At 41.4% G+C, this 144179-nt stretch overlaps 1 protein-coding gene across 1 annotated transcript; it reads left to right on the top strand.

Moving 5' to 3' along the window:
* The first annotated feature begins 3598 nt into the window (after positions 1-3598).
* Positions 3599-107212, top strand: LOC124613059 (serine/threonine-protein phosphatase 5). The gene is made up of 11 exons (XM_047141642.1): positions 3599-3877; positions 20222-20463; positions 20539-20686; positions 20809-20930; positions 27751-27915; positions 40030-40135; positions 53237-53379; positions 55186-55273; positions 77936-78155; positions 78366-78447; positions 106589-107212. The coding sequence occupies exons 1-11, from the start codon at positions 3781-3783 to the stop codon at positions 106646-106648; spliced, it is 1473 nt and encodes a 490-aa protein (XP_046997598.1). The 5' UTR covers positions 3599-3780; the 3' UTR covers positions 106649-107212.
* Positions 107213-144179: the final 36967 nt, after the last annotated feature.

The raw sequence follows: 144179 nt of genomic DNA on the forward strand, positions 1-144179 counted from the left end.
ACTGGTTTACCATCTGAGCTCTTGGGATTTATACAGCTGCTTCTCTTTTCCCCAAAACCATGTTTGATTTTCCTGTAGGTGATATCTGTCTTTCCCCTAGAGAAATATTCTTCTAAATCCTTACACTTGTCCTCTAGCCATTCCTGCTTAGCAATTTTGCACTTCCTGTCAACCTCATTTTTAAAAGTTTACATTCCCTTTCATATGCACGATTAGCTGCATTTTTAAATTTCCGCCTTTCATCAATGAAATTTAATATCTTTATAGTTACCCAAGGATTTCTACTAGGCCTTGCCTTTTTACCTATTTTATCCTCTGCTGCCTTCAGTACTTCATCTCTTGAAGCCAACCATTCATCTTCTACTGTATTCCTTTCTCCTGTTCTAGTCAACTGGTGCCCAATGCTCCCTCTGAAAGTCTCAACGTCCTCTGGTTCTTTCAACTTAGCCATGACCCACTACTTAGTTTCCTACTTTTTTTCCATTTCCTTCAATTTTAATCTACAGTTCATAACCAACAAATTGTGTTCAGAGTCCACATTTGCCCATGGAAATGTCTTACAATTTAAAATCTGGTTCCTAAATCTCTGTCTAACCATCAAATAAGCAATCTGAAACTTTCTAGTGCCTCCATGTCTCTTCCACATGTACAATATTCTTTTACAGTTCTTAAACTAAGTGTCAGGGATGATTAAATTGTGCTCTAGCAAAATTCTACCAGGCACCTTCCTCTTTCATTCCTTTCCCCCAGATCATATTCACCTACTGTTTTTCCTTCTCTTCCTTTTCCTATTATCGAATTCCAATTAAATTTTCGTCTTCTTTAACTAGCTGAATAATTTATTTTATCTCATTGTACGTTTCTTCAGTCTCTTCTCATCATGTGCAGAGCTACTGGCAGGTAAACTTTTACTACTGTGGTATGTGTGGGCTTTATGTCGGTCTTGACTACTACATCTAACCACATCCTATCTGTTTCCCTTTTTAAATTAGCTATCCTGCCTTCTCGATAAAGGAATTTAACATTCCATCTTTGTTTCTCCTGATGATGACATTCTCCTGAGTAATCCCCACTTGGAGATCCGAATGGGGGACTATTTTATCTCCCGTGTCCGGCCATCCTGATTTAGGTTTTCCGTGATTTCCCTAAATCGCTCCAGGCAAATTCCAGGATGGTTCCTTTGAAAGGGCACGGCCGACTTCCTTCCCCGTCCTTCACTAATCCGATGAGACCGATGACCTCGCTGTTTGGTCTCCTCCCCCAAAACAACGCAACCCAACTACACTCCTGGAAATTGAAATAAGAACACCGTGAATTCAATGTCCCAGGAAGGGGAAACTTTATTGACACATTCCTGGGGTCAGATACATCACAAGATCACACTGACAGAACCACAGGCACATAGACACAGGCAACAGAGCATGCACAATGTCGGCACTAGTACAGTGTATATCCACCTTTCGCAGCAATGCAGGCTGCTATTCTCCCATGGAGACGATCGTAGAGATGCTGGATGTAGTCCTGTGGAATGGCTTGCCATGCCATTTCCACCTGGCGCCTCAGTTGGACCAGCGTTCGTGCTGGACGTGCAGACCGCGTGAGACGACGCTTCATCCAGTCCCAAACATGCTCAATGGGGGACAGATCCGGAGATCTTGCTGGCCAGAGTAGTTGACTTACACCTTCTAGAGCACGTTGGGTGGCACGGGATACATGCGGACGTGCATTGTCCTGTTGGAACAGCAAGTTCCCCTGCCGGTCTGGGAATGGTAGAACGATGGGTTCGATGACGGTTTGGATGTACCGTGCACTATTCAGTGTCCCCTCGACGATCACCAGTGGTGTACGGCCAGTGTAGGAGATCGCTCCCCACACCATGATGCCGGGTGTTGGCCCTGCGTGCCTCGGTCGTATGCAGTCCTGATTGTGGCGCTCACCTGCACGGCGCCAAACACGCATACGACCATCATTGGCACCAAGGCAGAAGCGACTCTCATCGCTGAAGACGACACGTCTCCATTCGTCCCTCCATTCACGCCTGTCGCGACACCACTGGAGGCGGGCTGCAGGATGTTGGGGCGTGAGCGGAAGACGGCCTAACGGTGTGCGGGACCGTAGCCCAGCTTCATGGAGACGGTTGCGAATGGTCCTCGCCGATACCCCAGGAGCAACAGTGTCCCTAATTTGCTGGGAAGTGGCGGTGCGGTCCCCTACGGCACTGCGTAGGATCCTACGGTCTTGGCGTGCATCCGTGCGTCGCTGCGGTCCGGTTCCAGGTCGACGGGCACGTGCACCTTCCGCCGACCACTGGCGACAACATCGATGTACTGTGGAGACCTCACGCCCCACGTGTTGAGCAATTCGGCGGTACTTCCACCCGGCCTCCCGCATGCCCACTATACGCCCTCGCTCAAAGTCCGTCAACTGCACATACGGTTCACGTCCACGCTGTCGCGGCATGCTACCAGTGTTAAAGACTGCGATGGAGCTCCGTATGCCACGGCAAACTGGCTTACACTGACGGCGGCGGTGCACAAACGCTGCGCAGCTAGCGCCATTCGACGGCCAACACAGCGGTTCCTGGTGTGTCCGCTGTGCCGTGCGTGTGATCATTGCTTGTACAGCCCTCTCGCAGTGTCCGGAGCAAGTATGGTGGGTCTGACACACCGGTGTCAATGTGTTCTTTTTTCCATTTCCAGGAGTGTATTTTATCACTGAAATGTTTCACCCAAGAGGGCGCATCATCATTTAACCATACATTAGAGCTGCATGCCCCCAGGAAATATTATGGTTATAGTTTCCCCTTGCTCTCAGCTGTTCGCAATATCAGGACATGAAGGACGTTTTGTTTGATGTTAATAATGCCTTATCAGTCAATCATCCGGACTGTTGCCCCTGCAAGTACTGAAACGGCTGCTGCCCCACTTCAGAAACCACATGTTCGTTGGTCTCTCAACAAATACCCCTCCATTGTGGTGGTACTTGCACTTACCCCTCTTCAATTGTCTACACTTGTCTCAAGGGGCTATTTCGGATATGAAACCAAATTGTGGGAAATGTATTTTGTTTACATGAAACGTTACCCAAGAAAAAGTTATGGCACTGATTACAAATTCGTAAACCACAACTTTAAATATTTCTCAGTGCTAACCTTTTAAAATAATCTTGAACTTTCAGAAAAATCGAAGGTGAAAGGACAAAAATCGTATTTTAACTTCTCTTGCTTGCAACAATAACTGGATGGTTGCCAAATTTTGGGTTATTGTTTATTACATGCTAAGGAACTACCAACATGAAGGTACAAGTGTCTCAAATGTTATTTTATTAAAATTATTTTGTGCCCACTCTTACCCCATGTCCTACTAGACTCACTCTCCTCTACTACGCTTATTTTGTTTAATAGTGACTTTCCGGTAGTAGATAATATAGTTCATACTTCCACTAGTTTCTGCTTCACCTCCATCTTTTACTATTGCCCACACTCGCTAGGAGGAAAATCCTCGCTTAATTCAGTTTCCAGCAATCAGAACCAATTCTGCGACTCGTGATTTGCAAAGATCTTTCTACTCGCGTAAAGATAAGTAATTAGCTGTCGTAGAGGTGTCTTTGGTCTCATGTGTTACGAAGCCGGTGATGGCAGTGATTGAGCAGGGAAATTTGTGTATGGGTGCTGTTATAGGTTATGTCGGAATTAGGAAGAAGTGTATGCTTTAAATATCCCTTCCGGAAGCATTTTGGTAGTTTACAAGCTTCTTTTAAAACGTGAAAAACGTTTTAAAGATGAGTGGAAACGAGACATCAACAAGCGCCACCGTCTCTTCTGCTGATGCAGAGAGGGCTGAGAAATTGAAAGAGGAAGCCAATTTGTGCTTTAGAAGTACGAGTCTTCCAGTTTCATAAGTATAACACTTGTTATTTACTTCTGTATAATTATGATATTGACAGTTCTGAATTGATTTTCGTTGCTAGTTGCTGGGGCCGGCTTTGCACTTGTAAGAGTTTAATCATTTTAAATTTTCGACGGTCACTAGTTCACTTAAGAAGTCTACATTACATTGCCGTGCGCGTATTAATAACCTCCTTAAATATATTTCCTGGTCCAAACGATGTATTCCTGTACTCTGTAAATTACATTATCGCAGTCGTAGCCGAGAGGCTGCGAAGTACATTAGGCCCTAATCCTCGTGTCATAGTATTTGTTAATTCTGTGCCAGCTGTGAATATTTGTTTTCAGTTAAATACAGAAAATAAAAAATTAATCCCGTCCCATGAAAAATAGTTGGCCCCTTAAAAGTCGTAGAGTTTCGTTTATTAGGCCTATATATTTGACTATGTTTCAAACTTTACAATGAGGCAGAAGCATTAGGATAGTCGGCTGTACGAACGTATGTAAGTTATCGTTGTAACAGTGGAGTATTGAAGCACTAAGATTTATGTCAGCAGTTATTTTTAATACCCAGACAGAACCGCTAGAATTAGACTAGAAAACTTACAACTTTATTATCTAGCCACACATTAAAATACTGTACACTTGATGTACTTTCATGTATTGATATTACCTATTAGCACAGAACCTGTATTATCAGTAATGCAAAATAATCAGTTATTGTTTATTGCGGCTAACAGTCCTTTTAGAGTTACCAGTGGAGCCAAGGCATTATTTCATGAAAACATGGTAAATTAACTTTTGAACTACAAATTTTATTGCAGTATGAAATGTATGTGGTTCCTATGTCACATATTGGTGGACAGGAAACCAATATTTTTAAATCCTGTAGCAAGTTACCAGTAAGGTCATGATATGGATAGGTCAGTGTATTGTTACTGTTTCCAGTTTGTGGCGAGAAAATGTGACTACAATGAAACTTACTTCACTCCAGAGGAACAGGTTCGATCTGAGTATTTTTAGACTTTTTTTGTCTACCCTGAATTTTTACCAGCATTAAAAGCAAACTGGCTTTGGCTATTTCTCAAGTTTGATAACATAAAGTAGCTTCTACCTTATGTTTACAGTGTTGTCAGTAGATTCATCATTGACTTTATCAAAGCCTATCCATTGTTTTCCAATTGTGTCCATATAAGATCCTGTAAGGTGGTTTCTTACAGAATTGATGCCCTCATATGTTGTGTCCAAACAATTGGGACAGTGTGGATCATTTCTTGTTAACATTCCTTACAATTTGTACAATAACCTACTTGTATGACTAGACTACCTTTTTTCTGTTGGAAAATGTCCTGTAATTAGCCAATCAGGAATTGCAATGGAGTGTTAAGTCTTGAATGTGATGTAACACCATCCGCTAGTTTCTGTTCCTCTTAAACAAAAATTACTATAGCTTTATATTTTTGAAGTGCTATGAACTTTTTACCCTCTCCACAATCATTGACATATTTATCTAACTAGAACTCAAATGTTGTAATGTATAGAAAATCTTTGCTTATCTCATTGCCAGCAGACTTGGAAAGCTTTACATGTACGCAACAGTAGTTTTCAAGGCTTGACATTCTTCCACACTTTTTTACTCTGCCTCCAGCACCATTGGCGTGTTAATCTGGCGAAGAGCTTGGCATCTGTGCATGCTGTGGAAAGTTGTTTTCAGATGTGTGTTATAATGTAAATTTCATGATTGTATTCTGATTGTTTATATTTGTCAGTGTAGTAATAAGAAAATGCTGTAAATTCAGGAGTTTGGTGGAATAATGTCTTAACAGCAACTGTGACAAAGTTGGCCCATGCACATTATACTTTCCTTGGTCCAGTTCATCAGTCATTGGATTTTGTGTCTATATCGTGCCCAAGCACCTACTGTGAGTAGTATTACACAGTTACATGATCAGTGGACAGTTTTAACTTTATCTTGACATCTACAATGTCACTTGTGCATTTAATCACATAAATGTGATTTGCAATGTCCTGTCACTGCTACAAAGACGTTTGTCAAATTGCGTCATTCCCAAACTGTTACTCATGACACTTTGACTAATATTTTTTTCCATTTTGAGTGTTAGGTCAGTGTGAAGGAAGAAATAAGTACATTTGCCGTTGTAGGAGATCTGATCATATTTGCGAAAGAGGGTTAACCGAGAAGTCAATGTTCTGATTGTTTTATTTATCTTATTCAGCCTAGCATCATCTCACAATGATACAGGATTTGTCAATGTAATACAGTACAAATCAATAGATCAAAATATGTAATACACAGCACATGCTTTGAGGATAGGACAAATGATTGGCCATGACCTTGATTAAGAATTATCCCAGCATTTGCCTTGGTGATCTAGGGAAACCCAAATCAGGATGGTCAGATGAAGCAACTCGTCATCCTGAATTTGAGCTCAGTGTCTTAACAGCTGCACTGGCTCATTTGGTAATCCGTATTTTGTAATGTTCTTGATTAACTCACAATTAGTTTCATGAGGCTTGGAATACAAAACAGTTTGGTTCTTAACTGCCACAAGCACTCAAGACACTCACGAAAGACTCCTGGAATGTGAAGCTGCTACTGTGCCTCATGCCACATTCATCAGCCATTCCTCTCAGTCCACCTGAAAACTGAGTGGTCGTACATTACTATTGTGCCTTTCACCTCTTGACAAATTTTCTTATATAAGCAGTAACTCATGAACATGTATTCAAATGTGACGAGGTGCTGTAGCTATCCCCTTCCATTACTACCCACTACCCTAAGTAATCTATAATTGTGTAGCATTCATTACTTATGAATATTCCTGATGCCTTTTTTCACAGATGTATTCTCATAATCTTCCTCATTTCCTTTAGCAATTTATTATACAGTTTTCTCTCCTGATACACTTTCCTTTCTTCCTCTTTTTTTTCCCCTCACATGTTATGTGGTGCTCCTGACACCTGGAAATATGTCTTCCATTAAAATTGCCAGTGTAATCCTTTATTGCTCAGTGGACTTATTCCCAATGGCTGAAGATTTAATTTTTCCTTAAATATTTTCTTCTACACATTTGCTTTGGTGTGCTATTTGTCAGCCCTCGTCACTACAAATTATATAGTTGCAAATCTATTATCAATAGTATACACATGCTAGATTTTTCAGCAGAAAATAATTTTTTTACTACTGCTTACCTTTTGTTAGGATTTCTGTACAAAATATTATTTTATTTATTTTTATTTATTTATGTAATTTCTGGTCAGCACATTGCCTCAGTACATCACTATTGTAACCTTTAGTTGGTGATCCCTATATCTGTTTACTTTGTTCCACCATTCTTTTTTCAGTTCCTTTCTTTTGTTGACAAACTTTGAAATTGGCACAAAGTTTGCTCTGCTTCACTTGCCACTTTTTGTTTTCACCCTTTTTTTAATGCTAAATTTTGCCAAAATCTGTGAAAAATAAAACAGGAACATAAGAACACTCAGAGATGGCCAGGAGTTTAGGCACTAGACATCCCATTCAGAAGATGTGTTAAGTCTCATCCAGCCTTCCAGATATGATTTTCTGCAGTTTTTTGGAATTGAGGTGAATGCCAGGAGTGTTCTTTGGAAAAGCACAGCTGATTTAGCCATCCATCCCACCACCATCAATTCTTTCCCAAGCTAGCATTCAGTCTTCTAAGTCTACATTGTTGGTTTTACCTTGTGTTCTTTCTACCACGACAAAAGTGCACGTTTGCTGTAGGTAGAGTAAGTTACAAATTAAGATTTACATGGGTTTTCAAGCAACTTAAAAAAAAGTTTTGGGTTGTATTGTTCACATGTCCCACCTTTAATTCTATTTGAAGATGAAGATGACTTTAAATAGCATTAATAATATTCTGAATCAAGTTTTCCTCTCCATCACTGTATATATTCTTTGTTATGAATAACACTGTGAAAAATAGTTTAATAACCAATAAATATTTAAACTTGCCTGAGAAATAATTAGTGCTTCAAATATTGTTGCAGTAGCTAACAATTAATAACTGTTGGATTGGCTATCAATCTCCCCCTCTACCCCTTGTCACTGAGGAATTGCAATTATGTTTACTAAGCTCTGAAGTAAAAGTTATTTCTGGGAATAGTAGTTAATAGAACAATAAAATATTAACTTTTAGCATGAATTTGAGGTGAGAGAGGTCCACTTTTGTTTAAAAGAAACACAGTTAAATTAGAAGTACTTCGTAACCCAATAAAATATGTATATATTTTTACTGTATGTAACACACAAGACATTAGTAGTAATGAAATCCAGTTTTGCTGACTACACTACAGTAATAGGATCACTGTTTCTATAGATCTGCCTTAGAAATGCTGAAGTTTAACCTCATTCAGAAATTTTTCCGTGAACTTTGATGATAGTTTATTATAGTGCACGTCATGCTGTTAAGAGTCCCAACTTTGAAACTTTCTGCATGACCGCTTCTACTAACTTCCATCACACAGAGTTTGTCTTCTTCCTGACATCTTGCCAAGAACAGTGCCAGATAGCAATAAATGCTCTCACCCACACTGTGACATGACCATACTTAATTGGTGATGCAGTTTTATCCATTGTTGCCTGAAGCAACAGCTTGTTGTGCTTAGCAACATGGAAGTTGCCTACCGCATCTGTTGTCTTGTGTGAGCAAACCTCATCTGCCCCACACTTCCCCACCACTCTCATCCTCTCTGCAATGTGGTACCTTCCAATTTGATGTGTATTATAGTGCTGTTGTGATTCAGAGTATTACTTACAGCCCAAGACTATGTTTGTAAGGAAAAGATATCATTGGTGGTTGTTAGTAAATTATTCATTCGATAATCATTTTACAATTTTAAAGGATCTGTCAGTTTAATGACAGTGGTGTATACTGATGTGAATATGCATACATTTTTAATGAAGAGAGGACAGATGATCAGCTATGGCCTTGTTGATGGAACCGTCCCATCATCTCCCTGAAGTGACCAAGGAAAACCTTAATCAGGATGACTGAACAAATCACCTACCTCAATCCTATCAAATCTTGGTTCAGTGTATTAACCAATACAATACCTCATTTCGCTCTACCAAAAATTCAGTTCTCTTATGTTTGTGCATACTTGAACCAAGTCAGTATAATATGAAAAATTATTGTGCCCTGTTGATTGTCTTTTCACACTTTCAACTGTACACACACCACTTGCACTTGGTACACACCACTTGCACTTGCAGCCCACTTGAAGACCACGACAATACTTGTATGTCTCGTAAATCTCCATGTCTTCCTTTCTGCCTGTCTGAAAAACTGGGTCTTGAACCCCTCATGAGGAATGAGCTGTTGAATTAAAAATACAAAAATAAAACAAAGAATTGGTTAGGTATTATTGGTATTCATTTGCAGTCTCCCTTTTTATTATTATTGACTCCTACTCTGAATTTCTAAGTAATCTCTGTGTAATATGTATAGGGAAAAGATTAATCAGTAAATTGACATATTTTGTAGAATTTCATTCAGTAATGTCATATGGAATAATGTTCTGTGGTAACTCATCTTTAAGGAAGGAGGTCTTAATTGCTTAAAACCTTGCTGTAAGAATAGTGTGTGGTGCTCACCTGTGATGATCATGTAGAATTCTGTATGAGTTCGGCATTATAACTACTGCTTCACAGTACACCTCATGAAGTTTGTTGTAAACAGTGCAGTACTGTTCAAAAGGAACAATAATGTACATAATTATTGTACCGGAACGAAAAATGGCTTTCATTATTCCACATTAAGGTTGTCTTTAGCACAAAAGAGGTGCACAGTGCTGGAACTAAAAATTCGTATCACTTATTCAGTGATATAAAATTTCTGATGGCGAAGCAAAATTTGAAAACAAACTGAAAAACATTCTTCTTGACAGCTCCTCCTATTCTGTAGAATTATTTCTATTCTCAGATCTGCTTTATTTTTATTTTTTTTTTAATTTTTTTTTTAAAGAAAGGAATAACTGATAAATGTTGAACATGTAGTCATATTTACAAATTAATTTGTGACATGAATGTAAAATGACTGTTTCCACTTCATTATGATTTATCAAGTAAATTATCCATGGAACAAGAAAGTGCCTAACATAGAGGTTTGTAGTATCTTCCTAGAATTACCATTTAAAGTTGCTTCTTGAAACTTTTTAATAAGGCTCTCAAGATAGTTTTGTCTTAGACTGCCAGTTCAGTTTCTTCAGCATCCCTGGGACACACTCCCATGGGTCAAACAAACCTGTGATCATTGGTACAACCTTTCTCTGTATATGTTCAATATCACTCTTTAGTTCTGTTTGGTATGGGAACCACACACCAAAGCAGTGTTCTAGAATAGATCATACAAGTGACTTATAACCAACCTCCTTTTTAGACTGATCGCATTTCCCCAGTATTACCAATAAACCGAAGTCTACCACCGGCTTTATCTATGACTGAGACTGTCTGATCATCCCACATCATATCACTGTCAAGTGCTACACTCAGGTATTTCTGTAAGTCTGCCGATTCTAACTGCGAGTCATTGACATTATAGTCATGGGGTACTATGGTTTTTTTTTCATTTTGTGAGGTGTACAATTTTTCGTATCTGAACATTTAAAGCAAGTTGTCAATCTTTGCACCACTTTGACATCTTATCAAGATCTGACGGAATATTTATGCGAGTTTTTTCAGACAGTACTTCATTATAGATAACTACATCATCTGCGAAAAGTCTGAAATTAATATTAATATTGTCCACAATATCATTAATATAAAACATGAACAGAAGGGCCCCCAACACTCTTCCATGGGGCACACCTGAAGGTACTTCTACAACTGTTAATTACTCGCCATCCAAAATAGAGTACTGCGCCCTCCCCACCAGAAAATCCTCAATCTTGTCACAAAAGTTGCTTGATATCCCATAAAATCATACTTTTGATAATAAGCATAGGTGTGGTACTGAATCAAATAAACTGGTTGGCATGGAAAAGGTGGTTCTGTTGGAGATATTTCATTATGTTTGAGATCACAATATGTTCAAACATTCTACAGCAAATTGATGTCAAGGATATTTGACAGTAGTTTTGTGGATCACATCTATTACCCTTTTTGTAAACTGGTGAGACCTGTCCTTTCTTCAACTACTGGCCATAGTTTTTTTGTTTGAGGGATCTACAATAGATTATACTTAGAAGCTAGGACTAACACAGCTGCGAATGCAGTGTAAAATCTGCTGTGGGTGGGGCATACTAAATATGACAATTTTAATAGTGATGACATATCAAAACTAATAAGGAAATGTTAAACTCAAGGAAACAAAATCCTCAGCAATCAAGACCAAAAAATAATAAATGCACAAAAAATGTGTGTTGGAAATTTCACTTGACCTGTATAACAGTCCACAACACCAGGAAACCAAACCCCGATCACATAACTAATACCGAAAACATAACCCCGCCAACAGTGATAAACCCATATCTATGAAACCCACCAATCACAACCCACCATAATTACTGAACACTAACAACAAAACTAGAAATTCATAAAAACTTGCATCACCACTAATATTGATATACATGAAACACACGGTAATAAATATAACCACACACACCATACATGTAATAATAATAATAATAATAATAATAATAGCTTACCAACTGAAGCTGACAGCACACAAATCTAGGCTGCCAACCACACACACTCTTGAACACACAACATAAAAAAAAACAAAGCAATATCTATAAAGGCCACATATGCCTCCCAAACCCAACCAACCCTTTAAACCACTCCCCCCCCCCCCCCCTCCTCCCAAAAAAATGCACATACTAAACTCACTTCCTAAACAAAGTGTAAATAACAAAAATGGCATTTATACCCCTTACATAACAAAAAAACCTGAAACTATGCAAAAAGAAAGCCTAAAATACTCCTAAATTACATCCACCCACCCCCAACCTGCGCCACCCTTCCAAAACAATACCATGCTGAATTTTAATGGTGTACATAGTGTTCACCTGGGTTGTTTCCATTTTATGCACAATATTTTGACAACCTGCCCAATTGCCTTAAGTTATGTTGTTACATGTAGTCATTGTCTGGACTCCAACCAATCTTATGGGAATCCAGATAGCAAGTACACATCACAGCACAACTAGTAGTATCAGAGTAAGTCAACTGGACTGTTTGTCAAAATATTGTGCAAGACACTATTAGGGAAGGCATCCTCTTATCATTTAGCCTAAAAGAAGCCTCAATACGCTACTCATAACATCATGGATTTGACCATGCGTGCTCCATTGCCACCGTCTATACTTTAACTAATTATCTGCACCAGGCTTACTTTCCCTGCTCAATTAAGGTGCAGGCCCTGACTCCCTCTGTCCCATTCAAAGCTGTTTGGTGCCACACCTACTATTACAACCATATCATCTGTAGTTAAATCTTCATGTAATGGCTGTAAGTCCCCTTTTACCTGATTCAGCTCTGCACTTCACTTGAAAAAGAAGCTGCTGACTTGATCCTGTGATCCTAACTTCTCTTGTAAATGTGTACCAATACAGCTTTCTCCTTCCTGCTTCTTCCTGACATTAGCACTGTCCCTACTATTCTCATTCATGGGTAAACTCTACTGCACGTGTCCTCCTCCTAATTCTGCATGAGACTTCTCTGCTCAACTGTTGCAGCTGGAAATAGTTCCTGCTCCTTACAACAAAACTGTCAAACCACATCATGCTGCTCCTGCCCTTCCTATCAGCTCCTAGTTCTCAAACATGCCTCTCCTCACTACCTGCAGTCATCCTGAGTAGCTCCTTCTGTGCTTCTAGATCTTTCTTTCCAGCTCTTTTATCAAGATATTTCTACTGTATATATTGCAGCATCAAGAGTGGAGCCCCAAGGGGGTTCAACCCTTTTGTGAGTATTTGTGTTGTAAGCATGGGGCCCCCAAGCCTTTAAAAGTTAAAATAAGGTAGAGGTAGGTCTGTCATTGGAATCACTAAATGCTGCAATAAAATGGTTCTCCTCTAACTAACTGCTGTGTAACCCTGATGAGACCCAGAATCTTCTGTTAGGACTCTTTAATGGTATAGAAACTAGGACAGTTAAACTTCTAGGATTCCACGTTGGCTCCAAGTTGAGCTGTGGATAACACGTCACAGTTGCATAAGAATATCAAGGGTAACATACCTAATGTGGAAACTGAGAGATTTAGTTACTCCTAACTATTCAAGCTTGACATATTTTGGACTGTTCCAATCTCATATTTCTTACAGCCTGCCAGTATGGGGCCACTACACACATATAGCTGATATATTGAAGATACAAAAAGTCGTAAGAGAAATGTATAGGATTGGACCAACAGATCACAGCTGATCTGTTAGAAAACTCAATATACTTAAATTTGTAAATCTGTATATATGTGTCTCACCACTATGCATCAAAACAAGTATCAAAGAATTTCATGTGGGAAGAGATATACACAAACACAACAGAGGAAAAATTTAAAAGGATTTTCTGAGACACAAACTAGTAAAAACAGTCCACTCACCCAAAGTTGGCTCCCTAATAACCTTTAACAAATTACCACCCTCAGCATGGTCCATGCCTTCTAAACTATTTCAAAGAAAATTGTACAGCTGGCTGGGTGAAATCCATTTTATAATGTAACAGAATTTTTGATGAAGAAATATGAATATGTCTTAAAATTTAAAATATATGGCAGAATGGTTTTAGTCGTGTAGGTAATTCATTGTAAATGCTTGTAATTGTGTATACAATCAATTATAAATATCTGTGATTGAGCATGTAATGAAATATATGAAACACGTGTTAAAACATATGTAATTATGTATAGAACTGAACATATCAGTGTTGTGTATAAGTCATAAAGCCTATTCTGTTACGTTAATGGTCAATGGCAAATAAATATAAATAAAGATGTTTAACAAAATGTAGGGCTGTGGTAATGGTATGCAGCTCTGCTGTAAAAATACTACACATGCGTGGCAACAAATGTTGTTCCCAACCAACCAATGGAGATGTCCTGCCCATGATTTTAGAGCTGTCAATGTAAGTGATTTTAGCATCCTAACACCCTCGAATATCAGAGAAGGAATAGATGCCGAAACATCGTGTGGGTGATGAACTTTAGTACCTTGATATAGAATGGGCCTAATTTCTAGTCGGAGTACTAACCAAGGGAGTGAGAGGGTGGGAGAGAGGATACCTTTAAAACGGAGGTTATTTGGATTACCTGATAGAAGGCTGCATGGCACATTCCAGCTGGTAATCCAAATCGAGGGCAGGTATCAGGAAGTCAATGTTCTTTTAATGCAAAATGATGAAGGGGAGTTGGATGATATTTTCAGATGGTGGAGGTACAAGTGAGTACGAATTGTATTGTCGGAACTGAAGAGGGAAGAGCCCCGTCTCTGCAAGGAGATGGTCTACAGGACTATTCCAGAAGGTACCAATAGCCAGTCTTACTCCACACTGATGGACTGGGTTCAATGATTTGAAAACTGAAGATGCCACCAAGCCATGAACCTGACAACCACAGGAAAATAAGAACAAGACCAGAGCCCAGTAAATATTGAAGAGTGAAGTGCTATCTGCACTCAGATAGATGTGGGCAGGGAAGCAGAAAGCATTAAGCTTTTGTATGCAGCTAGACGTCAGTTGACGAATATGGGGCAGCCACACAAGTCCAAAAATCGTAACTGTGGAACGATGTCCAAGCACAGGGCACCCGAGTAGGGTTCAGGGTCAGAATAGACCGTGATGTGGTGACAGAATTGCGTGACTTGGTTTTTCATGGGAGAACTAGAAGCCATGGGAAAATGTCCAAGCAGATGCAGTAAAGATGGCACCTCTGAGCATATATTCATCCAAGGCTACAGACCAGGAGCTAAATCAAATGCAGAAGTCATTGACATACAACATGGGTATAACCACTGGTCCAACAGATTCACTAATACTGATTGTCGTAAGGAGTAGCGTAACACTCAGCACAGAGCCCTATTACATGCCGTTCTCTTGTATCCGTGGAGAGCTGAGTGACTTACCAACTTAACCTGAAACAACTGGTCAGAGAAAAACTGATGAATAAAAAACCGTGAGGAGCCTCCATTCATGGAGTTTAAATAAAATGTGATGGTGTCAAGTGGTGTGGTATGCCTTATGCAGGTCAATAATACTACAGTGAGGTGTTGGCACTTCAAGAAACCCCATGGGATTGAGGTATCCAACCAAATGAGATGGACAATCATGGAATGTGTCTCCCATGGAGACCACAGCAATAGGAATTAACATGGCCCCATGGCTCAAAAATCCAGCAGAATCATTGGGCTAATATCATTCCAAGCAGTTTGCAGAACACAGAGGTGAAGTTAATCACAGACAATAGCTGTTTGATGGATGTTGGGTTTTACCTGGCTTAAGGTAGTCTAATAAGGTAGAACACCTTGTATAGATTGAGCATTTGGGTAACATTTGGTCTCTTATTAATTGAATCAGGGTCTGGGGGCATACAGTGTGAAGAGCTGAGAGCCAGAAACAGTTCCTAGCCTGTGAAAAGTAACAGTTGTAACACCAGTTACCATGTAAACTTACAATCAGTAATTATTAAATAATGGTTTGATTTTGTTTGCAACAGTTGTTACAGCAGAGAACTGTTTCATCCATTCTGCATAATTTCTGCTTATGTTTTGCAAGGCAAGCTACTCAATCGAAATACATGTGTTCCACATTGTCGAGGGCCAACATGTACGCTATGAAGGCAGAGTACTGACTGGCCTGTTCGGGGCATAGATATTGCACGATAACATTGTGCTGTCATTGACATCGCACTTTCTTGCAACATATTGACACAATAGTATTGCACAATAAGCACTGAGTGTGTGAGGGCCCCTTTACTTGCCTCACAATGTTGTGGTTTCGTTAAAACAATCTTTGTGACAGCAACCACCTTCTAGTGATGCCAGCACTTCTTTGTCACTATCTGATGGACTAATTACCACGATGGACTCTTTGACAGTTGTGTATCTGTGCTGAAACTTCCCCCCCCCCCCCCCATCTGTCAGATTGCATTGACGACGTTGTGGGAGACATCTCCATTGTGACCACCTGCACTGCTGGAGTGTTTATTCCCCTTCCTACAGGCCCCCTCTGCTGCCAGCTAGTGCCATATGGACCAAAAACAATGCAGCAGCTATTTAGGATTGTTGAAGGTCCTGGCTCTGTCTCCATCAACATATTTCAGACCATCCTCCTCACTATTCTGTAGCTTCGTGCTAGAGGCTCATAACCCAATTAAACATAGGAAGCAAGAATGATGGAAGTGTATGCCTCTTCATTCCAGGTGTGCACCAAACTCTGTTGTAGTCTTCTGGGCCTCCTGGCATTTGTACCGATGCTTCAGTTCTTGCTGAAAATCTTGTGGCCCACTTTGCACAGTATCAGTGTCCTCATTTTACCTGGCTACCTTTTAAACCCATAAACAACAAGCTGAAAACATCTCCCTATCATTGAACTGCACACTGCTGCTATCTCCCCCCCCCCCCCCCCCCCCGGTCAAAAAAAATTCAGTTCTGACAGTAACAATTCATGCTCTGAAAATATCCTTATCATCCAACTTTCCTTACATCATTTTGCATGCAAAGAACATAGATGCCCTGATATCTGCCCTCCATGTGGATTACCAGTTGGAATGTGTCTCATGGCCTTCTAACAGGTCCTCCGACTCACCTCCTTATCAGGTGCTAGCCATATTTTCCATCTCTGCTCTCTCACTCCCTCACACCCTTGGTTAGTACTCATACTACAAATTAAGCACAATCTATACTAAAGTTTGTATCTCTCACATTTCGGCAGCTGCTCCCCTTGTATTCTTCAGGTGTGTAAGGATGCTACCATCAGTTATACTGACAGCTCCAAACCATGGATAGCACACCTCCCACTGTTTGGGTACAATATTTGTTCCCAGGCATGTGTAGTATTTTTTCGGAAGAGCGGCTAGCCCTTACAAGAGCCCTACATTTTATTAAGCAGACCTACCTTGACCTTGTTTTTATTTGTAGTGGCTCAGGAACTCCTCTCTTGACATAAGTCATACTGTCTGCTCAGTTATCTGTCCCAGCTTGTGGATTTCCCTAACTGGCCGACTGATTAAAGAATCCATTACACACCCAACATCATCTTTGATGATTCCAGCTGCAGCAGGTGCAAATAAGATCTCTCCTCACTCTGAGATGGGACAATGTATGGTGGGTTACAGCTCCATTTAATAACACTGCACTATCAAGGAGACTCCTGCACGGCACTCCTCCTCCTGTTTCTCCCTGAAGGAATCCACTGTTGTTTGTCACCTATGCATCAATTGCACCGAATTAATTCATGGTTTAATTTGTGTAATGAGCCCACTCCCTGTTGTGGTTGCAGACAGTAGCTCACATTCTGGCAGAATGCTCCCCTTACCCCCCCCCCCCCCCCCCTTTCTGACTGTTGATTCTAAGTGTAGTCTTCTGAAGTCTTTCCCTCCAATAATGGCAGATAGCTCATTGACAGTTGAATAGATTTATAGTTTTCTCCACAAAACTTGTTTTTATTGTCACATATGACATTTTAAGCTAGTTTTGAGTTGGCAGTGGGGCTCTGGCTGACCTTTGACCCCACCTTCTTTGCTATTTGTCTCAGTCATTCCTCTTCTACTCTGATATTATTGCTTTTACACGTGGTTAGCCCCTTTCTCTGCTGCTCCATTTTAGGGGTACCACTCTGAAAAATAATGATTCTGTTTCCTTTTTTAATGCTTTGGTTATATTGGATCAGAAGTGGTATGGCTGTGTGAGGGGCAGCTCCTGTTGATTGCAGAGCCCCAGGGGACACTCACCTGGTCTGATTACTTCTCTGAGCTAGATTTATAAGTTTCAGTCCATTACACTTTTGACCTCACTTTCACTGTTCTGAATCTCCTGGCTAGAAGGCATTCTGTACACTGTAATTGTTTTGAGACAGTTTGACCCTCCATTGGGTATGTGGGGTCAGTTGTGGGTGGGGTTTTTCTCACCACAGGTAAGCCCTGGGAGACAACACATCCACATAGACCTCCGTACCAGCCTGCCCTGTATTCCCTGTAAATTATTTCTCATCCCTGTCACCAATACTGCTTTAAATGCTTCATTTTTTATCCCTCTCATATGCTTCCATGACCTAAAATTTCTTGCAGGTGTATTTAACTCCAGATGAATTACCTATTTACTGAGGGAACGAATGACCTCTTGACTGAGGGACTGAAAACTTTTCTGTTTAGTCCCTTAACTCTCAAACAACAAATCAAGGGGAACTAGGCAACTATCCCAGTGTTGTCATTACATTCACACCAGTGAAGCTATTTACTAAAATCCTCACAATGAATCCCACTACTCACTTTTGTACAACAGCTCCCACATTTTCCACTGGTGATCAAAATAATTAACAATCACAAAAAGTAGGCGTGCTAAAGTAGATAAATTTTCTGTGATGTTACCCCTGCACTGTACCACATTTTGGCTTCACTAGCGGCTGTCACCTGCCTGCAGCCTGCTGTGCAGTGGCCATGTGCCTCATGATGTAAGTTCCTTCATTGTTCATTGATATTCTCATAGTTTTTTTCCTCCTTTCTTCCTTTGATTGCTCATCCCTTATTATAGTTTCTCAATTTCCCTATTGCAGTCATGTTCACCTGAAGGTGGGCTTATAATCACGTGAAACTGGTTGTTATTGAACCAGTAAAACTGTTTGAAGCATTCTGTTATGTGTTTCCATGATAGTCAGTTGCGGATGTCCTTTCAACCAAATTTTATGTTATAAACTAGATGAGTATGTCAACTCAAGAACATGCTGTGTTTATTTTGAGTGCAAATTGAGTAACTTCAGCAGTAGATATGAAAACAAAATGCTAGGCACAAGGTGTCCCTTGAGCAGATTTCCAATCAGATATTTGGCTAAAACACATTGCACAGTGTCAAATCTTCACTGGCATGCCAAGAAAAGGATACTAATTACAAAAGTGCAATGTTCTGTTCATTATTAGCTTTTAAACTACCCATCATGCACACACCCATCCTACAGACTATACAGGATGTTTCAAAATCAATACACGTGTTTTAAGGCTTTGTAGCACATATTACATTCACCTTACAATTATAAATAATAAACCAAATGAAAGACACACACACACACACACACACACACACACACACACACACACACACACACAGTTTTTCTTAAAATTATTCAGAGTGAACACCTATCACACACAGTCGATAGGCGAGTTGTTCTGAAACCTTGATCAATGTTTCAGTAGTAACTGTTGCAATAACACTGTTTCTAAAGCCAGATAGATCAGCTGACATTGGAGGCACATACACATGATTGCGTCAGATCGTGTCGTGCATAAAATGCTGTGTCAACCGGCCCCTTGTGCCAAATCCACCAGTCGGATACATCGGCGTTTAACCAGTTGCGTACTGTGGTATGCCAGTGTGGTGGCGCATCACCTTGTTCCCAAATAGATGTGTTGTTCAGCTTTTTCCCATTGATTCACAGGCCATAGCTGTAGCATATCAAGATAAGAAACATCATTTACAGTTGATTCACCAAAAAAGAAAGACCCATAAACTTTCTGCAGGGATATTTCTTGGGGCTAAGCGTGAAAGACTCGCACTCTTTCAACACATTTTTCAGTCACTTTTTGTCATTCCATACTCTTCCCATAGCACACAGCTATACAAACAAAACTGTTTGAGTTGCTCTTTCATTTGGTACATTATTTACAATTGTAAGTTGAACGTAGTAAATGTTACAGCACCTTAAAACCTGTATGTTCATTTTGAAACACCCTGTATATCTACTGACTGCTTTAAACTCCATGATGGGGCTGTGTAAAATTTCTTTATTTTAGTTATCAGTTTCATAGGCTGCCACATTGTCGTTGGTGTTGTCTGTATGTGTTGCATAACTACTTCTTGCAAAGAAATGAAAGGATTTGTCTCAAGCAGTACAGACATTTTTAAAGAAAAATAAATTAGGCATAGTATTTGGTACATAAATCTCTATTATGCTGAAAAACTTGAAAATATAGAAAGACATAAGATTGTTGTAACATTAATGAAGTTGCTGAACGAAAGATGAATTAAAACATTTGGTAATTTTATACGCAAGATTTGGAAACTATATATTATCTGTGTCATTGTAGATTTACATTTAATTTAACAAGAAGGATCATGTAAAGTATTTACTACTATCTCCATTTTTAATTTCAGATCAAGATTATAATAAAGCAATTGACTTTTATACACAAGCAATTGAAGCAAATCCAAATGTTGCTGTTTATTATGCCAACAGGAGTTTTGCATACTTAAGAACAGAATGCTTTGGTTATGCATTGACAGATGCTTCTAAGGCGATAAGCTTAGACAAGACGTACATTAAAGGATATTATCGGAGAGCAGCAGCATATATGTCACTTGGGAAATTCAAATTGGCTTTGAAAGATTTTGAAGCTGTAAGTAAGTATGTAATATCATTGTGTAAAAGTGTATGTCATGAAAGATATTTCACAGATGTTTTGTTTTTCCAGGTTACAAAAGCTAAACCAAATGATGAAGATGCAAAAGCCAAATATGCCCAGTGTAACAAAATGGTGAAGAAAATTGCATTTGAGAAGGCCATTGCAGTCGATCATGGGAAGAAAAGTATAGCTGACACAATTGAACTGGAAAATATGAGTATGTTGCCACAATCTTTTTTAACGTTTGTTGTGAAGGATATTTAATGAGTTTTGTATATAAACTGTATTCATGTTGCTGCATTTGTAAAGCTTAGTTTGTGATATCTGATATCTCTACAGCCATAGAAGATGATTATGATGGACCCAAATTAGAAGATGGGAAGGTTACGTTGCAGTTCATGGTAGACCTTATGCAACAGTATAAAGAACAACGGAAGCTTCATAGGAAGTATGCATACAAGGTAATTTAGTATAAATACTACTATTTACCAAAGATATCTTTTAATTTCTGTTCTCTATAAGTTATGAGAACATTTATATTAAATGTTTGTTATGTAGCTTATCCAACAACTGGAAACTTAAGTTTTGTTAAATTGTGGTCATAAGAACATAAATAATACAACCTATTGTGAAAAATCGAACAGGAAACTAAAAGATCTATGTGGATGCTTTGTCAATAAATTGTCTGGAAGGAAAACACCACTCCTATAGGTATATACACACCATGAAGGCTAATAAGATCATTCTGTGCAGAGCTCTCTTTGCCTGACCTTGTGTGGCACTTCGTGTGATGTGGAAAGCAAAAAGAAGAAAAGGGCTAAAGGATGCTACTTTTGCAGTGTGTGGAAAGTGAGAATTTGGATTGTATTGGGGAGCCATGCGTGGATAGTTCATGCAGTTATCTAACCACTGTGCCAAGGTGGCATAGAAAACTTAGGAGACCCGGGTTCGAATCCTTGTCTTGCTAGAAGTTTTCCTTTGTTGCCAATGAATTCTTTCATTGCCCAAAAGCAACAGAGATATGAACTTCTACTTTCTGAAAAAAAATTTGTCAACAGGAATAATTATTGTCACCACTTAAGGTCCTTTAACATCACAGCACTTTACCTTATTTTGTTCATTGACAACCAGATTGACAAGTCTACAATTACTGTAATTAATTGTTTAGTCAGTGCCATTGGGGCGTAACAGATTAGAAGAGAGAGCAATGGCAGAAAGTGCCTTGACTGTGATACTGCCTTAAGTGCTGTCCCTTGCAGTTTCTTAAAATTTTGTATATTTATGTCTGAAGTGAACAGAAGCTTACTGTGCAATGGTTAATTTTATAATCAAGTAAATACTGTTGACAAAGAACTTTACATTGATAATAAGGGCTCTAGTAAAATTCAGTGGTTAAATTAAAATAGTGCTTTGCTTCCAGTTGGAAGTATTGAAACCAAATGTAAATTATTACCTAGGCTTCGTGTGGTATTATTTACAGATTGCTAGTAGTCACTTTGCTTTAAAATTTTTGCAAATTTATGTCAGACATAAGAGTATTTTGATTACAGAATAGTCTTTAGAGTAAATTTGTGAAATGATCTTTTTCTGATGTTTAATCGAACAATGGAAACTTCAGGTTGGAATATCAACCATGATGTTTTACTACTTACTCCAAAAGTTTACAAGCTTTATTTATTGGTTGAGCTTCAAAGTGTTATGTTCAGTGCCATGTGCTGTAACTTTAAATAAGTCCTCTCAGTACAAAGCATCACTAAATTAAAAAGGTATGCTAAGCCTCAGAAAAACATTAATTTCAGTCTGATGCAGTGTCATTGGTCATTTATTCATGCCATACATGCTAAGCAAAACTGATTTTCAATTGCTAATGTACTAAAACTGGCATAGATTTAATTTAAAGTATGATAAAAGGAAAACTACCAAAATACCTACAATTGTTGGCTGTAGACAGTTGTGGTGGATGGCTGCACTCAGTGCTATGACATAAACACCAGCAGTTGCAGAATTTTTTGTGTTTTGGATACATAACAGTGCTGTTCACAATTCCTGGATAGTGTCTGCTTAAAATTGGTAGAAAAATCATGCTCTGTACTTTTTGTTCATTTCAAGTCTTCTGCTACCTAAAACTTAACATTCAGCAAAGATCTGAGTGGTGTTTTTCATTCTTGTTCTTCTATGTTCGGCTGACAGCTAGATGTTAGCTGTACACTAACCCAAAGATAAGTTTTTCTACATATTATTACTTTAAGTGTATTCAGTGTCATCTGTGGCACGTGTGAAAGTTGCCTTATGTTAGGATAGGAGAAACATGTTGGATTGGTGCAGTGGGTTGGTGTTTCCCTGGGGTGATTGTAGTGAGGAAGTTAGTAAAGTGTCAGATGAAGCTCTCTGGTGGAGTTGTAGATTATGTTGTCAATAATTGAACAGGAAAGATAGATTTGTGTCCTTCAGGCAGAATTAAAAACTGAGTATTTTGAATTAGATGGCTTGAAGGGACAAAAACCAATCAGAGAACAACCTCATTTAGTTTTTGAGCTAGTAGAGTGTTCACTCAAAGGAATAAATTTAAGGCTAGGTCAGTAGAAAAGTCAAATAGAAGAGAGTTTTGATGCTAGGTAGCAGTCACAGGAGGGGTATAGACCAAATGCTAAAGGAAAAGCTAGGTGTTGAATGCCAGGTGACAAGCATTATGAAATCTAGTGCCAAGCTTAGCCAGGTGACAGAGAATATAGGGCCCTTGTGCAGAGATTTTGATGGAGAGGATCACGTACTTGCAAGAGTAGTGAGCAGCAAATAGCCTGACAAGCAATTTGGAGTATAGTATAAGTTATAACACACCCACACTCTCAGGTACATTAATGTCGGGTGTATTCTAGTGTTCTGTACTTCACAGAAAATGCGTTGGTGTTGAAGAATAACTGTGACCAAAAAATGGTGGCAAGATTGTCATTGATCATTATCAAGCAGTTGAGTATAATGTACAACTAGAGGGTTGGAAGGTTAGAAATAGGGCAATAGTTTCGCATGTCTTCCCTCAACCCTTTTTTAAACAGTGGTCTGACTTCAGCATACTTAATCCCATCAGGAAAGCATCAATGTTTTTAAAAGGTTGGTTGATTCTTTTTAGATTGTGGAGGTGCTAATATTTGATATTTTTTTAATCACATTAGTGGGTATCCTATGCCATCCAGCAGAGTTTTAATTTTTTAATGATAATATAATATTTGACAATGTTGATTGGAATATTCTCTTTCAAATTCTGAAGGTGGCAGGGGTAAAATACAGGGAGCGAAAGACTATTTACAATTTGTACAGAAACCAGATGGCAGTTATACGAGTCGAGGGACATGAAAGGGAAGCAGTGGTTGGGAAGGGAGTGAGACAGGGTTGAAGCCTATCCCCGATGTTAATCAATCTGTATATTGAGCAAGCAATAAAGGAAACAAAAGAAAAGTTCGGAGTAGGTATTAAAATCCATGAAGAAGAAATAAAAACCTTGAGGTTCGCCGATGACATTGTAATTCTGTCAGAGACAGCAAAGGACTTGGAAGAGCAGTTGAACAGAATGGACAGTGTCTTGAAAGGAGGATATAAGATGAACATCAACAAAAGCAAAACAAGGGTAATGGAATGTAGTCTAATTAAGTCGGGTGATGCTGAGGGAATTAGATTAGGAAATGAGACACATAAAGTAGTAAAGGAGTTTTGCTATTTGGGGAGCAAAATAACTGACGATGGTCGAAGTAGAGAGGATATAAAATGTAAACTGGCAATGGCAAGGAAAGCGTTTCTGAAGAAGAAAAATTTGTTAACATCGAGTATAGATTTAAATGTCAGGAAGTCGTTTCTGAAAGTATTTGTATGGAGTGTAGCCATGTATGGAAGTGAAACGTGGACGATAAATAGTTTAGACAAGAAGAGAATAGAAGCTTTCGAAATGTGGTGCTACAGAAGAATGCTGAAGATTAGATGGGTAGATCACATAACTAATGAGGAGGTATTGAATAGAATTGGCGAGAAGAGGAGCTTGTGGCACAAGTTGACTAGAAGAAGGGATCAGTTGGTAGGGCATGTTCTGAGACATTGAGGGATCACCAATTTAGTATTGGAGGGCAGTGTGGAGGGTAAAAATCGTAGAGGGAGACCAAGAGATGAATATACTAAGCAGATTCAGAAGGATGTAGGCTGCAGTAGGTACTGGGAGATGAAGCAGCTTGCACAGGATAGAATAGCATGGAGAGCTGCATCAAACCAGTCTCAGGACTGAAGACCACAACAACAACAATGTAATATTTTCCACATTATTTATTGAGACAGTTTTAAAAATCTGTGAGATATTCAGCTTCTTGGAGTACAAAGAGATTGGCTCTGCTACGTCAACATCTGACTTTGCCACATTTAGAATAATTCATTCAAGAACTCTGGTATTTGAGCTGGGTGTACAGTAAGGCTATCATCTACTTTAATACTAGATTTTTAATTACTACTATCTCTAATCCCTAACTGTGATTAGGCAATGGACCACACTGCTTTTGTCATACTTTTATGTTGTAACATTACATTTTTGTTGCCACTTGTTTGGCTGCCTTCACAACTTTTTAAAATACAGGTTTATAAACCTAACATACTCAGTAAAGTCCCTAGTTTTATTATATCTCACTTCATCATGAAGTTTCTGCTTCCTGGCACTAGAAATTTTTGCACCCTGAGTTATCTATTTAAATTTTTTTAGTTATTTTAGATCATGTGACTGTAAATATAAAAGTATCTTTAAACATTTCAAGGGAGCTACATAAAAATTGTAAAGTTTACTAATACAGGAAATACAGCTGTCGTAAAGCCATTCAACCTCTCCTAACTTGTTAGTAAACTAGCTGTTAAATGCAGTTGCATTCACATATCAGTAGACTTGTTACAATCAGTGATGCTGAGTAAGCAAGCTGCTGTACATACAATAACATCAGCTGCCCTCAGGTATCTGCCTGTTTGGATAAGCATACCCCATGATCTGCTCTTCACTCTCCTCCCTTCCCAAGCTGTCCCAGCAATGTCCAGTGTCGGCATGCAGAGCATTGCTACCAAGCAGTGCGTACAAAGAAGGGGCATGGGGAGGGACACACATCTGTGCATTGTGCTATTGAAGGAGTGTACAAGTATGGATTAAAAACACTGAATGTTGTCCTTCCTTATTGAACGATAATTTATTGTTGCCAATTCATACTTATTATGAATTGTGTCCTGTTGAAAATATTACTAACAGTTACTAACTTGTGTTTAGGTGATGATATTAAATGCGCTGTGAAGTTAATACCTATGATTAATCAATATTTCATACTAGTTTTTGTAACAGTTAAGCTCGGTAAGATTTTACAAATAACAGCAATCGCTATAAGCATACTGAAATTGTGAGAGCCAAAGTTACATAATACTCTTACAGAACAAGAAAAATATAAACACTTTTGTTTAAATGTAAGAGATTCACTACACTTTGCCTGTATTTTGCAGTTATTTTTAATATACATGAAATTTCTTTCTCAAATGGTTATAGACTGCAGTTAATACACAAAATTATATGTGAACTTCAGTTAATTGTCACTGCTTCCAGTTTCATGAATTAGCCTAATTTTAAGTATTAATGTCAAGTCCATTTAACTTCTTTTAAACCTTTCCAGAATGAGATTTTCACTCTGCAGCGGAGTGTGCGCAGATATGAAACTTCCTGGCAGATTAAAACTGTGTGCCCGACCGAGACTCGAACTCGGGACCTTTGCCTTTCGCGGGCAAGTGCTCTACCATCTGAGCTACCGAAGCACGACTCACGTCCGGTACTCACAGCTTTACTTCTGCCAGTATCTCGTCTCCTACCTTCCAAACTTTACAGAAGCTCTCCTGCGAACCAGGAGAACTTCTGTAAAGTTATAATAAAATAATATTTGGAAAATATTATCAAGATTGTAAAATAAATGTAGTGATAATTATAAGGCACTGTATTGTAGTGTTGTAAGGTAAACTAGAGCAAATAGGAGCAACAACAGCATACACTCATATTGAGATTGTGCTGGTTTTACAGCACAATGGCCAGCCCTGCGTTAACATGGTTGTTAGCTGTATAAACAAGGAATTGAGTAGATTACTTTTGACTGAAGCAGTCGAGTTATCTTTGCTATGCCTGTTGCTGCAGTTGGGAGCTGGGGATACACAAGTAGTGGTCTGCACATGAAGAGGAGTGGAAGGAAATATTAGCTAAGCAAAGTGTACAAAATGGAATTGGGCCACTGTGCACAAGACAACAGCCCTGTGGTTACTGGAGTCGGGTGGGCACATTTTTCTTAGATCAGTCAGGTTATAGTCACATTATTGAAAGAAATTAGAGCAGAATAGGAATATATGTAATGGTTTCCAGAAAAGTAAAATTAATTTGTTCCATCAGAGCATTTAGGGAGTTAGAAAACAGGCCAGACGAGCTTCTTGTATGCCTAAAAGATGTGGAAAATTCTGATGATGTGTTAGACATTCTGTATGTCTCTGAACACCAAATAGCATCAGGATAGAGAAGTTGAATATCAGGGATCAGTGAAGAGCATCATTTTCATGTAAACCAGGACTAGAACCATGTGCTTGTGAGTTGTTACTGGAGAATACTTCTCTGGTAATTTTAATGATCTACAGGTCGCCTCTAGGAAACAGCCAACGATTTATAAGAAATCTAGTTGCATTATAGAGCTGCCTGTCAGACAAGATAGAACAGTTCATAGTTTTTGGAGATTTCGTTGTAGATTTCTTAAGATACTGACAGGAGAAGTGAACTGGAATCATTGAGTGTTTCAATCTAATTTCAGTACCAAATTTCCCAACTTTTGTGCAGCAAAATGGTAGGGCACTAATGACATTTTAATAGACAGTGCTCAGGCTGTAACAATTAAGGTATTCTCAATTGTTAATGGACTATCTGATCATGATGCACAATTAATCAAAATAAACAATATAGTCCCTTACAACCCTGAAGTAGGTTGATACAGCGCAGTGAGGCATCATAAATTATCTTCACCATTAAAAAAAAGAGGAGCTGTCATTTGGTTCTGCTACTAGTTTTGATTGTGTTGACAGTTTTCGTTTGTTACGAAAATTTTAACTAAAATGGTAAAATGGAGTGTGTAATTTATACTTAATTTTGTATTTGAAACTCGTATCTAGTTACAGAAAATACTGAAAGAGATAGATGTAATCATACTTGTTTATGATGTAAGTCATAATGGCTAATAATTGGATCTTTTGTTGCAGATATTACTAGATGTGAAACAACTTTTTATGAAACAACCATCCCTCGTAGACATTAACATTCCAGATGGTAAGAAATTCACAGTGTGTGGAGATATACATGGCCAGTACTATGATCTCATGAATATATTTGAACTTAACGGAATTCCTTCAGAAGAAAATCCTTATGTATCCTTTACGTTCGTGGCGTTAACCCATATAATGATAGTTGGACATAAATGCTTAAATCATAAAGTCAACTAAGCTGTACTCACCAACGATAACCCCACATTACTTGGGTTAAAGCTTTAATGTTTTAGAATAACATTTCCGAATCAACATGATACTTGTGCTGAGCAAAGAAGACAGAAATCACAGAGTCAATTAACAGAAGAATCTGTTCACTCTTGAGTTATTGCTAGAATCTTTTTCTATTACATTATGCAACCCTCAGTTCTGACATTCTTTGTGTGTTTGTAAAAGCCCACAATGTTTCAAAGTGTTTTATATATAACATTAAGTTGGAAGCATCCATATAATGGATTGGGTAAGTTAGTTTACAGTTTAGATGAAAGTGAGGGCATATTACATCCAGTAGAACCATTCCTAGTAAAGCACAGTAGAGCTCAAAACAAGTTTTAGTCGGCTGTTTTACTTGGTTTCTTAATGCAAACAATGGAAGAATTAAGCTAACCACTTTACATTATAGTTGGTTTTTTGAGTGTTCAGCAGGCACATTAACAAGATTGAAAACATCATTGAGTTTTCAGTGTCCTTTCCAATGCTAACTAACAAAAATGTTCAGCTACATCCTCTTGGCACTACAGCCCACTGCGTGAGATGCAGTGTAAAGTGGAGTTGGAGAGAGGAGCAAGAAAGTTGAGAACAAAGCGTAGGCTGCCAGCTGGCGGGAGGGGGGGAGACAGGCAGCAGTGGAATGGGCAGGACCAATGAGCTCACATTGGTGCAGACATAGAAGCTGTGTGTGGCACACAGTAAAGCAGAGAGAGAAAGGGAGGGCTGTGATAGAGGAAGACTGAACAGAGAAAAAGTAAGTGTGGAAGTGAGTGTGGGACAGAAACTGGTCAGATTTGGGGCTGGCAGGGCTGAGTTCCCAAAGGATGTGTTTTTAGGTCTATTCTCATCTACTTGACTAAGAGAAGCTGGTATTAGGGTGTAGCATCCAGGTGGCACTTCATGTGAATGAGCTATAGTTTTACAGTGTGTTATGCTTGGCAGCGCTGGATAATAAACCTTGTGTTTGGCTGTAGTTTGGCAGTGGCCATTCATTCAGGTAGAGGTCTGGCTAGTCGTCATGCTCACATGAAAGACTGTGTAGCAGATTTGGTATGTGATGTGATTTCTTTAACATGTGGTCGTGCCTCTGATGTGATACGATAGGGTATGCTTCTGGGAGGTCTAGCAGATCCTTCGCATTTCCCTTTCAGATTTTCTATGTTTCCTACTTCATTCAAACTTCAGAAATCTTGTTGTGTTCTGCCCACTCGTCTAATATAGGGGCGGACCGTCGTCGTATAGGGAGCACAACATCGGAAGCTGTGGCTGCGGGGCACGTCAGGCCAGTCACACCCCGCCATCCGGCCTTTGCTCTGGCAGAAACGTTCCCCGGATAACAATCAGAAGGGTATGTGGGCCACCTCCTGAGGCCCATAACCAGATGTAGGAGGTCTCAGCTGCTGCAATGTGGGCAGGTTGAGTTCTATTGGTAGGACGAGAGGAGGCAGGCGCGGCAAAGGATCTGTCTCCATGAGGCCATCCCGCGGTGTAGTGATGACACCCTCTGGCAGTCACACTGGTCAATGCATTCTGTTCCTGTTGATCCCAGCTGATTGCTTGATGTGACATTCTGGCAGGTTATGTAGAAATAAGGTCCATTGAATGCATGTTCACAAATCCTATCCAAACTCAACTATATCAATGAAGGACGGTTCGTATTCACCTCAAGTTCTTATTAACAATTTATAAACATAGGAGGAAAGTGAGATAAAAATTGGAGGGAAGTCTGATAAAGTAAAATTTATAAATACAAAGAAATAGATTTTTGCTCACTAGAATGGGTTGAGATAAAGGATGAAACATTGGAACATAGATAAGACAAAAACTAACATCAACAGAGAAAGGGAAGAGAAAAAAGAAGTTAGTGCAGAATTAGTCATGAAAATACGGTGAGATGAATTCCAAAACTTAAAGAGGGAAGAAGGAAAAATAAGTAGTCAATAAAGGGAAAACTTCATGGGATGGATGAGTAGTTCAAAGATGGTGAAAGGAAACATTAGACTAGTTTAGGTTTTATATTATGACCAACTGGGTGGTGGAGACAATCAAATGCTGTAATGATGTAGAGGAAATGCCTGCCTGTGAAGTTGTAAGTTAAAACGTTTTGCGAATCAGAAGTTGGTTTGAACCTATAGTGCTTTACTAGGCATAATAGACATAGTACCCACCCATCATCTGCATCGATAACTGCTCAACGGCTGGAACATACAAAAAATTGAATTGTTGACATGCCGGTCTCTCAGTGCCATCTTCACAACCCATGCCATACAATTCGTGTTCTTCATTATGAAAGTGGTTTGAAAAGTCCTTGAAACGGAATAGAAAAAAAATTCTTACATCACTGAAACTCTTTTTTATTGTTCAATGTAGTCTCCTTGTAGATTAATGCACTTGGTCCAACGATGTTCCAGTGCCTTGATCCCATCTCGAAAAAGAGTTTCCTCCAGGCCTGCAAAAAATTTTCAGTTTTGGGAAGAGGTAGAAGTCTGACGGAGCGATATCAGGTGAATAAGGTGGGTGTGGCAACGATTCATACCTTAGTTCATGTCATTTTGCCGTGGCGACGGCGTGTGTCGGGGCGCGTGTCAAGAGTCGCAGCACCCACCTTGCAGGTAACTTTTTCATTTCTAATTCGCCTGTTAAAATGTGATATACCCTTTCAGAAGACATCTGGCAAGCGTGAACAATTTCGTGCTCTTTCAATTGGCGATCTTCCATGACCATTTTGTGCACTTTTGCAATGATTTCTGGAGTAGTTGCACATCTTGGCTGACCGCAGTGTGGATCATCATCAAAGCTCTCCCGGCCAGATTTAAATTCATTTGTCTGCTTGGCAACAGTTGATTATGGAGGAGCAGAGTCCCCCAGTGTATTCTGGAAATTGGTATGAATGCCCTTTGCTTTCATACCTTTCTTTACAAAGTACTTAATCACTGCTCAAATCTAATCTCTTCACGGGAACAACAGAAGAGCCACGTCATTGCCACAGCTCTCTTCCAAGAGCACTGACGTGGCACATGTTTACAGGCAACAGTCCAATGAATATCACGTGAACAACTTGTTGCACTAGTGCTGACCTCTTGTGGTGATTCTAAGAACTTTACAAACCACCATTTTACTATCTCCCTTGTATTGTGTTCATTAGAATCATCCTTGCAGCAACCCTGGCCTCAATCTCTGCTTGCCCCTATCCCACTTAGACCTCTACCCCTACCTTGTCTACGCCTCCCAACAGCTTCCCAGTGTGTCAGTGTAGTTCATTTCATGTAATGCCGTACTGTTCTCTCCAGTCTCTCTCTTCCTCTTTTCAACCCCTGCTCTTTTGCCCCCGCCCCACAAGTTCCATCATGTACCACAAAGGAGTTCTCCTGCCTGCACCCAAATGAGTATGTTGAAGCCACATTTTTCCCTTTCTGCTTCCACTCCACTAACTGTCCTCTACCACCTCCTTTCCAATTACTTCCTGTTCCTCTCCACGTGAGACACAACATGTGCTCTCACCACTCAATCAATGTCAGGACAATACATAATCTTTTCAGTATTTTCTAGCTCCACACCCAAATTCAGTTGTACTGGATTGATCTAAGCTCCTTCACCCAATCTTAAATGAATTTTTGTTTCCCTGTCAACCCCATTTGACCAAAACCAGTCAGAAGCTAACATTGAACCTTGCCTCTCCCAATCCACATACCCTTGCAGTCATGACATGTGAGATATCACTGTCTTATAAGACATTGGAATTACATTGAGGACAACAGCAGCTGAAGTCCCCATCCAGAAGTTTGGTTTTCTGTGTCACTTAAGACAAATGGCAGGTTGACCAGTTTACTTCTGCTGTAACTCCTATGACCTCATTGTTGACAGGATGTTAAACCTATCTTTCCTTTTCCAACTATAACCTCTAGAGCACTTCTTCACCTCCAGTCTGGTCTTGCCGTCCTTTCCTAGGTCCATTCTCAACAAGACAAACTACTTTATGAAGAAAGAGGAGCTGTCTTCAATCATGAAACAGATCTGATGTGATCATTCTCTCTGAAAATGGTTTCCATCGTGCTTGTGACATATCACAGTGAATTCCTGGAAGGATCTCACTCCAGAAGTTCACCATAAGCTGCAAATTCTACTGCGACCCTTAGGACCATCCCAGAGTTACTACTTAGAATCCATATTCTTTATCGAGCCAACAGCCCATTCTGTATGCTTTGTAAAACCATAAACCTAACTATCCTAGGCACCACTTTGTTGCTAATTGTTTTGTACCCCAGAATGAATTTCTGCCTTATTTGATAATGCCTCCAACTCCTGGATCCCACCCTCTTACATTGAAACCGTCCACTTCTTGCTCACATGTGATCACTATCCCATTAGCATTTGAATCCTTGGCTACTTGTCATTATTACTGCCACCTCTACCCAAACAAGCCACCTGATCACCTTTGCTTTGCTGTGATTGAGTACTAACAATGTCTTGCCAGCCGCAAACTTGCCACCTCATTCTTTCGATGCCTGACCAACTATATCCTCATTTCTCTGCGTCATGCGGAAGATACAAAAATACATCCGCTGCAGAGCTGTGGCCACAAATAAAAACCGTGTGCATAGAAAAGCTGCCAACCACAAACAGGATGTCCACTTGACAGCTGCTATCCATTCCACACCAAAGTCTCCCATGTACAGGCTAACCATTCATAGATAGCACAGTCACATTGATGAGCAATTCTTACACAATAGGCTGAAAGTCTTTGTCTTCCACAGTCCCCATCCTCCCAAACCAAGCCAACAAATTCTCTGATGAGCCAAAACATTTTGACCACCTACTTAAGTGTATTGTCACACTTCTGGAACACAGTTCAGCAGCAATTCTACATACCATGGATTCGTCAAGTACTTGATAGAAATCTATCAAGGTTTGTGGCACCAGATACCTACGTACAGGTCACAAACTTCCTATAATTTACGAGCGGTTGGTTTGTGGGTGCAAAGTTAGCGCCCAATAGCGTCCCATTGGGTTGTATTAGGTTCAGGTAAGCTGAATTTGGTGGTCAAGACATCAGCACGAGTTCAGTATCATGTTCCTCAAACCATTGCAGCACGATTCTGTCCTTGTGACAATGACAGTTATCCTGCTGGAATGTGCCATCACTTTGAGGAATACATCAAGCTCAAGTGGTTACAGATGGCCACTACAAAGTTCATGTAGTCCACAGGTGTCATGGTCCCATCTAAGCCCACGTGAATGTTCCCCGAAACATAATACTGCTCCTACCGGCTTGCGTCTTTGTTTCAAGCAGCCATTCGCTTTTATGATGGCCAATCTAGACACTACCATCAACTTGGTTTAGCAATAAATGGGATCAATCTGACCAGGCAACATGATTCCATTGATCCACAGTCCAATCTCAAGTGATCTGTGCCCACTGTAATCATAATTGATGATATTGTTGGATCAACATTGGAATACGTAGTGGTCCTTGCTGAAGAACACCATGTTCAACACGGCGCTGACTGGAATGCTCCAAAACACTTGTGCCTGTGCCAGCACTATACTCTGCTACGGATTGCCACCTATCCTGCTGTAGAGTGTGGGCAAGCCTCCAATCCATATTTTCTGTAATGAGGTTTGGATGTCAAACTTCTTGTCAACTACTCGTGGCTTCAGCATTCTTCAACCACTTTCCCTAGATACTAATCACAGCAGCACCAAACAGCTGACCAGCTTTGCTGTTTCCAAGATGCTCGCTTGCAGGCACTGGACCACAATAATCTGGCTTTTGTTGAAGTCTTCTAAGTTGGCGTATTTTGGCATTTACACCTCTTATTGTCGCTAGAACAATTCCCCAATCTTCTCTGCTCCATACATATACTTCCCTTACCATGTCATGTGCCTTTCATCACCAGCCAGCAGCACACCTTGGCATTTACACCTCTTATTGTCGCTAGAACAATTCCCCAATCGTCTCTGCTCCGTACATATACTTCCCTTACCATGTCCTGTGCCAGCAGCACACCACCTCACAGTGGGCAATGGTCATTATGTTTGGGCTCATCTGTGTAGATCCCCCATATCATATCCACATACACTTTTAATTTTCGAACCACCCAGCTTAATCCCTTAATCAGGAGTGGGCAAGAATTTGGCTTGCAAGCTGTGCCCTGTAACAAGTGCCTCAGTGCTCAGCCTGGCTGACCCATCCCCCCCACCCCCTACCATAGCCACACCATGCTTTCTGATTGTGAGGAGGAAGAAGAGGGGAAACTGGGAATGTGCCATATTTTAATGGCAATGCAGTTCCACTGCATACAACAAGGCTCTATATTTCACATTTTTGTACAATGTAGATCAAAAACAAAACAAATTTAGAATATTACTTAATTGCATGGAGCATTGAAGACTCAGTACATTTTTTTATCCGGTACAGATTATTGGCATACAGGCTGATGCAGACAGTTTCAAAGATTTTTGCACCCAGATTACCACATAATCATGACCTGTTTAGTTTTGTAATAGAAAAAAAAAAAAATCATGCACATGTTGGTCAAAATATTGTAGCATGTCTGCAACCTGATCATGGAGAAGTGGAAAGTCTGCTTGAGGAAAGCAATGTAGACATTCTGGACAATTTAACATGAAAGGTTTTGTCTTTAAAAAGGGAATTACATAGCAGGTCAATCAGTTACATCTGCACATGCACTGGGGCACTTTCAACTGGAACGTCAAACTGTCTCAAAAACAAGTCCAAAACAGATGTAATATTGGCATTGTTCTTAAAATGTTTAGAAAACTATCCTTGTAATTGTGTCAAGGAATTCTTTAGACCACAGGTTTTTTGTAATGCTAGTGAGCTTAGGGAACTGGACTGTATTTATCAGAATATGTCCATTCTACAATGCAATTTTCTTTTGAAATGCATCTCTATCAAATCCGGAAGATGATGTTTCTCACTTTGCAGTGTCTTATTGTGACCAGTCAAGTTCACTTAAAGTGCGATCTACTCCGGATGTTCTAATTTTCATTCCTGCACTCATTTTCCTTCATAAATTCAACAATAGTGGGTTTCAGATTGTAAAATAATTCCAGGTATGCCCCTTTACTTAACGCTCATACTTTGCAGTTATATATAAACTCTCCAAACTGTTTGTTCAATTCTATTGTTTCAACTGACTGGAATAATGCATGTGACATCAGAAATTTTACTTTTTGTACCACCAATTTCTTCGTGTGTTCCATACATGCAACTTTATCACCAAGTACTTCTTGATGTACTGAGTAATGAATCTTGTCTGTCGACTGTTGTAATTTTGCCCTTTCATTGTCAACTAAATCCATAAATTCTTTCTGCGTGGTATTTTAATGTCATTTTTTAGCAGATTTGCAGTACTCATTGCTTACACAAGTGCACAATATATATTGAGAATTCTCATACCTCCATTCTCCCATTCATTTTTAAAGGTTTGGACAATAGACCACCATACTGCCTCTTTCTGTGCAATCTGCCATCTGAACTGGAGAGCTATGCTGACTGAAAAATGCCACACTGCAATACTCATTGAAATGTCGCACTGTTCCGTGTACTTCAGAGTAGGACCAAGCAAAGTTGAGGTAGGGCAGGCCTTGTCCTGCACACCTGAAGTGTGGTATGCTGTGGCTAGCCCTGCCCTTAATTGTCATTGAGCATATCCCTTTTTACCCAGTACAAGATAAGTCATAGAGTCTTAATTTAAGTAAGGTAAAGCTGTCATCAAACCACATACTGGTTTGAACACCACAATGCTTTTCCAGCCTTGGTCCTGTCGGAGGCGTTACGCCATTGAATTCCTCTGATCTATTGAACTGACTTGTCCACCCATTTCTATGGTGACATACAGTTTAACATGGACATAAAATCATGGTGCCACACCTCATTTTTACATCAATAAACATTGCCAGAAGTGAAAGGTGACAGGTATAAATCCTAGTGTGGATTGGGATTATAACACAAGACCTTCAGATTAATAGTTCGGCCCCTTATCACTGAGCTGCCAAGTTGCATATCATATAAAAAACATAAAGGTACATAATAATTTTTCTGTTTGCTTGGATGTACAATGCCTGTAGTCAGTACCGTAGTGCAACATTAGAGGAGCCAAAATAATGTGGCACAACCAGTTGATGAAGTGGAGAGCACTGTGCTAAGTACTGCGGTGGGGCGGAGTCAGTTGTCTGAATTCTTTCACTTATCGAAAGTCCACCTACCTCGATATCCTTCTTTCCCATGTCCCTTCACTCTGTAGTAGCAGATACGTGCTAGGCAGTGTAAAGCAGCATTGATGAAACCACTACCTAATACCTACCACACAGAGGCTGCGTAACTAGAGTTGAGTCATTCCTGAAAGTTCATTTTTTTTTTTTTAAATCGATCGTTCGGAGGATACAGTCCACTTGCAGAAAGCATTTAAAATTAGTTTGAATCTGCTTTATTCATGTGGAAACACATGAAATGGCTATCAGGTCTGCATTTAATATGGTAATGCTCTATCGTTCAAAGTTCACTGTCTGTACAACATAGTTTCACTCGAAAAGCAGCAGGAATTTTTGCAAGTCTGACCTGACTAATTTTCACATTCTACCAGATACCGACCCACAACTATTCGCGAGTTAAACATTTGGTCATTTCGGTGGTCTTCTTCGAAAGAAGTGCTCACCAAACTATTTCCTACAGATCACGAAACATGCCACGCTGAACGGTTACTACGACCAGGAAGTTCACACGCTCATAACTGTCAAACTATTTAATTTATAAACACCAAACTTTCATTACAATGTTCGTAACTCCAGTCACTTCAGTCCCGAGGTATTCGAACTGCAATTAACTCACTATTCCTTCATTTTGCAGAGCTATCTAACATGGTGTTATCTGTAGGCCGATTAGCAAGCGACTCTCTCAAACTATTCTACTCACTGCCCACTCCGCTATATTCACACGGGATCAGCTTAATTCTGATTGCCTGTTGATCTAAACGACCATTCAGAATGTTCCTTCCAGATCATTCTCACGGCAATACTTGCCTTATCCAGTCAGTAATCTGATAGTAATTAATGTCACTAAGACTTCAATTTCTAGGATATTGTTTAATCAAAGTTTGAATTATTCAAGGAGTAAATATAAAAATGCAGTAAATGAATCAGGCAAAAAAGAATACAAACATCTCAAAAATGAGATCGACAGGAAGTGCAAAATAGCTAAGCAGGGATGGCTAGAGGACGAATGTAAGGATGTAGAGGATTATCTCACTTGGGATTAGATAGATACTGCCTACAGGAAAATTAGAGAGACCTTTGGAGAAAAGAGAACCACTTGCCTGAACATCAAGGGCTCAGATAGAAACCCAGTTCTAAGCAAAGAAGGCAAAGCAGAAAGGTGGAAGGAGTATATAGAGGGTCTATACAAGGGTGATGTACTTGAGGACAATAGTATGGAAATGGAAGAGGATGAAGATGAAATGGGAGGTATAATACTGCGTGTGAAAGACCTGAGTCGAAACAAGGCCCCGGGAGTAGACAACATTTCATTAGAACTACTGACAGCTTTGGGAAAGCCAGTCCTGACAAATCTCTACCATCTGGTGAGCAAGATGTATGAGACAGGCGAAATACCCTCAGACTTCAAGAAGAATGTAATAATTCCAATCCAAAAGAAAGCAGGTGTTGACAGATGTGAAAATTACCTAACTATTAGTTTAATAAGCCACTGCTGCAAAATAGTAACATGAATTCCTTACAGACAAATGGAAAAACTGGTAGAAGCCAGCCTCGGGGAAGATCAGTTTGGATTCCGTAGAAATGTTGGAACACGTGAGACAATACTGACCCTATGACTTATCTTAGAAAATAGATTAAGGAAAGGCAAATCTACGTTTCTAGCATTTGTAGACTTAAAGAAAGCTTTTGACAATGTTGACTGGAATACTCTTTCAAATTCTGAATGTGGCAGGGGTAAAATACAGGGAGCCAAAGGCTATTTACAATTTGTACAGAAACCAGATAGCAGCCTCTCCCCGATGTTATTCAATCTGTATATTGAGCAAGCAGTAAAGGAAACAAAAGAAAAATTCGGAGTAGGTATTAAAATCCATGGAGAAGAAATAAAAACTTTGAAGTTCGCCAATGACATTGTAATTCTGTCAGACAGCAAAGGGCCTGGAAGAGCAGCTGAATGGAATGGACATGGTCTTGAAAGGAGGATATAAGATGAACATCAACAAAAGCAAAATGAGGATAATGGAATGTAGTCGAATTAAGTCGGGTGATGCTGAGGGAATTAGATAAGGAAATGAGACACTTAAAGTAGTAAATGAGTTTTGCTATTTGGGGAGCAAAATAACTGATGATGGTCGAAGTAGAGGATATAAAATGTAGACTGGCAATAGCAAGGAAAGCTTTTCTGAAGAAGAGAAATTTGTTAACATCGAGTATAGATTTAAGTGTCAGGAAGCCGTTTCTGATAGTATTTGTATGGAGTCTAGCCATGTATGGAAGTGAAACATGGACGATAAATAGTTTAGACAAGAGGAGACTAGAAGCTTTTGAAATGTGGTGCTACAGAAGAATGCTGAAGATTAGATGGGTAGATCACATAACTAATGAGGAGGTATTGAGTAGAATTGGAGAGAAGAGAAATTTGTGGCACAAGTTGACTAGAAGAAGGGATCGGTTGGTAGGGCATGTTCTCAGGCATCAAGGGCTCACCAATTTAGTATTGGAGGGCAGCGCGGAGGGTAAAAATCGTAGAGGGAGACCAAGAGATGAATACACTAAACAGATTCAGAAGGATGTAGGTTGCAGTAGGTACTGGGAGATGAAGGAGTTTGCACAGGATAGATTAGCATGGAGAGCTGCATCAAACCAGTCTCTGGACTGAAGACCACAAGAACAACAACAACGAATTATTCTCCAAATTGATAAATAAACTTATTCCACCTCTAACTTTCATTCTAGCTGCTTTTATACAAAAGCAAGCTCACACCAGCATACGTCATGTGAATCACAGTTGCACCATAACTTTCCCATGGTCTATTTGTACAAGGTTTTATGAAAAATAAGTATCAATGTATGTCCCAGATACACACTCTCAATCATTCTCACGCACTCACACAACAAAATATAATCAAATAATAATTTTGACCTATTTTTGTGTTATGTAATGCACAGTGATTACAGGTTTGAAAAGAAAATTTTAATTGATTTTATGCAATGATAAATTTGTAATGGCTTCAAATGATGATGCAAGTCAGTCTGTATTTGTTCCTAACTTGGTTTTAAAAAACAAGCATTTGTTTTACGACTTTTAGGTAATTTTGTTTATCTCCAGCACTATAATAAATAAAAATCTGAAATTTTGACAGTGTCATTCCATTAATAACAAAAGACTGTGTGCCAAAGTTGAACAAAATTGGGTAGTAACTAATATAAATTGTTTGGATTCGTAGAGGGTGTGAATCTTCATATTGACTGACTGTTATGGTATGTTCTCAAACAAAAAAAAAAAAAACCCTAGGCCCTCTCCAGCCACCGTACCAAACGGCTGCATGCCTTACTGCAACGAAGCAACGAATATCTTCTCATAATAACTTGCTGCGTTGCAGTACCTATTCCTCAGAATTACATAGAAGGGAACAGTCTACAACACTTTCCTTCATCAAACAAAACTACAGGCCTCAGTAGCTACTAGCTACTAGCTACTCGTATGCTGCTTCAGTTCGTTCCCCTCAACCTGCCCCACTCGCGGGGAGGGGGGGGGGGGGGGGGGAGAGAGAGAGAGAGAGAGAGAGAGAGAGAGAGAGAGAGAGAGAGGAAGGGGGGGCTAAAAGCTTAGTTCAGAGTTTATCTGTATCTGCCAATCTTCCGCTCAATACATTAATTAACTATAAGACGATGATTTATTCTTATTCCTGCCATATTTTCTATTTTGTATTCCACCTAGGTGTTTCCAATCATATGTTATGACCTTTTTCCTTAATGAAAAACCAGCTGTTTAATGGGGACTTTGTTGACAGAGGTTCATTCTCAGTTGAATGTATATTTACATTATTTGGTTTCAAGTTACTATATCCTAATCATTTCTTCATGGCACGAGGTAAGTTACTGTCATATAAGTATTGTAAATTTTTTTATTATTAGGTTAGAGAATTAATTTTCCCTCTTCAGCTGGTAGTGATCTTCAGAATTTGTTGGTAAAAATGTGGCACTGTTAAGTATTATGGTTCAGAGAGCTACACGGGTGAATGTTTATGCTGCCTGCGGAAGTGGTTCTTGTTACCCATGTCAGTAAAATGTTATCTTGTTCTTTTTATGAACCCTCAGTAAGTTTAAACTCAGTGTTTATCTTAATGTCAATACAGTGAAATGAAAATACTTGTGGTATAAGTTAATTGTATGAAACTGAAATAGGTAATGCAAATTTTTTTTAATTGAAAATTTGCACATAAGTGCCTTAATGCAGGTTTTTCTGCTTTACTGAACAAGCATATCATGCTTTTAAAAACACAAAGTATACATTAACAATACCAGAGAAGAAAAGTTGCTACTCACCATATAGCAGAGATGCTGAGTTGTGATAGGCACAACAAAAGAGTGTGGTTTCAGTTACCTGAGACTGCAGATGTGTATGCAAGTTGGGTTTCTGTGTGTGTGTGTGTGTGTGTGTGTGTGTGTGTGTGTGTGTGTGTGTGTGTGTGTGTGTGTGTACTGCTGACAAAGGCCTTAATGGCCGAAAGCTAAGTTGTGCGTATAATTTTTTTTTGTTCCTGTCGCGACTCAGCATCTCTGCTATTATGGTGAGTAGCAACTTTCCTTCTCTGGTATTGTTACATTCCACCCTGGATTTTCCAAAGTATACATTAATATTATAATAGTAAATGTAAAAGCACAATATTGATCATGTTCTGTTATAATAATTTATTTTTGTGTACCAGTTTTTAGATTACAAGGCCATGTTTAGACTTAAACTGACTATCATTGTGAAAGGAGGTGCAATGCTCAGGAACATCTTTGAAAAGTTGTTACACACAGAGTGATGTATGAACACACAAAATGTCATCTCTGACAGTCAAGTGATGATGCAGTTAAAATGTTAAAAAGTAAATAAATATAAAAGGAACAAACCAGAACAACATTTACATTGAACTCAGATAAACTGCCTATACAACTATTTAAATTTCATTTACAATCCCAATAAATAACATTAGTACATAACAAGAGTACCGAAAAATAGCTTGAAGAGGTATTGTGTGTGGAAGATGATACGGAAACAGAGTAAAAGATGGAAATGACAATTATAACAACAAAATATACAGTGTACATAGACAATCACAATAAAATAAAATAAATAGAGGAAACTTGGAGGAATAGAATAGAACAGTGAGGGAAGTATTGGAAAACTAATATAATATTAAAATTGGAACTGTGGATCACATTTTTGTTGATTTCCAGGGGCCTCCAACAGATTAAGGTTTTGGTCTTTATTTGCTAAGTGGAAGACATGGACTGTGGCTTGTAACTGTGGCCCTCATCTAGTACATGCTCAGCAAATGTAGAGTCATAATCCTGCAAGCTCCAGTTGGGTTCGTGTTCAGCCGACCTAGTTGTTATGTCTCTGCCTGATTGAACAATATAAAACTTACTGCAATCAGGAAAAATAAGTTTGTATATCCCACTGTTGGCTAGTAGTTGTTCTATCTTTACTGTTGAAAATACTGTGGGCTGTCGTGTTCCTTGAATAGTGTGAAATGTTATAGTGGCAGGATTTCAGTGTTCTGGTTACAATCTTTGGTATCTGTCATAGGTATCAGATTGTACACCATGTACTGCTGATGTGTGAAGGAAGAACAGAGAACATAATTAAGAGGTATAATTTTCAATTTTTGATTTCTATGCAATATGTGGTAAGTGAGGACACTATTATAACGATTCGTCGAGACAATAAATATTGTTGTGGCCATCTCTGCTTCTGCATCTACATCAGTACTCTGCAAGCTACTGTCAGTGCACGGTGGAGGGTACCCTGTAGCACTATTTGTCATTCCCTTTCCTGTCCCACTCACAAATAGTGAGGGGAAAATTACTATCTGTATGTCTCCATATGAGGCACAATTTCTCGTACCTTATCTTTGTAGTTCTCATGCACAATGTATGTTGGTAGCAGTAAAATCATTTAGCAGTCAGCTTCACATACTGGTTTTCTAAATTTTGTCAGTAGTGTTTCTCAAAAAGAATGTGGCTTTCCCTCCAGGGATTCCCATTTGAGTTCCCAAACCATCTCCTAAACACTTAAACACTGTTCGAACGTACTGGTAACAATTCTAGCAGCCTACCTCTGAATTGCTTCGATGTCTTCTTTCAGTCCGACCTTGTACGGATCCCAAACATTCGAGCAGTGCTCCAGAATAGGTCACCAGCATCCTATATGCAATCTCCTTTGCAGGTGAACCACTCTATCCTAAAATTCTCACAATAAAACAAAGTCAACCATTAGCTTTCCCTACCACAGTTCTCACATACTTGTTCCACCTCATATTGCTTTGCAACATTACACCCAGATATTTAAATGACGTGACTGTGTCAAGCAGGACACTAGTAATACTGTGTTCGAACATTACAGTCTTGATCTTACTCATCCATATTAACTTACATTTTTCCACATTTAGGGATAGCTGCCATTCATTACACCAACTGGAAATTTTGTCTAAGTCATCATGTATGTTCATCCAGTCACTCAGTTTTGACACCTTACCATACTCCATGGCATCATCAGCAAACAATTACAGATAGCTGCACACCCTTCGAAATATTCTTTGGACATGGGAGCAGATAATAAAATGTGCACCCTTGAGTGTAAAGCTGCTTGTTTGTGTGTTACTAAGTGTTGTCAGACCCTATAGTTATGCCATCTAACTGTTTACACAGAGGCCCTTGGAACTGGAAATAGTCTGAGTGGACACTGTCAAGTCATCCACATAGACAGGGCTGACATAAGATCTGCACATCAATCCTGTCAGAATATCAGCACATTCCCCTACTAATTTAACACTGTGTTAGATGAGTAGACCTTGTATTTTATTTATGAGGTCCACCAAGTTAGAAATACAGTGTTTTCAATTTGAATTTTTTCTTTAACTGCTGTCCAATTTATTTGCGAGCTGTGAATGAGGATATAACTGGATGGATGGGTACATAGTGCTTATGTAGGTTTGGAAGTCCATACACTTTAGGAGACACTTGGTTCAAGGTTACACATCTTTCACTAACTAAGTAGCATCTTGAAGAAGGACTTGGAAACATGTGGGAGTCAGATAATAATTGACTTTTTTCAAATATTCCCACTTATTTAGAAGCTCGGTAGTGCTTAATTTATCTGATTTTGTGGCAATGTAATTTTTTGTGAAAAGCTTAAAATCAGTTAACAAAAATGTATTAATGCTGTAGAACTTGCACAGTATGTGCTTTTTATTTTTAATTATGAAGTTGTTCTACAAAAAATTGTGAAAGAACCAGTTAACATCTTTATTATTCGAGGTACCAGAATGAAACGAAGAGGATTATGTGCCTTTGTAAAAATGATTGTCATTAAAAACTGCCCCAAAAAAGTTTTGCAGCTCCTCCATATTTTTGAATGCATATGGGCTTTGTCAGAGGAAACAGGGTATGAAAGAATAAGCCACACAAAATCTATCTAAAATAGACAGTTTAAAAACAAAGATGATGTGACTTACCAAACGAAAGTGCTGGCAGGTCGATAGACACACAAACAAACACAAACATACACACAAAATTCAAGCTTTCGCAACCAACGGTTGCTTCATCAGGAAAGAGGGAAGGAGAGGGAAAGACGAAAGGATGTGGGTTTTAAGGGAGAGGGTAAGGAGTCATTCCAATCCCGAGAGCGGAAAGATTTACCTTAGGGGGAAAAAAGATATTTTTCCCACGTGGAAGTTTCCCTCTATTATATCAAAATAGTTTGTTTGAAATGGCTCATATTTGGACGTCGGACTGAAATTGGTGCTGTGTAGTATTCAATACAGAGTCATTTCACCTCGCTTGGATACGATTCGGCATGCGGTGTACAAAGGGCGGAAGATGAGATTACCTAAGTCTGTCCCATTGTTAGACAGTGGCCTTCCTGAGGACATCCAGTGTCCAAGTACAGTTCCTCCAGTGACACTAAAGGTTTCAACTGATCCCAAGTGTGTTCAATTGAGTTCATGTCAATAGATAATGTGCAATATTGCTTCAGTTCATTCCTGCCTTCTTAGGATGGTTTTCATAAGATGGATGCAGTGTGCTAAAGTGTTATCGTCCCAAAGTATGAACGCATCACTGCAATGTTTACTGTTGGTTGGAGGAATCTGCCTCAATACTGCTCAGCCTGCAACTCACTCTCAATAATACTGAGAGGCCTCTGTCATTCCAGAACATAGCTGACCCACCTCTGTTCTGAACCTGTGGAGCTGCATGCCAAAGACGCGTTGGTGCCTGGCTGCCCCCACTCTCTTCTGAAAAGATCAGCACTTGATAAATCCTTCAATAGTCAGTGATCAGGGTTCCCTTGTACATGTTTCCTTGTGTGCTTTCTTTCTAAACAGTACTGTCTTGGTCGACACAGTTCTGTTGTCTCCAAGAAACAGCATACACTATTTTGCCTTTGGCTTGTGGTACATACAAGCCATAATTTATAGGTAGTGGTTTACTGCAGACGACCACTAGAGTGCAGATCTTTAATATTTTGTATGTCATAAAAGTGGTTGAATGTTCACATGACATCAGTGTGGTATACACCATTTCCATGGGCAATTTCCAATGGTGACAACCTGTTTTGCCCCAAGATGATAATGCTTGCATGGTCTGAGCTTTAAACGAGGCTTAGAGGTGAGTTGATGGACTAAACAGTGAACATGAGCCGAGTTGTCCCATTCACAATTGAACACACAGAACACTACACTAAACTGCAATTTTACTTTCATATCTGTAACTCGTGTATGCAAAACATAATTGCAAAAGTGTCGTCAGTGCAGGATTTTGTGCATGAACTGACCTTTCAATTATGCCTCATAAATGTTTGATGGATAGCCAAATCATTCGCTCGAACTGTCCAGAATGTTCTTAGAACCAATTGCAAACAATTGTGGGCCAAATACATGGCGCATTGTCTGCCACAAAGATTCCATCATCATTTTCTGAAAATTATTTTGACCAGTTAGTTCATGAGCCCACTCAAATATTAAATTCATGGCGATGAAAACACACTTGACGTCTTATCAACAAATAATCCTGAGCTAATCACGAGCATCAAAATGGATAGAGAGATTGGTGAACACAGGGTTGTCTTAGTGAGACTGTATGCTGTAACTTTTAAATTCTCAAAAAATAACGAAAAATATACATATTCAAAAAAAGCAGATCAAAATTCACTTGACACCTTCCTGAGAGACATCCTCCACTCCTTCCAAATTGACAGTGTATAAGTGTTGACCAGTTCTGGCTTGAATTCAAAGAAATGATATCAACAGCAATTAAGAGATTTATATCAAATAAATTAACAAATGACACAACTGATTCGCATTGGTTCGGACTGAACAACGGCAATGAATCGTACTGTACCAACATCACTATGCCGTTAATGTATGGTTTCCTCCCGTGCAAAATACTTGGGTGAACCAGTTGACCACTACAGCTTTAATTAGGTACAGTTTTTAATTTTACACTTGATGTTGTGACTGCAGATTGCTATCTGATTTTTAGAATATTCCAGCCATAGTAGAGTGCCTGACGACTACCTGAAGTCGAGCTTGTACCGTAATCGCACTCTCAAGGAACAAATTGAAGACAGATCACCCGTAGTATAATTACTACTGTGGCAACCTCAACCAATGACTATGCAGCCGGCTCGAATATCGAATAATGAAAGACTGCACCCTTACTTTACACAACATCGAGATCGAACAATGACACGATTACACTACGAATAGACACATCCAAACATTATAATGACAATTATCACCAATGTAAAGCAGTAGTTACGAGATAGGTCGATCTAGATAACAACTCCCATTATCTAAGCTACTGGTCAAATCCAAGCATCAAATCCCTTTAAATACAGTACCTGTATATATTATGTCGAGATAAATGCCCCAACTAGCTTGCAATTGTTCTCCCACACAACGAAATTCTCACAACACAGTAGATTATCTCTGGAAAAGACTCGTAACTTTTTAATTACTTACAAAATTCCTATTCCATATACCGTCGTGTTATGACCAGTGAGTATTAAGACGCTTCCACCAATATTGATAAGAATTGAAATAGTTTATGCTACCACTAAATCTCTTTCCAATTAGCCCAGCATTGCTATGTAAATAATACGTCACGTACTTCACAGATTTACTAATCTTTGTCCTTAGTGTAATCGTTGACCTTTCCGTAATAAATTACGACAACTTCATGTCTTCTTGCATTTACTTACACACTCTTTTCATCAATTAAATTGTTTTAACTTTTTAGAATATCTACCCTCTGTAGGTTAATCATGGTTCCAGTCAATTAATGGACTTTTGATTAGGCAAACTTACAAATACCAGCGTATACTCTTATCCTGCAACGCGGTATTAAGATCTCTGGAATTCACCCTTTTCTTTCCTCGTAAAATACACACACACACACACACACACACACACACACACACACACACACCAGATACTAATTAAATACACGTAAGGTTTAAGTTAACCCAAGAAAACTTTAATTTATTTTCTCTAGGTATTTAGATACAATTTCCTTCATGTAAGTGAGCAAGTGCCATCAAAGACTACACCCCACAACACGGAAATTCAGTAATAAAAAAAATTAAACAAAAACCCTAAGTGCCACTGCCACTTGAAGTCTAACCTTAAGTGACAATTTAAAAAAATTCTGAACCTCTTCAGGCGTTGACAATACACGACCCGCTAAGTGCCCTATTTGAATTCGGACACTCGTCACTTTGGCTAATCAAGTTTTTGTTTAGCTGTGTGCTGCTTGTAAAATGGTTCCTTCATTTTCTTGTCCCTTATCCACTCAACTGCTGGTGTACTCTATCACAGTATAGTGAAACAGTTCATATTTATTCCAGCCAAGTCTCGGTCCGCTGTAAGATAGTGGTATTTAACCAACGACTACGAACATGTGTTTGAGGCTTTCCCTTCTTGGGACACACACACACACACACACACACACACACACACACACACACACACACACACACACACACCCCAACCACTACCAAACCATTTCAACAAAATGGCTAACAACCCAGTTACCTGTGGGCAAGCTGAGACCACTAATCGTACATCACGGACAGGATATTGGTTCCACCAGTGCCCAAAAACTCAGCACCTACTATGTACTTCTCTCTCTAACCAGGATCATGCTGGATTTACCACAGCAAACTTTGACCAAAACTGCCCACAAGACGACGACAATTGATAGCTTGTGCACTTAAATTCGCCAAAACCGGTGTATCACCAGCGACTATTCAGAAAATCCAACAGAATCTCTGTATATTCTGTTACTCAGCATTGGGAGGAAACGACCGTCACAGCCACGTATATGAGCAGGGGCCTAAAAGACTAAATAGCCACTCTGCCTCTGTGGACTGTACCCAAATTAAAATACTGGTACTACCAATCAAAACTCCTTTCCTTCACCCAAGCCTTAACTGCCAGCTGCGGTGCCTCACTACACCACGCAGTGGGTCACTCTATCAGACCCAGATGCACACCGATATATCCACTTAGTCGGTGAGAGGTTTACATGGGAACTAACTCAATCTTTATGTCATACCATAGGACCATTTAAAATGAACAAACATGCAGTGCCACGCCAACTTTTGACAGTTAATTAATTATTCGTTGCTATTGTCGGTTCTCCAAGACAGCGGCTAGCTACTGCGCGTCGCTCAGGCGGGATCTCTGGGCCGAGTGAAGGCAAGTTGTTGCATCGCTGAAGTCGCCCGCACTCGCCACCTTTTTTTTTTTTTCTGTCGACATTCGCGGCTCATCTACTATATATATATTTCTTAATATATTGTACACATATATTTACAGTAAGCACCAGGTGGTGTTATTAAGTTATCGTGTAGGATGCTCAGCACTAGTAAGGGCAAACATAACCTGTGAGTTTTGACACAGCACACGCGGTGGTTAGCGCATGGGACTCTTAACTCGGGAGGATGATGGTTCGTACTCATGTCTGGCCATTCTGATTTAGTTTTTCCATGATTTCCCTAAATTGCTTCAGACATATGACAGGATGGTTCCTTTGAAAGGACATAATGGGACCAATGACATAACTGGTTCCCTCCCCCAAATCAACCAACCAACCCCTTAATACTGAAAATGAGTTAGAATACTGTTGCAGAAACAACAAAAAAGCATGTCAAATTTAAACCAACACAAACCCCCATGATTTGCGATCTTTTCAGTAGCTCAAAATTTAGTGCGGACTTCAATGCAAGATGCTTATAATAGTTTTCACAATGAATCCAAAGTGATACTGGTCATATGTAAAGCATGCTAGCAGAAATACATAGTCACTGTCTTCTCTGCCTGATAGCTATTGAAACACTGTCGATGGCAGTGCTGTTAAAGCAGTTACTAAACACAGTTCAAAGAAGAGAAACATGTCTTGTATTATTGAGAAATAGGGGAGAGAGTGTCATGGACACGATACAGGAATCGGGACTGACATAATTAAAACAGAGGCATTTCTTGTTGCGACGAGATGTTCTCACAAAATTTTAATCGCCAACTCACTCCTCCGAATGCAGAAATATTTTGTTGACACCAACCTACATAGGGAGAAATGATCATCATAATAAAATAAGGGAAATCAGAGCTCACATGGAAAGTTATAGGTGTTAGTTTTTTCCATGCACTGTTAGAGTGTGGAATAACAGAGAATTATTGTGAAGTTGGTTCGATGAACCTTCTGCCAGGCACTTAAATGTTATTTGCAGAGTTTCCATGTAGATTTAGGTGTAAATGGAGGCTGTCAGCCACTGCATTGTCGTGGTGGGAGGTATTGCCTGAAATTTTGTAGTCTCGGCACACTTTTGACACTGTGGATAATGGAATATTGAATTCCCTAACAGCCGGCTGGTGTGGCCGAGTAGTTTTAGGCACTTCAGTCTGGAACCGCGCGACTGCTATGGTCGCAGGTTCGAATCCTGCCTCGGGCGTGGATGTGTGTGATGTCCTTAGGTTAGTTAGGTCTAAGTAGTTCTAAGTTCTAGGGGACTGAGGACCTCAGATGTTACATCCCATAGTGTTCAGAGCCATTTGAACTAATTCCCTAACATATGTCCAAAATGGAATGTCCCATGTGTCTAGCTCCAGCTATCATTCAGTGTTCAAATTCTGTTAATTCCCATGTGTGCCCCTAATCATGTCTGAAACCTTTTCACATGAATCACACTTCAATGCAAATGTGAGTTGTTGCAATGCACTTGCCCTATTACATCTTGTGTACACAAATATACTGCCATAAGTATATGCGCCTATAGCTATCCCATGAATTTTGTTACCTCAGTGTATAACACCATCTATTGTTGGAGGCAGAGCAGTATCAGTTTTGTTACAATTGATTCATGCACCCCAGTTTTTTGTCCTTAAATTTGGGAAAAAAATATATGCACATTACTTTGTGTGTGTGTGTGTGTGTGTGTGTGTGTGTGTGTGTGTGTGTGTTATTGCATCATTAGCAATGAGGCAAGCTTTTGAACATACAGAACCCATACTAAACACTAAAATTGAAATAATTATTTCCAAAGCTTCATATGATGATTATGTAAATGGAATTACTGTACATAATTATTTTTCATTCTTCCTTGTTTATCAATAATACATGTATTTAAAAATGATAATTCCCATATGTAGATAGATGATGATGATGATGATGATGATGATGATGATATAGGTTTTATTTTAATGTCCTACCTGCTGAATGTCTTTTTACAAATAGAAAATGTATCCAGTATTTAATGCAGAAGTGGAAGTGAAATGACAAGCAACATTGTGGAGCAGATCTGTGAAGTACTCTAGTCAACAGTAAAACGTTAGAAACTAGTTCTTCACGTGAAAGAAATTCAGATTCTAAACAGAACAACATCAGTTGGTGAATGAGAAATCACAGAACATACACGGATCATAGCCACTGCATGAGAATGTTACAAACTTAATTTGGAACAGACACTAATTCACTATCCTTTATTGGGCAACGAACACTTCGCAAATATGTGCAGTGAAAAATTGGCAACAGCCCACAAAACTTCGTATTCCTAATGTCATGGAAAAAACTTGAACTTAATATATTATACATTCGGTGTGTATTGCCTGATAATGTTAGGCTTGAAACATGTATTAATATTTTTCACTTGTCCAGAGTATTAAATGAGACATAGTAAAAACTTATTATTATTATGTTGGTGGAAGTGGAAAGTGTTAAATTGTAAAACACCAGTTTGATATTTATCAAATGTTGTGGAGATGTTCTTCAGATAACAGGTATCAAATGATTAGACTTTCTGCTTCTTCTTTGCTTCAAGGCTTAGGCACCTGTGCGTATTCCATCTTCACTTTTCACTGCCACCTCATTCTGTCTCTACCCGTGACCCTTCTTCTAGGCTAGTACAGCAGGATCAGGTGTAGAATTCTCTCTGCACTCGTGTTTTGTAGGTAACTTTTCACTAGTTTATTGTCTTCGATCGTTTTGTTAATATTATACAAGACTGGTTCTTTCCTATCTTCATTTCTTATATGGTCATCTCCACTAAAACCTCAATTTCCTAAGAAATCTCATTTCTTGTACTCATAGTTTTTGTTGCCACTCTTTTTTTTTGGGAGGGGGTGGTCTGTGACTCACTTCCATATAGCAGCACAGGTGTAGTGGTGGTTTTAAAAATTTTTATTTTGTTCTGGAATGCTTTATATATTATTCCACACATTGATTGTCATTTGTCAGTCTTATTTTCTAGGTCCTTGTCCATGTCAAAACTTATGTTTCATCCTATAAAACTGAAGTTGGAGTATCTATTAAAGTGGTAAATTATCTTTTTATTTTTGAGCATATGGGATATTTCTCATGATGAGCCATGATTTTAGTTTTTTTGTTGATATTCAAAGATTATATTATCCTTTCCCTAATTGATGTAATTTAAAAAATGTTTTTGTAGCTTATGTTGATTGAAAACTTCCATTCAGAACTGATGTCAGTTATGTGTTATCACATGAGGTGTTATCACATGCAAGCTAGTAGCCTCTGAATATAACCATGAGGAATTTGTTGCCATGCCTTAGACTCAAGGTGTGTCAGTTCGTGAAGATTATTGGCTGGAGGCTGGTATGAATGTATGTCTGTCCATCGTGTCCCAGACATGGATGGCAAATCAGGGGACCGGCTAGCCCAGTCAAGGATCCATGCATTCCTCAAAATGATTGGCAGATGTTGGGTCATGCATTATCCTGCTGGAATGAGCCATTTGGTACCCTAGTCATGAAGCATATGACAATAAGGTCTACTGTTATTGCCACATACTGGTGGACATTCATCCTCCCTACAACAGTTGATAATCACTCCTGTTATACCCAATAGCTCATTGCACCATGATTTTAGTTCAGGTTTCATGGGTCTCAAGAATTGTGCTCTCTGTGACCTTTCACCTTGTCTCTCTGGGCATGTTAACCACAATCTGACCCCCACCAACAGAAACAAGAGGTAGCTGAATACCATAGAATGTCACTCAGTGACCCATTTGACTCTGGCTATGTACTGTGCAAGTCTCTGTGGCATGAAGCCAACAGTAAACGACCCACACTAACTCAAGAACACAAACTGGCTCCCAGTAATCTGTTCCAAGTGACTTGTGTGACACGCTGCAAGTAATCGGTGTCCAGATTCGAGCTGTTGTCTTCTGACACCATTAGAGCTGGTCGAACAATTTTATCATCTTGTGGTGTAGTCTTTCTGGAAGATCCTGTGCCTACTCTTCTTGCTACACTGTTGTCCTGAAGCTGTCTCATCACCCCTCATTGTGCAGTCACTTCATTACATCCGGTGACATGTATGTGACCTGTCAGTATGTAGCTCCCATATCCCTCATGCTAATGACTCTACCTTTCTCAGTCAGAAAGAAGGCAAAAAGCTGCATTCACGTGTCCTCTGATTACACAATGTTGTAATCTCCATGTGAACTCAGTAGCTACTCTATTCCTCATGTGCAGGAATGGTTTTTTTTCTGTACTGGAAATAAGCTCACACAAGAATTAAATTTTAATCACTGTATGTCACAGATATGGAAGTACAGTATCCATTTGGTAACATTTTAACTAGTTGTTCATCATGCAATACTTAACATTTACATCAATATTTACTTTGTTTTTTGATTGGTATTGGCATCATTGTTGGATGCAGTAAACAGCTGCAACAAGAATTTTGTATGGCATCATGGCATAGAAAACTTAAGATGAATAATAACTTCTTTGTTCTGTCATTCTTAATTTAAAAAAATTTCTGACTCCCGCACATTTAAACAAAATCAGGCACCTGCCAACTTAGTACTACCATATCCCGTTGTTCCGGCTTTATATTGAGTTTACCAATCTGTCATAGAAAATAATAATTTTGGAATAAGCTGTTTTTCCTCTGGGTGTACCAGCCTTGTAAGAAAAGCAAACTGTTTTGTATGTAGTGCTGGGGACTGTGCAACTAGGATGTACAATTCAGCAATAAAAGATTGTTTGTAATGGCCAGTTCTGAGGATGTCAGTCTCTGATTTTTTTGTAGAGATTATCATCAACATTACTTTGTGCAATGGAGGGTGTTACATTATTTTTTGAAAAAATATTAGACAGTTATGTTTAACGTATACTACTGTAATCAAATACTCAAACATTCCTTAAATTTACTTTAAGCACTTGCTGTTAGCAGAATGTTTGGATTGCAGGTTGTAAAGGTTGACTATATATATCTCTTTTGCGCAGCAAAAAACTGTAAGATTATTTTATTTTCAAATGCGCACAGTGGTATGCGACATTTTACCAGCATATCATGCACTTATTAATCTGTTTGTAGGAAATTTTGGTACTTACTACAAAGGTAGCAGGCCACTCTAGCTTTAGATATTAAAACTTATGAAATTGTTGTTGTTTAGGTAACCACGAAAGTAGAGTGATGAATGAGATGTATGGCTTTGAAGGAGAGGTGAAGGCAAAGTACACTGCACAGATGGCTGAACTTTTTACAGAGGTTTACAACTGGCTGCCGCTGTGCCATTGTTTAAATAATAGAGTACTAGTAAGTATAAAAGCATTAGTTTTCATTATTAGAATGCTATATATGAAAGTAAATGTTCAATAATGTAATTCCTTGTAAATCCTTTCATTATGATGATGGAATAAGCAGCAATAAGTCATAATTGTGATATTGATCAGGGTCCTTGTCCTTATTTTATCATTTCTGATGCTCACTAGTCTTCACTTTGTGTTCACAGTACAAGGAAACTTTATGGACATGCAGGTTTTCATAGCTCCCCCCCCCCCCCCCCCCCCCCCCCCTCCCCCCTTCCCCCGGCATCTGCACTTGAGCTCACAGGACAAAATATCGGTCGTTCACTTAGGAAAGCACATTGGTCACTTAGGAGTGGTGTAGAATTGATACCTGATGGTCATCAGAGTGTACCACTAGTGGATGTTTAACGTTGCATGAGAAGAGTGGTTGTAAAAAGATCCTAACCTACAAGGATCATAAATGAGGGCTATGCCTTGCCAATGACTATAAATTTCAAACCAAATAGGAATTGCTGCTGCCAATGAATGCAGGTCCACCTGAACAGTAACTGAGTGAACACTGTGGAAGAAACTGCTTGCAGTTTCTGTTTGGAGCCTGGTATCTCACACATGGCCATTGCCCACAGGCATCACATAAAATTGCACATCTTCAATGGCCCAAACAACAAGAAACTGGACAGTAGCTGATTGTAGGCTTGTAGTGTGTGTGTGTCATAGACTCATGATTTTGCCTCTTTTCAAATTATGCAAGGCAGTGAATGCAGCAACAGCCCACTGGCACATTTAACCTGCAGTTCGTGTTGGAGGTGGTTCGGTGTTTCGTTTTTTAGGCATTGACTGAGGACCACACCTTCAGGTTGCTGTAAATGTAAATGTGAACCAGAACGTTAATTTCAGCATTCTTTGTGACATTGTTGCACTTTCTTTTAAATTTCTGTGATTATTCTGTGGACACTCATCTTCCAAGATAAGTCGTGTTCACAAGGCTGTATATGTACAGTCCTGGTATGATGAACACTCGGGCACCCTATTGCCCATCGACTGACCCACTAAATCACCTGTTCTTAACCCAATAGTAAATGTTGGGACTATGTGAAACAGCGAGTGAAACGTAGCAGTCAACCAAGGATCTATTTGGCAGCTGTACAGTAATCGTCAGTGAGAGGCTTCAGCTGGATGCTGCATACCTGGGGGAAACTTGGGAACTGTGTTCTTCTCTGAATTGAAGCCATTATCATAAGTTGCTGAATGTATTCAGAACTACAAAATTATTAGACAGGAAGAAAAACTGAAGAGGAATTCCACCATGTGCAGGACACCATTTGATTAATTTTGTTGTATCCAAACATGCTCCTGCACTTTCTTTGCTGTTTCAATAGGTTTTCATTTTTGTATGTAAAGTATCTGAAAATTATATTTTAACAACTTTTGGAGGTGATGTGAGTCACTTCAGTTTCTGGCTTAGTTATCAACATAAACAAAGGAGAGGTAATCAAATTTTTTATGGTGGTTTACACAGGCTAGGATATGTGTCAGATTTCAAGCTTTATATGTTTTACATTTATTCTATGCTGATAAATTTTGGCCTAGGATACTAATTCAGAAGTAAGTGCACATTTCTCTCTCTCTCTCTCTCTCTCTCTCTCTCTCTCTCTCTCTCTCTCTCTCTCTCTCACACACACACACACACACACACACACACACACACACACACACACACACACACACACACACCACACAGAGAGAGAGAGAGAGAGAGAGAAGGTGGGAGGATGCATAGTGAATACATATATAATGGCATTTATGTTTTCAGGTTATGCATGGTGGCCTGTTTTCAGACGACAGTGTCACATTGGAAGATTTGAGAAAGATTGATAGGAACAGGCAACCGCCAGAAGAAGGTAAAAATTTTCACATCTTGCTTTTCTTTAAACAATGGAAAATTCAGGACAGAATGTGATGTTCGCCTGCTTTACTCCTTTGTTGGTAGTCCTCGGTGTCAACATACTGCATTGTTATACTGGCTGAAAAATGGGGGTTGGAAGTTCAACACTGACTTCTGTAAATGATGTAGCTGACAGTTGCACAGTTGCTTTTCACAGTTCTTTATTTTCGCTGTTCACAACCCCCCAATATTACACAGTTATATGGTCAGTTCACTATTGGTAAATAAGCCTCATTAATAGCTTGCAGGTAAACATCAGCATACTGCTATAATAGTTTGCTGTTGAACATCTATGAGCAGTAAATACCTAACCACACAGCTCAGCTTTTGCAGAATAATGAGGTACATGTGACAACGATTTCTCAAATTGAACAGACACTGTCATTGTTTTAACACATGGCCTATTGGCCTTACATTAATTCCACTGTTAATGCATTATTGTTACTGTAATTGATACAGACTTCCCATCTGAAAATCGGCTGTGAACTGACTGTTTCAGGACCAAAAATCAGGCCTTTCTATGTCCTCGCAAAAAACAGGCACTGAAACTATACATTGTTCAATGTTTAACTTACAGAAATTACATTTAAAACATAACTCATTCAATTAACTGAATACATCAAAAAATTCCTTCTTTTTAACAGATATAGTTTGCAAATATGCTTTTGACAAACATGGTAATTATTTTGGAATTAAGGGCTAGCTTTGCTAATATGTTTTCGATTGGAGCCAAATAAATACTTAAAGAATCCTAGTAGTTCATTCTCCAAATGCTTATAATTAGTACAGAATTTATATTTGTTTATAAGTCAACAACAGCATTTAAGTCACGAAACAATTACTAATTTCACCCAGTAACAAAAGTTTTAACTAGGAACAGTGAAAATAAATTAGGAAATTAATTACATACACAAAACTAAGCACAAAGTTAGATCTGGTGGTATATTTCTTAAGACTGAGGGCCAACCTTTCTCTTTAATGGAAATGCAGATTATATTCATGTAAGTTAATGGTAATTAGGCAAAAATGGAAAAAAGCGAGTTTAAGGAGGCAGATGGCGAAATGAGAGGAAGTAAAGAAATCCCAGCTTGCTTCGTCACAAGAATGTAACAATATTATGAAAAGGATAGTCGCTACTCATCGTATAACAGAAATGCTGAGCCGCAGATAGGCACAACAGAAAGATTGTTACAAAATGAGCTTTGACCACACACACACACACACACACACACACACACACACACACACGTGCGCGCGCGCGAAACTCCCAATCTGGCTTCACCTGCCAGAGACTGGTCATGTGTGTATGAGTTTCATTTGTTTCATTTGCATGTGTGTTGTCTTTTTTTTTTCGACGAAGGCCTTGTTGGCCGAAAGCTTGTTTTGTGACTTTATTTTCTTTACTCTTTCATAAAAAAAATGTTTTTACAGTCAGTTGCATTGTACTTTTTCCAAACCCTATACTCGATTTTTTATTTGTACATAAATTTCAGTATTATTAAAAGCCACACAAAATAACTGGTTTGTGCTTATTAAAGGTAACTTTCCCTAGGCCAGTAGCGTCTCATCCCTCATAGGAATTTGGCTAAAACCTGCATATGTAATGATAAAATTCAGCTCTTAGTTTCTTTATGAGTACAGTACATTAATTTTCTATTATGAAGTCTATTGGTTTTATTACTTAAAATGATAAATGCATTTTCTGTCTTGTCATTAATGATTTGTAGAATCCCATATCATTTTTTTTGTAACATACCTCTTCTGAATTGCTTGCTTAAACTACCTACACGCTGTTTTTAGTTTACTAGGATTTAATTGTTCTTTCATAATACTTAGCTAATCCTTGTTTTGGGGTGTAAGATTAATGGTGAAAACTGGGCCCACAGCCATCTGTACACATTTTAACAATAGGTATGAGACACCACTTGTTGAAAATATTTCTCACATGGGTAGGTTCTGATGGGTGAGTCACTAATTTTGATAAAGTTTTGCAAGGATGTTCTATGTTGAAAATAAAGAGCTACATGTTTCAGCCTTTTGATAGACACGCCTTAAGTTTCGAAAAAATCAGGATCAAAGTTGATAACAGAAAATCATATTTTCAATGCTATACATCTAAAGATCATATGAAAACAAACATTTTTATCAGTTTAATATTGTCGTAGAAGAAGCTGAGTAGCACAGTGATGTAGTAGTTGTGATACTACACTGTTGCACGAAGGGTCGTGAGTTCAAAACTCACCTGGACCATACAGTTTCAATTTCTATATTCAGTTAGAGTATATTCTAGAAGTATCCACAAATGTCAAGAATCATTGTACTGGAATGTTCTGTAGCTGTATACTGTGTGTGTTCTGGCTGGAGGCAGGTTGCTCCGCGCTCTTGTAAGTGCAAGTGCTGAATAAACCTTCGTTAAGTGAAGTTAGTGTTTGTCATTCATCTAATTACACCTTCTTCTATGTGACATTATCCTGGTGGAGACACTGGGTATTGGAACTTGTGATAGCACACATTATTGACAACACAGTGGCTCCCATCAGGCCACGACAGAGCTGCCGTTTATGTGATGAGAAATCTGAGTTCGAGCCATATTCAACAGATCGCAATCTATCAGACAGAAGAAGTAGAGCATGTTACGATGACAGCAACTGTGTGCCAACACATGAGACGTCCTTCCGGGTTCTCGGATGACAATGGCCAAGATCCAAACAAGTGGCAGAAGGTATATGAGCATATAGCCAAATGTAACAAATAGGATGACACAGTGTGTTTAGCCAACTTGGAGGGCACTGCCAAGCAATGGTATGAGAACAATGAGGAGAAGTTCACAAGTTGGGAAGTATTCCAGGGGGAACTCTGCAAGTATTTCGGTGACACACGACGACAGAAGTGTAAAACTGAAGTAAACTAAAGTGCAGGACACAGCATCCAGGAGAAACTACAGCATCCTACATTCAAGATGTCTTGGAGCTGTGTAAAATAGTGGATCCTAGAATGAAGGAGGAAGATAAGATTGCACATCTCATGAAGGGTGTTGCTGAGGACATGTATCAATCCCGACTCCTGAAAGAGGTTTCGACAGCAGATGACTTCATAAAATGGTGCCATTATATCGAGACAATGCATCAAAAAAGAATTACATGCAAGAAGTTTGAACGGCTTCCAAACATCATATCAGTGTCTGATGGAGGAGGCAACTGATTTCACAAGTGTTCTTTGGCAGATAGTGAGAGAGAAAGTTCAGAAGGCACTTGGATTGCATGGTGAGCAAAAACAGATGCTTCAAGAGGTCATAAGAGAGGAAGTGGAACAGACCTTGAACCCAATCTCTCGTCCTTCATTTCCCTTTAAAATAGTGAAAAAGTCGAGCCCCAGGCAGAGTTGCGTTCCTACAATGCCGCATGAGGAACCTGTTTGGGCACCAAGGAAGACTGACTCTGGAGGACCCAGGATAACCAACCTTTATGTTTCCACTGTGGATGAGCAGGATGTGCAATGTACTATTGTTGAGAAAGATGAAAGATATTTGATGACACCTGCACCAGAAGACAGCAGAGCGATCTTAACTAACGCCAACTCCGGGACAACGAAGATGAACAAGATGATGTGGGTGCAGAATGACGTAGGTCACCATCGCCGCAGGCTAGCCGCTGGAGAGGAAGCTCCCCAACATGCCGACCAAGGTCTCCGTCGACGTTTAGGAGCTCCAGTTGATCACCTAGCCACCGTAACCTGGAAAACTAAATGTTGTGACCTTCCTTGGAAGTGAAGCCGCCGAAGAGAAAAATCCTCTGCCGTCGATCACTACAAAAATGATTGGAAACTATGTCGATATCCTCATGGATGGCCGACCAGCCTAAGCTCTTGTGGACTCTGGAGCATCATATTCAGCCATTTCAGAGAAGTGCCATTGCCAGTTGCAGAAAACATCTCTGCTGAAGGTGGCTAATGGGAAATATGTAAAACCTACAGGAAGATGTACCATTCGTGTGGGTATAAGTGGCTATACACAGCCCTTAGAATTCATAGTCTTACAAGAGAGTGGTCACGCGAAGATTATGCTAGACGAGATGAGATACTATGTACAGGAAGATGCGCATCCGAGTGTGTGGAGACTGTGTGTGCTGGATGAAGTGATAATTCCTGCTGTCAGCACTAGAAAGGTAACTGTCACATGTCATGCCATGCATCAACCCATGAATCTTGTAGTGGAATATAATAGAAGCATACCACTGAAGAATAACTTGGTCATCCCAGCCTCTGTCGTCTCGTTTAAGAATGGATTCAGTGAATTGTAGATAGTTAACTGTCGCCGAGAACCCCAGATCCTTCCAAGATGCATGTGTATAGCAAACACTGAGCCGTTAATTGAAAAACAGCTGAGCATCCTAGAAACCTCCGATGCCGAGTCTGTGGGTGAAATTAGCACTGCCACTACGAGACAAGATATTCTAGCTCAACTATCACCAGATCTCACTAAGGGATAACACAAGAAGCTACTTGCCATTCTTCAATCCAACAGGACGACTCGCCAGGTGGGCACTACGTCGTCAAGAGTATGACATTACCATACTGTACAAAATTGGAAGAAAACACCAAGATGCCAACTGTCTCAAGAAACCCTGTGCAAGACCATAAAGACTGATGGACATGGTGATTATCTCGCTGCATTCCAGGATCTCTCTGCTAAGCAGGAGTAGTACGCCGAGATAACTCAAATTATGCTTGCCTTAAATCGGTCAGAGGATGTGAAAGGACAATTTAAGGTAGTTAATGTATTACTTTGCAAGAAAAACTGTGATCTGTTTGGAAAGAGGTGGCTACCAGTGATTCCTAAACACATGCGCTTAGATGTTCTACAGAAATTCCAGGATACGATAGAATCCGCAAGAGATTTTTCTGGCCAGGTTTATTTAGGCATGTCTGTCACTATACGTTGCACTATCGAGAGTGCCAGAGGAGAACGGCAGTTCCTCAGAAACCATCTGGTCGACTCATACCAATTCCACCAGCCGAAATGCCTTTCCAGCGTGTTGTGATTGACCTCCTCAGACGATTTCCAGTGTCTGCTAGTGGCAATAGATGGATTATTGTTTGCACTGATTATCTGACGCACTATGCCATTACAAATGCCATGAAAACAACCAAAGCATCCGAGGTAGCCAAAGTCATCACAGAAGACATTGTATTAAAACACGGTGCCCCAGGGTCATTAAGTATGGATCGAGAGAAAGTTTTTCAATCGCATCTTGTGACAGAGGTAAACTGTCAGTGCAACATTACTCATCACATGATGACTGCCTACCATCCGCAAAGTAACAGGCATACTGAATGCCTTAATTAAACCTTGGCCAACATGGTATCATTGTTCATCAGTGTTGAGCAGAGCAACTGGGATGAAGTGCTACTTCTTGTGATGTTTGCCTACAACACCACCAAACAAGACACCACAGTATTTATGCCATTTTTCCTGGTGCATGGGTGTGAGGCAACGAGGATGATGGACACTGTTTTTCCATTACATCCTGATGATGTGGATGACGATTACATCGGCCTGGTGTTAAACAGAGCTGAGGAAGCTTGGCAGTTAGCTCGACTCCGCACGCTGCAGGCTCAAGAAAAGATCGCCGAAGGTATGACGTGAGCCACTGCCCTTGTTTACCAGCCTGGTGACATCGTCTGGATCTTCACTCCTTTTCGGAAGGTTGGTCTCTCTGAGAAGCTCCTCAGGCGCTACTTTGGACCTTATAAGGTTGTAAGACAGTTGTCTGATGTTACTTATGAAGTTGAAGATTTTGACCCCAACACAAGACGAGGAAAGATCATCTTTCGAATGAAGCCCTATAAGAATGCTGCAACCCAGAGTAAATTCAAAGCTCCAGCGACAGGCAACAAGTGGAAAGGTGATGAAGAGCATAGCGGTGAAAGAAGTTCTAAGAATATCACCGTCAGGGTGAAAATCGGTATGCAGGACCGATGACTCTTTCCCGTACTAGGAGAATGTAACACAGAGACGCTGTTCTCTTACGGAGGGAGCAATGTCACAGAAGAAGCAGAGTAGCAGCATGGTGTAGTGGTTATGATACTAAACTGTTACATGAAGGGTTGTGAGTTCAAAACTCACCTGGACTGTGCAGTTTTAATTTCTATATTCGGTTAGAGTACATTCTAGAAGTATCCACAGATGTCAAGAATCATTGTAGAGTGTGTGTGTGTGTGTGTGTGTGTGTGTGTGTGTGTGTGTGTGTGTGTGTTCTGGCCGGAGGCAGTTCACTCCATGCTCTTGTATGTGTAAGTGCTGAATAAACCGTCGTGCAGTGAAGTTAGTGTTCATCATTCATTTAATTACACCTTCTTCTATGTGACAATATAGGGTCCAAAGTTCATAGTGATAGAATTATTAATGTTTTTTGTTTTTCTTGCTGTAGCTTGAGTACCCATCATTTGACACATGTAGAAGAGAAAAGTCATCAGTCGAGTGGTCAAGGTATTAGACTACCAAACTGCTGGTCTGTGTTACATCTTTGGTTGTGGATTTTTCCACTTGATATTTTTTTCAATATATCTGATAATATACTGATCATAGGAATACCTTTCTTTCCTCCTGGTTTTAAAGTAAAACATCGGGAGATGTGATTAGTAATCAAATAAGTATGTATAAGGTATTGGCACTTACTTTCAGCATGATACAGGACGTGCTACGATAAGGCTTTCATAGATGGTGATGTTCAGCTGACCTGCACTGTGCAGGTGATACCACCGAAACATACCTCTCTCTATCAACTGTGTTATTTTTTCCTTCCTCCAGTAGCTAAAGCATTTCATCACATGACTTCAAAATAATGCAATATCGCAGCAGAGCAGAGAATTAAAATATAGGGTGGATGCCATCAAAATTCAAGTGCTGGTTGTAATCTTACCCTCCCACACAGCACCATGAAATTTCTCGTAGTATCTTCATTATTTTCAAATGTGTCAAGAGGTGTAATATATACAAAAGAAAAACTTTTTACTTATCTTCATTTTCATGCCTTGTTGGCTGCAGTTATTGTGTCTATGGGCACATTCTTATGGCTGAACTTTTGATTTATAACACTGTGGGTTCCTGATGACTAAATAACTGATGAAAATTTGCCTGTATTATTCTCGAGTTTTATTCTTCGTCACGTTTCTCCGTATCACACCGTATTTACATTTTCCACTTCTGTCACACCACAAATTAAATTATTAGTGACACAATCAAAAACAAGTCTGATCCCATCAGAGGCATGGCCACTACTTCTTAAATTCTGTGGTACTCAAAATATTGCGAAGAGTTTACAAAGCAAGAGAGTCTACATACTTACTTGAAAAAAGAAGAATCGTCACCAAGTTATAACACTATTTAATAAATGAATCCAGAAATAAGTTTAATAATTAGCAGTTGATTGTGCAATTATTAAAACGAATTTTAAGTATGCCAAATATTTCACAATTCCAAATTTTATGCAAGAAGAATAATTTTAGCTGTATCGATTGTAACAACTTAATTTCTTTTTATATATTTAAGCCTGAAATATAATACATCATATATGAAATCAAATGAAATTCTTCCAGGGAAACAGTCAAGAATGTTCACCAATACCAGATTCGGGATTAATCCTGGTATTGGCTACTTCTATAAGGAAAAAGGTTATGTTAGAAAGGGTGTCCCATTACATGATCCACAACCAGTTCTCCATATCTGTCTTTCAAGATACGCTTTTATACTCTTGGTACATATCCAAATTGATATATGATAACCTGTTTCTAGCAGCATGACTCAGATATATTTTCCATGAATGGTGTACTGGAAAACATGTCACTGCAATGAGATATCATTCGTGTGTTGCACATATTTATTTTTTGCCCATGTCTGTGATAAGTTTCACCCGACTGATTGCAAGAATGCAGATGCATAGACAGTCAGGTAAGATTATATAATAATATATTGTGGGTGTATTTTTGTACTTTTTTCATATCACAATGAAAATAGTTCATATTCTAATTAACCACGCATCTCAATGTTTTACTTCGAAAAAGGAAAGAATGGTATTCTGATTATCACAGTATTATCAGATTCACTGAAAAAATATTGAATGGAAAAGTCATGGCCAAGAATTGAACACAGACCAGCAGTTTGGTAACCTAATGCCGTTACCACTCACCCACCGACCTCACTCTGCTAGGCATGTTGAATGAATTGTACCCAAGCTATGCTGTGAAAACACAAAAATTGTAATTGCTTGAACATTATTAACTTTGAACCCCATATTATATTAATATTAAATGTTTGTTTTTATATGGTCTTTTGATATATAGCATTGACAATAACTTTTGACATCAGCATTCACTTAGTTTTTTCAAAAACTAGGGAGTGTCGTATAAAAAGCCAAAACATGTGTCTCTTGATTTCCAGTAGGTGATATCCTTGCAAATATCTGAAGACTGTAATATATTGCTGAAATTGGTTTCTCAATAAAATAACAATTGGAAATTCAGATGGCTGAAAGGTGTTTAGATTAAACATCCATGATCAAAATTGGTGACCCGCATGTCAGGCCCTCCCCTTGTTAGCCACTATATGATCACTCATCTCTTGGGACTGGAGAGTGATCTATCTGAAGGCTCCACTCCAGTGCAAAGGGTATGTGTGTAAGTTGTCCAGAGCTCAAGCATTTGGCAGGTAATTCATTCCCTCAGACAAGTAGCTGTCAGTTCAGGAAGAAGCTTCCATTTGTATGTGGCTTCACAGTGGCTGTGGAGTTTACAGACAGTAGCCAAGAGCAAATGTTGGCTCACGTAGCCACATATTAATCTTGCTATGACTGACATACTGGGCTGCAAAAGGTGGTTGTGGTGATTATGTTCAACATGTCTTTCATGCTCTGTGCATGTTGTCTGATCGATGTAGGCTTTGCCACATTGGCAAGATATTCCATAGATTCCAGTCCTGCACAATCCCAGATCATGCTTCTCCTAACCAAGAGCACCACATGCCTTTGCTGATGGGCAGAATATTACTTTACATATTGTTTCCTTATGATAATGCCTAATTTTAACAAACTATTGCCATTGTGCAAGAGGAATGCCTTGGATTTGAACCCCTCTTGATGTCATACCCCCGCCCCCCCATCCTCCCCTCCTGGGGTTTCGCCACCCTTTGGCGGGTTTGTGCGTAGCTACCATTGGGCTCCAGCCTTTGCAGTGTATTTTCCCTTTCATGCTGCATGTCAATTCTCTTGCTGTTCTTTTCCCCTCCCTTGGGGAATGTGTCTGAGGTGTTACTGGGAACCTTCCCCACTGTCCGTTGCTGACATAAGAACGGTTCCCTTCTCCTTTCTTTGTTTCCCTTCTCCTATCCTCCTGAGCTGCAATCTTCCCAAATTGCCGATTGGCCCCTCTGCCAGGTGTTTGGGAGATGTGACCTGAGATGTGAACAATCAATCACCTAAGGTGGGTGCGCCCCGTCGTGAAGGGGACCCCCAGTTGGAAGGAGCGTGCTATCAGAGACTCTGGCAATCGTGGGAGATTTTCTCGCAATGAGCCTTTCATCTTCACAATTAAAGTCTACAAAATATAAATGGAATGAGGCTAACAGTTCAAAGACCCTTCCAGCTGTACCACGGTTCCTCATGGTTTCACATACTGAAGACAGTCAGCCCTTCTCAATGGTAAATCCGTTTATTATTCAGAAAGGTGTTGATGCAACTGCCGGCCCTGTGAAATGCTGCTCTCATTTACAAAAGGGCACTTTGCTTTTGGAGACTATTACTGATTCTTGATAACAACAACTGCTTTCCACATCGGTTTTCCACGGCTATCCTGTTTGTGTTGAGACCCATAGGACTTCGAATTCTTCCTGTGCTGTTATTTACACTAGGCTGCTCAACAGTCTGACCGAGGCCGAAATCTAATCATACCTCTCTGATCGGGGTGTCATTGCCCTCCATGGGGGGATGAAAAAGTTAGATTCCTTCTTAGTGCCCACAAGCACTCCTTTTCTCACCTTTGATGGACTGGTGCTTCCGTCCAAGATCAAAGCAGGCTATGAACTTATCACAGTCCGACTGTACATTCCGAACCTGAAGCACTGCTACCAGTGTCATTGTTTCAACCACACTAGAATGTCTTGTTGACACTCAGACAAATGTGTAATATGTGGTAGGCAGACGTGCAACCTCAAATTCAGCTCTGAGCTTGTGAAGTTGCCCAGTGTCGAGATAGTGCCGCTGTCCCCTCACCCATCTGTGGAACAAGCCGTCAAACTCTTGCCTCAAGGGGCAGTGCCACCAGCTACACAACCAGCAGGCTGGAAAGGACAGAAAGAGTACTCCTGTGAAGAATTCCTACTTCCCTCCAGCGAACCAACACCTGAACCTTCCTCTAACTGGAAAGGCTCAAAGTGCAACACCTGTGTGCACATCCAAGTGGCATCTTACTAAGGCTGACTGGAGGCTTTACTCCTCCCTGGCGTCCTTCAAAGAACAAGATTTCCCTATTTGTGATGACCAGGTGGAATACCTTAAAAACATTATCCTTAATGCTGCAGAACATTCCATTCTTCTCACTTCCTCTTCCTATGCCGCGTCCCAGTCCCTTGGTGGACTGAGGCATGGCGTGATGCAATTCGAGCACGGAGACATGCTCTCCATGTTTTTGATCATCATCATCCTATGATGGCAAACTGCATTCATTATAAATAGTGTTGTCGCGTTCTTTGGGATAGCAAAAAAGCTAGCTGGATTTCATTCACTAGTTCTTTTAACAGTTCCACTCCCTTCTCTGTTGTGTGGACAAATCTCTGACGGCTCTCTGGGACCAAGATCCGTTCTCCACTTTCTGGCCTGACAGTGGCATTGGAAACAGGCGAAGGTGGCTCAGGCAATACCCTTCCCTTCTCAGAATCGTGAGTGCTACAATGACACTTTTACTGTGAGGCAGCTAGATCATGCTCTCAGTTCATCCTGATCCTCCGCCCCAGGGCCAGACACTGTCCACATTCAGATGTAGCAGCACTTTTCTCTTGCAGGCAAGCACTTTCTGCCTAATATGTACAACCGCATCTGGGCAGAGGGCACGTTTTCCAAACACTGGTGTGAAGCTGCTGTCATACTAATACCTCAGCCCAGTAAGAACAAATACCTTCCTTCTAACTACCACCCCATCTCTCTCACCAGCTGTGTTTAGAGGTGATGGAATGTATGATTCATGCCCGGCTGGCATGGTGGCTAGAGTCTCGCAATTTACGAACCACTGCACAGTGTAGATTTCGAGCACACTGTTCTGCAGTGGACCATCTCGTCACTTTGTCCATGCATGTCATGAATGGTTTTCTGTGGAAATCCCAGACTGCGGCAATGTTTTGACCACCGTCCTCCATTTGTACCGGTCCCTTGTCCATTCAAAACTAGACTGTGTGCTTTGTTTATGCATCTGCACGGCTATCCCTCTTATGCCGTCTCAACACTACCCACCTTTTATGCTAGCTCAGTTGAGTCTGTATGCCAAAGCTGCTGAACTACCACTGTCCTACTGCCATGACTTTCTCCTCAGCAGTCATGCATACCATTCATCTGCCATGCACGGCCACCCATCCTATGCCACCTCCGTCAATGACTCCTTTGATAGCGTATATGGGGCACGTCCCTCTTCTCTGTTACCACCTGGAGTCTGCTTTTGGCACTTGCTCTGGCGGCTTAACTTCACACTACCTGCAACTTTCCCAGTGGGTGTGAATCTTTCACCACCTTGGCTTTGTGCGGTGGCCCGTGTTCACTTTCGTTTCTATTCGCTTCCTAAGGACACTACTCCAGCCTTGCCCTATCACCTTCAGTTTCATGACCTTCACATGGAGGTTCGCAGTAGTACCTTCGTGTGCATTGATAGCTCTCAGACTGACCATGGTGTCGGGTGTGCCTTTGTCATTGGCGCAGACGTTTTTCGGTATCGGCTTCCAGCTCATTGCTCAGTATTTACGGTCCAACACTTCACCCTGTATCAGGCCACAGAGTACATCTGGTGACACATGCTTTTCAACTGTGTCCTCTGCTCCGACACTCTCAGTGCCCTTCAAAGTCTCTGTGCGCTGTGTACCGCCCATCCCTTAGTCCAACGGGTCCAGGAAAACTGTCACTTGCTAACTCCCAATGGAGCCACTGTGATGTTTATATCGGTTCCTGGTCATGTCAGTCTACCAGGAAAGGAGGCTGCTGACACTGTTGCCAAGGCTACAGTCCTCGTACCTCATCCCACTAGTTCCTATATTCCCTCCAATGGCCTCTGTGTTGCCGTGTGTCAGGACATGGTGTCACTTTGGCATCACCATTGGTTCTCCCTGCAAGGGAGTAAGCTGCAGATTATTAAGCCTCTCCCAGCAACTTGAACGACATCTCCACACACACACACACACACACACACACACACACACACACCCCTCACCCCCCCCTCCTCTCCCCCTCCCCACCGGGAGGAGGTCATTTTAACTAGGTTGCGTATTGGGCACTGCCTTTTTAACCATCGCCATTTCGTAAGTGGCACTCCCCCCCACCACTTTGTGCACATTGAGCCCAAGTTTTAAATGGTCACTATTTACAGACGGGATGCCCATTTTTTAACTGTTTACATTCCCGCTTAGGTTTGCCGTCTGAGTTTTCGGCCGGTTTAGCGAACGGCACGCGGACTTTTGGCTGCATTTTACTTTATCTGTTGTAGCAGTATGGGCTTCCATTTCTCTATGGTGTATTTTGTAGCCCTTTCTCCACATCCCTGTTTTTAGCTGTCTTCTCTTAAGGCGATTGGGAATGACGTGTAGTCATTTTTAACTGCTCTCTGTCTTCATGTTCTATAGATTTGGCTTGGGTACATATGACCCCAGTTGTTTTTGCACCCTAAAACAAAACAAACAAATTCCCTTCTTGATCTTGTGGGTGGTAAAATTTCTTCTTCCTTAAAAGCTGTGCTGATCTGATTGGTAGAATATCCATTATCTTTCAACATAGTTTGTAGGTGCTCCAGCTCCTTTGCAAGTCAGCCATAGCTGAGCATTGTATCTCCACAGGATAGTCCATGGATTATTCTGCCACAGAAACCTTGGCCTAGGCGAGATCCTTCCGTAATTCAATTGTTAAGGAATTGGTATCAATCCGTTTGACAGAAGATCTTATTATTTGTGATGACAACATTCAACTGGATAAGGTGTGAGACCTAATGATCTTTAATTTCTTCCAAAAGAAAACATTTTATGACTCGTGACACATCTAGCAACGATTGTTTTTATTAATTTGGACATTAATTTTGACTCTGGGAGTGCGCATTTCCACAGATCTCACGCATGAGGTATTGCCATTACACATGCATCTGGGCGACACAGATGGAGCAATTTTCAAAGAGGGTGCACAGTTCGACAGAGGTCATTCATGTAGCAACTTCCTTAGCACATGCCTCTCTACACCAATTTTTTATGTAAATTTAGCAAAGTGAACTAGCAATCTCCAGTGCAAAACACTCACCTAAAGACGGCTAAATGTTGTCAGCCGAAATATCGTAGCAAGAAGTTGATGTAATCCTACTGCAAACCTGAAACTTCTTGGAATACTCTTTTCACCGGGAAAATTTCAAGAATTCACAAGAAGGAAGTTAATGATTTGTAGCAATGTGTATGTTTAATTGGTCTCTGATTTGGAGCTTCAATTTGGAGACTCATGTCAATTCTGTGATATGATGGGGTGATATTTTGCCCCGTGCTGTATGTGAATTTTAGCAACATCTATGTAAGTCTGGCATGCACCACACATTCAAAGTAGCTCCTCAGATAGTAGAATACGTGTTCCACACGCATAAGATTTTTTAGATTAAAGCAACACTGCCATAGACCTAACAACCTATTATGTGCAGTGTTTGGAGAAGTCAATACATCACCACATTACTAACAAAGAGGAATATTTGACCTTGTAAGACAGGATTAAAGTAATCTCGTTTCAATTTTTGGAGCATTTCTTTATCAAAATCATGTGAGGTGGTGCAGTGCTAAGACATTGGACTCTTATTTGGGAGGGTGGCAGTTCAAATGCTCCTCTAGTCTGGTTTTGGCTTTTATGTGATATCACAAAATCACGAGTCTTCAGCAATGTCTTGATCATCTTCACTCCTGGAGCATCGGCAATGGCTTTAGTTTTTCCACTGACAAAACCATCTGTATGAATTTTTGGCGGCACAGTTGGTTTATCCCCCACCATCTTTACATCTTGGGTCTGTTGCTCTACAAAATTCTTGGGGCTCATACTCGATAGGAAACACTCTTGGTCCTCCCATTTGTCTTACCTGGCAGCCCGCTGCACGTGGTCCCTCACTGTCCTGTGTGTCCTCAATGGTACTTCCAGGGGTGCAGATTGAACCACTCTCCTCTGTTTGTACCTGTCCCTTGTCCGTTCGAAACTAGACTATGGGTGCTTTGTATACACGTCTGCACGTCCATCCCCCTTACACCAGCTCAACACTATCCACCATCGTGGCATCTGTTTGGCCACTGGCACCTTTTGCACTAGCCAGGTTGAGAGTCTGTATGCCGAAGCTGCTGAACGACCACTGTCCTGATTGAAGAGTCCACAGGTGTACTGCTTGTTCACAGTGTCAAACTGGCACAATATTTCAGCAATCGGACATGTTGCCTCAGGTGAACTGACAAACTGAGCTCCTGAGGGCAGGTGGCCACCTTATATCCCCTCCCCCCACGGGCCGTTCCCTCATGGGCACACATCGACAGTCGTGGAGATGCAGGGGTCGGTGTCTGTGGAGCATCAATGTAGTTGGTACGTCTGGCCAGCACGCCAGATTGTTTTCATTGCTGAGTGTCTTCTTAATTATGCTCAGTGCTGGTTCCCAAGCCTTGCTAAGATTATAATTGCAGTCGTGGTTGACAAGTTCATCCTTGATGCGAATTTCAACGGCTTCTCAAACCACACTGTCCAAGTATGTAGAAGTCTTGGCCAAGCCATCTCATGTATTTTGGACAAACAGTGCTTTGCGACTGCCGACTTGTTTGACTTTGTGACTGCCGACTTGTTTGAATACTCCAGTCGTGTGTGCCTTTGATGTTCTCAGCACTGATCTTCACTGGTGTGCACTGTCTGACCAATAAGTCTTGCCACACTAACAGGGAATCTGGTATATGCTGGCCTTCCGCAAGCCGAGATCATCTTACTGAAGAATCATACCACTGTCCTACTGCCATGACTTTGTCCTCGGCAGGTATGCATGCCATTCGTCTGCCATGCATGGTCACCCATACTATGCCTCCTTCTTCAATGACTCCTATGATCACCAGTATGGGGTGCATTCCTCTTCTCTGTTACCTCCTGGAGTCCACTTTCGGCACTTGCTGTGGCGACTTGAAGTAACTTCACACCACTTGCAACTTTTCCGGTGGGCATGAACCTTACACCACCTTGGCTTCATGCGGTGGCCTGTGTTCACCTTTGCCTTCATTCGCTTCCTAAGGACTCTCCTCCAGCCTCACTCTATTGCCTTCAGTTTCATGATCTTTGCATGGAACTTTGCGATAGTACATTTGTGTACACAATGGAAAATCCAGCATAGAATGTGACAATATTATGAAATGATAATTACTACCCACCATGTAGCGGAGGTGCTGAGTTGCATATAGGCACAAAAAAAGACTGTCAGAAAGTAAGCTTTCAGCCAACAAGGCCTTCGTCAGAAATAAACACGCGCGCGCGCACACACAAAAAAGACCACAATCTCTGGCTGATGAAGCCAGACTACGAACAGTAGTGCATGATGGGAGAAGCAGCAGGGTTAGGGGGGTAAGGAGGAGGCCGGAGCATGGAGAGGAAGGGATAGCAGCGTAGGGGTGGGGGATGGTAAAGCACTGCTTGTTGAAGCATACAGGGCCAAGGTGGAGATATGGTAAGGAAGCTAGGTGCATGCAGGAGGTTAGATGGAGGGCAGGTTGACGGGGTTGTAGCAGAAAAGGGGAGAAGTAGAAAGACTGTGGGTGTGTTGGTGGAATACAGGGCTGTGTAGTACTGGAATGGAAACAGGGAAGGTGATAGGCAGATAAGGACAATGACTAATGAAGGTTGAGGCCAGGAGAGTTAAGAGAGTTCCCACCTACACAATTCAGAGAAGCTGGTGCAGTTGGGATGGATCCAGATGGCACTGGCTGTGAAGCAGTCATTGAAATGAAGAACGTCATGTTGGGTGATGCACGCACCAGCTGGGTGGTCCAGCTGTTTCTTGGGGACAGACAGCATGTTGGCCGTCATGACCACGTAGATTGCAGAACAGCGGGTGCAGCCCAGCTTTAAGATCACAATATGAGTGGTTTCACAGGTACCTCTGCCATTGATGGGATAGGTGATGCATGTGACTGGACTGGAATAGGTGGTGGTGAGAGGATGTATGGGACAGGTCTTGCATCTAGTTCTATTGCAGGAATATGAACCATGAGTCTAGAGGTTGTGTGTGTAGGGATGGAAGGGAATAATTATTTTGTAGGTTCGGTGGGTGGCAGAATACCATTGTGGTAAGGGTGGGAGGTATGTGGATAGGACATTCCTCGCTTCAGGGTATAACAAGAGGTGGTTGTCAAAACCCTGGTGAAGAATGTGTTTCAGTTGCTCTTGTCCTGGGTAGTACTAAGTCACAAAGGGAATGTTCCTCTGTGGCCAGACAATGGGATTTTGGAGGTGGTGGGTGACTGGAGAGATAAGGCATTGGAGATCAGTTTTTGTATAAGGTTGGAAGGGAAATTACTGCCTGTGAAGAGGGACTGCTCGTCACTGCAGTTGCGATGGCCGTAGGTGGCTAGGCTGTGTGGAAGGGACTTCCTGGAGTGGAATGGGTGGCAGCCATCGATGCAGAGGTATTTCTGGTGATGCCCTGAAATGAGGAATGTCCTACCCACTGTCTTTCCCTCCCCTCCTACCAGAGCTACACAGTATCCTCGTCTATCCCTACACAACTCCTTAGCTCTTGGCACATATGCCTGTAATACACCTACATGCAAGACCTGTCCCATACATCCTCCCACCACCACCTACTTCAGTGCGGTCACAAGCATCACCTGTCCCATCAAAGGCAGGGCTACTTGTGAAATCAGTCATGTGTTGTACAAGCTAAGCTGCAACCACTGTGCTGCATTGTGTGTGGTCATGACAGCCAACAAGCTCTCTGCCCCCACGAATGGCTACCAACAAACTGTGGCCAAGAAACAGGTGGAAAACCCGGTTGCTGAGCATACTGTCCAACACGGCGCTCTTCATTTCAGTTACTGCTTTCACAGCCTGTGCCATCTGGATCCTTCTCACCAACACAAGCTTATCTGAATTGCGCCGGTGGGAACTCTCCTAAGTTCGTGTAACTCTCCTGGCCTCATCCTTCATCATTCATTGTCCTTAACCATCTAGCTCCTTCCCTGTCCCCCGTTCCAGCACTACACAGCTGTCTATTATTCCACCAATGCACCCACAGCCTTTTTACTTCTTTTCCACTAATCACTAATCCCCCCCACTCTCCATTTATCCTCTGATCTGCACCTAGCTGCCCTACCCTCTCTCCGCCTTGTCCCTGTATGCTCCCACAAGCAGTATCCCCTACCTCTACCATGTTATCCCTACCCTGCCCCACCTCTCCTCACCTCCACCACCTAGCTGCTTCTCCCATCATGTGCTGCTGCTCCCACCCTGGCCTCAGCAGCCAGAGACTGTGGTCATGTATGTAAGTTGCATTTGTGTGTGTGTGTGTGTGTGTGTGTGTGTGTGTGTGTGTGTGTGTGTGTCTACTACCAGTGAAGGGCTTGTTGGCCAAATGCTTATTTTCTGGCAATCTTTTCATTGTGCTGTCTGCATTACAGCAAATGCTTAGTTATTTCCTTTGAAAATGACGTGGCTTAATTCCCTTTCCATTCCTTCTCCAGTGGGTTGCACACTCTCTCTCTCTCTCTCTCTCTCTCTCTCTCTATCTATCTATCTCTCTAATGACCAATTTGTCAACAATATGTTAAATACTAATTTTCCTTCTTTTCCTTTTAGCCTGATTGAGAGGTATTGGTAGAGATTAAGCTATGAGGACAGCTTGTGAGCATGATTGGACAGCTTAGCCCAGGGGCGGGCAGGAATTCTGCACGTGTGCGATGCACATGCACGTGTGCAGTTAACAGGTGTTCTGCGCGCACACAGGGGCAAGCTGGCCACCCGCTTCTCTCCCCTCCCCGCCACCCCGTCTCACCGCTTCTTACTTTGTAATGCGTCTTGTTTCCTGGCCTGCTTTATTGAATGAAGGAATAAGGTTAGTAGGAGAGCCAAACATTGACATTATCTTCATCGCTTCACGATGGAGACGAGGAAACTCTTGCTGTGGAAAGTCATGATAAAAATCTATTACATGTCTTGCCAAAAGGAACTTGTCTCCCAGACGAGAATTACGCTGTAGATCTATTAATTCTATTTGCAAACTGGGATGAATATCATCTACAGAAACAGCAGATTGTCTCGAGAACTACTCAAAACCTTGGGATAAGTAAGATATATCCCCAAATCGCTTGAGAAATTCCTCTTTTTATTGCACCAAGAACGGCAACATACTGAAATTTATTATAATGGCGTTCAATATTAAACTTCCGCTGACCAGCGAGAATACTGTCACATATTATACATTTCCAGTTTTCACGTTTTTGCACAGAGAAAAAAAAAGATTCTCCTATTCCTTTTTAAAAGGTAGCAAATCTCCAATTCTCCGTTTCCTTGATTCGCTCAGCATTTTCCGGTTATTGAAATACAACGTTCACTACGTAGTGGTCGCTTCGCTTCAATGTCCGTAACTTAGCCTGGTACTACACTGCCGCAACCTGCTGGCTATTGCCACTGCCCCTGTCGACGATAGCACACGAGCAGCACACGTGCAGCGCTGTGTGCTCATGAGCCGCGTGCAACGTTTGCCTGCCCCTGGCTTAGCCAGTGAGGGGATTAGCTATGGAAGGGAAATTTCTGGGTTCAGTTTGCGGACCAGCACATGTTTATAGCCTGCCAGAAAGTTTCATTCTGGAGTACTTTGATGACGTGTTGTCATTGTCGTCATCTTAAGTTTAGTGGCTTTTTTTTTTTTTTTTTTTTTTTTTTTTTTTTTTTTTTTTTTTTTTTTTTTTTTCCAGCTCCCTACACGAGTCTATCCTGTGAAAAATCCCTTCACCTTTGTGTAACTAAGATGACACACACATCCTTGAACCTCTTTCCTGTAGTTTTTCTGTAGTCACCTTAGTTTTTATCCCATTATAATTCCTAAAAAGAATACTACATTTTTTATTGCTTGATGGTTCAGGTGACCCCTACTTTATTGAAGCTATACTGCAAATATTGTTTCTTCCTAGTTCACTGCTTCTTCTTTGGCCATACAATCTGGCCCTCTCAACTTCAGCATTTGTTTGTAGCACAGAATTTCAAAATCTTAGTCTCTCCTTCTCTGTGTTTCTTTCACTTCCATATAACACTATAGTCCAAACAAATGCCTTCAGAAAAGAAACCCTAATTCTTAATGTTAGATTTATGTATATTCCTCTTTTTCTGCTATTGCAAATCTGTATTTTGCATCCATTTTGCTTCTGCTGCTGTCATTTTGCTGCATGTGTAGCAAAACTCATCTAATACTTGTAGTGTCTCATTTCCTAATCAGATTCCCTCAGCATTGCATGATTTAATTAGACTACATTTCATTACTGTTGTTTTAGTTTTATTGGTGCTCATCTAATTATTTCTTATCAAGACACTATCCATTCCATTCAACTGTCTTTTCTTTTCATGTCCTTTGCTTTTGGGCAGAACTGTTATATCGTCAGCAAACTTCAGTTATTTTCATCTCCCTGAATGTTAATACCATTTCCAAATTTCTCCTTCATTAACTTGACTGCATGTTCAATGTACAGATGGAATAACGTGGAAGATAGGCTAAAACCCTATGTCACTCATTCTCAATTACTGCCTGCCATTGATGTCCCTCAACTCTTATAACTTCAGTCAGGTCTCTGTATAAGTTGTAGAAAGCCTTTCACTTCCTTGTATTTTATCCCTATATTAATTGCCGAATATCATAGTGTTCAGGGACAAACAGGTCTTATTTCACTGATTAGTTCGTCAAAACATTTACATGACTGCTGTATGGTTTTGTATTATGTGTGATGCCTGCCTGTTGACACTTCTACCATATCCAAATTTATTTTTTTGATCAGGCTCATTGATGTAATCCTTGTAATATGTACATGTGAGAAAAACACATTGTTTTTTTCATTAAAGCACTTTCTGTAGACTTCTTTTGCCCTGTTTCGTTTTCTGCAACCTATATTTCTTAATGTTGGCCATCAGCACACCAAACAAAAACCTCCCGTTAGAACTGCCTTTCTTCCTTATGCTTTTCTCAAATGTATTTTTATGCATTATGCTTGAAATTTTTATGTTGCCAGCATTATCAGGAAAACCTAAATATTTCTGAAATATCGTTTGTGTTGATTCTCTGTTGAGCGTGTGTTACTTTAGGCGTTAACTGAGAAATTTTCAAGGTGTCTGAGACAGTGAGGTTTTAGCAGAACTACTGATGGGACTGCCATTTGATAATATTATGATTACTGCTTCTGTATCCCTCATCAGTCTAAGCAGATCCTGTAACATTTCCTATTCAGAATAAAGTTTTGTGTGGTGAAATATATGCTCAAATACACAGTGACACATCTTCAAGGGAAGATCCACTTGTATTAATAAAATTTTCATAATCTTTCAGCTATGTCAAGTTAAAATTTCATGAACTTTATGATGAATTCCCCTTCACCCACCTGCCCACCCCCTAGATGCCAAAATGTCACTGCACACAAATACAGATTTGGAACATTTATATTGAACCATGGACCTTGCCATTGGTGGGGAGGCTTGAGTGCCTCATCGATACAGATGGCCATATCGTAGGTGCAACCATGACGGAGGGGTATCTGTTGAGAGGCCAGACAAACGTGTGGTTCCTGAATAGGGGCAGCAGCCTTTTCAGTAGTTGCAGGGGCAACAGTCTGGATGATTGATTGATCTGGCTTTGTAACACTAACCAAAACGGCCTTGCTGTGCTGGTACTGCGAACGGCTGAAAGCAAGGGGAAACGACAGCCGTAATTTTTCCCGAGGGCATGCAGCTTTACTGTATGGTTAAATGATGATGATTTCCTCTTGGGTAAAATATTCCGGAGGTAAAATAGTCCCCCATTCGGATCTCCGGGCGGGGACTACTCAAGAGGACGTCATTATCAGGACAGAAAAAACTAGCATTCTACGGATCGGACGTTTCTAGCATTTGTAGACTTAGAGAAAGCTTTTGACAATGTTGACTGAAATACTCTCTTTCAAATTCTAAAGGTGGCAGGGGTAAAATGCAGGGAGCGAAAGCCTATTTACAATTTGTACAGAAACCAGATGGCAGTTATAAGAGTCGAGGGGCATGAAAGAGAAGCAGTGGTTGGGAAGGGAGTAAGACAGGGTTGTAGCCCCTCCCCGATGTTATTCAATCTGTATATTGAGCAAGCAGTAAAGGAAACAAAAGAAACATTCAGAGTAGGTATTAAAATCCATGGAGAAGAAATAAAAACTTTGAGGTTCGCCGATGACATTGTAATTCTGTCAGAGACAGCAAAGGACTTGGAAGAGCAGTTGAACAGAATGGACAGTGTCTTGAAAGGAGGATATAAGATGAACATCAACAAAAGCAAAACAAGGATAATGGAATGTAGTTGAATTAAGTCGGGTGATGCTGAGAGAATTAGATTAGGAAATGAGACACTTAAAGTAGTAAAGGAGTTTTGCTATTTGGGGAGCAAAATAACTGATGATGGTTGAAGTAGAGAGGATATAAAATGTAGACTGGCAATGGCAAGGAAAGTGTCTCTGAAGAAGAAAAGTTTGTTAACATCGAGTATAGATTTAAGTGTCAGGAAGTCGCTTCTGAAAGTATTTGTGTGGAGTGTAGCCACGTATGGAAGTGAAACATGGACGATAAATAGTTTGGACAAGAAGAGAGTAGAAGCTTTCGAAATGTGGTGCTACAGAAGAATGCTCTAGATTAGATGGGTAGATCACATAACTAATGAGGAGGTATTGAATAGAATTGGGGAGAAGAGGAGTTTGTGGCACAACTTGACAAGAAGAAGGGACCGGTTGGTAGGACATGTTCTGAGGCATCGAGGATCACAAATTTAGCATTTGAGGGCAGCGTGGAGGGTAAAAATCGTAGAGGGAGACCAAGAGATGAATACACTAAGCAGATTCAGAAAAATGTAGGTTGCAGTAAGTACTGGGAGATGAAGAAGCTTGCACAGGATAGGGTAGCATCGAGAGCTGCATCAAACCAGTCTCAGGACTGAAGACCACAACAACAACAACATATATTTGACTCCTAATACAGTTCCTGTTGGGATAAAAATTTACCAGTACGTCAGTGTCAGGTGAAAGACTGTTATTGTAATTTTTCATTGTGGTTTACAATTCACAAGATAAATGCATAAATTTAATATAGTGTTGTTTGAGCATAAATAATATATACATTTTTCTTCACAGGTTTAATGTGTGAGTTATTGTGGTCTGATCCACAACCTCAGCCTGGCAGAGAACCAAGCAAGCGAGGTGTTGGCATACAGTTTGGTCCAGATGTTACAAAGAAATTTCTTGACCTTAATGGTCTAGATTACATTATAAGGAGCCATGAAGTGAAAAATGAAGGCTTTGAAATAGCTCACGATGGACGCTGCATAACAGTATTCTCTGCTCCAAATTACTGGTGCGCCTCTCTCTCTCTCTCTCTCTCTCTCTCTCTCTCTCTCTCTCTCTCTCTCGTGTGTGTGTGTGTGTGTGTGTGTGTGTGTGTGTGTGTGTGTGTGTGTGTCTCCTCATAAAAAGTCTTTCCACTATTGTGTGTGTGGGTGTGTGGTACCTACATATACGTTACCAGTTAAACATTGAGTTGTTTATCAATGATGTTGTGTTTCAGTGATTCGATGGGGAACAAAGGTGCATTTATTACACTTAATGGCAGAGATATGAAACCTAAATTCACATCATATGAAGCAGTGGTAAGCATTTATTTACATTATTTTATCTGTAATGGTGTGAGAATACTGTGGTTGTTCCAGTAAATCTCACTGATGAGAAAAATGGTGACCAGCCACACTTTTGTGACGACTGCTGTATTTTGTCATCATCAGATGGCGGCAAGGATATCTTTTACAAATTTCACATTATTTTTGCCTTGATTTCTTTGCACCCACAACCACAGATGCGTACAACTATGCTGTAATAACAATCTTTCCTAAAGAGCAAAATAATCTGATATTTGTACAAAGAATCAACGCTGCCATCTGGTGATGGGCTCAGGCCCAAAACTAGTTGTGGTGGAATAATGTATGCATTTAATAGTGTGGCTGGCTGCAGTTTTCCTGCCCGTGAGATTTTTATTTAGTTGACATTTTTTCACACAAATGGTGTAGTAAGTATGAATGAAAATATTTTGCATTTAAATGTTGTGTTGAAATTTTATTGCAACATTGGAATCATGGAGATAGCCTGCCATGAGACTTGTTTTCTTCTTCGCAGAAATTCTTGTATGTTGGTCAAAACCCAATACTTTTATTACGGTAAGAAGGGGATAGGCTTGCACTCAGAAACTGAAAGCAATACTGAAAAGTAAAAACTTCACCAAGCATAATAATCTGCTAAATGTGTACTTGCGTAAATGCAAATCAAGCAAAAATAAATTGGGAGAACATTTAGTCACAGAGAAACAAATAAATGAGAGGAGGAATGTAGTGAATAAGGAACGGAGAAATCAGTAAAAGATGAAGACTTTTAGGGTGCGCAGAAGATCAGATAGGAATCTCAAGGAAAAATGAGAGCTGTAGATAAGTAATGTAATGCAAATATTATAAACATAAAATAAATTTGATGTGATTTGTAAGTTATGTTGTTTACCTGTAGAATTTGAAAGCATTGTTCCTGTGGCATTGCATAAAAGTGATTATGATTGAGCATATACTCTGTGTAAGGCTACTGAGTAAAAGCCATGTGATTATAATTGTACCAAGAACTGCAAATACCGAAGTCACCTGAATCAACTGATGAAAAAGTAACATCGATCATTCCCAATACAGCATTCTAGTGGTGGGATTGCTGTAGGTGGGAGTTAGGTATGCATTACGTAAAATGTAGGATATGGGGGAGTTTGTAGCGCAGTATCATGAGCCCCCAATTGATGCATTCTTAGGTGTCTTGTTTCATAGATACCTGTAAAAAGAATATTAGGTAATTCAGCTAGCTGTATACCAGAATTTAAGGAAATCATACCACTACTATTAAAACTGGTTAGCTGGGTTTAATCTGAAATTATACTGAAATTGGTGAATGATGCGATGACGAAAAATACTTTTTAAATATTTTATTTTAGTGTCATAAACGGTTTTGGGCTACCATGGTCATCTTTAGGAATGTCTAATATTTTCAGTTACATAAAGGTTTTGATCAACAGCGTGTTGTCTGCTCCTACACTACACTGCACAAGAATATTTGAATATTTAGTGCCATTTTATAAGTTGTTTCATCAATAAATCACAATAAAGTGCTTGCATTTATGTAGATATAATGTGAAATAATTGTTTTCACTTATGTAAGGTGTTTTGAAACAAATCACCATTTACTGGAACTTATGGAAGTGAATACAACTATTTCACATTTTTTTATAAATAAATGCAAGCACTTAAGTGTGTTTTTATTGATGAAACAAAGTATAAAGTGGCACTAAATACCAAATATTCTTGTACAGTGTATTACTAAATCTTGTTCTAATATCCTGGGTGCTGACATCAATCTTGCTGAAGGCCAGCTTCATACCCAAGTACTTGTCAAGTCAGTCAGTAAACAGCAGTATTGATATTTTGACATTTGCTGTTCTTTCCATATGAAATGTGCTCTCCCTACAGCTCAACATTCATGACAAATGTGTCTGCAAACTCTTACATAAGTACACTGCCGATCTGATTTCTGCGTATACTGCTTATAATTATCCCAATGCCTAGTTACACAGATTGATTTCCTGGGCCACCAAGCTAGCTCTGGAATCACTGTTTTACTGTTTTCTATGAAAAGGACTACACCCCTCTCTCTCTCTCTCTCTCTCTCTCTCTCTCTCTCTCTCTCTCTCTCTCTCTCTCCCCCCCCCCCTCCCTCCCTCCCTCCCTCCTTATACTGTTCCCATCTGGAACGCATTAATCAACTCTTCCTGCAAATATGTGACTTTCTTAAATCGTATCTGAAATGAACTCAGACATACCAAATATTCTTCATTCTTCTCACCACGTGAAATAAATTTCATCTTCCACAATCCCCCGGAGGCTCACGGTTCTTTCGTGAGTTCATGTGTGGCGCACATGGGGCCCCGAGCTATTGCAGCTCATTCTTCATTCCATAGCTGCATTTCCTTCTCCCTGCCTATCCCCCCCCCCCCCTTTCCCTATTCCCACCTCTTTCCCCTCTCGGTGTTCTGATTTATGTCAATCTGGCTATTCCCCTGGTTTCCTGTATTGGTTGCAATTTAGTTCCTTTTGCCTGTTTTTTCACCGTTTTGGCATTTGTCCCCACTTGAGGTTTCACCTCCACTTCAAAATTTCCTGTTTTTAGTGTGAGCCATATGGGGAAGAACTCCCTCCCTAGCATCTACCATGTGGATTCCTCTACCCCGCCCTTCCCTTCTCTGTTCCTTAGTGTAGCCCCCTTCACCCTGCTAGGTCACCAGCATGTGTAGCAAGTCCGTGTGGTAGGACTGTTATGTATCCATATGGCTGAGCCCCCTGACAACACAGGGATCACACTACTGATACCTGAGCTGTTCCCTACCCATGTATGCCAAGGAGTGGTTGCTTGTCTTCTTGGAGCATCGGAACTCCTGGCAATGTCTGCCATGCCAGACGGCTCTTGCTGTGGCTGGGTGGCGCCCATGGGGAGAGCCCCTGGTTGGAGTGGGTGGTATCAGGGCGGATGCTTGGCACATGCAGCATATCAAGCTGCAAAAGTCTGGCCATTCTCACACGGGTGTCTCTTTGAATGGTGGAGGATCCTTAAATGCTGCCTTGTATGGCCTGGCAGCCTTCCATTCCCTGGCTACAACGTGGGAGGAGGACCAGGCTCACCATCTTGGGCTGAAACCCTTGCCCGTTACCTCGTCCATATTAGGATGAATGGGGACACTTTCACCACCACAAAGCCATTGTTTTTCGTGGAAAATATCGAGGGCAAGTTTGGTGAAGTGGAGATGCCATCAGGTTCCCTGTTGATCAAAGCTTCTTCAACCACCCAATCCACAGCTCTTCATGCCTGTGCTCATCTTGGCAATGTCCCAGTGTCTATCACTTCTCACCAATCTCTGAATATGGTCCAGGGTGTCATTTTTCATAGGGACCTCATCCTGCAATCTGATGGGAAACTCTGGGCTAATCTGGAGCGGCATGGTGTCCATTTTGTTCGACGGGTGCAGAAGGGTCGCAAAGACAACCGCACCGATAATGGCAACTTCATTCTGGCTTTCGAGGGGATACTCTCCCAGAGAAGGTCAAGGTTATGTGCTACAGATGTGACATGAAGCCGTACATCCCTCCACCTATGCGGTGCTTTCGGTGCTTGCGTTTTGGGCATATGTCTTCCCACTGTACGGTGGACCTTTTGTGTGGTGACTGGCCTTGTGTTCCGCTGCCTGTGGGTGTCAACTGTGCTGAACACCACTCCCTTCGCTTGCCGGATTGCTCGGCTTACAAGAGAGAAAAGATGATACAAGAATACAAGTCCCTGAATCGCCTGTCTTATGCTGAGACACGCCAAAAGTATGAGACATTCCATCTGGTGTCACTGTCTTCAGCTTTTGCCTCTGTTACTTCCTTTCCTCCTCCTCCCCCCCTCCTCCTCCCCCCCTCCTCCTCCCCCCCTCCTCCTCCTCCCCTCCTCCTCCCCCTCCCCCTCCCCCTCCTCCCCTCCTCCTCCCCCCTCCTCCTCCCCCCCCTCTTCCTCCTCCTCCTCCTCTCCCCCTCCCCCCTCCTCCTCCCCTCCCCCTTCCCTCCCTCTCCCCCTACCCTCCTCCTGCCCCTCCTCCCCCTTCTCCCCCTCCCCCTCCTCCGCCTCCCCCTCCTCCGCCTCCCCCTCCCCTTCCTCCCCCTCCCCTTCCTCCCCCTCCCCTTCCTCCCCCTCCCCTTCCTCCCCCTCCCCTTCCTCCCCCTCCCCTTCCTCCCCCTCCCCTTCCTCCCCCTCCCCTTCCTCCCCCTCCCCTTCCTCCCCCTCCCCTTCCTCCCCCTCCTCCCCCTCCCCCTCCTCCCCCTCCCCCTCCTCCCCCTCCCCCCCTCCTCCTCCCCCCTCCTCCTCCCCCCTCCTCCTCCCCCCTCCTCCTCCCCCTCCCCCCCATCCTCCCCCTCCTCCCCCCTCCCCCCATCCTCCCCCCCATCCTCCCCCTCGTTCTCCCCCTCCTCCTCCTCCTACCTCGTCCTTACCCCAGCTCTGTCCCGCCCCAATCTCCCCTCCACCACCCCTGCAGTTCCCATAACCTCGACTCAGGGAGTCGCTCCCCCTCCCCGGCTGAAGAAGTGCCTGCCTTCTTCGGCATCTGCCAGTGATCGGGCTCCCTCCCAGGGACCCTCTCCCCGGCATCTCTCGGGCCAGAAGACTCTCACCGTGGTGGTGAGAGGAGGAGGAGCACCATCTGCGCATCCCAAGGTCGCCCACACTCTTTCGGTACCTGATCTTGCAGATTCCTGTACTCCCCCTGTGTCCTGCCTTCCTCCACCTCAGAAAGAGGAGAAGGAGGAGAAGAAGAAGAAGAAGAAGAAGAAGAAGAAGAAACATAAATCCCATGACAAGCGCCCCCCCCCCCCCCCCCCCCCGGTGCCCCCAGATGTGCCAACTCCCCTCTCACAACCTGAGCCTGACATCTTAATCTTATTTATGTTTGTCACCCCATCCTTGTCGGTGACAACTACTGACAAAGTGACCTGACTTTCTGCTCAGCTCCTTCATGTCTACTTTGGACCACGCCACATGGTCATCCAGTGGAACTGCAAGGTGTACTGTCATCACCTACTGGAAATGCAACGTCTTGTCTCCTCTTATTCTGCGTTCTGTCTTGTTCACCAAGAAATGCATTTCTGTGATGACCACTCCCCAACTTACCGTGGTTATCGGGCATTCTGTCGGAACCCTGCTGGCCTTGGGATAGCATCTGGTGGGGTCTGCACTTTGATTTGCTCCGATATCCTTAGTGACTGGATCCCCCTGTGTACCACCTTGGAAGTGATGTCAGAGTGGCAATGTCTACCTGCCTCCAGATTGGCCACTTGCTTATGTTGCACTATCTACCTTAATCCAGCAACTCCTTCCCCCGTTTCTCCTCCTTGACGATTTCAGTGCTCACCATCCACTGTGGGGGTGTGTCACTTCAATGGGTCGGGGTATCCTAATTGACCAACTTATCACAGACTTCAATTTATGTCTCCTCAACAATGGTTCTCCTACCCACTTCAGTGCTGCTCATGGCACCTTCTCTGCTACTGATCTCATGATCTCCTCCCCTGCCCTCGCGGCTTCCCTCCATTGGTCATCCCATGATGACCTTTGTGACAGTGATCACTTTTCAGTGACCCTGTTATTCCCCTGCTGCTGCCAGGCAAACAGGCCCCCACATTGGACATTCTGCAGGGCTAATTGACCTTTATACATGTCTGCTGTCCACTTTGACACCTCCCTCTCGAATTCCATTGATGTAGTCATACAAGGTATCTCTGCTGCTCTTCTTCATGCTGCTGGCACTGCTGTCCCCCTATCCACAGGCCCCCCTTGTCACCGACCGGTACAGTTGTGGACCAAGGACATCGCAGTTGCTGTGCAGCACTGCCGCTGGGCACTGCAGCAATTTCAGCAATACCTCTCCCAGACCAACCTCCTCACTTTTAAGTGTCTCCAAGCGAAGGCTTGTTGCCTTACTATGTTGTTGTGGTCTTCAGTCCTGAGACTGGTTTGATGCAGCTCTCCATGCTACTCTATCCTGTGCAAGCTTTTTCATCTCCCAGTACCTACTGCAACCTACATCCTTCTGAATCTGCTTAGTGTATTCATCTCTTGGTCTCCCCCTATGATTTTTACCCTCCACGCTGCCCTCCAATACTAAATTGGTGATCCCTTGATGCCTCAGAACATGTCCTACCAACCGATCCCTTCTTCTGGTCAAGTTTTGCCACAAACTTCTCTTCTCCCCAGTCCTATTCAATACCTCCTCATTAGTTATGTGATCTACCCATCTAATCTTCAGCATTCTTCTGTAGCACCACATTTCGAAAGCTTCTATTCTCTTCTTGTCCAAACTATTTATCGTCCCTGTTTCACTTCCATACGTGGCTACACTCCATACAAATACTTTCAGAAACGACTTCCTGACACTTAAATCTATACTCGATGTTAACAAATTTCTCTTCTTCAGAAACGCTTTCCTTGCCATTGCCAGTCTACATTTTATATCCTCTCTACTTCGTCCATCATCAGTTATTTTGCTCCCCAAATAGCAAAACTCCTTTACTACTTTAAGTGTCTCATTTCCTAATCTAATACCCTCAGCATCACCCGACTTAACTTGACTACATTCCATTATCCTCGTTTTGCTTTTGTTGATGTTCATCTTATATCCTCCCTTCAAGACACCATCCATTCCGTTCAACTGCTCTTCCAAGTCCTTTGCTGTCTCTGACAGAATTACAATGTCATCGGCGAACCTCAAAGTTTTTATTTCTTCTCCATGGATTTTAATACCTACTCCAAATTTTTCTTTCGTTTCCTTTACTGCTTGCTCAATATAGAGATTGAATAACATCGGGGAGAGGCTACAACCCTGTCTTACTCCCTTCCCAACCACTGCTTCCCTTTCATGTCCCTCAACTCTTATAACTGCCATCTGGTTTCTGTACAAGTTGTAAATAGCCTTTCGCTCCCTGTATTTTACCCCTGCCACCTTTAGAATTTGAAAGAGAGTATTCCAGTCAACATTGTCAAAAGCTTTCTCTAAGTCTACAAATGCTAAAAACGTAGGTTTGCCTTTCCTTAATCATTCTTCTAAGATAAGTCGTAAGGTCAGTATTGCCTCACGTGTTCCAGTATTTCTACAGAATCCAAACTGATATTCCCCGAGGTCGGCTTCTACAAGTTTTTCCATTCGTCTGTAAAGAATTCGTGTTAGTACTTTGCAGCTGTGGCTTATTAAACTGATTGGTAATTTTCACATCTGTCAACACCTGCTTTCTTTGGGATTGGAATTATTATATTCTTCTTGAAGTCTGAGGGTATTTCACCTGTTTCATACATCTTGCTCACCAGATGGTAGAGTTTTGTCAGGACTGGCTCTCCCAAGGCCGTCAGTAGTTCCAATGGAGTGTTGTCTACTCCGGGGGCCTTGTTTCGACTTAGGTCCTTCAGTGCTCTGTCAAACTCTTCACGCAGTATCGTATCTCCCATTTCATCTTCATCTACATCCTCTTCCATTTCCATAATATTGTCCTCAAGTGCATCGCCCTTGTATAGACCCTCTATATACTCCTTCCACCTTTCTGCTTTCCCTTCTTTGCTTAGAACTGGGTTTCCATCTGAGCTCTTGATGTTCATACATGTGGTTCTCTTATCTCCAAAGGTCTCTTTAATTTTCCTGTAGGCAGTATCTATCTTACCCCTAGTGAGATAAGCCTCTACATCCTTACATTTGTCCTCTAGCCATCCCTGCTTAGCCATTTTGCACTTCCTGTCCATCTCATTTTTGAGACGTTTGTATTCCTTTTTGCCTGCTTCATTTACTGCATTTTTATATTTTCTCCTTTCATCAATTAAATTCAATATTTCTTATGTTACCCAAGGATTTCTACTAACCCTCTTCTTTTTACCTACTTGATCGTCTGCTGCCTTCACTACTTCATCCCTCAGAGCTACCCATTCTTCTTCTACTGTATTTCTTTCCCCCATTCCTTTCAATTGTTCCCTTATGCTCTCCCTGAAACTCTGTACAACCTCTGGTTCTTTCAGTTTATCCAGGTCCCATCTCCTTAAATTCCCACCTTTTTGCAGTTTCTTCAGTTTCAATCTACAGGTCATAACCAATAGATTGTGGTCAGAGTCCACATCTGCCCCTGGAAATGTCTTACAATTTAAAACCTGGTTCCTAAATCTCTGTCTTACCATTATATAATCTATCTGAAACCTGTCAGTATCTCCAGGGTTCTTCCATGTATACAACCTTTTATCATGATTCTTAAACCAAGTGTTAGCTATGATTAAGTTATTCTCTGTGCAAAATTCTATCAGGCGGCTTCCTCTTTCATTTCTTAGCCCCAATCCATATTCACCTACTACGTTTCCTTCTCTCCCTTTTCCTACACTCGAATTCCAGTCACCCATGACTATTAAATTTTCGTCTCCCTTCACTATCTGAATAATTTCTTTTATCTCATCATACATTTCTTCAATTTCTTCGTCATCTGCAGAGCTAGTTGGCATATAAACTTGTACTACTGTAGTAGGTGTGGGCTTCGTATCTATCTTGGCCACAATAATGCGTTCACTATGCTGTTTGTAGTAGCTTACCCGCATTCCTATTTTCCTATTCATTATTAAACCTACTCCTGCATTACCCCTATTTGACTTTGTGTTTATAACCCTGTAGTCACCTGACCAGAAGTCTTGTTCCTCCTGCCACCGAACTTCACTAATTCCGACTATATCTAACTTTAACCTATCCATTTCCCTTTTTAAATTTTCTAACCTACCTGCCCGATTAAGGGATCTGACATTCCACGCTCCGATCCGTAGAACGCCAGTTTTCTTTCTCCTGATGACGACATCCTTTTGAGTAGTCCCTGCCCGGAGATCCGAATGGGGGACTATTTTACCTCCCGAATATTTTACCCAAGAGGACGCCCATCATCATTTAATCATACAGTAAAGCTGCATGCCCTCGGGAAAAATTACGGCCGTAGTTTCCCCTTGCTTTCAGCCGTTCACAGTACCAGCACAGCAAGGCCGTTTTGGTTATTGTTACAAGGCCAGATCAGTCAATCATCCAGACTGTTGCCCTTGCAGCTACTGAAAAGGCTGCTGCCCCTCTTCAGGAACAACACGTTTGTCTGGCCTCTCAACAGATAACCCTCCGTTGTGGTTGTACCTACGGTACGGCTATCTGTATCGCTGAGGCACGCAAGCCTCCCCACCAACGGCAAGGTCCTTGGTTCATGGGGGGGGAGGTTTTGCCTTACTAAGCAGAGTAAAAAGGAATGCTGGGAGCGCTATGTCTCCTCCCTGGGACATATGCCTCTTTATCACAGGTTTGGTCAAAGCTCCGTAGCGTTCTGGGCTGCCAGCAACAGTCAGCTGTCCAGAGCTTGAACCTCCTAGGAGTTTTGTGCGCTGGTCCCTGTGCACTGATCCATTGGTCCTCGCAGAACACCTTGCGACACACTTTGTGATGGCATCATCGTCTGCTTCCTACCCTCCTACCTTTCTCCAGCTGAAAAGCAGAGTTGATCAGACCCCCCTCCGTTTCATCCCGCACCACATTGAGTCTTATAATGCACCTTTCGCTGAATGGGAATTGGTGCAGGCTCTTAGTTCTTCATGAGACACAGCCACAGGGCCAGATTCCATTCACAATCAGATGATTCAACACTTGGACGTTCCCCAGAGGCAACAGCTCCTCAGGGTCTTCAATCACATCTGGCTCATGGCTGCTTTTCCATCACAGTGGCAAGACAGTATAATTATCCCTGTCCTTAAACTTGGGAAAAACCCAATGTCTCTAGACAGCTACCGCCCCATTAGCGTTACGAATGTTCTTTGTAAACTCCTCGAAAGGATGGTCAAATCCAAACTGTTGGGTAATCGAATCATGGAGCCTTTTGTCACCGTATCAGTGTGGCTTCTGGGCAGGGCGATCTCCAGCTGACCATTAACTCCAATTGGAATCAGCCATCCAACAGGCTTTTACTCACTGCCAGCACCTTGTCGCAGTTTTCTTTGACCTACATAAGGCGTACAACATGGTTAGGCGCCATCACATTTTGGTTACCCTCCATGACGGGGGCTTCCGTGGTCCCCTTCTAATTTTTATCCACGAGTTTTCATCTTACCGCTCTTGTGGGTTCAAGTTGGCACTTCACTCAGTACCCCTCAGATTCAGGAGAACGGTATCCCACAAGGTTCTGTTTTAAGTGTCACACACTTCCTCATAGCCATAAATGGGCTTGTGACCTCTGTTGGGCCTCTGGTTACCCCGGCATTGTACGTTGACAATCTTTGCATCTGGTGCAGCTCCCACTCGGTGGCGTCTACTGAGCGCCAGCTCCAAGGCACCATCTGACTGGCCTCTGCATGGGCCACCGCCCATGGCTTCCAGTTTTCCTCCTCCAAAATGTGGGTTATGCATTTTTGTCATCGACCCACAGTTCTCTCTTATCCAGAACTTTGTTTAGGCAACCAGCTCTTCAATGTTGTAGCACGGTCCCGTTTCTTGGGCCTTATTTTTTATAACAAGCTGACATGGCTGGTCCACATTCGCCACCTAAAGACTACATGCATGCGGAAGCTTAATGCTCTCTGCCTCGTGGCCCACACATTTTGTGGTGCAGACCGTTCCACTCTTCTCCATCTTTACTGTGCTCTGGTCTTGTCCAGACTCGATTATGGTAGTCAGTTTTATGGCTCAGCAGCTCTTTCCACTTAGAAACTCCATGATCCTGTCCATCAATGTGCGGTGTGTATGGCTATTGGTGCCTTTCACAGTAGACCTGTTGATATTCTCCTCACAGAAGAGGGAGTCCCCTTCTACACATCCAACAGAGCCAACTCCTTGTTTCTTATGCAGTCACCATTCGCCAATTCCCTGACCGTCCTGTGTACCCTATGCTCTTCACCAATGAGGGATGTCTCCCTCCAAACAACTGCCCACAGGTGGTATTGCTGGTTGGCATGCATCTCACTACCCTCTGAAGGGACTCCATCTGCACTCACTGGACTGCACCCCTTGTCTTTCCTCCCATACACAACCCCCCCCCCCTCCCCTTGGACAGTGCCTAGACCACGGATTAGGACCAATCTCTTCCAGGGTCCTAAGGTCTCTGTTGCTCCTATGGTTTACCGGCGTCTTGTATGTGCCATCCTTGTAGAGTTCCAGGGTGCCACCATCTTTTACACTGATGGTTCTAAGACTACTGATAAGGTGGGATATGCTTTCACGTCTCCTACTGGCTTCGAGCACCATTTGTTGCCAGGATCATGTAGCGTATTTAGAGCAGAGCTTCTAGCCATTCACAGGGCCCTCTTTTTGTTTCTCTGGCCTCCCTCCATAGAGTTTTAATTTGTTCAGACTCCATGAGCAGCCTACTGGCTATCGATCAATGCTACTCTCGTCACTCCTTGGTCTCTGCCATCCATGACCTTCTCTCTGCCCTTGAGCATACCGCCTGTTCACTCATCTTTCTCTGGATCCCAAGTCTTGTGGGAATCCCAAGGAATGAATTGGCTGACAGTTTGGCTAGAGAAGCAGATACTTACCCCCTTTTCCCTTCGTGATTCCAGCTGTGGGTATGCAGATCTACATCAAATCTCTCTCTGCCCAACAGTCTAGAACGCCCATCTGGAGCGCTACTGCTCATAGTAATAAACTCTGCACAATCAAGGAGTCTACTGCAGTTTGGTGCATTTATTTCCGCCCCTCTTGGAAGGAGTCCACTGTTTTATGCCATTTACGCATTGGCTATACCCGGCTCACCCATTGTTTCCTCCTACGTAATGACCCACCCCCGCAATGTGGTTGTGGTGCCAGACTGACAATATCTCATATTGGTGGCAGGTCCCCTTCTTTCCACCCTTCGTGCTAAGTATAGTCTTCCTGCTTCCTTAAATTTAATATTAGCAGACGATCCACGAATGGTTGACCTGGTCCTTAGTTTCCTCCGGGAAAGTGGTTTTTATTTTCAGATATAAGGTTCTCCTTCAGTCTTGGAGCAGGAGCGGGTTGGTTGTGTTTAGGACTCCTTCTGCAGTCTTCACGGTCTATGACCCCATGACTGCCTCCCCTTTTTTTCCTGTTTCTAGATTTGGTCTCATCTTTTATGCTTTTACTGTGTGTGTTTAATGTTCATTCTTTTATAATTTGACTCCTCTGACTGAATCCATCCACTTTTAGCAGACCCTCTTTCTTATGTAACCCACTTGGGAATCGCGGGACCGATGACCTCGCTGTTTGGTCCCATACTCTCTCAATTAATCAGTCAATCAATTGAAGATCTTACACATCTGAACCCATTGCTTTGCTCATTGGCTCTTATCCATGTAGTCATGCCAACAGTGAGATTTACCCCACAACCGGCACCACCATCACCACCTCTGACCTCATTATTGCCAAGTCCTATGCCATCAGAGGCTGTGCCACATGAGAAGCAACTGTTTTCAAGTAATAAGCTATGTGCAACCACTATCTGATTTTTATATCGGTGTGATAACTACCTAGTTGGCAGTAGAATAAATGGCGACAAGCAGAGAGTGTACATGTGCAACCCACAGTGCGTTGTTGCTGAGCATCATCCATTAGTCATGATTTTGGTGCCTGTTTTGCAAAAGTGCCACTTGAATTTTTACTCCAGAATATTATTTCTGGTTTGCCAAATGGGACATGCTTGATTCTTACCACCAAACTGGTCTTTCCAGAAACCTTCAAGTCCCAGTCTGACTTACAGTTTTAATCTGCTTGAAAGTTTCAAATCAATGCACACTTGCTACTCTGTTGCAAAGTGAAAATTCATTCTGAAGTATTTTTTTCTATTGTTCTTCATTTTATTATTTCCTTTAGTTTCTTGTCCTCCCATAAAATTTCCTCTCATCAATTTGTATTTGCATTCAGTCTCCCTATGTCTTGGCTGGTTTTCCAGTCATCTGACTTGACTGTTCCCTCTCTCTACCTTCTGAGTTTTCAAATAACTTATGTTACCAACAACCCAGCTTTTGCCTTTCATCCTGTCTAGTAAATATTGGATAATTTTTCCAATGAGTGTAAGGTTCGGTCACTTTCCCTTCAGCCCTTTAGTTTCTTCTGCTAGAAGATTGTCCTGGTTGTGCAAGCTAGCAATTTTACAGCTTTGTTCACATTTACATCCTCTTGGTGAATAGATTTTTGCAATCCATTTTATAAATATTCTCACTTCAAGAGTACTTATATTGTAAGTATTCTCTAAAGTATATGTAATATGCCGTATGCTGCTCCATTACATCCTATGCAAATAAATTGTTTCTAACATGTTGTGAACGTAATTCTCATCCAGAGTTCATATTATGCTGTTTTATTATCAATTAACTACATTTCACACCTTCAAAGATTGAGGTTACTGTTGCTTGAGAACCAGAATAAACAAAAGTGAGCCCCAGTTTTTTTTAAAGGCTGTCTTCCCTGTTTTTGTCAGTCCCTGCCACATTTTCCCCCTCCACACTCATTTTCAGTAAACTATGTTTTACAGACATTCTAATGCAGAATTAGCATTGTGTTCCTTGTCCACAACTACAGCAGTTCCTTAAAATAGGAAAACTCATTTAATATTTTGTAAGACCACCTTTTCCTTCTTTTAGAGGATTAATTTGTATTAATCCTAAACAAAGGTGTGAAGGATTTTCTTTCACTCCCCCATTAAACCATCCTTTTTTTTTTTTTTTTTTTTGGGTGACTACAGAAAAGTAACTTGAAGCGTCTGCTCAATACAAACCAAAATCACACATTACTATCGAAATCTGCTGATGTAGAGCTCAATAATAAAGATTGATGTGCTAGTTCATCATCTTAAAACTCGTCTTGGATCATGCTGCTGTGAGAGTGACTGTCTTACCATCTCGGTGACTGTATTACCATCTCGAAAGGAGAATTCCCTTGGTTGTAACAATTGATTCATTAAGTAAACCTGAAAGAGGTTCATGTATCTTACAGGTTACCTTTCCAATTCTTCCTTTTGGTAATATTGTGAAAAGGATAACAGATTGCTACTTGGCTTCTAGAGGAGATAATGAGTCACAGACAGTGCAGTGAGAAGGTTTTGGGTGTTTAGGAGGGGGGGGGAGGGGGGGGGGGGAGTGGAGAAGAGAGAAGGAAAGGAGAACAAAGACTGTGGGTGTGATGCTGGAATAGAGGGCTGTGTGGTGCTGGGGTGGGAGCAGGGAAGGGGATAGGTAGGTGGAGGATAGAGACTAGAAAAGTTTGAATCCAGAGGGGTGTGGGCAACATACTGCAGGGAAAGTTCCCACCTATACTGAGGAAAGCTGGTGTTGGAAGGAAAAAGCCAGATGGCATAGACACTGAAAAAGTGATAAAAGTTCACCAACTGGGTGGTCCAGTGGTCTCTTGGCCACAGTTTGTCGGTGGCCATTCATGCAGACAGACAGCTTGCTAATTGTCATTCCCACATAGAAAGCAGCACAGTGATTACAGCGTAGTTTGTAGACCTCATAGCTGCTTTCACGCAAACCCTGTCTTTGATGGGAGAGGAGACGCCAGTGATTGGAATGGAGTTTGTAGTTGTGGGGAGATATATGGGACAGGTCTTGCATCTAGGTCTGTTGCTTTCTATGTGGGAATGACAACTTGCAACTAGCAAGCTGTTTACCTGCGTGAATGGCCATCGATGGACTGGGGACAAGAGACAGCTGGACCACCCAGTTGCTGAACACGCTGCCCAACATACTGTGCTTCACTTCAATGAGTGCTTCACTGCCTGCACCATTTAGATCCTTTCTGGCAACACCAGCAACCTGAATTGTGCAGGTGGGAATTTCGCTGCGGTACGTCCTACCTTCCTGTAACTCCCTGGACTCAACTTCACTATTCTCTGTGCTTACTTACTGATCCTCTTCCCTACTGCCACTACAGCACTACACAGCCTTCTATCCTACCAGCACACCCACTAGTCTTTTTCCCCTTCTCTACTCCTCTCCCTTTCCACTCCTCCTCCTCCCCAAATAACCCGATTGCACCTAGCACCCCTACCCCATCCTTACCATGTCCCTGCATATTCCCACAAGCAGCACTAAACCTTCCCCAACCCCTACCTACTGTCCCTACCCCTCCCACTCCCTGCCACTTTCCTACCCCCATCACCCACGACATATTTTCTACTTACGAAGAAGGCATTTAGGTGGGAAACTTAATTGTATATCAGTGGTTTCATTGTGCCTGTCTGCAGCTCAATATAGTTAGTAACAATGTAACCTTTTCATATTATTGTTGCGATTCTGTCTTGGATTTTCAGTTGTTTAATTGTTCATGCTATTTTCAGTTGTGCAACTTTCAAGCAGTACAGAATCTTGTAATAAGACTGTCCTTGTCTTTTTAATTTTGATAATCAGTATTTTGCAGCTATCGGATTAGAGTTTTGTGGCTTTGCTGAGAGATCATTACAAATATAACCTGATCATGTGCCCAATATGAATACATGTCTATTTAAGATTTTAATATTAAAGTTACTGAATTAAAGAAGGAATGTCAGTGTAAAATAATAACAGTAAAAGTCAAATTACTTAGTTGCATTGTTCCTTTAATATGAACACATTTCCCTAATAATTCCTATGCTCATCCAGTCTTCTTTAACAATTGTTTGCTTTTTTCCACATTAATGAATCAGATAACTGATCTTGGAAGCCTTTTCACTGGTGTTCTACTAACAGTATGTTTCTTCATGACAATTGCCGAGTCTCAAACACGACACTGCATGAACCGTAAATCTTTTAATTAATCCTGTGCACCTTCCCATGAAAATGTTTTTTTTCCCAACCTGACTTAATATTTTTAACTATTTATTTCACTTTCTATCATGTTCTGCACATTACTTATCTGCAGTGCAGTAGCATGTGACTGCTCTGTGCAGAAGCTCAACAGGGACTCCTCTCCCCACACTAAGGCAGTGTTTGATCGCTAGTGCTGGGGTAAGACGCTCTCAGTTCCTAAAGTTTCAAAAGCCAGCGACTAGTAAGGATCACAAAAGCAATAAGTCACATGAAAGATAAGTACTCTTTATGACCTCCATCACAATTTGCAGTTAAGTAGATAACACAGAATTGTAACCTTTCCTGGGGTTGTTCTCCTCAGGGCTCAGCATTTGTCTGCTGAGTATGGATGGGCTTGGTGACCATGGATTCCTGAGCTGGGGACTTGTAAGTGCCACCAGTCTTGTCACCTTAAGCTCTGGGCATGCTTCAGTGACCACTGTATGGTGCAGTAGTGGAATGTTGTGTGTCGCAGGGAATAGGGATCTTGGCTTGACCGCCCAGATCGCGAGGATGGTAAAAACCTCTATAAAGAGAAACCTCGATCTCAAGGTGTGCTGTGTGCTGATGAGATTAATGGCCATTGAGGTGGAACAGTCATTAGTGGGCAACTTCTGGGGAACCTGTAGCAGTCCAGTTACCAACAAGTGACGAACCTCCAAAAAGCTCAATCCCTCAAGGAGTACACAATTGATACTGAACTGCACAACACCATGAACTGCAGGAAAGGTGACTTGCAGAGATCTGGTTGACATTCCCTGAGAAGAACTGAAAGCTGAATGGTCCCGGAAGGCATTGTTGATCTGCAGAACATTATGAAAAGAGTGGGTGGCACTCTAGTGAAGTCAGACTCGTTTATATTGACATTCAGCAGCACAAAACTTCCAGAGCACATTAAGGTTGGCTTCCTTTGCCTTAGTATATGGCCTTATTTCCCTAACCTGATGCAGTGTTTTAAGTGCCACCACTTTGGGCACACTACTGTCAGATGTAAAGGAGAAGCCACATGTGGTAGATGTGGGGAAAGCCGCCCCTGCTGGAGTTTGCTGTTCATCTGTGAAGTGTGTCAACTGTTCTGAGGATCATGCTGTCTGGAGTAGGGACTTCAGTGTCTTTCTTGAAGAAAGGGAGAGATAGGAAATGAAAACTATTAAACATATCTCATATGGGAAGGCCACAAAGATCTGTAAGGTCATGCAGCCCCCCAATGTAAGCTGTCTCCATGGCGTCTGTTATTAATCAGTCAGTCCCAAAACGGATGCTGCTGCACAAACGGAGGTTACCAGTGTCAGCACTAGTACCTGCATCTGCCAGTGCACTTGTTCTGCGTCAATTATTTCGAAGCCCATACCGCCACACAAGACTGCAGACAAGTCTGTGGTTGTCACAGTTGTGGAGCTCCCTGCCTCTCCGAAGGTTCAGCCTGGTCCACCAGCAAGTGTTGCAGCCACAGTTGTGGCCCCAAAGCCCACTCAGGACAAAAAAAATGGAAGCCAAAGCATCAGCCTATAACAGAGACAGAAAATACACTGTCCAGTGATGTCGAACATGTCCTCTCTGATGTATCTCTTGATTCTTCATCAGAGCAAATGGAACTTGATGTCAGACTGAGGCAATCATTTAGCCCCAAAGCTCAGTCACCTCATACGGTAGGCTCCCCTCCCATGCGGAAAGAAAATGTGGAAGTGCTACTCCTGTGACGAAAAGCTCCCATCCTCCAGTGGAACATTAATGGGTTCAGTATCCATGTGGAGGAACTGAAGCTCCTAGCGCAGAAACGCCCAGTGTATATCTGTCTGCAGGAAACGCATTTTAAAGCATTTGCTGCCCCTGTCCTACAGGGCTGTACTATCTATTGCTAGGATGACCTGACTGGGGAAAGGGTCAAGGGAGGTGTTCCTGTGTTCGTAAATCATGCACACCAGTCCTCTGCTCTCCCCCTGGCCACTAATCTGCAGTCAGCTGCAGTTGAAATTCACGCACGTCAGAGGATCACAGTGGACCACATCACATGAGTGGTCCATCATGCCACTGACTTATCCGTCCCCAAGTCTTCTGGTTATCTAAGGTGGTGACATGTACCTTGGTGGACAGATGAGTGCCGTTCAGCAATCCAGGACAGGTACGCGGCTCTTCAACATTTTAAATGCCGACCAACAGCAGACAACCTCGGTGTCTTTTGAGTTACATGTGCCAAGGCTCAGTGTGTCATTAGGGAGAGTAAGAAAAGGTCATGGCAAGTGTTCCTGAACACCATCCACCATTCCACTTCTTTTACAAAAGTATGGGAAGCCATCCGGAGGATTTCCAGTGAACACAGTTATTTACCAATAGCCACAGTTCTGAAACAGGAGTGTCTCCAAACACCACCTGGAGACATTGCTCAGATGCTGGCTGAGCATTTTGCTAGAACTACTGCCAATATCAGCCAGGATCCGGTGTTTCATCACTACTATGTGACTGTAGAGAGGAGAAAATTAACTTTAGATCCAAGAGTTCTGAGACGTACAACTACTAACCTTTCTCCATGTGGAGAGCTGGAGACTGTTCTGTCTGAGACTTTGAGACTACACCTGGTCACAGCCAAATCCAGTACTGCATGCTTAGACATTTGCCAATGGCATCAAAGGAAATCCTGCTCCACTGCTTTAATGTCATATGGCAGACAGATAACTTCCCCAACTCGTGGAGAGAGGCAATTTTGACACCTCTCTTCAAACCAGGAAAGATACTAGATTGAAATCCGTCTTGTCCTATTCAGACTAAGTTTTCCCAAGATTTTTTTCCAGAGTCAACAGGTGCCATATATTTAATCGATGAAAAGATTAGGTTCTTTCCAAATTTATCATCTAAAGAGATGGTCATCTTACATCCATGAATTAAATTATTGCTACTGAGGTCAATATTGTTGTGCTGTGTAGTAGATTAATACAGATGAAGTGCAAATATATTTTTAAGCCTGGACAAACAGTACTCACATTTAAATGGGCTCGATGTTTTCCAATATGCCATAGCACTTGATACAATATTGAGTATGCTTCAATAATTGAATGACATTTGAATCACATGGCATGAGTGAAAGGGACATTCGAGAAGCTACGAATTAGCCACAACAAGCAGCTATAACAGCTTAAAAATTAAAAATTTCATGAAATGCAGAAGAAATTAGCATTAATACTACCACTGTTCTTGTTATATTTGTACAAATTTCCAGTAAGAGTTCTCACACAGTACCCACCTGTATGGATAGATTAACGGTTGTGCTGATTTTTAGTGAAGCTGACAGTCATAGGGGAAAATGTTCTCCTTCGAAAAATATTACAAGGTCTACAACTTTGCTTCCGTCATTTGCCGGTGGTGGCAACAATGGTAAGTAGCGGTTGAAAGAAACAGATTGCAGACATAAAGCAGTTAGCTTGGACCTCGGTCAACATAACCTCATTCAAACATTAGTCGATTTGTGTCTGCTTCATAAAGTTATTCTTGGTTGAAAATTTCAATTTATGAGCCTAATTCTCGTCATTTGTGGTAGGTGTTGTTTTGTTTCAGTATGAAGAGAACAGCAACTGAGTCTCATCGAATGCTCTCAGGTACGTATGGTAAGGATGCTGTTAGTGAAAGAATGTGTTGTGAGTGGTTTCAATGCTTCAAGAATGGTGATCTTAATGTCGTAGACCTGCATAGTGGTGGAAGAGAGAATGTTTTTGAAGATGCAGAATTGGAGACATTGCTGAGCGAAGACTCACGTCGAACTTGAGAAGAAATGGCACAATTAGTGGGAGTGACACAGCAAGCCATTTCAAAATGTCTCAAAGCTATGGGCATGATTCAAAAAGAAGGAACTTGGGTCCTGTGTGAGCTGAAACCAAGAGACATTGAATGGCGTTTGTGAACAGTTGCTTCAGAGGCGAAAACGGAAGGGATTTCTGCATCACATTGTGACTGGGGACGAAAAATGGGTTCATTACGATAACCCTAAACGCAAAAAGTTGTGGGGATATTCTGCCCATGCTTCCACGTCGACAGCCAAATAGAATATTCATAGCTCCAAGATCATGCTCTGCATTTGGTGGGAGCAGCTCGGTGTCATGTACTATGAGGTGTTAAAACCAAGTGAAACAATCACAGGTGTTCGTTATTGAATGCACTTAACGCACTTGAGCTGAGCATTGAAAGACAAACAGCCACAATACAGCGAGAGGCATGATAAAGTGATTTTGCAGCACAACAACGCTCGACCCCGCATTGCAAAAGAGGTGAACACATACTTGGAAACATTAAAGTGGAAAGTCCTACCCCAAACGCCGTATTCTCTAGACATTGCTCCCTCTGACTATAACCTGTTTAGATCAATGGCACATGACCTGGCTGACCAACACTTCCAATCTCACGAAGAAGTCACAAATTGGATTTATTCATGGATTGTTTCATAAGATGAACAATGTTTCCGATGCAGTATTCATACACTGCCTGAAAGATTGGAGAAAGTAGTGGCGAGCAACGGAAAATACTTTGAATGATACATGTGTAACCAATTTTTCATTAAAGCTTCAAATGTTGGGGAAAAAACGGTGGAAGCAACGTTATATGCCTTGTACTTGTTTTAATGATTTACCAAATGGGTTGCAAATGAACATTTCGATCCGTGTCCACATTTTGGAAAAATGGATAAAACATTAACAGCTTGAAAACAAGAGGGTAATATTTAGCTGAAACAAGAAAATAAGTTAATAAGTATTAAAACACCAACAAAAGAAATAAATCCTGTTACACTGACTGTAATTCCTGTTGCGAGCAGCTAGACCCTTCATGAAGACTTTACCAGCAGATGTCACTAGATTGCAGGACGAGCGAAAACTTAATAATACGACTGAATCGCAATCACAATTATTGTTACATAGAAACAGTGCCTGACAAAACATTGCATTTAGTGTTTTGCAGTTATTTCCATCATTAAACTCAATAGTACATTAAAACCTCTTACAGGTCATAGAAGAAGAACCAACAGAAGTCACTAGATGATGGGGCAATCAAAAGCTCGAGCAGAACTTGTGATTTCTTGAGCAGTGAAGAAAACTGCTGGAGCAGTTAGTTGTGCTCAAGCGCAGCACCATTTACAGCATACTTCCGATTATTTGGTGTAATGTGGGGAGAAGATGCATGAATTGTCAAAAACATGAATAATTAAGATATTTTCAAACACGTATTCAGGATGATGTCCACTAGACGGGTAGCAGCAACAGCATTGGAAACCAATGTCTGCATGCGCTCGGACATGGCTTGGCGCAGTCGTCTTCTGCTGCGGGTCTGGATTAGCGTCCGCTGCTGCTCTTAGCAGCTGGCAACTTGTGCTGCCAGTTTCTATGTGTGTATTACGTGTGCCCCTTTTTTTGTTATGCATAAATAATGTGCACACGAAGAATTGGGAGCACACTGTATTTTGAAGTATCGTGAAGGTTTGAAGGGGAAACGACAACAGCTTGCCTGAGAACTACAGATGTGGGGAATAAAGTGGGGAATGGGCAGCAAACTTGCACTGCCAATTGTAGGGATGTGTGCTGTGAATCTTGGCATTTTATGACCATCTACCACGTTTAAAATGCAGTTCGCATTAATCCATGTGTAGTCTGAATTGAATTTACCTTAAAATTAGGTAAATACTTAACAGTAGTATACATTTCTGCAGGAGACGAGAAATGTATAGATAGGAGCCAGTGGCGTACTTACATGTTTTGTGCAGTGATGCTGTCAATGTCATTGGGAAGTATGGTGGAAACAACTAGGGGAGGGGGTCAGCTGCTGGTTGTATGCAGCCAATGGGTTAGGCAGTGTGCTTGGAAGGAAGAAACAAAGGAATATTGTCACATTCTCATGCAGGGAGAGATGTGAAATCAGCTATGCGTGTGGAAAAAAGCTGTCTTGTCAGGTCCCACCATAGCTGGATCTGTGGAACTTGCAACATATTCAGAAGAAACAGCCAGATATTTGTGACAGCAAGCTTAGAAATTTAATTGGTGCTTGTTTCACTCACAGCAATATAAAGTGTGCTATTAGGTCATAACTTGATCATGACCTAGTAATTCTTTACATTTTACATATTAGGAAACACTTAAGTAAAGAACAGAATGGTTTGGAATTCAGCACCAGAAATACATTGCCTCTTCAGTTATCCCTCATTGGTTACATCAATAACTGGCATAAGTTCAGGAAACCTATAACATTAACTTTTCTTAAGCAGAGTTCTTTACATCAGTTAAACAGTTCATAATTTTGATTAGTCACAATATGTTAAAAATAAAATTCCCTCAAGGAGTATTTAAAAAAAAAGGTGGGGGGGTCTTTATTCAGGGTAAATATGGTATATTTTAGTAATGAACAGGACATAGCCAGCACTGTCCCTGCCCTATATGAGCCAGAGCTCCATTTCTACATATAAACACGTACTCTGAAAGCCACTGTACTGTGGGGGATGGTATGTTGTACCACCACTAATCAAGTCCCTTCCTGTTCCACTCACAGATGGGGAGGGAAAAATTAATGTGTGTGTGCGTGCACATCTGTACAAGCCTTAATTTCTTTTCTCACATTCATGACCCTTACCCAAAACCTCAGATTCAAATGCCAGTTCTCTACATTTTCTCAATAGCATTCATTGTAAAGAACATCACCTTCCCTCCAGAAATTCCCATTTGAATTCCCGAAGCATCTCCATAATATTTGAGTGCTGATCGAACCTGTAGGTAACAAATCTAGCAGCCTGCCTCTGAATTGCTTTGACATTTTCCTTCAATCCGACATCGTGCAATCCGAAACACTCGAGCGTATTCAACAATGGGTTGCGCTGGTGTTTTATTGGGGCCTCCGTCACAGATAAACAACACTTTTGTAAAACTCTTCCTATAAACTGAATTTGACCATTTGCCTTCCTCACTATAATTCTTATATGCTTGTTCCATTTCATTCTGCTTTACAACATTACACCTAGATATTTAATTGAGGGAGACCAAGAGATGACTACACTAAGCAGATTCAGAAGGATGTAGGTTGCAGTAGGTACTGGGAGAAGCAGCAGCTTGCACAGGATAGAGTAGCATGGAGAGGTGCTTTCAAACCAGTCTCAGGACCGAAGACAGCAACAACAACAACAACATTTAATTGACATGACTGTGTCAAGCAAGACACTGCCAATACTGTATTCATACATTACAGGATTGTATTTTCCTAGTATCTCTATTAACTTAAAATTTTCTGCAGTTAGAGCTAGCTGTCATTCATCACACCGTCTGCCCCCAGTAGCTGAGTGGTCAGTGCGACAGAATGTCAGTCCGAAGGTCCCGGGTTCGATTCCCGGCTGTGTCAGCGATTTTCTCCGCTCAGGGACTGGGTGTTGTGTTGTCCTAATCATCATCATTTCATCCTCATCGACGTGAAAGTCGCCGAAGTGGCGTCAAATCGAAAGACTTGCACCCGACGAACGGTCTACCCTACGGGAGGCCCTAGTCACATGACTTTTTTTTAATCATCACACCTATTAGAAATACTGTTTTTACTGAAGAAGTCTTTGAGCCGCTCACATATCTGGGAATGTATTCCGTATGCTCGTACCTAATGCAGCACCATGTCTAACACTTTTCAGAAATTCAGAAATATAGGCACCGCCTGTTGGCCTTCATCCATTGTTCGCAGGGGATTGTGAAAAAAGGGCAAGCTGAGTTTCACACAACCAATGCTTTCTAAAACCATGCTGATCTGTGGTCAAGCTTTTACTTCTTAAGGACTTCGTTATATTCCGTCTTCTGCAGCAAACCAGTGTTATGCATATTGGTCTGCAATTTTGCTCTGTCAGATCTTTTACCCTTTTTAAATACAGGAGTCACTTGTGACTTAGCACTGGGTATGATATTCTTGATAAATGTAAGCTAAGTAAGGGACCAGTGCCATAGAGTACTTTTTTTTTTTTACTGAACTGGGTTTCTATCTGGACCTGGAGACTTATGTTTTCAGCTCTTTCAGTTGCTTCTTTATGCCAGTAATGCCTATTATTATGCCCTACATGAAGGAGTCTGTGCAATGATCAAACAATGGTATGTTTGTATGATTTTCCTGTGTGAACAATTTTTTAAATGTGAAATTTAAAACTTCAGCTTACATTTTGTTATATTGTATTGCCACACCAGATTGGTCAATGAGTGACTGGATGGTAGCCTCCAACCCATTTAGGGATTATATGAAGGACCAGAATTTTCTTGGGTTCTCAGCTAGATGCTTTGCTAAGATACGACAGTGGATGTTGTGTGCTTTGCGCATCGATCTTTTTACATGTGCATTAATCTCTACTAATGTTTGCCTGTCATCATTTGCATGTTCTCGTTTGCACCGAGAGTGCAACAGTCTTTGATTCATCAGCATTTTTCGATTTTTTATTTTAAGCGATGGTGGACTTTTGTGTCCTTAATCCACTTACTTGTCACATACTTTTCCAGAGTGCAATTTACACTGATGTCCGTCCACTGTTTAAGTGGGATGCAAGCAACTGCTTATCTACTCTTTCAAACAAAAATAATCTCCTAGCCTTCATGATTGATTTATTAACTTTAGTAACCATAGTCACTATATCATCATGATCACTAATCCGTCTCTATAGACACTGCGATAAGGTCAGGCCTCTTTATAGTTGCAAGGTCTAAGGTATTTCCATTGTGGTATGCTCAAGACAGTTTTTGGAAAACGTATTTAAAAGTACTTCACAGGACCCCCTATTTGTAACTTCTGCAGTGAATCCATAGACATTCCAGTCCATACTCGGTAGATTAAAGTCGCCTCCAACTAATATTACATGTTCTGTATATATGATATTTCCATTACTGAGGATAGACTTCGTTTGATTGGTTTTAAAACACAGCAGAATTAGATGCCAAGGAAAAACATGCGGTAATTAACTCACTTTCACCTAAATCTGTTATTTGCATCCAGGTAACTTCAGTCACCCTCGGAATTGACCTCATTAGAGACAATATTTTTGTCCATTGCAGTACACACACTCCCTCCTCTGGTGTATAATATGGCTTTCTGATATAGATTTCATGACTCACTAAAGATTTCAGAGCTTAGTACTTAGTGTTTCAATCAGATCTTGGTGCCAAGAATAATTTGAATGCAACAAATTTCATGGAGAGCAGTATGTTGGGAAACTTTTGTACAAATACTTTGACAGTGTACCAGCTATATTTAGACAGTCAAAGTGTCTTCACTCTGAATGCGATCTGATTTTGCTCTTTGCATGTCGATTGTTGAGTATTCATCAGACTACCTCAAACTATCGGTCAGCCTAAAAAGGCCCTGTATGTGCTCCACAAGTACTTTGCTACCTGAGTAGCTGCTTCCTTTGAGTATTGCACCCCTTATCTACTGTGGGGAGCCCTAAAGCACTGCACCATATAACGCAGGTCCAGAAATCCACAGCCGTGACTGTCACAAACTCGACAGAGTCTCTGGGATTGGCAGGAACTGTTGTGCTGGCAAATTGAAGGTTGCTGTTCAGTCCAAAGTTTCATTTGCAGAGAAGTGTTCTCCTTTGTCACAGTAACATTCCTTTATTGTTCCTGAAAAACTGCATCAGCATCTTTCTTTTTCTCTTGAAATGCTTCCAGATCTTCCATATTCAGTGTAATTAGATCCTGGCAATTACTTGTTGTTGCAAAATGTAGAGAAACAGACCAGAGAACAATTTTCACATTTAATGGTTCAAAGTTGTAGGTAAAACAAATACTTCTTTTGCTGAAGATGACAAATTTTATTTCACAAAGGGCATTGAAAAGTAGGAAGCATTGAGTTAAATGTAATGATTTGCTAGGCAATTGTGTTACTTTCCTGGGTGGCCATGCATGTGTTAATGCAACTGCGACTGCTTCCGGGACGGAGAGGTTAATCGACCTCAGATCGAATCTGCCCATTGGATTGACAACAAGGGGTCCGTGTGCCATCCAGCCTGAATGTGGTTTTTAGGCAGTTTCCTGCATCCTACTAGTTGAATACTGGGCTAGTTCCAATGTTCCACCTCAGATACACACTATGCCAAAATTTAGAGCACTTTCTCACATCTGCGCACTGAATTTGCTCTACACACAGATGGACTGGGTACACTGCCTCTGTCCTGGAGTGTAAATAGGGTACTGATGACCTTAGCTGTTTGGTCTATTTAAAAATTCACTCAGCATCAGCTATTCTGTAAAAAGGTTTTAAAATTATTTTGTGTTTCTTCGTCAGGCTGATAAAGTTGTTGAGCATACTTCATATAAATGAATTGGAAACAGTTTCGGAAATGTTTGTTCTTGCATGGTCCAACCCTTGTAGTTGCTCTAAATAGTTACATAAAACGAAGTACATTTGATATTTATGTTGCTCAGTAGTTGTACTTATGCAGCTGAGGAAAAAATATAACTGTGTGCCCTAATAATGATTTCTGCATAGTACAAATAATGTAATGGACAGACATCCTAATGTATTTGTAAACGTATTGTTGAGCGATGAAGTGTGTACCAAGCAGTTGGTGTTACAAAATTTCAGTGGTATTAAGGAAGTTGCTGAAAAAAAAAAAGCAATACATATTTTGACTCATTTTTGTTCTTATAAGCCAACTGGGGCATACTGGATATCTTGTTTGGTTTCATTCACAGGCAGTCATTAAATGTAAACTGGAAATAGCTTGCCCAGATAAGATATAAAACAGTTGAAAGCTTTTAGAAAAGTGTACTTAAATTTACACGCAATATGTTGGTAAAAATGCAATAAAGATTACAGAACAGTGAAAATCGTTGTATTGATATTTATCAGTTGCATAATTATTTCTTCATTGCTATGCAAATCTTTCTTACATAGAAAAACTTTTGGGTCATTCGGCCTCTGCTTGCTGTTAGTCTACGCATTTTCTAGTATATGCAGTCTTTATTCAAATGGAATTACAATGAAGTGGTGAAGCATGCTGATTCACTGCAATTCTGGTCTATGTTGAATAGAATAAGAAGAATTTGACTTTTTTTATAGGCTAAAATTTAATTTAAGCAGTGTTCTACATAACATATATTGATAAAGTGCCCCTGAGAGAACAAAAAATGATGATGATGATGATGACAGAAAACAAAGGAAAAACATGAAAAGACAAACTGAGATTACGCAAAGTTATTTAAACATGAGTTATTTTATATATATATATATAATCTCCACTTTGGTTAGAAAGAAGTAAAGTTCTTTACATACTGCAAAGCCTGTGCGGTTGTTAATAACCTTGGTTCAGATGTTAGTAAGATATTCCGTACTCACATTTCTTAGCAACTTGGATTTAAGGTTTCAACAGTTGTGTACCCAAAAAAAATTTTGATTTACCCCTTCCACAATAACAATGAGATCATCATACTATACCTATAAGGTATAGGTTTTTGAATGTTGGGAAGCAGCTTTTGACTAAGATTACAAAAAGAAGAGGATCAATGTAATGTGATACAAGGGAGACAAAGATGATGCAGGAGACATTGGAGAGAGGAGGAGGTAAAAGATAGTACACAGATAAGCACCTTGCCAGCAGATTGAGTGAGAGGAAGAGAAATGGGAAGTAGAATGAATAGTGCAATTAATGCGTAAGGGGCAGGCTGAAAAGAAGAGACAGGGAAAAGGCAAAAAGTAGGAAGGGGGAACGTGTATAAATGGAAAGTCCAGCATGAAATAACAACATGGAAAGAACAGTTTGCTACTCAACTCATAGAGGTGGTGTGTGTCGCAGACATGCCAATGGAAAAGAATGCTTCCAGACAGTCATTCTTCAGAAATAGAAAACTCGCACACATTCACCCAAGCACGAATCTCACATTCATGGGCACTGTCTCCAGGTGCTGAGATGTAATTCTTGGGTGAATTTGCATGGGTTTACTACTTCTGCAGAACATCTTCGTCTGAAACCTGAAATATTTCTAGAATTCTGTTTCATTGTGCCTGTCTGTGACGCTACTTCCTGTAAGTGGTGAGTAGCGATCTATGCTTTCTGTGGTGGTAGAAGTTTGTGGTCAGGTCCTTCGTAACCTTCTAGAATCTGTTCCTGTTTCCCCCCCGATGAATGAACTAACAGTTCTGACAGTTAGGAATATTTTTTTCCATTTTAAATGCTTGAAATGACACCATCTGAAGGTAAGTAATAGCTAACCATTTAGTTGGCTTAAAAGTGTAAAAGATCGCACTGTGAAGCTTCTGTGACAAAGCAGTCATTGTTACCATTATGCAAACTTAAGATTTAGATGTTAAATGAAAACCATAATAAATTTGAGAGATGTAGTGAATACTTTCTGTTTTATTTTTTCATTTCATTTTTTCCAGCCTCATCCCAACTTGAAACCAATGGCATATGCAAATGCTCTGATGCGTTACATTGTGTAGTGTATTCCTTTGAAATACACATACGTAAGAGGAAGTGCCAATACAATTATCTTTGTCAGAATCAAAGATATTAAGGAATAGGTGCTTTCGAAGGACTTTTGGACTCAACGTTGTTCCCTGTTTTAGGAATGTTCGAAGATCAAGTTGAGAAAAAATGCAGTTATTTTAGAAGCCTAAAAGAATATTATTTTAAATCAATGACATTAGTTTAAAATCTGTGCCACAACACAATGTCACTGTGAAAATTTTTATAACTGTGTTCAACAACAGTTAAGTGTAATTAAAAGCTTGTTCGCAGTTTTGTTTCCAGACTTTGTGAAAGAGTTTTTTATAGCACAGGATTTTTAATTTCCATTTACCTTGCTACATAAATCCTGTGTAATTATACAACTTCTTATTTAAAGCTTCATAATACCTCCCATTGTGAAAGAAATGTTTTATTTTAATGTTTCAAGTAGTAATATTTGTGTTTGTTTTGTAAAGAAAAATAATCATTGTGATCATTATTATATTACCATCATCACACCATCCAAAAACTTTTGTTAAAATAAAATTGAAAGCTTATCACTGTGTTAATGATTTTGATTATCAAAGTCAAAAATAATTAGTTTTTAAAACCTGATTTTACATGAGTGTGTGTGAGTGAGAGAGAGAGAGAGAGAGAGAGAGAGAGAGAGAGAGAGAGAGAGAGAGAGAGATATATGGATGGATGGATGGATGGCCAGTGTTACATGCTAGATGTGCTGCTGTTTTCAGTTGCCGGAATTGTATCAAGAAAGTGTCGTCCTACAGACCTATTGCTAGTAGTTGTGTTAGGAACAGTTTCTTGAGTCAATGTTGTGCCTTTCTGGAAGAGTCCTTCACTAATTTTTTTCAGACTGTTCCCACTCAGATAATTCCTCTTCCAGTCCAATATCATTAAATTCTCCCTCTAGAGCTCTCAAAATTTTTTGGCCAATCAAAAAACATGACATATTTTCAACAGAATTATAATGAAACCTAACATGTGCTCACACGAATCTCACAACAACACAACCACACAATTGATGTTCTTCAATTTTTTTGTAAACCTGTTACTATTACTGCTTGTGAGCACTGAGAATATGATTTCCTACCTGGCCTGCCCTCTCCCCCCCCCCCCTCTCCCCCCGCCCTCTCTCTCTCACCCCCCCCCCCCCCCCCACACACACACACACACACACACACACACACCTCCCCCCCTTTCCATCATACTTTGCTCTGTAGTTTGTTGAACAGCAGTCATTTTTCCATGGTTTTTGCCTGTAAGGTTCATATCTCACAAGGCAAAACATTCACTTTCAGGCACATTGCAAACCTTGTTATCCATGTATTTTGTTTACCAATGTACTTTGAGACCATTTTTGTAACGAAGCACGATCTCTCAGCAAAGCCACCAAACCCTTTTCTGCTCATCCAGTCATCGTCGGCAATTTTCATCAGTAAAATTCTATGAGCAACTGCTTTCCTAATTTAGGAAAGTGGGAAGTAAATTTATAGTTAAAAAGAACATTTTCAATGAATGGAAAATTGTCAGATACTAAGATTTGAGCCAATGTACAATTTCTTGAACTGTGCAAGGACAGCAGTCGCTAGCGAAATACTGTCATATGATGTTGAATAGTTATCATCATTAAATTCATGATTATCAGCACCATTCACAAGAACTTGCAGATGTGATAAATAGGAGTGGAAGCAAAAGCAAGGAAGTGAATGTACTTCTGATTGTTTACAATGTACAGTTCCTAGACGCCAAACAGAATATGAAAAATGTAGTTAGAAACAAGCACTACTAGCAGTCTTAGTTGATTTATTAATCTTTGGTGTAACAAAAATGTAAAAAAGCGTAAGAGTTTTTTGTTTAAATTAACTAAATATAATCCACCTTTTCATTTCTAAAGCAGAATTACAAACCCCCCTCCCTTCCCCCTGACTTTGACTTGGTGTTGGACTGTTTTTTTCTCATCATGGGATAATAAATGGTCTCCAAATGGTTGGAAACCAGTGCTGTAAGATAATCATCCTGTTGGATAACTTTGTGGGTAACAAACATTCAGTAACATGCACTGCAGACAATGTGACGAATGAGTTCCTGCAACAATCTTGACTGTAGTCATGCCAGACTGACAGCTAAATAACAATATTAGCTTGTGGACCCTGCAGTCACATTACTGTCATGGAAATTAGTGGCGTTTATTCCAAGATCTCGGACAGGTTCTGTCTAGGTTCAACATTTTTCACGTATTGTGCCAAACTGTTCGGAAAGTGACAGCTGAGTCAAGTATATCAAGAATAGAGCTTTTGGAGGCCTTAGTGTTATATTTTCAGGGATGTTGGTATTCGTTGATTGAGATTTATTGCTTGCAGGAATTCAGCAGTGAAGCATTGAGATCCATACAAATACTTGAAGCACTGAAATACGTACGAATACTTCCATGTCTGCAATTTTCTTATAAACTTTGTGCCAAATAAATGTGCGTTTTTTACACATACAGCTTTTTCTAAAACTTTTTACTTTGGAATAATAAATTGCAGAACTTAAGAATCAATATAAAAGTTTGTGTAGTGAAACAGGGAGTTTCATAATATCAAATAGGATGTGGTATTAGTAATACCTTCAGCTGGTAGAACTCACCAGTTCTTCAACAAGTTCTTCCTGAAAATTGCTTTTTACAAAGAACTACTATTCATCTGTTAGGGAAGATTATGTGGTTTTGTTTGTCAGATTACAAGTAGACTTGAATTCCCAACTCTACAACTCGTTATTAATTCAAGTATGACTGAACTGATCAAGCCTAGTTTTAGAGTTCTCCTTCAACACTCTCAGATCAGATAATCATTGACCATTGTCGTGGAGTGGCTCCACTGTGAGACGCACAGCTCTGTAGATTCTGTGGCTATTTGCAATGATGCAGTTTCAGCATAAGATGGTCTAACAAAAATTTAAACACAATGAACCGAGAATTGGTTCAGTACTCCGACTGACCCTAATAACATAAATTAAACTTGGTTGCCTACCGATTAGCCACAATTTCTCAATTATATCAGCTGTTACAGGACAGATGTTTTACGAACTGACGAATTATTAATTCACTTAATTGTACCCTCACAGCAGAAATAAATTAGGATGTGTTTCCTCATTACTGAAGAATGTAGCACATAAACTCAAATATAGACTTTATGAAATGAAAAACAGTGTACCAAATTTTAAGGATAGTGTGTTAATGCTTGCCATTTCCATGGCACTTGTTTAGGCACGTATTTCTCCACAGATGTGATAAATCGTGTGCACTACAGAGGACTCTGCTGGTAATGGTGGGGTACAAGGCTGGTGAACCTGGTGTTTCATTATCAATAAACAGTTTAAAAACAGAAGGGAAATTAACAGCAAGCGATGTGGTGCAGTGTTTAGCACACTAGACTCATATTCGGGAAGGGGATTCAAATTCCCATCTAGCCATGCAGATTTAATTTCCCTAAATGACTTAAGACAAATGCTGAGAGCATTCCTGTGAAATGGGTATGGCCAATTTCCTTCCCTAATTTGACCTTGTGCTCCGTCTGTAATCACCTCACTGTTGACAAGACATTAAACTCTAATCCTCATTGCATTAATTCACTCAAAACAGAATAGTCAGAAATTGGAGAAGGAAGAAAGAAAACTTTGATCAGTTTTTGTTTTCTCATTTTGTGGGCATGCTATCATCTTGTACAGTTTTTCTTAGTGCACCCCTATCACAGGTGCATTCTTTGTAATTACCCACCAAAGTTAATTTCTTTCATATTTTATTAGGGAATTGTGATCAATTGATTACATTTGTTATTTGATAATATTTTTGTGATTTAGGGCCAAAAACTATGATGGTAACTGCATTTCCCACACCCCATTTGTGAGATGTTGTGGGTTACTATTACATTTCAAACAGTAATAGGAAACAGCATTTTGTGTTTTTATTTTACTTACCACAATATGAAAACAATGCTAGATACTTCGTTTATCACACAATAAATAAATTAGCTGGTAAGTCATAATATATTCATTAGAAACAAAGCAATGTGTACAAACTTTGCAAGCAACTGTAGTGATCTCACAAGAGACTGTTGCAGCAGTTTTTATACACCTGGTACAGCATAGGGCACAAAAAGGGCCTTTAAAGTAAGGTGGTTTTATGGGACATATACTTCCCAGGGCCTAAAAACTAATTTTGCAACAAACAGAAACTACAACTGGTGGACTTTCACTAGGTGTCGGCAGCATACAGAGGTGGAATGATTTATTCTCATAAGTATAGTAAATAGATACAGTTATTGGTAAGTATATTTACCATGGCTAGTGAAAAGTTAGTGACACAATGTGTTGTGGGGCGCTGCAACTACTAAACACTGACATCATGGTATCTGTGTAGCTGTGTACCCTTACCCGCTGGCAGCCACGCGCATTTCAGCACTGGTAATATGTCATCACCAGTCACAGATCTGTTGCTCAGTTCTCCAGCCCTCACAGAAGTTACTGATTTACATTCAACCCCACTCTGTATGCATCTGTCAAATGGAGCAGTTTCTGAATGAAAGCTGCCAAAATGGATGATCAGCAGAGCAAACTGGGTGCTGTTCAGCCAGCTAGCTGTTTTTGAGCATAGAGACAGTATCCAGGACTTGGTGTTTGAAATCACAAACATGATTCACTGTGACACTGATTTATCTATTCCAGAGTTAATGAATATGTGGTATTCAAGAAATGTCAGTCTTATTAACATTAAGCAATTTCCTCATTACATTCTTGACAAATGAGAATAGTGTCATCGAAGAGAAACAGTACAGTACTGTGGAGAAGTAATTGACTGGTCAGAGGAAGAGTGAGGTAGAAAGAAAACCACTAGAATATGCTGAGAGAGAAGCTGTGCCAATTGATCAGACAGAAAGCTTTAATCTCCTCTTGAATGCAGAGCAGTTTTTGGGTGAGACAGAGATCACGGGGTAATTTGTTCCACAGTCATTCATCTGAAGTGTAGCAAGATTTAGTCTTATGCAAAGGTACAGTCAAAATGCTGGATATAGCTGATCTGCTTAAACAGTTATGAAATTTTTAGGTATTTGACACGTTAGGTGTACTGAGGACATCGGTGATGAAGAAATCAGTAAACAGAGAAAGTAAAAATCGCTTGGCTTATCTGGCTGCATCCAACGTGAGTACAAGAAAATAAAAATCTTCTTAGGATATAATCTGTGTCTCGGTAGAGTGATCAGTGGCACTCAGATGTGCAGAACTGTGATAGTTTAAATACTGACAAATGGTAGGAAATCTTGCTGCCTTTTAGGAAAGGACGGGAAGGTCACGGCAATTTCGCCCGACTTTTATGGACTATTCCCCACAAGTACAGGAAGCCATCAGCAGGATTTCTGATAAGTGCAGTTGACCGCTTATAGCAGGTGAGCTGAAGCAGGGGTGTCTCCAGATGTCTGGGGACACTGCCCACTGGCAGAGCGCTAAGCGATAACTACAACCACTAACAGTCAGGATCCAGTGTTCTGCTGCTATTGTATGATGACAGAGACAGGTTTGTTGGCGGAATGAGCCATTCAGAGTTGGATAACTGTCCTTGCTCCACATGGGAGCTATCAGCACTGTATGCAGGTAGTATATACAGCACCTTGGTGTGACTGTATCAGCACTCAAGATTATGAAAGCATCCTAGAATATTTTAATTAAGTTTTATTCACAGAAAAATTTAGACAGTGGGCGAATAAATGCCATATTACATTGCCTGTATTGTTAAGAAGTATGATACAGTGTTCCTTCGAAGATGCATGCGTGTCACGTCATGTACACTGACTGAAAAAAAAAAAATCGCAACACCAAAAAAACAATTAATGAAGAGTAATAAACTTTCGGGAATACATTTGTCTAGGTAACATACTCGTACTTAAATTATTAACATTGCAAGATCACATTTTAAAGTAAACGTAAGATAAGCCATTGTAAATGTAAAATGCTCATACATTAATAACTGATGAAACCGTCAGAATGTTGAATGCAAACGTGCATACATTGTTTTGTACAGGTACCAGATGTTAGTTTGTGGTAAGAGGTTCCATGCCTGTTTGCATTCGGTCGGCCTATACAGGGACAGTGTATACTGTTTGTGGATGTTCCATATATGCTGGACTGGAGACAGTAGAGCATGTTGCAGCAATATGTGGGCGAGCTTTATCCTATCGGAAAATGGCCCCTGGAATGCCGTTCACGAATAGCAGCACAATAGGTCAAATCACCAGACTGACGAATAAATTTGCAATCAGTGTGTGTCGGAAGTGCTCCTGTTGTCAGAGAATATCGCAACCCAGACCATAACTCCCGGTGTAGGTCCAATGTGTCTAGCACGCAGACAGTTTGGTTGCAAGCCCTCAACTAGTTCCTCATAATCAACACATGGCCATCACTGGCACAGAGGCAGAAACAGCTTTCATCATAAAACACAGCAGACCTCCACTCTGCCCTGCTATGAGCTCTCGCTTGACACCACTGAAGTCGCAAAGGGCGATGGTTTCAGGTCAGTGGAACGCACAATACAGGGCATCTGGCCCAAAGCTGTCCTTGAAGTAACAGAATTGTAACAGGTCATTGTGTCACTATGGTACCAACTGCAGCTCAGATTGCTGCTGCAACTGCAGTACGATGCTCCAGTCATACGCCGAACATGACGGTCTTCTGTCTGGAGCCTGGCCGTACATTCTCGTGACTACCGCTGCCAGCAATCATGTATACTGGCTACATGCCCGCCAAGCATTTCTGCAGTATCGCCGAAGGAACATCGAGCTCCTTGTAGCCTTATTACATAATATCGTTCAAACTCAGTGAGGTGCTGAGAATGGCGTCTTTGTCATTCTTGGCTAACATCAAACCCCTACGTCCAGTCTGAAAGGTTCACTACCGTTACAGCTTGCATTTAAAGCAACCCTTAATTGCATCGTCATATTGACGCTATTAGCGTCCCCCCGTCAGTGTATTTCATAGCAGTTGTAGTGCCTGTTTCTTCGGATGTGCATTCAAGTTCCAAGGAACATTGCATCCTTCTGTTAACAACATAGGCACAACACTATTGTATTTATCTGCCGATACGAGGCAGCGACATTCAATTAAAATGCCCTGCTCTGTAAGCGTTTACATACTGTGTGCTCGAGTGCAGATTATGGCACAGTAACCATGACATATGGAAGTTTGGGTCTGCCGAAGACTCTTGCCTGGATAGCCAAAGTGGTCAAGGCGACCGCTCGCTTAAAACAAGAAATTAGTGTTCGAGGTCCAGTCCGGTACAAATTTACGTTCTCATCATTCCCCTACACCGATGATGGTTGTTCCTGTTCCCAGCAGTGAAAACATTTCATGTATTTCGCAACTGCTGTAGTAACCACAGTAATTGTTCCTTCGGACAAGCATGCATGTCTGGAGGAACATTACATCGTTCTTCTTGATAACAAAGATACTGCAATATCGTGGTCCAATTTTGTTTTTACTGTCCCTACGGGACCAATACGTAAGAATCTGAAGAATATTTCTGTATTATTCTTTTAATAATGCTTCTTGAAATTTTGGAAGCGCTGTTTCGCGGGATTATTTGCGATTTCTTCAGGACTCTGCCAACTGAGGTTTTTCAATATTTCTGTAACGCTCACCCGTGAGTCAAAAAAACCTGTGTGCATTCGTACCGCACTTCTTTGTACACGTTTAATATCCCCTGTTAGTTCTATTTCGTGTGGGTCCCATACATTTGAGCAACATTTTAACGTAAGCTGTAACATACAATTAGTTTGTAGGCTGACTGCATTTTCCCAGTATCCTACCAATGAATCAAAGTCTGCCGCCTGCCTCATTTAGGAATTAGCCCATGTGATAGTTCCATTTTACGTCCCTACAAATTGCTATTACCAATTATTTGTGTGAACTGGCAATTGTGTGTCACTGATGTTGTAGTCATAGAATACTAAGTTTTTTCGGTTTGTGAAGTTCACAATTTTTCATTTATGACTGTTTAATGCAAGATGCTAATCTTTGAACCTCTTTCAAATCATATACAGATCTCATGGGATATTTGTGCAGCTATTTTTCGGACAGTACTTCATTATAGATAACTGTATTGTCTGCAAAAAGTCTGAGGTTACTGTTTAGATGTCTATGATGTTATTAACATGAACAGCATAGATTCCAACAGACTTCATAATGAGATATCTCGAACAGAATGACCTCCTCCATGCCAACCAGCATGGATTCCGAAAACACCGATCATGTGAAACTCAACTCACACTTTTCTCACATGACATACTAAAAGCTTTAGATGAAGGGATGCAGGTAGATGCAGTATTTCTTGACTCCCAAAAATCATTTTACTCAGTGACACACCTACGTGTATTGTCATAAGTATGATGATGTGGAGTGGCAAGTGAAATTGGTGACTGGACTGAGGAGTTTTTGCTAGAGAGGACGCAGCATGTTATCTTGGCTGGAGAGTCATTGTCAGATATAGAAGTAACTTCGAGTGTGATCCAGAGAAGTGTGTTGAGACCCTTGCTGTTCATACTGTATACTAATGATCTTGTAGACAGTATTAACATTACCCTCAGACATTTTGCAGGTGATGCAGTACTCTGTATTGAAGTACTGTCTGCAAGAAGCTGCATAAATATTCAGTCAGATCTTGATAAGATTTCAAAGTGGTGCAAAGATTGACAACTTTCTTTAAATGTTCAGAAATGTAAAATTGTACATTTCACAAAATGAAAAAACCATAGTATTCCATGACCATAACGACTCGCCATTAGAATCGGCCAACTTACAGAAATACCTGGGTGTAGCACTCTATAGGTATATGACTTGGGTTGACAAGACAGCCTCAGTCATAGGTAGAGCCGGTGGTAGACTTCAGTTTATAGGTAGAAGCTGGGGAAGCGATCAGCCTAAAATGGAGGTCAGTTATAAATCACTTGTATGATCCATTCTAGAACACTGCTTTGGTGTGTGGATCCCTTACCAAACAGGACTAAAGAGTGATATTGAGCATATATAGAGAAAGGCTGCCACCAGTGGGTCACAAGTTTTTTATCTGTGGCAGATTGTCACAGGGATGCTAAAGAAACTGAACTGGCAGACATAATATCAATGAGTCACTGTTGGAATTGGTCAGCTCGTACAAGTACCTGGGTGTAACATTTTGTAGGGATACGAAATTGAATGATCACATAGGCTCAGCTGTGGGGAAAAGCAGGTAGTAGATTTTGGTTTATTGGTAGAATACTGGGGAAGTGCAATTAATCTACAAAGGAGATTCTTTGCAAATCACTCGTGCGACCAGTTCCAGAATATTGTTCAAGTGCTTGGGACCATACCAGATACGACTAACAAGGGATACTGAATGCATACAGTGAAGGACAGCACGAATTGTCACAGATTTGTTTGATTCGTGGGAAAGTGTCACAAAGATACTGAACTGACAGACTCTTGAAGATAGATGTAAACTATCTCGACAAAGTCTACGAGCAAAGTTTCAAGAACTGGCTTTAAATGACGACTGCAACTCCTTACGTATCGCTCACAAAGGGATCGTGATGACAAGGTTAAAATAACTACAGCACACGCAGAGGCATTCAAGCAATCATTCTTCCTGCACTCCATACGTGAATGGAACAGGAAGGTATCCTAACTGGTAGGTAGAACACCCTCTGCCATGCACTTCACCCTGTTTTGCAGTGCATAGATGTCGATGTACCTGTAGAACTTCCACAGGCCACTCCTGAAGCTACTTCTAACTCTGTCAATTATTCTTCATCCGAGATAACACGTTACGTCGTCCGTGCGGTGTCGTCGATCATCGATAACATCAGGCGAGCAGTCGACCACAGCAAACATGCTGCATGTCAACACAGCGTCACCTGCGGCGCAAATCCCGAAGAGGCTTGAACAATGGCTCTCGGAGTTGCGGGGCGCCATTGCCTTGCAGGGGTTGTGTAATACGGCCGCATGGAGCAAGAAAGGGGTCTCTGTTTCTGCTTCCAGTGGATTCAGCCATCGAGTCCTCGCTCTGCCGAATTTACGACAGACTGGAGTATCCGAACAACGGACGTCTCTCGGCTCAAACAGCAGTTTGTATTTACACGTTTTTAAGCAGACCCGTCTCATTTCTAACGCCTGGGACGGCGTGAGATTGTGCTGCTCTTGGTTTGTACGCAACAGTGCTTGCAGTCTTGGCGGAGGGGATGGGGGGTTGGAAAATTGGCGAATTAATGTACCTGTCAATCAGTTAACTCAGCAAGTAGTTGACGTGTTTAGTATACGCGTGTCGGCGTTTTCATTCATATACAGCAAAACTGAACAAAAACATTTGGAATGTTTGAAATACTGTGGAAACCAAGTTAAGAAGGCATTATCCAACAGAAGACAGTGTGGGCCGAATTGATGACACTTTCACAGTGTTGTTGGTGGATCTGGTTATTCAGAAACATGAATATTCATTTGACTGTTCAACTGAAGTTACATAGGATAGTGGATGAAGGGAGTGACTTTATAGGCGATAACGCAACGATTGATAGTGTTGAAGAACGTAGTGCTAGTGTCATTGGAGGAAACATACCCATCAAACTTAAGTTAACAGTTCGTATGGCTACGAACCGTCGCCAGAAAAGAAATCTAATACAGTTGGATCTTATCAAAATTTTTGGGAGGTCTTGAATTAATTTATGATGATTATCATATACCTCCACGTAAAGTTGCGAAATACAGTTCGTTATCGAAGATACATCCACCTGTAAAACGCACATCGAACATCGAAGCAATATTTGATTATGCGGAGAGAAAAAAGATGTAATGAATATCCATTTCGAGGAAACAAGGCAATCAAACAACTGGAGATAGGCCGGCCGCGGTGGTCGTGCGGTTCTAGGCGCTCCAGTCCGGAGCCGCGCTGCTGATACGGTCGCAGGTTCGAATCCTGCCTCGGGCATGGATGTGTGTGATGTCCTTAGGTTAGTTAGGTTTAATTAGTTCTAAGTTCTAGGGGACTGATGACCACAGCAGTTGAGTCCCATAGTGCTCAGAGCCATTTTTGAACTGGAGATAGAACAACACCTTCTATCCCAATTAGACATAGTTAGGAACGAAGGAAAATATGTCCATTACTGCATCTGATATTTTGGGCAATGCAAAAAGCAAGGGCAATTGGGCACACAAAGTTTAAATGTTCTACAGCTTTCACAGCACGTCTCAGGAAAGAATTCAGAGGAGCCGTAGACACATCACTGCTTTCATGACAGCCAGAGATGTACAGGAAGACAAAGATATTCGCCAGACCGAGGTCCGTTTTATCACTGAAATAAACAGGAAAACTACTAGTTTCCACATACAACCACAGAACATTTGGAACACTGATCAAAATGAATATAATTATGAAATAAATTCTGGTGCTACGCTATCTAAATATGAAAATCAGCGATTGCCTTCTTTCAGTCTGCACACAATATAACTCATACAATAGAAGTTGGATTTCCAGTGAGCTAAAGACACTGGATGTATGACCATTCCACCAAAAACAACAAAATACGTACAACCTTGGATGTTTATTCCTACCGGCAATATAAAATACTTGCAACAAAAATAACAGACTCTATAAGGACCCTCTGTAGTGAGTTCGAAATTAAAGTAGGAAACAGAAATTTCGTAATGAGAACGCATTCTATTTTTCATAACCAGCTATCTACTCCAGAGTATCAGCCTATGCTTCAATACTCTTATCAAGCGGCTGGGTACAATACTCCGGCACATGTTGCGGAAGTCGAGGATCTGATTCAAGTGGCATTTTATCCTGCAGCTCAAGAACATGATTCTGAGGATTGTCCAGATACTGCTTTCCCCAAATGTGTCTATTGTGATTCTTCATATTGTTTCATGCATTTTGTTGTGGAACATCAGGTACATTTTTAAGGTCCGATAGTGGGCAAACTAAGTGTAACATAGTCGAGTGCGTTCACCATCCTAATCACAGTGCTCATTAAAGCTTCTAAATACAATTGGAACACTGAATTCCTGTTCGAGCAGAGAGATTTCCCTTGTGTGCGTTGTGTCCTGCAGACAAGAGCTAGTAGTAGCTGCACTTAGAACAATCTACATCTACATGGTTACTCTGCAATTCACACTCAAGTGCCTGGCAGAGGGTTGATCGAACCATTTTCATACTACTTCTCTACCATTCCACTCTCGAATGGCGCGTGGGAAAAAGGAACACCTTTCCGTTCGAGCTCTGATTTCTCTTATTTTATTATGACGATCATTTTTCCCTACATAGGTGGGTGTCAACAAAATATTTTCGCATTCAGAAGAGGAAGTTGGTGATTGAAATTTCGTAAATAGATCTCGCAGCAAAAAAAAAAAAAAATAAAAATAAAAAAAATAAAAAAAACCTTGTTTCGTGACTGCCACCCCAACTCGCGTATCGTATCAGTGACACTCTCACCCCGTGCGATAACACGAAACGAGCTGCCCTTCTTTGCACTTTTTCGATGTCCTCCGCCAGTCCTCCCTGGTAAGGATCCCACACCGCTCATCATTATTCCAGGAGAGGACGGACAAGTGTAATGTAGGCATCTTCTAAGTGTTCTGCCAACAAAGCGCAGTCTTTGTTTCGCCTTCCCCACAATATTATCTATGTGGTCTGCCCAATTTAAGTTGCTCGTTAATTATAATTCCTAGGTATTTAGTCGAATTGACAGCCCTTATATTTGTGCGATTTATCGTATACCCAAAATTTTCGGATTTCTTTTAGTACCCATGTGGATGACCTCGCAGTTTTCTTTGTTTAGTGCCAATTGCCACTTTTCAAACCATAGAGGAATTCTCTCTAGATCATTTTGTAATTGGAATTGATCGTCTGATGATTTTACTAGACGGTAAATTACAGCGTCATCTGCAAACAATCTAAGGGGGCAGCTCAGATTATCACCTAGATCATTTATGTGAATCAGGAACAGCAGAGGGCCTATGATACTACCTTGCGGAATGCCAGATATCACTTCTGTTTTCTCGATGATTTACCGTCCAAGAACTGTGACCTCTCTGAGAGGAAATCACGAATCCAGTCACACAACTGAGACGATACTCCATACGCACGCAATTTGATTAACAGTCGCTTCTGAGGAACGGTATCAAAAGCCTTCTGGAAATCTAGGAATATGGAATCGATCTGAGATCCCTTGTCGACAGCACTCATTACTTCATGGGAATAAAGAGCTTGCTGCGTTGCACAAGAACGATATTTTCTGAATCCGTGTTGGTTATACATCAATAAGTCATTTTCTTCAAGGTGATTCATAATGTTCGAGTACAGTATATGCTCCAAAATCCTACTGCAAATTGAGGTCAGAGATATGGGTCTGTAATTCAGTGGGTTACTCCTATTTCCTTTCTTGAATATTACTGTGACCTGTGCTACTTTCCAGTCTTTAGGAACAGATCTTTCGTTAAGTGAGCGGTTGTATTGCTAACAAAGCTGCTATTGCGTCTACATACTCTAAGAGGAACCTGACTGGTATACCATCTGGACCGGAAGACTTGCCTTTCTTAAGTGATTTGAGTTGTTTCGCAACACCTAAGATACCTACTTGTCACTCATGCTAACGGCTGTTCTGGTTTCGAATTCTGGAATATTTACTTCGTCTTCTTTCGTGAAGGAATTATGGAAAACTGTATTTAGTAACTCCGCTTTAGTGGCACCATCAACGGACACATTTCCATCGCTATCGCGCAGTGACGGTATTAACGGTTTTTTGCCACTAGTGTACTTTACATACGACCAGAATCTCTTTGGGTCTTCTACCATATTTTGAGACAATGTTTCATCGTGGAAACTATTAAAAGCATCTCGTATTGACGTCCGCACTAAATTTCGAGCTTCCGTGAAACTTAGCCAGTTTCAAGAACCTGTTTTCGGCTGCATCTTTCTGTGCTAGTGACATCCAAGAGTTATATATACACTCATGTTCAGAAAAACAGAAAACGTTGATCGACTAGAGGTATGACGTTCATGTTCACAGAACATGTAAATTAGTATGTTCTGCAGAAATGTTTAGCATTTCAGTCACCTCGATTCAACATGTGTCCTGTTGCCTAGCAGGCACAGGGTCTGCCATGGGCCCTTATAACTTGTCCCATGGGTAATGGCATCGACGTGTATAATGTGCAAATGGCGTTCTGTGGTATAGACATACATGCTGCATTCACCAGGTTCCAAAGTTTATCTATGGTGGTTGGCACTGGGTCACAGTGCTCCACCTGTCTTTTCACCATATCCCACACATTTTCGATTGGCGATGACTGTGGTGCTCTGGCTGTCCAGGGCAAAAGTCTGACTTCCTGTGACACCAAGAAGGCACATGTTCGTGCGGCAGCATGTGTTGGTGCATTGTCTTGCTGAAAAATGGCGTCTGGTGCGCTGCGCAGAAATGTATGGCTAGGGATAGCAGGATGTCATTCACTTATGCCACACTGGTCGCAATGCCCTGGACACGCAACAACTGTGATTTATGGTTGTACCCAGTAGCGCCCCTCACCAAAAGGCCTTGAGTTGGTGCTGTATGTATTGCGCGAATGCAGTCACTGTGATACTGCTCCCACTGTCTGCGGCGGTCCAAAAAAAAAGTTTGCGAACGCAGCAATGACAAGAGCGAATTATTCAGCTCCACAACGAATTAAAGTTAAAGCAATTACAGCCCTCGGTCACAAAATTTAAGTCTTTTGCCCAGGTTTCGACAATTCTATGAGTGTCTTCATAAGAAATTATATATTGAAATTGGCCTATAACATAAGTACAAAATTATGGAAAATTTTTTATGTAAAAGTGTAAGTACTGATTAGAAGTACAAGAAATAAACAGTATTTACATGTCACGTATAAGATAAATATCAAGTGATAAGGCTTTAGTCACATAAATTTAAAGAAGAATACATGGAAGGCGAGCCACTGTGGGCTGCTCATATCTATAAAGCCACAGATAGCAACAGACTGAGGCCTCAGTCTATCTGCGCTCTAATATCTACAGGTTTGAGAATTAATATACCCGTGTAAACAGGACCAAGCCTCGTCTGAAAACAGAATGAGGTAAGGATCCATTACACCGTCATGCATTTGTTTTAAAAGCCATTCGCGGAACTTACTCCCGTGCGCAGGATCACCAGGTCACAGTTCTTGTACTACTCATACTTTATAGGGCCTTAGCCCATTCGGCTCAGCATCTTTTTATACAGAGGTGCACCATATTTGTGTTTGCTGCGAAAGACGTCTAAGAGACTTTTTACGGGAATTTTCCAGGCGGTATGCAACGTCATCGAGACGAGCTTCTGTGAGCACTGTACGTCGTCGTTTACGCTTCTTGTCTTAAACACTTCCCATTTCACGAAATTGTTCACTAATTTGTGAACTACATCACGACTTGGAACTCGAACACCTGGAAACTTCTGTTCAAACTATCTCCGAACAGTACGAGCGGACTCTGTACGCACATATGAATCGTAAATAAACATTCGTTGTGGAGTTTTAAACATGGCTGCGCAGTCAGCGACCTTTTACAAATTAAAGCTAAAGCAACCTCTTCATGATCAGAAAATATGGATGTGATGCGCAGTTAGTGGTGACAGAATAATGGGCCCATTTTTTTAATGAAGCAGCTACAAGTGAAAGATATGTGCAAAATATTTTGCGACCGTTTTTTAATGTACTGAGTGAAAAAACGAGGCTTGGAATTTTGTCAACATGATTCGGCGAGAGCTCATACGGCCAATGTTTCTTTGCACGCAATTCACGATGTTTTTGATGAAAGAGTGATTAGTAACAACATCTGGCCCACTAGAAGTCCTGATTTAACTCAGTGCGATGTTTATTTGTAGGGTGCACTGCAGGATAAAGTGTACACAACAAATCCTCACACGATAGAGGAACTCAAGGATAATATCCGTGAATCAATTAAGGCTGACCGGCCGGAGTGGCCGTGCGGTTCTAGGCGCTACAGTCTGGAACCGCGTGACCGCTACGGTCGCAGGTTCGAATCCTGCCTCGGGCATGGATGTGTGTGATGTCCTTAGGTTAGTTAGGTTTAAGTAGTTCTAAGTTCTAGGGGACTTATGACCACAGCAGTTGAGTCCCATAGTGTTCAGAGCCGTTTGAACCATCAATTAAGGCTGTGACAGCATCTATGACGACGGGTCCTACAAGGAATGTTAAGAAAGGTAGGAAGATATATTTGCTCAGCAAGGGTGACAGGATACAAATTTCAGAATATCTCGGAAGGCAGCATCAAATATTCCGTGATGAGAACGAGGATGTAAACAAATGGAAAAAATTGAAAGGCATCGTTCAATATGCCCTATACATGTATGTTCTGAGTAAGGTTTTAAGGGATGGGAAAGATCCACCATGGTGTGGAAAAACGCTACGTAATAGCTGACAAACAAAAGCTGAACGAAGCGGAAATGAGCGCAAGGAGAACAATGAGGAAGCGTTCAATGATTTCGAAAGTAAGACATTGTCAATCGACCTGAGTAAAAACCGTAAGAGATTTTGGTCGTTGTAAAATCAGTAAGTGGGTCAATATCACCTATTCGTTCTCTTAGCGACCACACCGGCACCGAAAAGGAAAATAACAGAGAGAAGGCCGGAATACTGAATTCGGTCTTCCAAAGTTGATCCACCGCGGAAGATCGTAACAATGTCCCTCTCTTCAATCATCGTGCGAACGTCAAAATAGCGATATTGAGATAACCGAGCGCAGAATTGAAAAGCAGCTACAATCGCTTAGTAGTGGAAAGGTTCAGGACCAGATGAGAGAGCTATAAGATTCTATGAAGATTATACGAAAGAGCTTGATCTCTTTCTAGCAGTAATTTATCGTAGATCCCTTGAGCAACAAAAGGTACCAAAGGTACCTAACAACTGAAAAGAAGTGCAGGTCATTCCCGTTTTGCCGTAAGACAAAAATGGCTCTGAGCACTTTGGGACTTAACTGCTGAGGTCATCAGTCTCCTAGAACTTAGAACTATTTAAACCTAACTAACCTAAGGACATCACACACATCCATGCCCGAGGCAGGATTCGAACCTGCGACCGTAGCGATCGCGCCGCCCCAGACTGTAGCGCCTAGAACCACTCGGCCACTCCGGCCGGCTGCCGTAAGACAGATCCACACAATTATAGTCCTATATCGTTGACGTCAATCTGTTGTAGAATTATGAAACATGTTTTATGATCGAGAATTATGAAGTTTTTGGAAAATAAACAGCTCCTTTATAAAAATCAACATGGATTCCGCAAACAGAGATCCTGCGAAACTCAGCTCGCTCTGTTCCTCCATGAGATTCACAGCGCAGTGGACAACGGCGCTTGACTTCAGTAAGGAATTTGACACCGTCCCGCATTGCCGTTTAATGAAAAAACTACGAGCTTACGGAATATCGGAGCATACCTGCGATTGGATTCAAGCCTTTCTTGCAGATAGAATCAACACGTCGCTCTTAACAGAACTAAATCGGCAGAGATAAAAGTAATATCCAGAGTCCCACAGGGAGGTGTGATAGGACCGTTGCTGTTCACAATATATGTAAATGATCTGTAGAAAGCGTCGGATGGTCTTTAAGGCTATTTGCAGATAATGCAGTTGTTTATGCCAAAGTAGCAACGCAAGAATCTGCAGAACGACCTGTAGAGAACTGATAAAGGGTGCAGACTCTGGCAGTTGACCCTGGACATAAATAAATATAACATATTGCGCATACACAGGAAAAAAATCCACTACTGTACAGCTACACTATTGATGACAAACAGCTGGAGACAGCGTGTGCCGTAAAATATCTAGGTATAACTATCCAGAGCGACCTTAAGTGGAATGACCATATAAAACAGATAGTGGGAAAAGCAGACACAACACTCAGATTCATCGGAAGAATCTTAAGGAAATATAGTGGCTTATAAGGCTCTTGTTCGCCCGATTCTTGAGTATTGTTCATCTATCTGGGATCCCTATCAGGTAGGACTGATAGAGGAGATAGAGAAAATCCAACGAAGAGCGGCGCGTTTTTCTAAACAAACTCCACTGGCATACGTTACAAGAGAGACGTTGTGCATCACGGAGAGATTTACTACTGAAATTTCGGGACAGCACTTTTCAGAAGGAGTCGGACAACATATTACTTCCCCCCCACATACATCTCGCGTATTGACCACGAGGAGAAAATCCGATAAATTAGAGCCAATACAGAGGCTTACCGACAATCATTCTTCCCACGCACTATTCGCGAGTGGAACAGGTTGGAGGGATCAGATAATGGTACCGAAAGTACCCTCCGCCACACACCATTAGGTGGCTTGCGGACTATGATGTATATGAATTCAATATCTCAGAGAGAATTACATCGTGTGATTAATAATTTCTTGAGTAGATGTCAGAAATGAGTGGAAAATAATGGCAGACAGTTCCAGCAATCCTTGCGTGACATGGGTGAGTACAAAATTTATTTGCTTTATTTTAAATGTAGTCATGTCGTACCGAAACAGTAGACGGGCGACACGGCATCTGAAACTTCGTGGCAGATTAAAACTGTGTGCCCGACCGAGACTCGAACTCGGGACCTTTGCCTTCCGCGGGCAAGTGCTCTACCATCTGAGCTACCGAAGCACGACTCATGCCCGGTACTCACAGCTTTACTTCTGCCAGTATCTCGTCTGCTACCTTCCAAACTTTACAGAAGCTCTCCTGCGAACCTTGCAGAACTAACACTCCTGAACGAAAGGATACTGCGGAGACATGGCTTAGCCACAGCCTGGAGGATGTTTCCAGAATGAAATTTTCACTCTGCAACGGAGTGTGCGCTGATATGAGGAGACGAGATACTGGCAGAAGTAAAGCTGTGAGTACCGGCCGTGAGTCGTGCTTCGGTAGCTCAGATGGTAGAGCACTTGCCCGCGGAAGGCAAAGGTCCCGAGTTCGAGTCTCGGTCGGGCACACAGTTTTAATCTGCCAGGAAGTTTCATATCAGCGCACACTCCGCTGCAGAGTGAAAATCTCATTCTGGAGACACGGCATCTGTTCGCCGGGCACCGGAGTGCTCGCTGCTCGGCATCCACTGCGCCGCAGATAAATGGAACACAGTGTATTTTCGGCTCAAACCACAGCATGGGCAATCTTATAAACAGTGTGTCACAGATCTGCATGAGTTAAGAAGACAGTGTAAGTTCAAGTGTACCTGGGGCTTAAGTTATAGTGGCGTTATGCGTAGGGATGTTATCACTCATAATGTTTCAGATGCTCGCATTCGGCCCTCTATTCTGAAGATTCCAAACCTGGACATGAAAAACATGTTGTTGGTAATTAAATCTCCGCACATAGTAGAAGTTACGGAACTTGACGTACAAGCGCCGGATAGTGGAAAAGAGCGAGGAAATTCAAGAGTCAGCGCCCCCCCCCCCCCTTACAACACACACTCCACCTTCCCGCTTAGACCGTGCGCAGTCCGCACTCGCACTTCTCGCCTCCAGCGCACGTCTCTGCACATGCAAACAAGGAAGTCCTGCCCACGGTCGTGTATTGCACGTAACAGAGCGCGCCAGAGCATTTTGTTCATGACAAGCAAAGTCGATGCTAGACTGTGTCCTACAGGATTTGTATGTTGTTTTCGGCCGCGCCTGTGCACACGGACATGTTGACAGGCCAACCTGACTGCCAGAACAAACAAACAAACAGTCTTCAGTGCTCATCCAAACAGTCTTCAGTGCTCATCTGGCGGTCTAACAAATAGATTATACAACTGCGTGCGTCGAATTGGAATGTAAAGTTTCAGTTAGACTCTGGGCGACTGTCACGTTGCTTAACCGTGTCATGTATAAACATTAGGTAGCCTGCAGCTGCAGCAGCCAAGTGCCTTTGCCGTTTTAGGTGTGTGTAGGCTGCCTGCTACTTTTCGTGCTACTACCAAAACCACTTTCGTGTCCTACGTTCACGAGATAGTTCGAATATTTTTGGAATGGACAGTTTTATTATCTGAATGGTCAATTCAAGGCAATGTGTTGCAAGTAAATTCTGCGGTGCCGATTGTTAATGTCAATGCATTGCGTGAAAAGTACAGTTCCCTCTTTCACAGTGCTTTAGGAAAAACACCAGGGCTCGAGGCCCATGTTACTTTGAAAGACAATAAAAGCCAAAACTTTTTCGGACTCGGCCCATCCCACATGCTCTAAGGCAGGGGTCTCCAAACTACGGCCTGCGTGCCGAAACCGGCCCGCGAGAGCCGGCAAACCGGCTCGCGTTAGCTGGCCAGACATCCCCGGTGTCCGGCCCGCCAAATATTTGAGGTGGTACCTATACTGCCAACAATTGAGTTTCGAGGCCTATCGCGACCAATACACCGCGACATTGGCTCTGCTACTCGCTACAAGACTACATAACTAAACTTATTGTTGCACCGCTTGAAATAACAATGCGTTGACATACTCTACCTCTGTTACGTCTTACAGTAATAGTGTTGCTAACAATGATTTTGAGATTTCGTTAACTTTGCAGGACGCTTTCGTGAAGAATGTGCAGTGACATACTTTTTTGTCGGTGAAATTCGCCAGAATAAAATACGCCAGAATTTTGGTCAGGTACGTCCACCAATCAAAATTATGCAATTAAATAAAAGTCGTAGTTCGTTTCAGTGCTAGCTGTTCCCACAACCTTAGATTTTTGCGATTTTATCTTTCCTTTAGCCTTACATTACGGTAATCATGGAGTGCTAGGGTGCTTTAATCCCACTAGGTAGATCTTGGCCCTTATGACTTCGTGGAGGAGTCAATGTGGCCCGCGGACTAAAAAGTTTGGAGACCCCTGCTCTAAGGGACTGTGTAGCAGCGGAATTGCAGCATTGATAGGATTGCGATGTGCTTAAACCTTTGTTTGCGAACCAGTGGGCATCGCCTTCGGTCGTTCTGTGGGAGCCATCGGCTGGGGTACGACGCTGTGCGGATTCCAGAGCTACCGCCTGTCCACAGACTCGTCAATTCCTTCCCTTTACCCCGCCCAGAAGATTTGATACACAAACTTGGGCAACGTCATTCTTTCTCAAAAATTCATTTACTGGATGAGGTGTCCAAGAAGATTTTTGTGATCAATAGCCATCAAGTTCCACTTAAATGTCAGAGATTACTATTCCGTAGTGGATCAGCGCCAGCACTTTTTCGGAGATACTTAGAGCAACTTACTTCGGAAGTGCCATCCTATGCTAATTATTCGGACGACATGGCCGTCTCTGACCGTGTAATCTTTCCAAGTGTTCCACTGATGATGATGATGATGATCGTATGGCATTGTTGGCCGGGAGGCCCCATGCGGGAAAGTTCGGCCGCAGTATTGCAAGTTCTTTTTAGTTCACGCTACTTCGGCGACTAGCGTGCGAAAATGATTATGAAGAACACACAACACCCAGGCATCACGAGGCAGAGAAAATCCCTGACCCCGCCGGGAATCGAACCCAGGACCCCGTGCGCGGGAAGCGAGAACGCTACCGCAAGACCACGAGCTGCGGACAGTGTTCCACTTTTTAATACAGATATAGAGTATGTGGGTCATGTTAAGGCCTGGCCAGACAGAACCCGGCCTGCCGCTGCGACGGAAGGCGTGGCCGGGCCCGTCTGCGGCCAGGGACGTCAAACAGCCAACGGCCGGCCGCAGCGACTCTTACTGCGTCAGCTGTTACACTGTGAAAGGAGCCGAACCCCATTATTAAGCTTGCATGCGTAGCGCGATTGTCTCGGCGTTAGACGATTTGGAAGCTTCACGCGGGGCATGTTACCTTTGTGCGAGTTTTTTTTTTTTTTTTTTTTTTTTTTTTTTTTTTTTTTTTTTTTTTTAGTGCAGAAGTGAGTAGCTCGGACGAGGGAGAACTCCTCCTCGCACTAGCGATACGAAATGGCACCAAGAAGAGATGTTGGGTGCACGACATTAATAGCAAGACAGAAAGCTTAGGAGAATACCATCGTCTGTGTATTGAACTAGAGTCTGACGAAGATATGTTCTTCAAATATTTTCGTATGTCGTGAGAATGTTTCGAGGAACTGCACCGCCTGATAAAAAGGTAGCACCGAGGAGTGCACAACGAACTGGAGAAAGCCAATTGATACAAGGTACAGCTAGCCATTTGTTTGAGGTAAGTTTTACCATTTGTGGCCTCTTTGTGCTTCATACAGAAGTCATATAAATTATTTGTTTTCAGTTTTGCTGTATCATATGAAAGGTTCGGCGGAAGAAAGTGCTATCCCACGATGTAGTTACGAGTGGCGTGATAAATTTATCTGCAGTGTTTACGATTACAGCAAACGATAGTAACATCTAGTTCCGTATGTCCCGCTAGTGAGAACTTTCCACTAAATACGTTGTTTTGTTTCATTGTATTCATAACATTGTCATTGAATTTAAACAAACATATCATTGGTCGTTATATTATCTATTCGTTCTGTCAGCGTAATTTACTTTATCTTTTCCAGATACTTGGCTACAGGCGGCAGTCACCAGATCGTAGCTTTTTCTTTTCGCTTAGGAGTTCAACAGTCTCAGAAATTGTGAAAGAAGTGTGCCACGCAATATGGACTGTTCCACAGCCCAAGTATTTACCTACTCCTACAACAGAGATGTGGAAGAAATCTGAAGAAGGATTTCTAGAACTTTGGGGGTTTCCGAACTGCATTGGAAGCATAGACGGAAAGCATATCAGGTTAAAATGCCCGAAGGATAGTGGATCCCAGTTCTTCTGTTATGAACAATTCTTTTCGCTAGTTCTCGTGGCGATCGTTGATCCATACTAAAAGTTAACAGTTGTTGATATTGGAAGTTATGGACGACACAGTGACAACACTATTTTTGAGAATGCAGCTTTCTATCGAGGGCAAAATTATTCTACCTCCCAATCAGCATCGCGTGTATCATACAAAAAGTTTTATTATCTCACCTCCTCTATAAGTCTTTCTGTGTCCATGATGCGTGCACTACGAGCTGCAAGACAAAAACCGCCTCACGCCGCTGCTTCCAGTGTGACAGCAGAGCAGTTGAGTGCGCCAACAGAGGCAAGCAGCCGCTCCGGCTTGCGGCGAATCTGTAATCTGTGACAACCCGGCGGCGGCCGGTGCGGCAGGCCGCCTGCCGGTGCGTCAGAGCCGCACCCTGTGTGATCGCCGCCATACAGTAACGAGCGATTCAACAGTGCGGTCTGCAGGCTGCGGTTCAAGGTCACAGGCCGGACGGACAGGCCGCATTCTGTCTGGCCAGGCCTTTACTAATGCCTACGGCACTCATCCGTCTGCGTCGCATTTGTGTGCCATACAAGACTTGCCTGTCCCCACAAATGTAACGGAACTGCAAGCAGTCACAGGAAAACTGGCATTATTACATTCGTTTCATACTCAACATCGCACAGTTGGCAGCTTCATTCAGCTGCTTGTGCCACAAGGGCTTTCCTTTTGTTTGGTCTGGTGGTAGTCAGAGCAAAAAATGGTTCAAATGGCTCTGAGCACTATGGGACTCAACTGCTGTGGTCATAAGTCCCCTAGAACTTAGAACTACTTAAACCTAACTAACCTAAGGACATCACACACATCCATGCCCGAGGCAGGATTCGAACCTGCGACCGTAGCGGTCGTGCGGTTCCAGACTGTAGCGCCTTTAACCGCTCGGCCACTCCGGCCGGCATAGTCAGAGCACTTTGCAGCGTTTAAAGAATGCACTGTTAAATGACCAGTGTCTCATACACTTCGACCCCTCCACACTTATCGTTCTTGCAGTGGATGCTTCGTCTTATGGTGTCGTGCGGTGTTGTCACACCATGCGGCCTACACAAACATACTAACTGGCTTTGCGTCGAAGACGTTGAATAAGGCACAATGTAATTACTGTCAGTTGGAAAAAGAACCTGTCGATATCATTTACAGGGTTACTCAGTTCCATCAGTATTTATACGGAAGCTGCTTTTACGTGTTTGCAGATCACAGGCTGTTGACGTCCCTGTTTCGTTCCTCTCAGCCTGTTACTGCTCGAGCAGGACTGTAGCTACAGCGGTGGGCCTTATTTTTGTCTAATTCCCAATATCAACTGATATATAGGCCCATCACTAAGCATTCGAATGCTGACTTACTGTCACAGCTACTAGTGGGCCCCAGCACCAAGTTTGATTCGTCGAAGGGTTCCTGCTTCCACGTAAACTCTCAGAAGATAAGCATGTTGGAAGAATTTCCTGTGACTTTTCGCCGATTGACGAGGAAACAGCATTGGACCCTACTTTGAGTGTGGTTCTGGGCTCGTTTGCCATGGGTGGTATTATAGCTAGGAATAACGCAATAAAATATATCACCGTTCTATGGTTTATTGACACATCATTAATATAGCTAATTCTGTTACCACGTGCCAATTTGTACGAGAGTCACTCCAACAGAAATGCGCACTATATATATATTTTTTAAATCCATCTTTTATTCTACATGTTTGAAAGTTTTACAATGTGTAGATACATCCTTTAGGAACAATATTTTCGTTTTTCCACATAATTTCCATCCCTGTCAACTGCCTTACGCCATCTTGGAACCGGCGCCTGTATACTCGCACGGTAAAATTCTGGACCAACCTGTTGGAGCCACTGTTTGGTGCACAACGAAGTCATCATCTTCAAACCTTGTTCCACGAAGAGAGTCTTTCAGTTTCCCAAAGAGATGATAGTCACATGGAGCCAGGTCAGGACTGTAAGGCGGGTGTTTCATTGTTGTCCATCCGAGTTTTGTGATCGCGTCCATGGTTTTTTGACTGACATGTGGCCATGCATTGTCGTCCAACAGCAAAACATCCTGCTTTTGCCGATGTGGTCGAACACAACTCAGTCGAGCTTGAAGTTTCTTCAGTGTCGTCACAAATGCATCAGAATTTGTGGTGGTTCCACTTGGTATGATGTCCACAAGCAAGAGTCCTTCAGAATCGGAAAACACAGTAGTCATAACTTTTCCAGCACAAGGCGTGGTTTTGAATTTTTTTTTCTTAGGTGAATTTGCATGATGCCGCTCCATTGATTGCCTCTTCGTCTCTGGTGAAAAATGATGGAGCCATGTTTCATCACCTGTCACAATTCTTCCAAGAAATTCATCTTCACCATTCTCGTACTGTTCCAAAAGTTCGCTGCATACCGTTTTTCTTGTTTCTTTGTGAGCCACTGTCAACATCCTGGGAGCCCACCTGGCACAAACCTTTTTTAGCGCCAACACTTTCAGTATTCTGCAAACACTTCCTTCCCCTAGCCCAACGTAGCGTGACAATTCGTTCACTGTGATGTGTCTTTCAGCAGCACCAATTCGTTAACTCTCTGCACATTGTCTGGACTGTGTGCAGTACGAGGCCTGCCGCTGCGAGGACAATCCTCAATATTACCGTGCCCGCTTTCATCACGTAACCTGCTTGCCCACTGACTAACTGTACTGCGATCGACTGCAGCATCTCTATACACCGTTTTGAACCTCTTGTGAATATTTCCCACTGTCTCGTTTTCACAGCACAGGAATTCTATGAAAGCACGTTGCTTCTGACGAACGTCAAGTGTAGCAGCCATCTTGAAGACATGCTGTGACGGCGCCACTCACGGGAACCGGTTGACCTAAGTTTGAAAACAAGCGGGAAGGATGTATCTACACACTGTAAAACTTTCACACATGCAGAATGAAAAATGTATTTTTACAAAAATAGTGCGCATTTCTTTTGGAGTGACCTCATAGATGAATACTTTATCGGAAATCATAAAAATTGAAGGTGGTTATACCAGTGTCCAGGAAGTGCAAATGAAATGCAGAATTCCGGCGGAAATCACAAGTCTGTTGACATACTAAGCCTAGTGAAAGCTGAAGTCCAAGTTCCAGCATAGCATTCGTATTCTAAGTCCAGAGCGCAGCCGAATCATCAGGCCCACGGCAGCGTAGTACTTCCGAGTAGTGGAGCAGAAACATGAGAACTGGCTTGTAGACATCTGGAGCAACGTTAAATAAGGCTCCTTAGTTAATAGAGCCGGCGGCTGGGCTCGCTATATATTCTGGGCGGCCAATCGCTGACTGTTATGGGTGGCCAAATTCTGCAAGTGCCTATGAATATCTGCGATGCTCTGCTTTTCGTCCAAAAGAAACTCAATAACAGCTCTCTGCTTTGGACGAACCTCCATTACAAGCGCCATTTTGAAGGCTGCATATAGCGCCGCTACGTATCGGAGCTTCATGGAAGTACAGGGGATGAAGCGGGAATATTCAATGATGTCCCACAAAAAATTCCGCAGTTTTTCAACCGAAACTGGCAGACAAAAAAGTGTTGCATTACTTATTGAACACCCCTCGCACCACTGCTGGATAAAGAATTGCGTTTATTGACTCTTTGTTTGTTAATCAGTTCGTTGTTCTCTGTGTCCAAGTGCACATAAAAAGGAGAATGCAACACAACTTGTAGATAAGCCAGATGACACAAGAGTCGACTGGGATGACAGAGAAGCAATGGTTGACAAGGGGATGTGACATGAGTTGTAGCCTATCCCCTGTGTTGTTCAGTCTGTACACTGAGCAAGCAATAAAAGCAGCCAAAGAAAAATTTACAGAATAAATTAAAAGTTCAGAGAGAAGAATTAAAACTTTGAGTTTTTCTGTCAGAGACAGAAAATGCCTTGAAAGAGCAGTCGAACGGAATGGACAGTGTCTTGAAAGGAAGATATAAGACGAACATTAACAAAAGCAAAACGAGGGTAATGGGACATATTCGAATAAACTCAAGCAGTGCTGAGGCGTTTAGATTAGGAAATGAGACACTGAAAGTAATAAACGATTTTTGCTATTTGGGCAGTGAAGTAACTGATGAACGTAAAAAAGAGGATATAAAATGTAGACTGGCAAGGGCAAGAAATTCGTTTCTGAAGAAGAGAATTTTGCTGACATGTAACGCAAATTTAAGTGATAGAAAGTCATTTCTGAAGGCGTTTGTCTGGAGAGTAACTTTGTACGAATGTGAAAAGTAGACGATAAGCATTACAGACGAGAAGAGAATAGAAGAATAGAAGCTTTTTAAAGTGGTGCTACGGAAGAACGCTCAAGATTAGATGGGCAAATCGCATAAGAAATGAAGATGTGCTGAAAATTGGCGAGAAAAGACGTTTGTGGCAAACTTGACTAAAAGAAGGAATCAACAAGTAGGACACATTCTGAGATATCAAGAAAGCATCAGATTAGCATTGGAGGGAAGTATGAGGGGAAACATTGTAGTGGGAGACCAAGAGATGTGTACAGTAAGCAGGTTGAAATAGTTGTGGGTTACAGTAGATATTCCGAGATGAAAAGGCTTGCACAGGATAGAGTAGTGCGGAAAGCTGCATCCAGCCAGTCTTTGGTCTGAAGACTACTACAGCAACAATGACATGTGGTTGCTGATGGTGGAATGAGATAGAAGACATATTGAGTTCTGCAATAAATTTCAGCTAGTAGCAGTGAATATACTGTTCAAAACTGACAAGAGGAAGGTGGAGGAGGTGTATAATTGGAAAAGGCATGCATACACAGGAAGATTCCAGGTGGATTACTTTATGGTGAGATAGGAGTTCTGAAAGCAGATATTGGATTGTAAGGCATGCCTAAGAACAGGTATAGACTCTGATCACAATTTAGTTGTGATGAAGATTAAGAGACTCATCCGGAAGAATCAGTGTGCAATGAAGTGTAATACTGAAGTACTGAAGAACGATGAAATGTGTTCGAAGTTCTCTGAGTCTATAGATACTGTGATAATGAATACCACAGGAGGTGGTTTAGATGAAGAAGAATGGAATTTCTAAAAAGAGCAATCTCAAACATTGGGCAATCAGCCGTGGGTACAATAAATATAATTGCGTAAAACCTTGGGTAAAAAAAAGAAATACTTCAATTGACCGACGAACGAAGGAAGTTCAGAAAGATCAGGGATACAGAAAGGAAGTCACTTATGAATGAAATAAATAGGAAATGCAAGTAAGCCGGTCTAGCGGTTCTGGCGCTGCAGTCCGGAACCGCGGGACTGCTACGGTCGCAGGTTCGAATCCTGCCTCGGGCATGGGTGTGTGTGATGTCCTTAGGTTAGTGAGGTTTCAGTAGTTCTAAGTTCTAGGGGACTTATGACCTAAGATGTTGAGTCCCGTAGTGCTCAGAGCCATTTGAACCATTTTTTTTTTTTTTTTTTTGCAAGTAAGCCAATGCGAAATGATTGCAGGAAAAATGTGAAGAAATCGAAAAATAAACGGTCGTAGGAAGGACTGATTCAGCATATAGAAAAGTCAAAACAACCTTCGATGAAATTAACAGCAAGGACGTCAATATCAAGAGTGCTGCAAGAGCCTGTTGGGAGGGCGGAAGTAGAGATGGTTTTGTGTCAATAGGCACTCTCTCGTTTCACTCCTTGCCAGTTTTCCTCGGAAGGATGGTGGTGACCTGTTGTCACCGGTAAGTGCAGCGAAAGATTATTGAGAATTAGTTACTTATTCCACAAGCTACAATCAGTGTCTTGACTCGTTGTTTACGTCAGCTGTCGAAGCTAGTCGAGAATTCGCGTCGTAAGCGGCCTTCAGCCCGCTCAAGGTAAATGACACCGCACTTTCTGTCCCTTAAGTTGGTGCTACGGTGGCTCCGGCGCTGGCGGTACCGCAGTGAGTTAAGGCGGTACGTGTGTTGGACTTAACACACGCCGATTTGGGAAGTCCTCTGTCCCCCCGCGTTCACCGCCGTTCTTCTTCATCAGTTGAACCGCGAAGACGGTCGCAATCTAGGCCTGCCGTTCAGGTAGGCCCTGGCGTCTGACTCCGGACAATAGGGCAGACCCCCGGGCCCACCCATCTGCGACATCAGCAGGCTGTGGCGTTGAACTCTGCGACTGCTGATTATAGCAAGGTAGCTATCTCTCTCAGTTGCGGCTGTCGTTGCTCTGTAAAGTGTAAGAAACCTACGAGAGATTTTTGCCAGACGTTACTTTACTATAATCAGGGAATCCAGTGCAAACGTTATGTACGCCATCGATCCGTCTCACCAACTACCTTACGAGCTAAAATGCTGGGGTATTTATGGAGCAAAGTGATGGCTAATGTTTGCCTGGTGTCACTTGTTATTATCGCATACGTCTTGCTACTACGAAAATATCAGCGATCCTCATTCTGTCATGCTTGCTTAACGAGTTTGTTATAGCACATAACTGGTTCATAAAAGCTCTTGGCACGTGTTGTTGCATTAGTAATAGCATTTCTTTCATCACGTAACGAAGGTGACGTGAGCCTGTCGAGCTACTCTGCCCCACTGCATTACTCCGATGTCTGGCTCGCCAGAAGCACACATGTTGTGTTCTCCCCTGACTAGCGTGACCAGACGTCCGGATTATCTCTCTGTCCGGGGCCCGGGCGTATTTTTTCATTGTCCTCCTTTTTCGCAATGCTGACCGTAATAAAATTATATTTGCAGTTATTTCCGTTCTATTGCTCTTTTCATAAATTCCTTATTTAAAGACTTCAGAAGCTGCGACATGGTCTCGAATAAAACAGTGATCCGAATATAGAATAAATTTCCTTTACTTTACGTCTATGGTAATTTTTTTTTATTTTTTTTTTTTTTTTGTCGTCATACTACCGGTTTCGGTCTATAATGACCATCTGCAGCAAAATATGGGAAAACATAAATACACTAGCAGATTGTCTACAGCTTAAAACAATAAAATAGACCGTAATGAAAAGTACACTGCCACACATGTACATTTGTGCACTTTAAGTATGAAGAGGCACACCTGTTCTATAAAAACATGTCCTAATGTACTGCAGCCATAGTGGCATCGTCAAAAGTTGAACACAAAATTAGCACCAGCATCGTCAAATATATACAAATAACAGCATATGCAAGAGTCCCCTTGCGAGCAGCAATATTGTTGAAAACAAACTGCCGTACTGTAGCCACAAGATGTTTGTGTTGCAAGTGCACCAGATATCGCTACTTAAGGCATACACATATTCTTCCAAAATTAATTGAACAACTTAAAATAAAGGGGGATACAATAGATAAAGTCTGTAATGGGCTTGTAAGCTATAAGAGGCATCACTGTAATAAAAAGCGATGAAATAAAACACGACAAAAGTTAGAAAGTTAAAAAGAGGAAGAGTTAAGAGACAGTAACTGACATATGCCTAAGTGGCAATATTATAGATAATGACATAAATAATAAACAGCTATCTAGAGTGCACAGAATAGTATACAAAACTATAAAACAAATAGCTAAATAAGTTACAATGAAAGAAAAACAGACTGCCGCATATAATCAGCGCCCTCTGTTAGTGCTAACGTCAGAATGCCGCATGGGCGAGATGTGGTTGGAGGAACGTGAACCCCAGAGGGCCCCTCGTAGCGTGCGGCGCGGCGTTGGAAGTAAAGAATGATAAAACTCCGTAGCAGTGCAGCAACAATATTAGCTAGTTAATGAAGTATATTATATAAACAGAGAAGGAACAAGAAGACACTAGAGTTATGCGCACAACGAAAGAAAACGAAAGTAAATACGTAATGCGCTCTATACTAGGTGTACCGCGCGGGGTAGCCGCGCGGTCTTTAGGCGCCTTGTCACGGTCCGCGCGGCTCCCCCCGTCGGAGGTTCGAGTCCTCCCTCGGGCGTGTGTGTGTGTTGTCCATAGCGTAAGTTAGTTTAAGTTAGATTAAGTAGTATGTAAGTTTAGGGACCGATGACCTAAGCAGTTTGGTCCCATAAGATCTTACCACACACACACACACACACACACACACACACTATAATAGGTGAAAGTATCAACAAACTATACACAACAGAGGCGCCCAGTTATTAAAGTGAAACATTGTCAAACAAAGCAAAGTAGGCATTGCCATGAAATCGCCCTACTAGTTCAGCAGTTTTGTTGGTTCTTTCTTTTTTGCTTTACATATGTCAAGCTCATCTAACAAATTAAGAGCATGGCATTTTTCCACCCTGTGGAGAATACGCATACTATTCTCAGTGTCCCCTATGGAATGATCAGTTTCAGATAAATGCTGTCCCAAAGCACTTTTGTTCCGTGGCTGTGAATCTTCTTTAAACATTCAGTTAAAGGAGCGGCCCGTTTGAGCGACATAATATTTGTCACAGTTACTGCAATCAATCCCGTATACTCCAGAGCCATCAGATTTGTCCTTTTCAGTTTATGTTTTATTCGTAGTTTTAGGGTGTTGTCAACCTGAAAGCCACGTCTGACATCAGATTTCCTAAAGTATTTTTCTATTTGCAGGTACATTTTGCCGTTCAATTTCATGGGAATGGTTTTCCTTCATTATTTACTGGTTCTATTTGGTGTGAGAGTGTATGTGCCTGCTGTTTGTTATACGTTTCTTAAGCCTACTGTAAGGGCGTGTAACGTCATTTATAGGAAAGCCGCTAGCTACAGCAATATGCTTTAAAATGCTGAGTTCCTTACGTATTTCTAAAGATGGCAGCAGGATCGCCATTTTTACGGATTTTTCACTGTTCATCAAGAATCGATCCATAAGCGAGTGAAAATATTGATTATTTAAAATTTCCGTACCGTATTTTCAGTTCCGGATTCACAATGTCTTGGCGTCGCATAATAGGTTTCATTTCGTGTACTCAGTAGTCATGTGTGAGAGTGATTTGCTGTTTATTGCAACAGAGTGAGTTTTATAAAATATCTGGCAATACCTAAACGCAAGTGTACATTCTCAGATGTTCGTTCTTACAAATATCCTGCCGTCAAGAAAGGAAGAATTGAATTCGAAGCAGCTCGAACTTACGTCTCAGTGGCCAATAAAGCGAAGAAATAGCTCGAAAGATTGTTTTAGTATCGTAGTTTTATTTCTTGGTTTCTTAGTCATTCAGTTTATTTATATTCGGAAAACAGAATGAGAAGAATTTGCAATAAAATTCTCCAGTTCTGCAAAGCATACATATCATTTAATTTATATAAATGTTTTAAAACGAAATGCATATCACTGTGTAAATTTCTTGCGCTAGATGGCCAAGATCTCGAACATCATATTACCACTCAGAAGCACAAGAAAAATCTTACGGTTTGCAGTTCAATGTCTAGGATAGACACATTATTTCAGCAACAGTACTCTACTTCCGCTTTGAGTCACCGAATTCTCGCTGGAGAAGGAGCACTAGCGTTCCATAATGTTAGGCATAATTTTAGCTTTCGGTCAGTGGATTGCACGTCAGAATTAAATGAAACCATTTATTTTGTTTCAGATGTTTCTAAAAATATCTGCTCGGCCAGAACAGAAATTCGAAGCATTATAAACAATGTAATTGCCCCTCATGCATTGAACGTAACCATGGAAGCTTTGAATGGCACCCCCTGTTTTGGTGCCTTGACCAATGGAAGTAAACGTGGCAATATAAAAATGTTCCCCATTCTTATTCAATATTTTGACTACAAACTTGGTGGTTTAAAAACAAAAGTAATTCTAAAACCTACTGCAAATGAAACATTTGACACTGTTGCACAGCACATTACAGAAATACTACAACATTTTGATATTGCTAGTAAGTGGTGGTATAAATCACAAGGAAGGCAAGAATGTATACAGCAGATTAAAGACATCTTTGAACAATTTAATGGGTGTAGGACGTCCAGCTCACTTTTTATGTAATGTAATTCAGCATGGATCTGTTGTTTGGAGAGCGTCACTGTGAAAATTCATAATTATTTTTCTATTTATACTGTTAAAACGGAACAGTTACACTCTTTCTGTGAATTTGATGAGGTAAACAACAAACAAGTTCTGTCTGACGTGAAAATTAGTTTGCTGTCTTTTCTCCCAGCCATTGAAAGGGTATTGGAAATGTATCCTGCTCTGAAATCTTACTTTCTGTCTGAAAGCAAACCACTGAGTGTTTTATTTCAGTTTTTGAGAATACTTCATGTAAAGCCTACTTACGACATTTGCATTCATTGATATCTGTGTTCAATCCAAATTATTCTGCGACTAAAAAAGGAGAACAATTCTGTGATTGAGGTGATTGAAATTCCGTTTGTAAGGTGCTTGAGGACCGATTAAATGAAAATTTCATATGCCTGAAGGTTAAAGAGAAGCTGGAAAATGCAACAGAAGAAGGCTTTTATAAAGAAGTTTAATTTTTTATAGAAGAAGTTATGTTGCAGTATCAGTCGTACCATGAATATTTAAAACGTTGGCTCTGTATGTTTGACGACTTTCCTGTTTCAAAGGCATGTCTCATAGGAAAAAGATATTAACTATAGTTATGTTGAAAAAGGCCTTTTGTATTTGCAAGATTTGAAGATTTGCAGATTTGAAATTGAAGATATAAAATGTGTTGACCAATTGTGTAATTTGAGGCAGTTTCTGAAACGGAATAGTAATGATCCTGAATTTAGTGGATTTTCTTGTAATAAAAACAATGGGCCAAATATTTTTATGACTGGAGCTCTGTTGATTGTCGTTCAGAGTTGTTAAATCTTGCCGAATACTTTGTCCGTATATCAGGGCACAATGCAAATGCAGAAAGAGTATTTTCGCTCATTACAACACAGTGGACTGAAGATAGGGATAGATTGAATCCTCAATTTGTTAAAAGTATGTTGATGGTCCAGTACAACTTTAAAAGAATTTTCCTGTGTGTATTTTTGCAGTTATCTGCTAAGCTAGCCTATACTTCTACAGAAAATTGGATCTTCAGAGAAAAATGGTTCAAATGGCTTTGACAAGGGAACCTCCCCATCGCACCACCCTCAGATTTAGTTATAAGTTGGCACAGTGGATAGGCCTTGAAAAACTGAACACGGATCAATAGAGAAAACAGGAAGAAGTTATGTGGAACTATGAAAAAATAAGCAAAATATACAAACTGAGTAGTCCATCTGCAAGATAGGCAACATCAAGGAGGTTGTGAGCGTAGGAGCGCCGTGGTCCCGTGGTTAGCGTGAGCAGCTGCGGTATGAGAGGTCCTTGGTTCAAGTCTTCCCTCGTGTGATAAGTTTACTTTCTTTATTTTCGCAAAGTTATGATCTGTCCGTTCGTTCATTGATGTCTCTGTTCACTGTAATAAGTTTAGTGTCTGTGTTTTGCGGCCGCACCGCAAAACCGTGCGATTAATAGACGAAAGGACGTGCCTCTCCAATGGGAACCGAAAACATTTGATCGCAAGGTCATAGGTCAACCGATTCTACCTTGCCCGATTTAGGTTTTCTTGTGGATGTGATAATTACTCCCAAAAAAGTGATGAAAACATAACAGTTTGTCACATAAACTGCAACAAAAGAATGCAACAGTTTCACAGTCGCACAGTTTTCCCTGTGCTCTGTCAAAACATGTTTTTAACGTTTTCAAATTTTTCCCTGTGTAGACCGTCAAATCCTGCATATCTCCAAGCAAATCTGAACATGTCCTGGAATTTTGGAGAGCGAAGTTGATTATGTGTGAGTGCCTGAACTTTGATAATTGTCTGAAAATAAAAATTTAAACTTATCGCTCGAGGAACGACTTGAACCAAAGGACCTCTCATTCCACAGTTGCTCTCGCTAACCACGAGACCACGGCGCTCCTAAGCTCACATTCTCCTTGATGTTGCTTGTCTATCACATGGACTACGCCGGCCGCGGTGGTCTAGTGGTTCTAGGCACGCAGTCCGGAACCGCGGGACTGCTACGGTCGCAGGTTCGAATCCTGCCTCGGGCATGGATGTTTGTATGTCCTTAGGTTAGTTAGGTTTAAGTAGTTCTAAGTTCTAAGTTCTAGGGGACTGATGACCACAGAAGTTAAGTCCCATAGTGCTCCGAGCCATTTGAACCATTTGAACATGGACTACTTAGTTTGTATATTTTGCTTATTTTTTTCATAGTTCCACACAACTTCTTCCTGTTTTCTCGATTGATCTGTGTTCAGTTTTTCAAGCCCTATCCACTGTGCCAACTTATAACTAAATCTGAGGCGGGTGCGATGGGAAGGTTCCCTTGTGTGCATTATGGGACTTAACTTCTGAGGTCATCAGTCCCCTAGAACTTAGAACTACTTAACCCTAACTAACCTAAGGACATCACACACATCCATGCCCGAGGCAGGATTCGAACCTGCGACCGTGGCGATCGCGCGGTTCCAGACTGTAGCGCCTAGAACCGCTCGGTCACCAAGGCTGGCGTCTTCAGAGAAGTACAAATAAAAGTACAAATACGATAGAACAATATTAGTCATTACTCAGTTTATTGTTGAATATATATCCAGTAGTTGTGGATGCAGCTAGGGTCGGTTGCTATGTAAACGGTAGTGGAATCAGTTGCAGACGCAAGGCTGCCGGAAATCGCTGCGTCAGCCGAAACACAGGCCGGCGGGGGCGCTCGCACGCCTACCTGCAGGGGCTTCCTGTGCAGCCGATCCATTGGAAAGGAGGCGTGACTGCGGTGCTTGTGTGATTCATACGTCACACTGAGAGGGCCCTGTCCCTCTCTGATCGCTGCTCGTGTCGTCCCGTCAGATGGGCAGTGGTCACAACCTACGTGAAGTCTGATATTGTGATGTAAGCTGGTCTTGGTCTGTCGGTTAGTAGGCCCTCCAGTCCGTATGATGCCGAAGTATTAGAGCAGCTCAGACCACGATTTTTTTTTACTGCTAGACCATGGACAATGAGGAATTAATAAGGGTTTTTCCAGGTGTCTAGTTGCAATTGTATGTCTAACAAGGGGAGGCCACAACGTTTGGAACGCGGATTTACTGTAAACTTCGTACACTCGTAGTACTCCATGAGGACGACAAAATGTGTAAGCAGTAGCGCGTACTTCTCAAGCATTACTGAGAAAATCGCAAGATAATTTCGGTCGTCAAATATACAGGGTGTTACAAAAAGGTACGGCCAAACTTTCAGGAAACATTCCTCACACACAAAGAAAGAAAATATGTTATGTGGACATGTGTCCGGAAACGCTTACTCTCCATGTTAGAGCTTATTTTATTACTTCTCTTCAAATCACATTAATCATGGAATGGAAACACACAGCAACAGAACGTATCAGCGTGACTTCAAACACTTTGTTACAGGAAATGTATCACAGCCGTCCACAATACGAGCACGAAGAGTCTCTACATTTGGCACCGGGATTGCGTAGACAAGAACTTTCAAATGCCCCCATAAATGAAAGTCAAGAGGGTTGAGGTCAGGAGAGCGTGGAGGCCATGGAATTGGTCCGCCTCTACCAATCCATCGGCCACCGAATCTGTTGTTGAGAAAACACTTCGACTGAAATGTGCAGGAGCTCCATCGTACATGAACCACATGTTGTATCGTACTTGTAAAGGCACATGTTCTAGCAGCACAGGTAGAGTATCCCGTATGAAAGCATGATAACGTGCTCCATTGAGCGTAGGTGGAAGAACATGGGGCCCAATCAAGACATCACCAACAAAAAATGCTTCAAATGGCTCTGAGCACTATGGGACTTAACTGCTGTGGTCATCAGTCCCCTAGAACTTAGAACTACTTAAACCTAACTAACCTAAGGACATCACACACATCCATGCCCGAGGCAGGACTCGAACCTGCGACCGTAGCGGTCGCGCGATTCCAGACTGTAGCGCCTAGAACCCCTCGGCCACTCCGACCGGCTACATCACCAACAATGCCTGCCCAAACGTTCACAGAAAATCTGTGTTGATGACGTGATTGCACAATTGCGTGCGGATTCTCGTCAGCCCACACATGTTGATTGTGAAAATTTACAATTTGATCACGTTGGAATGAAGCCCCATCCGTAAAGAGAACATTTGCACTGAAATGAGGATTGACACATTGTTGGATGAGCCATTCGCAGAAGTGTACCCGTGGAGGCCAATCAGCTGCCGATAGTGCCTGCACACGCTGTACATGGTACGGAAACAACTGGTTCTCCCGGAGCACTCTCCATACAGTGACGTGGTCAACGTTACCTTGTACAGTAGCAACTTCTCTGACGCTGACATTAGGGTTATCGTCAACTGAACGTCTTCCTGTCGGGACACCTTCGTTCTGGAAATCTGTCTCGATACAAACGTACCGCGCCACGGCTATTGCCCCGTGCTAATCCATACATCAAATGGGCATCTGCCAACTCCGCATTTGTAAACTTTGCACTCACTGCAAAACCACGTTCGTGATGAACACTAACCTGTTGATGCTACGCACTGACGTGCTTGATGCTAGTACTGTAGAGCAATGAGTCGCATGTCAACACAAGCACCGAAGTCAACATTACCTTCCTTCAATTGGGCCAACTGACGGTGAATCGAGGAAGTACAGTACATACTGACGAAACTAAAATGAGCTATAACATGGAAATTAAGCGTTTCCGGACACATGTCCACATAACATATTTTCTTTATTTGTGTGTGAGGAATGTTTCATAAAAGTTTGGCCGTACCTTTTTGTAACACCCTGTATATCTGTGCTTG

Source organism: Schistocerca americana, chromosome 4 (assembly GCF_021461395.2).
Source record: "Schistocerca americana isolate TAMUIC-IGC-003095 chromosome 4, iqSchAmer2.1, whole genome shotgun sequence".
Taxonomy (NCBI): Eukaryota; Metazoa; Arthropoda; class Insecta; order Orthoptera; family Acrididae; genus Schistocerca; species Schistocerca americana.

Excerpts from the sequence above, each read along its gene's own strand:
- LOC124613059 (XM_047141642.1), top strand. The coding sequence starts at position 3,781 with ATGAGTGGAAACGAGACATCAACAAGCGCCACCGTCTCTTCTGCTGAT. Across the intron at positions 20,931-27,750 it reads ATAGGAAGTATGCATACAAG|ATATTACTAGATGTGAAACA; the intron begins GTAATTTAGTAT and ends CTTTTGTTGCAG. Across the intron at positions 55,274-77,935 it reads CAGGCAACCGCCAGAAGAAG|GTTTAATGTGTGAGTTATTG; the intron begins GTAAAAATTTTC and ends TTTTCTTCACAG.